The sequence below is a fragment of the Nelumbo lutea genome, chromosome 6, assembly GCF_056320005.1.
Source record: "Nelumbo lutea isolate HS-2025 chromosome 6, American lotus-T2T, whole genome shotgun sequence".
In the NCBI taxonomy this organism is placed as follows: domain Eukaryota; kingdom Viridiplantae; phylum Streptophyta; class Magnoliopsida; order Proteales; family Nelumbonaceae; genus Nelumbo; species Nelumbo lutea.
The window spans coordinates 65196316-65340494 of record NC_142689.1 but is presented as its reverse complement, the minus strand read 5'-3'; the positions used below and the strand labels follow the sequence as shown (position 1 = coordinate 65340494).

At 38.8% G+C, this 144179-nt stretch overlaps 7 protein-coding genes across 10 annotated transcripts in view; 3 read left to right on the top strand and 4 right to left on the bottom strand.

Annotated features, from left to right (window-relative positions):
• Positions 1 to 12285, bottom strand: part of LOC148849303 (protein FREE1-like) — a 24308-nt gene extending 12023 nt beyond the window's left edge. The window contains exons 1-3 of the mRNA XM_088949188.1: positions 11048 to 12285; positions 8761 to 8847; positions 8206 to 8337 (exon numbers count right to left, since the gene is read on the bottom strand). Coding sequence (XP_088805314.1) covers positions 8206 to 8337; positions 8761 to 8847; positions 11048 to 12013 — 1185 coding nt within the window. The 5' untranslated portion in view covers positions 12014 to 12285. The remainder of the gene's footprint in view (positions 1 to 8205; positions 8338 to 8760; positions 8848 to 11047) is intronic.
• A 38639-nt stretch (positions 12286 to 50924) lies between these two features.
• On the bottom strand, positions 50925 to 52621 carry LOC148849302 (putative BOI-related E3 ubiquitin-protein ligase 2). Its single transcript, XM_088948600.1, has 2 exons — positions 51833 to 52621; positions 50925 to 51701 (listed from the first exon to the last, which is right to left on the bottom strand). Exons 1-2 carry the CDS (start codon positions 52124 to 52126, stop codon positions 51141 to 51143), a joined length of 855 nt encoding a protein of 284 aa, XP_088804726.1. The 5' UTR covers positions 52127 to 52621; the 3' UTR covers positions 50925 to 51140.
• A 21278-nt stretch (positions 52622 to 73899) lies between these two features.
• On the top strand, positions 73900 to 74826 carry LOC148849301 (heavy metal-associated isoprenylated plant protein 27-like). 2 transcript variants are annotated; one of them, XM_088951648.1, is made up of 3 exons: positions 73900 to 74191; positions 74302 to 74377; positions 74458 to 74826. In XM_088951648.1, the coding sequence occupies exons 1-3, from the start codon at positions 74111 to 74113 to the stop codon at positions 74763 to 74765; spliced, it is 465 nt and encodes a 154-aa protein (XP_088807774.1). In that variant the 5' UTR covers positions 73900 to 74110; the 3' UTR covers positions 74766 to 74826. The 2 variants fall into 2 exon arrangements, with proteins under 2 accessions (XP_088807774.1, XP_088807775.1); XM_088951649.1 differs by having other exon boundaries at positions 74297 to 74377.
• A 20269-nt stretch (positions 74827 to 95095) lies between these two features.
• On the top strand, positions 95096 to 108900 carry LOC148849300 (WD-40 repeat-containing protein MSI2-like). Of its 2 annotated transcripts, XM_088950604.1 has the most exons (6): positions 95096 to 95942; positions 96097 to 96420; positions 96544 to 96696; positions 97924 to 98048; positions 107695 to 107790; positions 108371 to 108900. In XM_088950604.1, exons 1-6 carry the CDS (start codon positions 95622 to 95624, stop codon positions 108552 to 108554), a joined length of 1203 nt encoding a protein of 400 aa, XP_088806730.1. In that variant the 5' UTR covers positions 95096 to 95621; the 3' UTR covers positions 108555 to 108900. The 2 variants fall into 2 exon arrangements, with proteins under 2 accessions (XP_088806730.1, XP_088806731.1); XM_088950605.1 differs by lacking the exons at positions 107695 to 107790; positions 108371 to 108900 and adding an exon at positions 101265 to 101483 and having other exon boundaries at positions 95474 to 95942.
• A 1594-nt stretch (positions 108901 to 110494) lies between these two features.
• On the bottom strand, positions 110495 to 113878 carry LOC148849299 (basic leucine zipper 23-like). Its single transcript, XM_088952363.1, has 2 exons — positions 112298 to 113878; positions 110495 to 111171 (listed from the first exon to the last, which is right to left on the bottom strand). Exons 1-2 carry the CDS (start codon positions 113094 to 113096, stop codon positions 111149 to 111151), a joined length of 822 nt encoding a protein of 273 aa, XP_088808489.1. The 5' UTR covers positions 113097 to 113878; the 3' UTR covers positions 110495 to 111148.
• Positions 113879 to 126432: 12554 nt separating this feature from the next.
• Positions 126433 to 131266, top strand: LOC148849298 (uncharacterized). The gene is made up of 3 exons (XM_088951673.1): positions 126433 to 126846; positions 129930 to 130260; positions 130364 to 131266. Exons 1-3 carry the CDS (start codon positions 126769 to 126771, stop codon positions 130924 to 130926), a joined length of 972 nt encoding a protein of 323 aa, XP_088807799.1. The 5' UTR covers positions 126433 to 126768; the 3' UTR covers positions 130927 to 131266.
• Positions 131267 to 133289: 2023 nt separating this feature from the next.
• Positions 133290 to 139297, bottom strand: LOC148849297 (protein kinase STUNTED-like). 2 transcript variants are annotated; one of them, XM_088951265.1, is made up of 11 exons: positions 139010 to 139297; positions 138365 to 138651; positions 138196 to 138269; positions 138001 to 138119; positions 137788 to 137903; positions 137158 to 137697; positions 136812 to 137060; positions 136177 to 136337; positions 135831 to 136067; positions 134970 to 135119; positions 133290 to 133735 (listed from the first exon to the last, which is right to left on the bottom strand). In XM_088951265.1, the coding sequence occupies exons 2-11, from the start codon at positions 138516 to 138518 to the stop codon at positions 133493 to 133495; spliced, it is 2043 nt and encodes a 680-aa protein (XP_088807391.1). In that variant the 5' UTR covers positions 138519 to 138651; positions 139010 to 139297; the 3' UTR covers positions 133290 to 133492. The 2 variants fall into 2 exon arrangements, with proteins under 2 accessions (XP_088807391.1, XP_088807390.1); XM_088951264.1 differs by lacking the exon at positions 139010 to 139297 and having other exon boundaries at positions 138365 to 139007.
• Between the last annotated feature and the right edge of the window lie 4882 nt (positions 139298 to 144179).

Here is a 144179-nt window from a genome sequence, read left to right as displayed (position 1 = left end):
AAAAATGGAAACTTAAATTTTTACACTTTCCCATCCCATCATATCCCATTTTTTCCCATCCCACCCAAATCTTCACACAAACCAAACGAAGCCTAATGGATTGGATTGGATTTGGTTAGTATTGGATTTGGACTGGATTGGGTCCAGTCCATTTGTAAGTGGACTCACATTGGACAGGATCGGATTGGACCAAATCCAGTCCAATTGACACCTCTAATGGGCATGAAACGCCTTCCAGGATTTGCGATAAGCACAAAGGGCTATCCAAGACCCACGATGACCATAAAACACCTCTTGGGACCTGTGATGAACAATGAGCATCACCCAAGGCTTGCAATGGACATAAAATAACATTGTCAGTCTAAGACAAACCCGATACACAACTAACACCTTGCGATGGACACAAAACGATAGTCCATAACTTTAATGAATGGTAGAATGATCCTAAGGCCAGCAACACCCGCCTACGAGAGATCAGCATTCCTTCCAGTCACAGTGAGCTATGACAAGGCGTTTTGAGGATAACTAATGAAATACTCGAACACGTTAGCCAAATCAAGATCTTATCCTCGACATGTGTCAACAGAGGAACCTATAAGGGGATGTAGCCTACATGTACCACATGAGAATCCTTAGGAGAAAGGAAACCGTGTCCTTTAAGGATCTCGCTAGACACGTGGCGAAACCCCATTGGTGCTCCGTTAATAATTGATGTAAAGATAAAGACCCCTTTTCCTAATAGGAAAGGTCTCCTTTTAGATCCTTCTCCTTATAGCCTTATGCTTCTCTTTATAAAAGGGGGAACAACTCTCCCCCCAAAGGGACAACCATATAACTCTGACCCTAGAGTTTCTTAGGGGACCTCTCTCTTATCATCCCTTCTTTGCTCTTCTCTCACCGTCCTCTACAACTAGTATTCCTCCTCGTGCTCTATCTTTCTTGTCGTCCTCTCCAAACCTTCAGAGACTTGACCAACCTTCGTCGCCTTACCACAACACTTACAAATTGTTGCCTCCAACTTGGGTGGCTGACAGCATTGCATGGACTCTCTTTAATGGTTGAACTGTTGATGTCCACATTGAACACGCATTATTACATCAATCCATAGATTCATGAGGAAATTTCTAGCTACCGCTTCCCTTTTCCTCCTTGCTTATTTCACAATACCTAATAGGTGATGAACATCATGTTTCATAAAGAATGCTACTTAAATAAAAATAATAAACTTCTAGACTGTTTCCTATAGGTACGCAATATTAGAATGCAAAATAAATGGACTATATTAATATTAATTACTTCTCTATAGATGTGTCTGCTAGTCCATGTTTTCATCTTGTCAAGTCAAACTCCAAGATAAAATCTCGATTTGTGACGGCTGATGATTATGGGCCCGTTTGGCAAATCTTTTTGAGAAGATCTTCTTGTAGCTCTGATAGTTAATAGACGCATTGGGCTTTTGACATAAGATCTGGGCAGCCCAAAGATCGTTTGGCAAGTGTGCATTTTTCCGTGCGTCTTTTCAGGTCTTTCCGCGCAAGATTAAAGCGCGAAAGACGCGAAAAGCTTCATTTGAAGCTTCCCGAAATCAGCCTGAAATGGGCTTCTCGCATTTTTTCGGCACCGCATCTTTTGGCGGCTAGATCTTCCGTGTGCCAAACGGGAATAGACCGATTTTCGGTCTTCCTAGAAACAACCGAAAGACCGCGCAAAAAGACGCGCCAAACAGCACCTATGCTTTTATATTATTATCATTTTATATCAGAAACGGTAACTTTCATTAGATATTTAATAAAATACATTGTCACGACCCAAGATAAGGGTGTTGACCCTTAGAAGAATGTTTTCAAATTACAGAACAGCCCAAACTAAGTTCACCCTAAAAGTTCCTTGCTTAGCCAAGGCATCGGCTAATCCATTTTCTGATCTCCTTGTCCACCTGAACCGTACGCCACCTCCCTTGCTAAGCAAGTTACTTCCCTCATGAGTTGATGATGTACCTAGACCCCCAAATTGTGTGACTAAATCCACCCAATTAATAATTTAGAGTCCCCTTCTGCCTCAATCTGGTATAGGCCCCATTGCTTAGCCAACCATAAGCCTTGGAGCAAGGCCAAAATCTCTGCTCTCAAAGAGTCTCCAACACCTATTGGACCAGAATAAAGTGCAATCAATCTGCCCTCCCTATCTCCGAAAGCTCCTCCCACTCCATAGGGACTCAAGTTGCCTAAAGAGCTTCCATCAAAGTTCAGCTTCACCCATTGTTGTGCAGGAGGGATCCATTGTTCCTTTATCACAGACTTCAATGAAGAAGATGTAAATCAGTCCTTCAGATCTGATAACTAAATCTGATTACAGCAGTAAAAGAACAGAGAAAAGATATTACAGCAGAAGGAAGAAGAAGAAGAAGAAGAAGAAGAAGAAGAGAAGGAGAAGAAAGTTCGATGGATTCCCTCCTCTCTACCTTAATCTTTTATTTAATCTCACTTTAAAAAAGACTAATTACATCCCTGCCCTTTAAGTGGGCCACCAGCACATAAAACACTTAAAAGAAACAAAAACAAGTTAACAGCCCCATAATGAAAAGGCCCATTAACACAAAATATAAATAGAACACTACATACATAAAGTATAAATAAGTACTAGGGCCCATTCAGCCCAGTCTCTCTACACTCCCCCTCAAGCTAAGCATAGATGTCAATCATGCCCAACTTGCTTATATAGTGAGTCAATTCTCCTTTTGGAATACCTTTGGTCAAGACATCAGCCAACTACTCCTCTAGAGCAATGAATGGCAATGCAAACTTCCCTTGAAGCAACTCTCTCCCATATAAAGTGTCTATCGACCTCTATGTGCTTAGTTTCGTCATGCTAGACGGGATTATGTGCAATGTTGATAGCTGCCTGATTGTCACAATAGAGAATGATCGGCATCTCACATTCAATACCCAACTCTCCCAACAGTGATCTCAACCACAATAATTCTGGCATTCCATGTGCCATTGCCCTGTATTCTGCTTCAGCTAAAGATCTGGCTACTACAGACTACTTCTTACTCCTCCATGAGACAATGTTCCCTACTACCAAAGCACAATGTCCTGAGGTGGACTCCTACCATTAATACATCCGGCCCAATCAACATCAGTGTATGCTTCCAACTTCATGTGTCCATGATTGGCAAACAGGATACCTTTCCCTAGAGAGCCTTTCAAGTAACATAAAATTCTTTCTACAGCTATTAAATGTGTATCTCTAGGAGAATGCATAAACTGACTAATGACACTCATTGCATGGAGATAACTAGCCGAATCATACAGAGAAATAGCAACTTCCCAAGCAGTCTCTGGAACACTCCCTTATCAAACAACATTTCACCATAAGTAGCAGAAAGCTTGTCATTTAAGTCTAGGGGTGGAGGCCAATTTAACATCAAGCTTGCTAGCCTCTGCAAGAAGATCAAGCACATACTTGCATTAAGAAATGAATATACCATCTTTAGATCTAGCCACTTCGATTTTCAAGAAATATTAGAGATCCCCCAAAATCTTTTATCTCAAACTCAATGTTAAGAAACCTTTTGAGCTTAACCACTTCTTGGGTGCCATTACTAGTATCTTGGGTGCCATTACTAGTAACAACATCATCAACATAAACAATCAAAAAGGTCACCAAGGAACTACTTCTCTTCACAAATAAAGTATGGTCAGATTGAGTCTGTGTAACCAAAAGAAACAAGGGCAACTCTGAATTTCTCAAACCAAGCTCTAGGAAACTATTTGAGACCATAAAGACACTTCTTCAATTTACACACCTTCCCTTCCATTTCCTTCCCATACACTCTTAGAGGTAAGGACATAGACTTCTTCATGTAGGTCACCATTCAAAAAAGCATTTTTAACATCAAATTCATGAAGGGGCCAATCAAAAGTAGAAGCTAGAGATAGCAGAACTCAAACTGAAGTCATTTTAGCCATAAGAGCAAAGGTCTCAAGATAATCAATACCATACATCTGAGTGTAGCCTTTAGCAACCAATCGAGCCTTAAACCTCCAATAGTACTATCAGAATGATACTTGATAGTGAACACCCATTTACAACCAACTGGTTCCTTCCCCTCAGGCAGGTCAACAATATCTCAAGGTATAGTTCTTATGCAAAGCATCTAGCTTAGTCATCATAGCATCCCTCCATTCTAGTTTGGATAAGGCTTCTGGTACGAACCTGTGAATTACATGAGTAGAAACGGAGGCAAGAAAAGAATAATAGGTTGGGGAAAGAATGTTGTAGGATAGGTGTTTGGAGATACAATGTGTTGTACACTTTCGTTTGCCTTAGCGAAAGGCAGTAGGAAGGTCAAGGTCTGGAAAGGTAGCAAATGGGTCAAAAGAAAGCTGACATATGACCTCAATAGTGATGGGAGGTGTAGGAGACTGTTGAAGGAGTGGAAACAACTTGCCCATACCTGAGTCTTTGTCTTTGGTACCACCTTTGGACAATAGGATGTGAAGGAAACGTGGGAGGATGAGCATCAGGAGGGGGAGCAGGAACATGTGAAGTTGACACAGTGGGAGGTGCAACAGAAGTAGATGACTCCACAGAAGACTCAATAGGAACTGGAAGATAAATAGTCAAGGACATAACAAGCGGCTCCTCATAATGCTCCCCCTTAGGATAAGTACCAAAGAAAGGAATAGACTCAACAGATGTGACATCCCTGGAGACAAAGCGGGTGCCATGAACCGGATCAAAACAACAATATCCCTTGTGTACGGAGGCATATCCTAGGAAGACACACTTATGTGCTTTAGGCACAAATTTGTGTCTCTAATGGTTCTGAACATGCACATAACAGGTGCACTCAAAAACTCGAAGAGGAAGAGAGAAGAGATCATCATTCGAGAAGAGACGACTAAAAGGGGTTTTGAAACCCAAAACCCAGGAAGGCATACAATTAATTAAATATGTAGATGTAAAGACAACATCCCCCAAAAATTTAGTAGGAACATGAGATGCAAAAAGGAGGCTTCTAGCAACCTCAACCACATGGTGGTTCTTCCTTTCCGCCACTCCATTCTATTATGGAGTGTAGAAACAAAAACTCTGATGGATATCCCCAAGGGCATCAAAGTAGAATGAAAGGTTCTTCTCAAAATATTCCTTAACATTATTAAATCAGAAAATTTTGATCCGAGGTAAGAATGAGTTCATGAAACTTTTCCACAATAAGTGGTACTTCATCTCGGGATCTCATGAGATAAACCCAAGCATAGCGAGAGAAATCATCAATAAAGATGATAAAATACTTGTAACTCCCATAATAGGTAAATGATATGGCCCTCACACATCAGAATGCACAATATGGAAAGCAAAAATAGATCTTTTATTACTCGTTGGATAAGATTGTCTACAATGCTTCGCAAGTTCACATGACTCACAATGAAGACTCGATAGAGAGATTCCCTTAAACATGTCGGTAAACAAATGACTCAAAGCAGAAAAAGATAAATGACCAAAACGTAAATGGCATAACATGACTCGATCAATAGACTCTGACAAAACAGACTCCAAAGCAATTCCATTAGGTGGTCCAAGAATTCTACCAGGTGTGTCTAGCAAGTATATTCCATTCGCCTCATGGCCACCCCAACCATCCTCTGCGACTTCAGGTCCTGAAAAATACAATGAGTAGGAAAAAAGGTTATGCTACAATTCATGGACTTAGTCAAGCTACTAACAAATAACAGGTTGGTATGAAGTTTGGGGACATGGAGAACAGAGGATTAAACAAGAGTGCCAAAGGCTTTGATATCTCCTTTGCTAGAGATGGAAGCAAGAAACCCATCTACAAGGGATATCTTCTCTCTACCTGAGAGGAGCTGATATGAACAAAAGAGGTTAAGTATACTGGTCATAAGATCCGATGCACCAAAATCAATAATCCAAGGGATTTTATGATTACCTAAAACAGTAGCATGATTCGCAGAAGCACAAGTACCTGAGTGAGAAAATGTGGATGAAGAGGTGTTGCCTAAAGGGTTAGATGTTGCAACAGTGGTCCCCAAGTGATTAAGTAACCTCCCATACCTTTAAAACTCTGTCTTTACTCAGTCAGTTGCTCCATAACCGATTTTTCTTCACTTTCTCTATTTTTGCCTACAGGCACTGTAGCAACATTTGCATTTTTAGGTTTCCCTATCTAACCACTCTTTTTGAAACTGTTGTTACTATTGTTTTGAAACCTGTCCGGGAGAAGTTCTAAATGGAATTTCCAACAAGTGTCCTTAGTATGCTTCGGTTTCTTGCAATATTCACATATCATTTCCTTCTTCTCAATCGACCCTTTCGGCTTTATCCCAGCATTTGCAAAGTGTTCTAAAAGTGGTCCCTGTAGCTATACTTACTTCCTACTATTTTCACTGTTCACTATAGAGTATGCTTGAGCAAGGGTGACTTCACCTCTGGCCAGAATATTCTACCTAGTAATGTCAAACTCATGGTTGAGTCATGTAAGAAACTCAAAACACCCTATTTTGTACTACCAATTTTCTAAATGTCTTTGCATCCTTGGTGCTCTCCCATACAACAGTCTCCATAACATCATTCTCCTGCCACAATGACTTCAACATTGAGTAGTAAACCGCTACACTCTTCCCCTGTTTCAGATTGTTCACATCACTCTTCAGCTTATAGGCTCTTACAACATTTAACTTCTGTGAATATGTTTCAGTGACACTATCCCAAATCTCCTTAGCTTGTCATCCAGAGGTAATGGTGGCTTATGTGAGGTTGCATAGAGTTGACTAACCATCCAATCATTGTGTAGTTCTCCTGCATCCATTTTTCATACGTAGAGTCTGTCTTTGTAGGTTTCTTCTTACTACCTGTGAGATACCCCAGTTTACCTCTACTACAAACATAAATCCGTATAGACTATGCCCAGGCTAGATAATTGTTCGATCTAGTTTAATTGTAGCCACTCCACTCAAAAAGGAATTTGTTGGACTAACCCCAGATACCAGAATCTGCAAAATTTCACTTCTAGATTGCTCCAAAACGAAAATCAAAAAATGAGTTTTTCAATCTTTATAGGCCTATCTTAGGCGAGCCCATTACCAAAAGGTTCAAGAACTAGGGTTTCACTACACCCGGCTCAATGGGAGAAAGAGAGAAGAGATAGTTGCTCCTAGTAGAGCTTCCCAATCTTCTTCAAACCCTCAACCGCCCCCTTCTAGGAATCAAAAGACACCTCCCAAGCCCTGAGCACCACACCCAATCCTTCTCCTTATCCTGTAACCTAAAATCTATCTAGTCAGCTAGGGTTTTGATCAAAAAGATAACAGCTTCACTACTTGGCACTCTTCGGCCAAACTCTAGTTCTTCAAACCCACTACCAACTAGGCAAACAGTCCTCTGATTGATCAGAAGCTTATCTCTCCATACACTCTTCTAATCAAGGGGTGTATGGGAAAAAAGGAAAAAAAAAAAAAAAAAAAAAGAAAAGGAAGAAATTGCTCCGATACCAAGATGTAAGTCAGTCCTTCAAATATGATAAATCTGATTACAGCAGTAAAAGAACAGAGAAGAGATTACAGCAGAAGGAAGAAGAAGATGGAGAAGAAGAAGAAGAAGAAGAAGAAGAGAAGGAGAAGAGAGTTCAATGGATTCCCTCCTCTCTACCTCATCCTTTATTTAGTCTCACTTAAAAAGACTAATTACATCTCTCCCTTTAAGTGGGCGGCCAGCACATAAAACACTTGAAAGAAACAAAAACAAGTTAACAGGCCCATTAACACAAAATATAAAGAGAACACCACATAAAGTATAAATAAGTACTACTGGTCAAAAAGTATAATAAGTACTAGGGCCCATTTGCCCAGTCTCTCTACAGAACAACTTGCCACAATGTTCCATCCTCTAAACAAGTCCTCAGCTGAATAGTCTTTGAATAAAGGAGAAGATTTGAGACAATGTATGACATTGATAGTTATGCAATCTTTCTCCTTAGATCTTTCAGCTCCTTGAAAGATCCTATTGTTTCTTTCTTTTATATTATTATCATTAAAAAAACCTTCACTCATTGTTAAATAAATACATATGTATATATTGTCAGATATAGAAAAACAGAAATACTATTGAGAACTATCCAGAAGAGACAGGAAGAACCATTGCATTCAACAAAAGAAAATATTTATAGTTTGGACTTCCTACCTGAACAGTTGCAGCTGTCACATTGTCAAGAATGGTATTGGTCGTGTAGCTGTTTGATTGTAGCCTTATGCGTCTTGGTTCAATGTCAACTGAGCTTTTGGACCAAAAAGTAAAAATAGACGAATCGATAACCTAAATCAGAAGAAATAAATTTCAGAACAATTCAGAAAGAAAACGACAGAATCAGAAAGGCATTCAGAAACATATAACCAAAAAGTTTGACCACAAGAATGCAACCTCCTAACTTCTCGTCAGTAAGTTAGCAAGAAACATAAATTTCCATACCCGTATACCAATACAAGGGTGTCATATCATGTCATATGCTTCAATTTCTAGTTTAATTTCCATATTCAACAGTTTCCAGCCATTAGGGCTACAACTTGGGCGGGCAAGGGGTAACATTTGTTAATCTGGGCGGCCCAAGCCTAATGTTCTAAAATTCTTTAAGTCATGTACCCAACATGCAACCCTACCAGCTATGTCCTTGCCATACCTGATAACATTGTTCATAATAACTAACTATAATGTTCAAGGTGTATAATGCATCTGACTTACCTCCCATCTTGTCACTGTCTCAAGTGGGTATATCCTCAATGTCCGACTTGAACTTGGGTCAAGCATATGAATACCATCCAAACCAATCTGAAAAGAAATGTTTTTTTGATAAATCACTGATAAGAAAATAATAAACCAAACATTCTTTGAAAGTAAGAGTTTATTATACAAGGTCACAAAGAAGGGATAAATGAAATACATTAATATGTGAGATGATACTAATAGATTACAAGAAACCAAAACTTTGGGGCTGAACCAGAAAAAATATCTTCTATAAGCAATAACACTATAATAATTACTCCATGCCTCCAAGAAACAAATTTAACTTCACAGACTTCCCTGTCATTCAAACATTGGTGAGTGATGAAACAGACAAATCAGAGGTTATGTTAGACAATTACATGGATAAATAGTTGATCCCATTGTTCGAGGAAGAAATCACTGAAGCTTGGCAACATTTTAAACTTTGACCCAAAATATAAAATCATTATATTACTCCAATAAGCATTCAACAGACCACAATTTCATTTTGATCCATAGATAGGTTAAAGTGAACCACAGGTTATTGGATCAAAAGAAAGACAGGTCAAATGTTGATATCATTGAAGGAGAAATTTTGAAAAAAATAAAATAAACTAGAAACCCTTTTCACTCTGATCCCTACAGTGGCACCACAGAAACTAATTGGGTATTATGGCCAACAAGGTCATGCTGTTGTACAATGGATAGGTTGAGGAAGTGATTGGTATTATTAATCCTTCGGTAGGAATATACAAGGAAATTATTGCAATAGACAATAAGTCATTCAATTCAGCCACTTCCTTGTTGTCAAATAGCCCCTAAGACTAGATTTACTATAAGATGTAAATATAAGTGCTGTAAGTTCCTAGAAGCAATTCTGCATCATAATCCATGTGGCAAAAAATGGGTAAGGATCAGATAGAATCATAGAACATGCTTTTTAGGAGATGAAGTTTTTAATTGTAATCAATGCTTGTATAATGGATACATTATGAAGGATTAGATGAAAAGAACAACAGGCAACTCTATGAAAACATAGGTGGAGTGGTTTAGAAAAATTCCAAATAGAGGGCAAGAATTTGTACAGGGGTGTAAATAGTCATCTAGGGAAAGAGATAAAGATATGACAGGGTACATGGATGATTTGGATCTGGGGAGTGTAATGAGAGGAGAGATGCAATTTTAAAACATACAAAAAAAAACTAGAATATAACAATAGTAAGTGAATGCTTTAAAAAAAAAAAAAAAAAGAAAAAGAAAAAATGTCTAGTGGTATTTAAAAGCATATCAAATACATACATACATCATACATACATATACATTGTTTTAAAGCTGTACTTTTGAAATTTAAAAGAGTAGAGGGTTGAATTTTGAGAAGAAAAAGAAAGAAAGAATAGAAGTATACTCTCTCTCTCTCCCCGCACTGCTGTTACTTTCCATTTTAAAGTTTTATCGTATAAAATTATAGCCGTCTATAGTTGCTAATTTAAATGAAATTGCTCCAATAAATACTTATTATATTAGTATTGTTTAAAAATATTCAAATTGATATATTTAAAATACATTTATCTTTTAGGTATAATGGTTTTCCATGTTTTTGAGAGGAAATTTATTGTTCTTAATAAAGAGAATTGTTATTTTGAATTAATATGCATGTTGAATGTAATACAAAAATAGGGACCAAGAGAAAATGTAGTTCTTTATTTTAAAAAATTCTCATTGTCCAAGTATTGCCTAGCGCCGGTCTAGGCATCCCACTGTCCCCAAGAATTGCCTAGTCACCTTGACAACTATGATTAGAAATGCATACAGCATTGAAAAGAAAGCTAAATGAAAAGCAATTGAGGTTAAGTTTCTGTAACATGTTCCTTCTTTTAATATTGCTCAAAATCAACCTTCATTGCATCCAACAATTCAAGAATTGACTGAGAGTGTAGTTGAGTTATTGTAACATTTTCTTCCTAATTTCTCTCGCATTGAGGAATGTGAGATCAATAGTTGTTACGTCTGAGGATACCACAAATTCAGCATCTAAAAGTCATGCCAAGGGCAACATAAAGGGAAACGAAAACATAAAACAAGCATTTAAGCTATCTGAATAAACAAAACTGAGTAATCTGAAATTCTAAATGTAAATCATATATGAAGGTTACGTTAACTGACTAACTGACTTGATTAAGAATCATCTATTCTAATTCCCCAGACTGCAGTATTTGCACGTGTCAAATGGATACATTTAAGCAGCAATGAGGAAATAGCTACGAACCTGGCAAAGAACATCCGTGGTGCCCAGACTTCCACCTTCTGGCAAAAGCTTGACCCTGAATTTCAGAACGCCATTCTTCACGTCTTGCTGCGTCTCCGCCTTTGGAACAGCTCTCACAATCTTAGTAGAAACCGCCTGTTCCTTCCCAGATGAGAAGTTGATCGACCTACCATAATCATCGAAAGCCAACAACATAGACGACTTGGAGGCAGTGCCTCGAGCACTGTATGGCTCGACCTTTCCCCCATTATAGGCATAAACACCGTTTCCAAGGCCATCGTCACGAAGCCCATCCCGATCATAACGAGGCTCCGTTCTATTCTCGTAGAAATCTGTCCCCAAATCGGAATGGTTTCGGCCGTATACGCCTGCACCTCCATATCTACCAGAATTATCATCGAGGTAACCTCCCCCATGATCGAATTTCACGCTACTCTCGTAAAGATTTCCATATACGGGCGGTGGGGGTGGCACCGAAGAACCAATTTGACCATATGAATAGGGCGCAGGGAATGATGAACTGAGATTGGGATTAGGATTAGGAGGAATTGAAGGGGAAGGAGTATAATTTGAAGGCGTCTGATGCTGATCGTATGGCGGATAATAAGCCGGTTGCTGGATCGGAGGTGTGAGTGACGCCTGTGGCTCTTGCGTATGAGGAAAAGATGGGAAGGTAGAAGATTCAGAAAAGGGAGCAAATGATTGGAAGCTAGGGTTTTGTGCGTAAGAAGGAGCAGAAGGGGGGATGTCGGGGACAGGTTCGGGATTCTGTGAATACGGAGGATACCCAGATGAAAAGCCTGAGTAATCTGGCGCAGAACAATTGGCAGAGAAAGGGGGAGCAGAAGCACAGGTCGGATTTAGGGAATTAGGCTGGAGATCGTTAGGGTTAGGGCTAAGGTTTTGAAGATGAGGTTGATGGTATTGGTGGTAATAAGGAGCGCTGCTGAAATCTCCCTGTTGCATCTCCAAAATTCAGGATCTTCCCTCCGGATACACAACGATTGATGGAGATTGAGAGCCGTTCGTTATTTCAGCCTGGTGGACGTTTGGTGCAGGGCAACTCAGGTAATTCGAGCTTCAGAATTTCAGTGGGTAGATGAAAGATGAATATGTCGTGAGAAGGGAAAGCAAGCTTTTCGCAATGGGGACACGAATGGAATATAAATATATAATGTAGCGACTCTTTTTATTCGTTAATCGTTACACGGAATCCCGCCAAAAGGCAGTGGAGGTTGCATCAAGTCGGCTAAGTTTGGGAGTGGAAAAGTAAGTGATTATCGAACCGAATTGGGATTTTTTGCTAACAAAACACTGCATTCTAACCCCTACCAATTTGATCTAAAACCACACATCTCACCATAAAAATGGCACCCGCCAAGTAGGTTGTTGGAATGAATTTTGCTGAAAGGTGATGCCAATGTTATTGAATCTACTCGTAATAATATAATTATAAATAAAAATTTAACTATATATTAATTTAATTATGATTATAGCTTAATTTTATATATTTACTAATTTTTAAGTAATTTAAATATTTAAGTGATATTTATAAAATTTTGAAATATTTAATCATTAATAAAGTAAAATAAATAAAATATAACACTAACAAATAATATGGAAAAATAATTATTTTATTAAATAATTAGTAATAATTTATTATTTTTTGCTAAAAATATTAAAATAATAATATAATTAACCTAATATACTAAATTACTAGATTAGTAAAATATTTTTGTAACAAATTATTAAAACAAATATTTAATTATTTTAAATAACATTGCATTTTTCTTAATTATAAGTTTTGGTTATTTCACTTTCCTTGATAAATCCCATGCATCACACGGGTCCCCGCTAGTATAAATATATAATGTAGCGACTCTTTCTTTATTCGTTAATCATTGCACAAAATCCCGCCAAAAGGTGGTAGAGGTTGCATCAAGTCGGACTATGTTTGGGAGTGAAAAGTAAGTAATTATTGAATCAAATTGGGATCTTTATGCTAATAAAACACATTCCAACCCCCTACCAACTTTATCAAAAACCGCACATCTCACCATAAAAATGGGATCCACCATGTATGAGATGTGCAGTGTAAGATTATGTTGGTAGGTTGTTGGAACGAATTTTGTTGTTAGGTGATTCCAATTCTATTGAATATACTTGTAAGTGTACTTACATGGCAATTTTAGATAATGATAATGATAGTAATAATATATTCAAAAAAATCTCTCTCTCTCTCTCTAAATATGTGATAATTGGATATTGTTGTGAAGTTTAAAGTATCATTGACAAGCCTACCTATTTACCTAGGTTTTTCTATTTGTAAAGTTTAAAGTATCATTGTTCACTTATTCAAGAAATGTAAAAATTAAATAGAGGAAATTGAATGAGGTGAAAATTAATAGTTCAATTTACCATTTAACCTCATAACTAAATAGGGACTAAATTAAAAAATGAGTATTTTATTTAAAATAAAGTTCAACGATCTTATTCATATTTTTAATAGTAGCATAAATATAGAATTATAGTTGTGTTCACTTTTTTCTATAATTTTTGTATTTCTGTGTAGAAATAATTATGGTATGTCACACTTACTTTTTGATTAATACGATAATTATATAATATTATACATGTGCTTGATTTTTTTCCAAAAATTATGTATTTCATTTTTATATTTTATTAATTATTATTATTTATTTATGACATTAAATGTTAATAGATTTGACCCAAAAGTTGAACTATTGATCTTTGCCAAACAATAAAATAATTTCATTTTCGGTCATTTCTAATAAATTTCTTTTACATTTGTGTAATGTTCTATATTTATTTCAGTTTTAAAAATTGTATTACCTAACTATGACTTCATATGTCGATCAATTTGATAGGATGGTTGAATTGCTTAGCCACCACTTGGATAAATAATGGTTTTATTTTTAGTCGGTTCTAAATTATATGGATTTATAATGTTAAAATTATTGACATAAATCTAATCAGTAGCATTTATTAGCGAAAAAATAACTTGAGTATAGGATTTAATAAGAGAATATGGGAGTTAATGCTTTAAGTATAAGACATAATGAGAGGGGATTAAATGATGTGGAAAATAATCATTTAAATTATATTTTTAACCCTTACAATTAGATATTGACTAAATTGACAAATATGGGAAATTTGCTGGCATAAAATTGTAATAAAACAACTTTTATATCCTTTCTCAAACAAGAAATAAAGAGTAATTTTAGTCCAAAAGAAACTTTCACTCTACATCTACACTTTTATATATAGTATAGATATATAAAAGTAATGTAAGCCACGTTAGATGGCCTCTCTTTGTTCCGTTACCCCAACCAAGAAATTCTAAAGGGGGTGCAAGGTTCCCTCTAAAAGCCCATGGAGTTGCCACCCCAACCTCAGCATGGAAATCTCCCTTTTTTTTGCCCAAAAACTATCACTCCCAAAACCATTCCTTATTCCTCTCATCCAACTGAGATTCCACACGAATAGCTTGATTAATACCAATTTAAAACAACTCAGTTGATAGAAGCAAAAAAAAAGAATAAAAATAGGATTCAATTGAAAAATAACACATAAATTAACATGTTAGTACAATATGGTGTTCCAATTGGTGGGTCTTTACCAACTGATGGTGGCTCAATAGGTCGGATCTCTAACCTGTTGGAGTAAAGACCTCGGATCAAATCGTGCCATTACCAGAGTTGACCCGGGGGTAACGGAGGGGATAGGCTACACCCCCCCCCCCCTGTTGTGTAAATGTGTAGCCCTATGAAGCGAAAAAAGAAAGGAAACTGGTGGGTCTTTAAAGCATCTATTACCCAACATATAAGATGAAGGGATTGTTACTTGTAATTTTTAATATTTTATAATATCAAGTTCTTAGAAATAACAAGTAAAGTTAGCCTCTTATGTAAAGAAGAATCAAATGATGTTTATCAATGAACTTATATGTGCAAAGCAAATACATTCTAATATCTATATTCCTAAAATAAAATAAAATGTGTAAAGGTATAGACAACCCAAATTATTTTATTGGTGTTGTTATTTTAATGTGCCAACCAACCCTAACCCATCCATGACAATTAAAAATTAAAGAAAATGTTGAGCACCAATTGTTTATTTTTTATTTGGATAATTTACATATACCACCTCTAAGGTTTGGATCAAACACTGAAACCACCCATGTTTTAATAGAAAATAAAAAATAGATTAACCATAGAGCAAAAATATACAATCATTCAAGTTCAAAAGTAGAGGTTAAACAGTGTGTTAAACGATTATAAGATGTTTTTACAAAATAAAAAAAGAAAGTCCAAAGAGATAGACATAATCCACACATCATCCAACAAAAAGTTACATCACCAAGGAAGAGAAAAAGATTATCCATTTAGAGCGAAAGTGGCAACCAAGGTGTATGAGTAAATAGCAATAGCCCCATAGCTATTTTTTTGGTACTTCATAGAACACTTAATAACACCCGGTGATAAGTGGTAATAGCGGAACTCAAATCTACATATCCATTGGGACTACTCAGCTAATGTACCAATTGGCCACCACTGAGTTGGTTATCTCCATAGCTAATTGAAGAAACGTTTAATCGAAAGAAAAAATTGAGTCAAGATTTTCTACACATTTTCCTATACATCCTATCATAATAGGCCAAGTCAGCCTCACACAATTAAACTCTTACATGTGCGAACATGTTAATGGATGCTAGCAAGGCTTCCATTTCTTTGCTTTTTATTTTTAATATTAGAAAACATTAGAAAATAGAGAAAAAAACCATTTCTCCATCACTAAGCTCTCTACAATAAAGAAGAAACAAAGAAAATCTGTTTCTAATATGCAACAAAAGGAAAACAATAAAATTTATTGTCTGTTTGCATCGTTGCACATTACCTTTCTCCACTTTCCTCTGCACATTACCTTTTTCCACTTCCCTTGTTCAAAATACCTTAAAACAAGGGGCCTATCTCCTCTCATGGAGACAAAATCTAACCTGAACTTTCTAAACAACCATGATAGAGAGAGCCTCCCATCATGTGCTTCAATTTTCTGCTAGCTTTTGGGTCTAGTTGGGGCTTTTATATTTGGCCAAGGCTATCTCTCGAAGTTCTTGTAGTGCTTCAAAACTATGGAGAAGATAAGCTTTCAAACTTGTCTAGATCATCATTGTTGCATCTTGAGTAGGCTATAGGCATCTCCTTCTCCCCATTCCATTTTTAATGTTTCCAGCCAACCCTCTTTGCAAAAGCCTTTCTCATAGCAAAAGCACGGTCCAAAAATTGTAACATAGATTTGGATTCTTAAAAAGAAATGGCGGTAAACCCCTTGAAGAAGAAGAGGGTTTTCTATTTTTTTAAATGTATTTTAATATTTAAAAATAAGAAAAGGAAACAAACACATATGTTAACTAGTTAATAGGAATTTAATCATGGGATGTTGACCCGATATATTATAATAGGTTGTACATGAAAATGTACAGATCTTAATCTACAGGAGATCCGAACTCAAAAAAATTGGCCTCCACAGCACTAGTTCTAAGCAAGCACCTCTCTCCACAACAAACAAAAAAGGGTAAATTACAAGGACCCCTTATATTATGGGGTCAATAACAAAGACCCCCCTACACTTCTTTTTTGTGACAAACACCCCCATGAACTTTGGTCGTTAGACTAAGACCCCCCCCCCTCTATTAATGTTCTGTTAGTTAACTTCGAAAAAGATTCTCATCTAATTGTTTAAAGTATTTTAAATGCCCAAACTCCCCTTTATACTGTTCATACTTGAATGTTTATTTTTGCTATCAATATTAGACTTTCATTAAAACTCTTGAATTTAGATAAGGTTTGGTTTGAAGGAAGGTCATCGAGTTTGGACAAAGAGAAGAATGGAAAGAAGAAGCTTTGCATTTTGAGAGCTAGCACCCAGTAGTGGCATTGGTAGGTTACTCCTGTCTCTAGCAACCAAAAACAGAGGATTTGATGTCAAAGGTGCTTTTAACTCTAGTGTAAATCATCTCAAACATTACAGTTAGTAGATCTTATAATGAGAAAGGTTCATTTTTTAGGTTTTAAATGAGAAAGACTCTTCGGGATTGGACCAGAGAAGTGATTACTCCCAAGATCAAACTCTTTTCAATTTATGAAATTGAGTTATAGAGACCATAGTTGGGTCTTTAAAGACTATAGTGGGGGTGGAGCAGGAGGAGGACGAGGAGGTGCGGCAATGGTGTTTGTGACTGTGGCTACTGTTAACAACAATTAAAGGTATTTTTTATTCAGTTAGGATTTAAGAGAGAATGGCAAGAAAAAGAAAATAAAGTTTAGTGGGGTATTTTGGTAATATAACACCTTCAGTCATTTACCTTAATGGCCAAGGGGGTATTTGACGCAATGTAAAAGTTCAGGGGGCCTTGTTGCAAATTAAAGTATAAGGGGGGCTTTGTCACTGACTCTATAGTACAACGGGGTCTTTGCAATTTACCCAACAAAAAACTATCATTAGACTTATTAAAAGCAATACAACCCAAAAGAACCAAGCTTCTCATTAACCATGCCACCATGCCACCATCACAAAAAAAAAAAAAAAAAAAAAAAAAGAAAAAGAAAAAGCATGAACTCCTTCATGCCTAGAGAAGATAAAACTTTACTACTATCAAAATTAATAGTAAAATCCTTAAGCTCAAAATTTATAGGGCAAATTTCTTAAAGTACTTTTAAGCTTTAGGAAATTGACCAACTCACCCCTATTGTTTATACATTGTCTTAAAGTGCCCCCTAAGTTTTGTGACAATTAACTAAATCCTCCCCTATCGTTAACATCAACCTTTTTTTTGGTGAAAACATCTGAATTTCATTAACAAAAAAAGAGAAACATCACAAGCAGGCAAAAAAGGAAAAAAAAACACTACTCGCAAATGCAAACACCATAAAACAAGACACTACCTTCTAAACTAAGAAAGACAAGAACAAAAAGGTAGATCCAAATTAACAATTGAGAAACACAAAGGACTTGCATTACAAGACTTGGAACTTGAACAGAAACCAAATTTTTCCGCAGCATGTGCTGCACCATTTGCTTCCCTCAAGCAAAACTAAATACTAAATTTCCTTCTTTTTGTACCCTCTTGAATGTCCTTGCAGCAAAATAGGATGTATGGGTCTTCACATTCAGCAACATCATTCAAAACTTTGACTAAGTAGTCACAATTTATTTCAAAACATATGTCTGACTTGTTCAATTGATCAGCAAAGGTGATCGCTTCTAGAAGAGCTTTGGCTTTCGTTATCAGAGGTTATGAGGATTTAACAGGTCCAAAACCAGCTCCCAAGCAACATCCCAAGTGATCTTGAATTACAAACCCAAAGAAGGCCTGTCCTGATGACTCCAAAAAACCACCACCGTTGATTTTCATCTTGCCTTGATTCAGTGGAATCCAAAATAACTTTTCCCCTTCTAGGTTAGTCTTGGAAGAGCTTTCCAATCTCTACTTCCATAGACAATATCTCTCTGCTATTGACCTACAAATGGATGAAATAACAACTACGGGGTTTGTAATTTCATTTTCAAAATAGAAAACATTTATGCCTTTCCATATACCCCAAATCACCAATGCAATATCTACTAGTTTGTTCAAATGAGTCTTTCCCAAGTAAATGGACATGTTCATTAACTAATCTCTGAATATTTGGAAATTTTGACCAAAGTTTGGATTAATGCCACAACTCTCCATATTTGAGTACATATATTTGAGTCTCCTAGCCCTCTTTTAAAAAGGTTTTCTTTAACTACTATTCCATTTATACAACATCTCCATATTAAGTGTTTTATTTTTGGTTCAGTTGGAAGGCTCCACACTAGATTCCAAATTTATTGTTTTGCATGGGTTTTATATTATTTCTTGAGTTTTCTTCTTGCATTTGGCTAGCTAGGAAAAAAACTGATCGGACTGAGAACTTTTCATTTTTGCTACCCAGCCATTTTAGTTTATCATTCCATGGGTTAATTGGGATATCCAACTCTAGGATTTTTTGGGCATAGGCTAGTGGAATAAAAGAGTTTATAATATAAGAATTCCAACTTCTACTTTCTTGGTTGATTAGGTCAGGCACTAGTAGGTTTTCAAAATTCTTGTCTCGGCCCCATTAATTTAAATCCTTTTGTATTTGGAATCTAGGAATCTAGGGATTGCCTACTCAAGTTAGCATGGGTGAAATGAGACTCTTGATAGTATTTTGCTTTTAGCACTCTTGCCTATAGACTTGTTGAATCAGTGCATAGCCTTCACTCTACCTTAGCTAACAGAGCAAGATTAAAGGATCTGGGGTCTTTAAAACCTAATCCCCCATTTGATTTATTTTAATAAATCTGATTCTAGCTAACCCATCTTACCTTCCTTTTGTACTCACTATCTCCCACTAGATTGTTTTTTTTTTTTTTACTTTTTATCAGGGAATTGCATATGCCTTTTGGTAAGAGGAAACATGACATACAATATGTTGGAATTACAGTAAGGACAGACTTCATAAGGACCTTCCTTCTTGCTTGAAATAGGAGAGACCCCCTCCATCCTTTGGCCCTATTTGTCACTCCCTCTCAGAGGTGTTCAAAAATTTGGTTCATTTTTCTACCAACAAGGGGATGAAATCCCAAATAAAATGGCTTATCTACTTTTTTTCTTTTCTTTTTTTTTTAGAACATTTGAAACATCATTTTAAATTTGGGATGCATGTTATTGCTACAAAACACTTCAGATTTTTTGATAATTCACCAGTTGCTTAGAGGCCCTTTCAAAGAGAGATAACTTCTAGTAGAGCACTGGCTTCCTTAAAGTTTTGCCTTAAAGAAAAAGTAATTGTCATATGCAAAAAATAAGTGAGAGATTGTTGGAACTAGTTTGCATATTTTAATTCTAGAAAATTCCTTTTGCGACAGTTTTTGTTTAATAATGGTTGAAAAAACATCCAAGCATAGTAAGAAAAGGTAATGAGATAGGGGATCCCATTGTCTTAATCCTCTTTGTGAGTAGATTCTCTTTGAGGCTGAACCATTTAACAAGAACTGGTATGTGACTGTGGATACACAATTCATAACCCAAGAAATAAATTTACCACCAAAGCCCATTTTCTCAATGGTTAATTTTAAGAATTCCCACTCAATTCTATCATAGGCTTTGTTCATATCCAACTTAACTACCATAAAGACATTTTTGGCTTTTGTATGAGTCATGTAGTGCATTACTTCATAAGCAATTAAGATGCTATCAGAAATAGCTCATCCCGGTATAAAAACACTTTGATTTTTTGAGATGATATCATTTAGGATTGTTTTCATTCTATTTACTAAAATTTTTGCAATGACCTTGTAAATAGTGTTACAAAGACTTGTCAGACGAAAGTGGGATACATCTATCTTTTTATCTTAGGAATTAGAGCTATAAAAGTTGAGTTGAGATTCCTGCTCATCCCACCTGAGTTAAAAAACATCCTCACTTCCTTTATCACGCCCTCCTTCACTACCTCCCAAAAGGCTTGAAAAAAGAAGTGTAGGAAGCCATCAGGTCTAGGAGCTTTCCTAAAAGCCATTTGGAACAATGCTTCCTTTATCTCTTCTTTTGAAATATACTTCTCAAGATTTTCATTGTTCTCCTCATTGACTATTGTCTGGACTCCTTGCAAAGCCAACTCAATATCTATAGGACAAGAGGAAGTGTAAATTTTTTTGGAAATGGCTTTTCATAATGGATTTAATATTTTCTTGGCCCTCCATCCAACCTTCATTCTCATTTTTCAGCTTTAAGATTCCATTTTTTGCTATTCTCCTGATTACTTGATTATGGAAAAATCTTGTGTTTCTATCACCAAATTTAAGCTAGTTTACTCTAGATTTTTTGGCCCACATAATCTCCTCCCCTCTAAACCACTCATCTAAATGCTTTTCAAGATTTGCTATGTTTTCCTGATTGTAGTTAGACCCTCTTTTTTCCATTTTCATGGTAAGCTCCTCCCTGAGTTTTTTTATCCAATGTTGGACTTTCTAGAAATTTTTTTATTCCATGTCCTCAAGGTTCTACTTATTTTTTCACATTTTTTTTACACCATGAACTTAGATTGGATATTTTGTTGCTCTACCCAAACTTCCTTTACAACCTCTGCACAATTTTTGTGAGTAAGCCACAAATTAACAAGTGATCCGACCAATGACTTGTAAGGACAAGGACTTTGGCATCAGGGAAGTTTTCTTTCCACTCTAGGTTACCCAGTCCCCTATCTAATTTCTCTTGTACATTTGCTTCTTTGTCCCTTCTATTATTCTAAGTGTACTTTGGACTTGAGCTTTGAAACTCTTCTAGCCCCCAGTAATACATAAAAGTCATATTCTTGCTAATCTCCCTAACTTTAATATCTTTTCCACCAACCTTATCATCCAAATTAAATAGCAGATTAAAATCTCCAATGCAACACCAAGATCCTAAAATTTTGGATGCTAAGTAATTTATTTTTTCAATGAACTGCATTCTTTTACTTCTTTAGGACTCTCCATATATGAATGTGCAGCACCACTCTTTGTCATTATTCAAATCCACAATTTTGGTATGAATTAGATTTTGATCTTCTACTAGAACCTGAATGTTCATATTTTCTTCCCAATCTTTTCAACAGTTGAATTTTTTTTTCCACACACTAAAAAATTGCACTTACTTTCACTAAGGAAATTTATTTTTTCTTTGGACCTCTTTTGTTGAACGAACTGTCAAGGGGGATCCCAAACCTTGGCAGCTCTAACAGAGAGCTTTCATTTTCACAAAGGGAGTTGTTTTGGGTTAACTCCCGCAAGCCTAGAGTTTTGTGTCACTTCATTCTAGAAGGTCTTTGGAATATTTGGGTGTTTTCTTTCATGAGTAGCATTATTTTTCCTAGATAGTTTTTCTAATCTCCACTTACTCATGCAAAGGTTGGAAAATTCTATCTTACGCAATAAAAGACACTTGGTTTTGAATTTGAAGTTTCTATTTTGTTTACACCCACATCTACTGATTTGGTGTTTCAACCATTCTTTGATTTTTAAAACATTTCTAAACAAAAATTTCATCAAACTTTTAATCATTTCAAATTATTTTGTCTGATTTCATGAAATTTTTTCTTGTTTTACTTTTACATTTCAAAGATGGGTATTTTTTTTCTATCCAATCGCCTTCTTTCTTTGGATCCAATACATCCATCTTCTTTGGTCGATGATGTCGATATGATTCAAGAGGGTTTTTGTTCCAGAGAAAGAAAGGAATTTATTCATTCTCATTATTGATTGATCAATAAGTACCTTTGAGTTTAGAGAAAATTCAATTTTTAGGGTTCAGATTACCCGTTCGCATGTCGACGGCCATATCTAGTTGGAAGCTTTCGGCATTTGTTGGTCAATATCACACATAAATTAGCTAAGGACCTCTCCTTCTATGCCATTTGAATTTGTTCTTTCGTAATCTTGTGCTGTCTTCTACTTTTTTTTTTGTAGCTTCTTCTATTTCTTCCTCTTTCAACTCTATTCTCCCCCTTTTCTCTCTATTGTTCTCGGGTTTCCCTGTTTATCTTGCCAAATCATACCCAAAACTTCATCTCGACTCCCCTTTCCTTTATCAATAGGGGTTCCATTGGCTTTGTTAGTCGAAACTCCAATTTCTGAGAATGCCTCTAAGTCTTCCTCAACCAGAATTCTAGAATTAGAAGCTTGTCCTTTCTCCAGGTTTAAAGGACCATTCACCTCACACTCTAGTTTTGGTAAGACTTGAAGTGAAAGGCATGACTTTCCTTTTCCATGTATTTTAGTCATTAGATTGGTCTTCACTTCTCTCACTACGTAGCTTGGAAAAGTAAAACTTGGATGGATGGGATTAGCAATTCTTTGTTTCCAAGCATCCTCTCCTTTGCTCGAGGCTCTTTGCCGAAAGAAGGTCATTGGCGAGAAAATAACGTTGATATTCTGGTTTACCCCGTCCATGGTCACCAGCCAGGCCAGCCCTGTTTCACCTCCTTTCTCCTCCAGGAATAGCTTTCTTTTCACTAGTGTTTTGAGGATTTCATGGTTCTCCAGTTCATCATTTTTCTCTCCATCGCTCTCTTTTCTATTTCCCTCCATTTCCTTCTGTCAATTCTCGATAGTTTCATCCCTTTGCTTCGTCGAGTTTGGAAAACTAGATCGGCTTCCTTCTTTCTAATCCTCTACTATTTTCTTCCCATGTTCTTTTCCTTTCTTTTCAATATTCAAGAATCTATCTTCCTCCCTTCCCACCCCAGCTCTCAACCCTAGACCATAACTAGTCAAATCTTTTGACAACTCCATGCTTTGCGTTCCCAATCTTGCAACAAGTTGTTCCATTGTTTTCATATTGTCTTTATCCTCATTATAGGATCTTTCCAGGTGTCCAAGCAAACCACACCTGAAACAAAAATCGGTAGATCTTTGTATTGGGAAGAGAATCATCCTTCTTTCCCATCCTCTATAATCCCTTTAGACCCAGTTACTAGTGGATTTCTCACATCAATCCTCACTTCGCCCTTAATCCCTTGTTCCACTCTTCCTTCTTTTTTCTCATATCTTCTTCTATATTAGCATCCAAAACTTCCTTTGCTACATGCACCAGTAAAGCTCCTATTTCTTTGGTTCTAAAACCTATTGGGACATACTGAACTCTTATCCACATATCTATTGTATTCAATTGCAACTCCGACAGTAGAACCTCATTTGTGTACTCTTCCAAGATTTGTGGGTATTCCCTCACCATCCATGGCACATCCCTAAGAACATGTTTAATATATTTTTCTCTAGAAAAGGAGATCTAGAGAAGATTTTCACTAGCTCTCTCGATCTATATCTCTCCTTTTACCCACCACCACATGTTCCTAATTTGTTCTATGACTCCTGAGACATTTAGAGGTTTATTAGAGATTACCTTTGCATAGAGACCACACCTTCTTTCTAGGTTCTTTTTTAGAATCCTTCTCTGCTCTTCCACTCTATCAACTTCCTTCATCTCCATTTTCCTTTTGTCATCAATCAATCTTCACTGTTTCAAGAACACACTCTCTAACCAAACATATAGCCTCTAGCCTATGAGAGTGAAACGAGATATCAGACACCGTTAACATCGGTTAATGATCCATTACAATCCAATCACATGTGACACCACATGACATTTATATTTAATTTTAAAATTTTCTTCTTCAGTGTTTGAATCTCATCACAAAATGACTTCATTAAAGCGGCTTGGCCCACTGCAGTGGTTGCAAACATGTTGGCGTGTAGCTTCTTTACAGTAACAACCTGCCCGTCATAGAGCTAGCCAAGATAGACAAATTCAGACCCACCATTACAAATCTTGTTTCTTGTTTCTTGAACCAACTCATGAAGGATTTGAGTTATTCATAACTGAACATGGGTAGGATGAGATTTGCTTATCCATGCCAGTGGAGAAACAGAGTAGTTGAGTCTTCTTCATTTTTTTATGATTTCAGTACCTTGTGGAAAAAGATTTTTAATGCAACTATGACAACAAGCAACAAACATGTAAAGATGAAAAGGGCACACAGTAGAATGATCCAATTGGGGTTATCTCAAAGAATCCATGGTGGCGTCAATGATGTTGGTGTATTGGGGATTAAACAAAGGAATGTTAGAAGGGTTGAACCCACATACACCATTCTTTTTGAACTAGGGCTGCAAGTCGGGCCAGGTTAGGTTGGGTTGAGGCCAACCCTAGCCCAACCCTAAGTTCTAAACCCCAACCCTAACCCTAACCCCAACTAAATTCTATCAGCCCTAACCCAACCAAACCCAATCGGAAGTCAATTTCGGGTTGTGTCGAGCCCAACCCAACCTTCTTCCCAACCCTTAAAACCTCATAGAATTTCTCGATTTTAGATCTTAACTCAACTTTCACTACATATATTAATCATATGTTTCATTAGTATTTGTTTATCGACGCTTTTTTATTCTTCTTTTGGTAAAAAATTCAGAAAAACAAGTGTTAGAAATGGCTATGATTTATTATGAGTTATGGCATATGATAGATCTTTCTTCGGTGGCAAACAACATAGAGGATATGAAGAATAAAATTTTTGAAAAAAACATAAAATAATGTTATTAAGGTTTTAGTCTTTCTGTTTAGAATTAAGTGAAGTGATTATCTTAAAAGAAATACATGATACTATGTGGTGGGGGCTATATAAATATTATGCATCTAAACAAATTAATGTATATTATATATTACATATAACATATATTTATATATTACATGTACTATAGAGTCGGGTTCGGGTTGGGTCGGATTGGCTAAGGGATCAACCCTAACACAACCTAAAGTAAAGTCGGGTTCATGAATTTCATCCCTAATCCTAACCCGAATATCAACCCAACCCAACTTTTTTCAGGTTGGGTTAGGGTTGGGTTCGGGCCAACCTGGCCCAAGTTGTAGCCTTATTTTGAATGCCTAATCCTTGCACTTAAAGAAATCATTTCTTTCATTGCATTGGATCTGGGTTACGATTTTATAAAAGGAATTTACCTAAACTCATGGTTTTAAAAATCGACCCGGAGATCAAACCGGTTAGGGGTCTGGTTATCGGGTCGAATAGTTCAACCGTTCGAATGGTCGGACCATTCTGACAAAAAAATAAAACAATTAAAAAAAATTAAAAACGATCAAAACGGTTCAAACGGTTCGAATGATTAACCACCTGGGTCAGTGGTTTACTGACCAAAATCAACGGTTTTAAAAGAAAATCCAGTTTTGGGGATAACTGGAACTGGTTCCTAATTTTTCCGATCCGATCATCCGGTCCAGTTGGTTTTGAAAACGATGCCTAAATTGATTGCCATGTGAGCAACATACCTATTTATAGTCACTGGGCATGATGCAACAGTTTTTTAAAAGCTGAAATGGGCTCTTGAGTAGCTTGCAATCCCAAGAACAACTAACGCCATTGACAAAATATATTTTTCTTCTTCCTTCTTGAATACCGATGCTGCTGAATGAAAATACGAATTCATACCTTTTAATTACCAAAGGAGTAGCTTCTATGAATGCTTTAGTAAATAAAAGCAAGTATTAATTAACTAACAATTGTCAATTTTACTATGCAAAATTCTCAGCTCAGCAACTTTAGTTGCAACATAGGAAATTAAATCCAACCAGAAAATGAGCAGGGCTGTCCTCTTTGGGTTGGGTGATTGATCGAAGACAGTATTAGATTCTCCTTAAGAAGGAATTTGTTAAAACGGCTTGGCCCACTGTGGTGCTTCCAACATGTTGCTCATGTAGCTTTCTTTATAGGCTGTGTTTGGTTTCAAGGAAAAAGTAGGGAAAGGTAGGAAAACTTTTACAAACTTTGTATAGGTTTACCTTCCTTTCCCTACTTTTCCCTTCAAACCAAACATAGCCTATGGGTATTCACAACTGTACACATCCATTTAGAAAAGAGCGATGGGTGAAATAGTCTTTTTCATCTTTCTATTAATACATGCTTACGATAAGAGTATTAGTCCATTGTAAAAAAAAAAAAAAAAAAAAAAAAAAAAAAAAAAAACTTAAGGGTATTTTAAGACAATTTGTAAACAATATGGGTAAAGTTAGTCAACTTCCTAAAACTTAGGAATTGAAAATTAACAAAAATAACAATATGATTAAAAATAAACTTAAATGCTTGTACCAAAAAACAATTCTTCTTCTTCTTCTTCTTCTTCTTCTTCTTCTTCTTCTTGTTATTATTATTATTATTATTATTATTATTATTATTATTATTATTATTATTATTGTTATTATTATTATTATTATTATTTTATTACTATTATTACTATTATTATTATTATTATTATTATTATATTTTGTATACCATTTCTATCATAAATAAAAATAACTTTTATTTTAACAATTATTTTTATTTAATATGATGAATATATAACACTAGAAATGTTCTTGACAAAATTCTATACATTTTCATTTTTTGGTGTTTTATATATTTTTAAATATTTATTATTCAATTATGACATTATGGGTTTCTTAGAAAAGTTGGATCATTCACCCACCATCTAGATAAGAAATATCTTTGCTTTTGGATTAGTTTTAAATTAGGGAAAATTATAGTAAGAACCAGTTATATATTTAAATTTAGGCTACAGGTTAGTCTAAAAATCAACAAAACTCTAACAATGGACTCTACTTTTCAAATTATAGAAAACCTTACCATGTCATCGAAGGCTTATGTGGCTATTGCCAACATGGGACTCTTAATCCATGTTGGGCACAACAAAAAGCTTATACTGAAATTGTCCTTTAATGCTAGGTGATTGGAACATAAGAAAATGGTTTTTAGTTTCTCTCTCTCTCTCTCTCTCTCTCTCTCTCTCTCTCTCTCTCTCTCTCTCAGAGTCATCTCTCTACTCAACGACTGTGTGATTTAAAAATAAATAAAAATGGTTTTTAGTTTCTATATTTATGTTATCTCTATCAATTTCTTTCATTCTTTCTCTACCTATCATTCTCCCCCAATCTCTCTCATTATCTTTCTTAGTTAATCTCTCATCCTCTCGTAATTTCTATCATTCTCCCTTAGTTTCTTTCACACTCATTCTCTTGTTTATTTATTTTTTATTTTTTACATACTTATACGGAATTAATCAGACTGTATAAATGAACATGACATCAACTTGGTATAGTTCAAAATTCATTACACCAATTTGATAAAACTTCATAAGAAACTCTTGGATATGAAATTTACACCAACTTGATAGAAATTTATAACTTGATTGTACAAGTGGTCAGTCCCTTTAGTTCTTTTATACTGTCTGATTAATATTATAAAAGTTTGTAAGAAAAATAAAAAAAAATGAGAGAAGTAGCGACAAAAAGACTAAGGAAGAAAGAGATATTAACCGAGAGGGAGAGTGAGGAAGAAGAATGAGAGAGAGAGAGAGAGAGAGAGAGAGAGAGAAATTGAGGTTTTGATTTGGATATATACCAAAGTTGAGAGAGTGAGAGGGAAAATAGGGAGCGGGAGAGAAATTGAAAACCTATTTTCGGTATAGGCTTCTTTTTGTGTCCAACATGGATTAAGAGTCTCATGTTGTCAACAACCACATAAGCCTCTGACGACAAGCCAGAGCTTATTTATAATTTGAAATGTAGAGTCGGTTGTCAGAGTTTTATTGGTTTCTGGACCAACCTACAACCTAATTTTAAATGTATAACCGACTTTGACTATAACTTTCCCTTTAAATTATATATTTCATTTACATTATATAAATAATTTTTACTTACCACACTTAATTTTGCTTTGTCTATGATATCATTTGACCCAAACCACTAACCCACTACCCAAAAAGAAAAATAGTTTGATTTATAGGTTGATATTAAATTTTGTATTACATTTCCATCACTAAAAATAATCTTATGTATCGTACTTATTTTTGTTCAATATAATGAATGCATAATATCAGAGATGTACCCTATACCCAATATTTTATTTTTTATAAATATATAACATTATATATATGCACAAAAATTTCTCTATCTTTTTTTTTTTTTGTGATTCTTTGTATTTTTTTTTTAATTTTTACTATCTGACTATGACATCATTTCATTTCTAGGAAGATTTTAAATTTGGCATTCCATTTTCATCATTAATAAAAATACGTCTTACAATTCATACTTATTTATTTTAAAATTTTGATTATTTAATTATGAAATTATTTATTAATCCATTTGACCCTAAATGATCGAATTGATTGCCCACCACCGGGAGGCAAGTAAATGGTTTTGTTTTCAAAATATTTTTTAAAAATATTTATTTTTATACTATTAATATTAATATTGTGGATTTAATTACAAGAATTTAATGATGAGAAAAATATATCTTAAAAATAGGATTCAATGAGAGAGAATAGGAAAATATTTTTATTTTAAATTGGTTTTAAATTTTACACTCAATTTCCATATTAATAAAAACATTTCCTATTTATCATACTTATTTTTGTTTAATATGTATGTTAAAAATGTTTCCAATTTTTTTAATTTTTTATTTTTTATTTTATCTATTTTTTAAATTTTATTATTTAATCGTGGCAACATGGATTAATCCATTTGACCCAAAATGGTTTTATTATTAAGTATGGATTTAATTAATAGAACTTAATGATGAGAAGAAACAAAAATAACTTAAATATAACATTCATTGAACATGAATGCAAGTTAATAAATTAAATATAGCATTTATTGAGAGAGAATTGAATGCATTGAATATCATAAAATTACCTATTTTCAACTCATTTAATATCAATAACAGATTACCCTATTTGCCCTCACTTTTTATCAATAAATTTAAATGTAGAGGGATAAATTTTGTCCTCAAAAATTCCAAAAATATTCTTGAGGTGTGATTTTTTAAAGTAGTACAGATTTGCAAAACTTATATTAGAAAGATATTCCAAGAACAAGGATTTGATCATAATGATGAACCTAGAGAGATCCATAGTGTCCTCAATCCCTAGAAATAATTGCACTTCTTAAAAGCCACAAATGATAACAAAACAATGCTGACCAAGATGGAAAAACTCAAAATCTTTAGCAAAGGACAAAACACATAACAAAGATAAAATAATATTAAACATTGAGCCAAAAAAAAAGGAATCAAATTGCAAGTTGAAAGGGAAATTGATATAGCCCAAAGGGGAACTAACCACACTCTGGGGCCTCTAACATCTTTTTGTGTTAATAGGTAGGATCCTTGGTCTATTCAACCTCGAAAGTTACAACTTTGACCTCGTAACACCATTTGGTAGCATTAGGAAACAAATCAAACAGGCCCACCAAAAGTATAGAAAAAGAATAAATGATCCATGGACTCATCCTCTTGAGAACAAAAAAACATAATTTTGATGAACTCTAAAATCTCCACTTAACACAACAAAAGACAGAAACAAAACCTCTAGTTATCCACAAAAGAATAGGGATGGCAATTTGCCCCATAAAACCAGGTCCCTGGCTAGGTCTAACATGACTAAGGTGGATTTTCCCCAATCTTAAATTGGGTATACATGTAAAACCCTAAACCCACCCCAAACCTGATGTTAAATTACACTAGTACCCCTATATATTATATAATACCCATAATATATAAAATGTAATATTAATGAGTAATGAGTTCCTGCTCCCGATCCCATTTGTCATGTTCGACATTTCCAATTTCCAAATGGACCAAAATGGCAAATCCCTTATTCCCCTTTAAGACTTTTCATTTGGGTTTGGCTTTACTGCTTTGGCATTTCCCCCCAAAAGCCTAAAAGCCAAAATGACAAAACCCGTTTAGCTTCTTCATCCAAACTTGCAACTCTACAAGGCCACAATAGTTCAAGACTTCAAGTATTCGCTAGAACGGTGGAACCGTTGCAAGCATCTCTACTCTCTACTCTTTGGTTCACTGGAATTGTTGCAAGCTTACAACTTGGAAGCATAATCAATGTTCAACAAACAAGCTCAACTATTTTGTGTAGCTGTGTTCATGTAAGGATGATTTCCCTCTCCTCCTCATCCATTATTCCCTCCCTCTCCCTCTCTTCTTCTTCTTCTTCTTCTTCTTCTTCTTCTTCTTCTTCTTCTTCTTCTTTCACTCTCTGATTTCCATGTATCAAAGTAATAAATCTTTGAGTTTGAAGAGCGCAGAGAAGGAAGAGTGCAACAAAGTTATAGATCTTTTTCTTTCACTTCTCTGTGACTGTGAATGTGAAGCATAATCAAGTAAGTTACTAGAAAATTGATTAATTATTTGTCATTGGAATTTTCTTAATTTCTTCCTCTCACCATAGATTAACAAATAGCAATTAATTGTAACAATAGTAGAAATTATATAGATAGGCAGTTAGATTTCATTACATGAGTTGGTTTAATAATGTTTTGTCATTGGGATTTTTTTCAAGACCCTACACAATGGCTACAAGTCATTAGAATTTTTTATTACATGAGCTCATGTATTCCTAACTCAAGTAGATTTTGTTTTTCAATAATAATTCTTAATTTAATTATCTGGAATTTTTTGGTAAAAATCGATAAAAAAACATATGAATATAATCATAGTTCAAATTGGAATTAGAATCGAAATCAAAATAACTCAAATTCAAAATCGGAATGGTCTATTCCCATAGTCTATTTGGTTCAAACATGAATTAGAATCAACTAGAATGGGATTCCATTCCCAATTCTAGACCCTTATTCCTATAGTTTGTAGACTATAGCTAATTATCTTATTACAATTTCTATTTTTTCTTATTTTTTGTTTTAATTTGTTTATCTTTATTACACTATTTCTCAAATATTTTGTTAAGGTTTAAGGTAGTCTTGATGTCAAGAGAAGGTGATATTATGGGCTCTCTACCAACTAGAAAAAGTAATGTCTCACCTACTGCTTCAAGTCCTTCAACCCCAAATGGTTCAACTATGACAAGTCCATCTTCAAACTCTCAGAGTGACCCTGTTTAAAGAGGAGCCACAAGTATTACAACCCTAAAACCAGAAGCACCATCTAAGAAGAGAGTCACATTAGTTGTACGGAATCACTTTAGAAAAGCAACGATTGAAGGACAAGGTAAAGTAATTTGTAACTATTGTGATAAGAAACTTGGTGGGGCCTCAAAAAATGAAACCAAGCATTTGCATGAACATAACTAAAGGTCCTAAGGTGTAATCAATTTGACATAAGGCAAAAAACTTTGACAGCAAATCAAAATAAGAATAATGAGAAACTGAAGGTTACATACACCACTTTCAACTCAGATATCTTAAGGACGGAACTAGCCAATACGACTGTTCTACATGAGTATCTTCTCTCTATAGTTAACCACATTGGATTTAGGAAGTATTCATATAGTCTTCAACCTACTTTTACAATGGTTTATAGAAACATAATCAAAAAAAGATATTCTAAAGACTTGTTTAGCAAAATACGAAGAAGACAATGAAATTGTTAGAAAAGAATGAAAGTAGAGTAACCATCACAACTAACATGTGAGTTGATAATAATTAGAAGAAAGGGTTCATGGCCATCACAGTGCATTTCATTGATGTTGATTGGGTTTTATAAAGTCAAATATCGATATACTTGATACTTTGGTAGGGGCATATTGGCTTGTATTAAGGCTCATTTCTCTTATTTTCTTATTAGTTTTTTTTTTTTTCAATCTAGTTCAAAAGGGTCGGTTTATGGCTTGTCTACCCTCTGAATCATGGTCTGACCCGTAACTCCCATTGTAGGGGAACATTGAGAAGCCCTTGATATGTATTAAAACTTTAACCTTGTTTAGTATCTCTAAACAAGTTGTGTTATTTTTTGTCTTTAGTATTATTACTTAATTTTTAATCTACCGTTAAGGGTGTACTTTGTCCACACACAAAAAAGAGGTTCTTACGAATATGTTAGTGGAATACTTTTTGGATTGTAATATTGATAAAAAGCCGTCTACAATCACTATTGATAATTGCACTACAAATGTTGTCATTATCACTAAACTTTCTATGAGTTCACTCATGTTAGATGGAACATTTATTGCAAATGCGTTGTTGTGCAAATATATTAAATTTAATTGTTCAAGATGGATTAGTTGTGATTGGAGGGGTATTGAAAAATTCGTGAAAGTATTGTGTATTGTGTATTGGATGAACAACCCCCCCTAAAAGAGAGAAAAAAAATTGAGGAAACACCCCATAAATTGAATATTCAAAATAATAAAAAGTTGTTTCTTAATTGAAAACTAGGTGGAATTCAACATATGATATGCTTCATACTGCTTTGGGACAACATTATGCACAACATAAGTGTTTGCCAAGTGAGGAAAGTGGGAGTTTGTAAGGAAACTTGTGGGAGGTTAAATTTTTTTTTTTTTTTTATAATGTGACTATGTTGTTCTTAGGGTCTAAGTATCCCATAACAAATTTGTATTTTTCCAAAGTTTGTGAGATTAGAATAGCATTGTCTTAGTTGGTTAGTTGTTGATGCAAGATTATAAGGAAGGTGGCATATAAAATTTTGGAGAATTTTAATAAGTATTGGTGTGTAATTAATGGAATTTTGGGTATAGCAGCTATGTTGAAAGTATAAGACAAAATTGATGGAATATTATTTTCCTATAATATATAGTAATAGCGCATTGGATGAGATTGAGAGGATTCACAAACTTTGTTATGACCTCATGAGAACCAATTCATACCTAATTTGAACAAAGAAGTTGAACATAATGGTGACACTTTAGGTAATCCAACTTGCACCTTTGAAAATGTTGACATGAAATATCAAGATCCTCTTTTCAAGTATGATCTATTTGTTTAAGAGGAGTTCAAGTAATGTGATTGTGAAATCAAAGTTGGACCATTATTTGGAAGGGAATGTATTGTCTAGAAATCAAAACTTTGATATTTTAACTTACTGGAGTCAAATGGACTCAAGTATCACACCTTACAAATAATTGTTATAAATGTGCTATCTATTCCTATTTCCATGGTGGTTTCAAAATCTGCATTTAGCACAAGGTGAATGTTAGTAAGTCCAAATAATAGTAGACTTTATGCTAAAACATTGGAGGCATTGGTGTGTGTTTAAAATTGGTTGACATATGAAATTCAAACTAATCTTATTTTAATTGAAATTTATCTATCATGTTCATCATTTCACCTTTATAATTAGCTCTTTTCTTTTATGCAAATGCTTCTCATGGTGAGGATCCTTTCAGTTTTGACACCACCAATAGTGATGATTCTGATGCAAAATATAAGGTACATGAATTAAAATAAATTTGTATTAAAATTTATATATGAGTCAAAGTTATTTTTAACATAAATCACCGTTTACTTTTAAATTTTTTTTAATTGTTTCAGGAAAGCAAGTTTGTGGATTGAAGTAGAAATTGTTTAATTGAGATGGTTTCTATCTATTGAGATGGTCATTAACTTTGTGGTACCCTCTTCGTTTCAGTTCCTTGGCAAAGAACCTTATATCTAATCCACACCTTTAGCTTCTAAACCTTCCTAATTAACCATTTAACATCCAAAGGAAGATGAATATATAGCACGGCTACTCCAAATATTATAAACTGCCTCCTTCACACACACACACACACACAAAAACCCAGACCTAGAACAAGCCCAAACAAACAAATCTTGAGTTACCTGTCTAAATAGGTGATTTTGCAGAATAAAATCATTCTGAACCTCGCCAAAACAATCCCTAACCCTACCTACATTCCTAGTACTATCCTAACCCATCAGGTCTTCAACCTTAATACTCCTATAACTCCAACTAGGAAGGCCAATTAGGCTAACAAACCTAACCCAGCCTGAATCTAGGGAACATTCCAAACATTTACCTCAACATCTAAAGAAACTATAAAGCCCAAACTCTTATTTATATCCTTCAAGGCCACACAAATAGACTTCCAAATAATAGAAGAATCATTATTAATTCGAAAAGGAAACAAATGATAATTAAAAATATACCTAGCTTTAAAAATTTTGACCCATAATGCAAAACATCCATTAAGGCTCAGTTTGGAAGTAGTGCAAATGCAAATTTGTGAAGTGTAAAACATTGCATTTTGTATTATTTTATATGTATTTGCACTCCAAAAATTTGCATTTGTATTTCTTCCAAACTGAGCCTAAAAAACATCCAGGCTAACTTCCATTGAAAAAACCTATTCATTTCCTTAGTCTCCCTAAGTCCCAAACCTCTAGGGGCGGAGCCAAGTATATTGACCGGGGGGGGGGGGGTTCTGGAAAAAATTTTGTTTATTTTTTCTTTAAAAAATTTATAATAGATCCAAACCTTCTCACCCCATTTCCCTATTTCCCTACACACCCTAACTCTTCTATTTCTTATCTCATTTTCTTTTTTAACTTGGCCCCAAGAGAAAATTCTTGGCTCCACCACTGCAAACCTCCTTCATATAAAGGAACACCAAGATAGTTAGATTGACAATCTAGATTACCTATTCTCAAGTGTCGTTTTAGAAGCTTTTCACCTTTATGACTTACTAATAAAAACAAAATTATCATGAACAAAAAAACATATGAAATATGGAAGGAGCATCCCAACAAATTTTAATACCATAAATAAGATTTTAATGTTCTGCCTTAACAAGAAATGTAGAAAAACTCTCCATTATTAAAATAAAGAGATAAAGAGAGAAAGAGAGGATCGCCTTGACTTAAGCCTAAGAGAAGGAAGAAAGGCTTTCTACCAAGACCCATTCATCATTAGGGATGCAAATGAATCGGATAGGATTCGGATCAGGGTATATTTGAATCCGATCCACACTATTCATGTTGGATCCAGTCTGATCCAATTAGATCTAATAGGCTTTGGTTTGAATTTGAATCCCGATGAAGATTTGGCCCGGCCTCGTAATTACGCAACACGTGGCAAAAGCAACAGCTCGGCACAATAGCGCGCCTAAGGCGAGAGCACCAAAGGGAGGAACCAACGGTCTGAACTCCCTACTAGGAGCCCGAACTCTCCCTTAGGCTCCGAGCCAAACTCAAAGGACAGTAACCCGAACTGGCTTGCCCTATGGCGGTTCGGGACACACCTCCAAACTCAAGACTTCACCTCGCTTACCACTCCAGCACTTCGCCTCCAGGATGCCAAACTGAACAATCGTACCATGCCTAACACCGAGGAAGTTCGTATCCAGGGGCGGCACACCTGACTGACTTGGGATCTAACACTTGACAGCTGCACTTCAAACGGCCACCTGCCACCGCCACCTACCACCGCCATCTCCAGTTACAGAGACAGCTCTAACAATGAGTAGTGGCGGTTCTGTCCCAGCAGAAGGGATGTCACCCGAACTAGCAGAAACACAGAAGTAATCATACCCGACCTGACAGAAGCCTCAGAGTGAGTGTGCGAAGTGGTTATAAAAGGCCCCTACCCCCAACAACAAGATATGCAAACTTTGTGCATTCTGATTTTATCTTGCCTTTGAGAGAATACTAACTTGAGCTTCAGAGCAATCTCACCGGGTTCCCCTTGGAGTTCCCTAATCTTCTCCGTTTCAGGCTCCCCGTTGCTCCAGTCAGAGGCAAGGTCATCGACAGCTAGGACCGGCCGGATTGCGCATCATCAATTGGCGCCGTCTGTGGGAAACGCTTCTAAAAGCCTCCCTCTAAAACTCTCTTAACCTCCTCTTCTTCCAAAAAACTCCAACACCCATGGCTTCTTCCAATAATGCCGGACGTGGCACAGAAACAAACACCACCAGGGAACAACTCCAAGTTCCCGTGGTGTGCATCGGGCAGTTCACCATCCCCCTTTCAGTGGATGGGATCCCCAGCTTGAATGTGCCACAAGCAGTGGTCCCCCTGAACCAACTGCTCTCCCACTGGCGACCCGCCAGAACCAACTGGACGACCTAATGCAATGCATGCGGGCAATGCAAGCCCAAATGCAACAATTCTAGCAGCATTAACTCCAGTAGCACCAGGTACTACACCACCTCTCCCAACACCATTATCATTAGAAGTTCCCTCAGCTACCCCTGAACCAGTCACTGCTTCCACCTCAGCATCCTGTTCCGAAGCCAGTTAAGGCCTCCCCTCAGGGTGGACGCCCTCACCAAGGAGAAGCTTCCCAACTCTAGAACCCCCTAATAGTCAGGCCTCATCCCCAGGCTGAAAGGAAAGAAAAATTACCCATGCCTCGCAGCTCGCAGGTGGGTTGGGAACCTCGCCCACAAAGTCAGCACCTCGGTGCTCCAAACCTGAGTTCCCGCTCACGGAGAACCGGTTCAGCGCCCTAACAGTAGACCAACATTCTGGGCCCATCGAGCTCGGCAACACAGAGGCCAACAGCGCCAGTATCAGGCCCGCTCAACAAAGGCGCCGACGAAGTCGCCGAACTGCCACCCGTTTCCTGCCTGAGCTCAGAGGAAAGGAAGAGACGAGCTCGAACGAGGTAAAATCCGCCCCAATTCTCTCAGTTCCTTCCCCCCTCGCATAAGAACTCTTGGTAATCCCCATGCCTAGAGACTTCAAGCTTCCATCTTTGGACAAGTATGATGGGTCCTTTGACCCCAACGACCACGTCGATGCTTTCCAGTCACAAATGTACCTCGCTAGGGCCAGTGAGTCATGCATGTGCGTGACCTTCACCACCACCTTCAGGGGGTGGGCCGCACCTGGTACCAGAACCTAGCCCCCGGGTCAATAAGAAGATGGACCCAATTCGTGCAAGTTTTCACCGCACACTTCGTTACTAGCAAGCGGTGCCCCATGACCGAGGAAAGCATCTTCGGAGAAGTCCAGAGGGAAGGAGAATCCATCTAGGGCTACATCAAGCGGTACAATGAAGCATGCCTGCAAATACCGCGATTGGACCCCACAGTACAGCTCGCGGCGGCCAAGAGAGGAGTAAACGCACAAGGAGTTCAAATGGCACATTGTGGCCAGTCAGCCTGCGATCGTGGCCGATTTTCTCAATCTCGCGGAAAAGTTCATGAGAACAGAGGAAGAAAACAACCAAAGAACCGAAGGTGGGGTCGAGAAAAGAAAAAGAGAAGGTGAGCCCTCCAACCCGGGCGACAGAAGAAACCAGGCCCGGGAGGCAAAGCCAAGCCAGCCGCCCCGAGCTCCCTTAGCAGTTCGGACGGATTACACGCCGTTAAACACAAGGCAGACCGAGATCTTGATGACGATCAAGGACGCCCCATACATAAAGTGGCCACCTCCCCTAAAGAGTAACCCAAACGAGAGAAATAAAAATTTGTACTGTAGTTTTCATAGAGATCACGGTCATAGTACCAAACAGTGTAATAATCTCCAGGACGAGATAGAGGGACTCATCCATCGCAGATACTTGAGAAATTTTGTACAGCATAATTGATGTGTGGCTCATTGTGACACTAGCAAGTGCACTAGCCGTTCAAGTAATAAAGTAGTGAGTGAAGTATCGTTCCCACGAGGATTTAGGAAACAATTACCAATACTAAATTGAACATTTCTTATCTGATCAACAAATAAATCAAAACTCTAATGAAAGCTAAGAAATCCTAAATTAAAATCTATCTAAATCATTGGTCCAATTGCCTTCAAATCAGGTTAGAAGAGTAAGCAGTAAATGTCAATCTCAGAATTCAGCAATCTATCAATTTGGATCATTCGAATGAATCATGATTGAGCCTTGGTTTGGTGAAACCCCAAGGTCATGAACAGCCTCTCTCAAGTGCATGTTCATCCTATGCATGAGTGACGGTTCTTCTATCTCTAGCAAGAATCTAATCCCCATGCATGCATTTCTTCAAACACTTCTAAGGCATCAATTCAAATCTGAATTGATCACCAACTGAATTGTGCAAGTTATCTCTAACCTTGCACTCAATTCAGTTCTTGAATAGTAGATCTGAATTCCTAGAGTCTCTCTCAAACACTCTAGGAATTCCAAGCTGTAGATTAATTCGCCCAATCTGAAATTTGCAGATCTGAATTCTCTTTCAAGCAATTCAGATCTTGCAATCTCAGATCTGAGTTTTGAAGGTTAGTTGGCCGAATTGATCTGCAATCACACCCTTATTCAAGAAACTTCAAGTACAATGCATGACCACTTGAATGAATCAAAAAGAATTAGATTGCTGAACTGAAATTTTACAAGCTGAAATACATCAAGGAAGAATGGAAACAAGGAGAAAGAAGAAAGAACATATAACTAAGAAACTGAATTCAAATCAAAAGAGAATGAAACTACAAATGATTTATTACAAAAAATCTTTGAATCACAATCCCTCAATTCGAACTCACCTTCTTCTTCTAGCTTGCTTGTCTTGAACTTCCTTCAGCCCTTCTTCTTCTTCTTCCTTGCGCCTAGCCTTCTTCTCTTCTCTTCTCTCAAGGTGGCCGAACCTCTAAGAGTGGGAGAGCCTTTCTCTCAAGCAATTGAACAACTTTCTCCCCTCCTAGAGGCCTCCTTATATAGTTTTTCAAGGGGGCTCTTGCCCCTTCTTGAAGCCTCTAGAATGGGGTGTATTACACCCCTCATGAACCTTCTAGAGTGCTCCCTCCTTCTCTTCAAGAAACTCCTAGAAGTTGCCGCCCCTATCTCCCTTTGGGCTGCTATTTGGGCTACAACTTAGCTTGCTTTTGAGCTCATGTGGGCTACACTCTAGGCTGTTATTTGGGCTAAAAATGGGCCTTCCTTGCTGGGCCGAATTCTCCTCATAGCTAGGCTTCTTCCCTTGGATTTTCCAAAGAGTTTCACTTGCTCTTCTTGGGCCGAATGAAATTCTCTTGCTCTCATGGCTGGGCCGGGCTGAACTTGATAAATTTTTGGGTTTTCTTTTCTTGCTTTTGCCTTCTTTTTGTTGATTTGGCTCCCCCTGAAATCTTTCTTGCAATCAAGCTAAAATACGGCAAAAATTTAATTAAACCATTATAAAATTTCATGCAAAAACCTCATAAAATATAGATAAATTGTAAGTTCATCAATAATGAAAATAATAATAAGGTAGGTCGGCAAGGGGAGCACGGAAAGGTTGCCCCCGAATCCAGTAGCAAACCGGCTGAAGCTTTGCAACGACAACCTCCAGAAGAGAGGCTAGTTCGGGGAACTATCCATGTGATAGTGGGAGTTTCGGTGGTAGCAGGGTGCACTTCGGCAGCAGCACGGATGTCAGTTCGCGAGGCAGCCCGAGAAGAATAGAACCCTCCAAAAAGGCCAAAGAAAGAAGAACCGATATTTTTGACGGAAGACGATGCGTGAGGTGTCCACTACCCCTACGACGACGCGCTCGTCATAAAACTAAGGATCAGAAAATTCGAAGTCCGGCGCGTACTTGTGGATTCAGGTAGTTCGGTGAACATCCTCTTCAGGTTGGCATTCGACAAGCTACAATTGCAGAGAAGCGAACTGAAGCCCGCAAACACTCCTCTGGTGGGCTTCAGCGGAGAGGAAGTCAGGCCCCTCGGGAAGATAACAGTACCTGTTAAAGTCGGCACATGGCCTTGTACGGTCAGACTCAACCATGATTTCCTGGTGGTTGCGACCCCCTCCCCATACAATGCCATGTTATGTTGCTGCCCTGAAGGGAAAAACCAAGACAGCCGACAACCTCGAACTGGAGTGGCCTACGGAGCAGGGCGAGGAACGAGCTTCACCCACAAAGGAAATGATCGCGATCCCGACCTCGGCTACAGATTCAGCTTGAACGCTACAGATCGGTGCTTCCGTCAAAGAGCCTCTACGAACCGAACTGGTGAGTTTCTTATTTTAAAATTTAGATATTTTTGCATGGTCCATGGCCGATATGCCCGGTATTGACCCTAGCCTTATAACTCACAAGCTTAACTCTGACCCTGTAGTCAGACCCATTAGACAGAAGAAACACAACTTAGCCCCGGAGTGCTGGAGGGCAGTTGACGAGGAGGTCTAAAAGCTCCTCGCAGCGGACTTCATAAGGGAAGCTCATTACCCAAGCTGGGTAACCAACCCAGTACTGGTGAAAAAGGCAAACGGCAAGTGGCGCATGTGCGTCGACTACACCAACCTGAACCGAGCTTGCCCAAAAGACATGACCGCCTAGTGGACGCGACCTCAGGACATGAATTGCTAAGCTTCTTGGACGCCTACTCAGGCTACAACCAAATCAGGATGGACCAGTCCGATGAGGAAAAAACCAGCTTCATAACCGAGTTCGGCCTGTACGGCTATAAGTCATGCCTTTTGGACTGAAAAATGCTGGGGCAACCTTCCAAAGACTTGTAAATAAGCTGTTTCGGCCCTTAATTGGCACGAAAATAGAATTTTATGTTGACGACATGGTCATCAAAACGCAGTTCTCACAGGAATTAATACAAGACTTAGATTCTGTCTTCCAAATTCTACGTCAATTTAGCATGAAACTAAACCCCAACAAATGTGTCTTCGATGTCACCTCGGGTAAGTTTCTAGGGTACATTGTCAACCGGCGCGGTATTGAGGCCAACCCGGACAAAATAAAGGCCATCCTAGATATGAGACCACCCCGAAAAGTAAAAGAGGTTCAGAGGCTAAACGGCCGCATAGTCGCTCTGAGCCGCTTCATGTCCAAATTGGCAGACCGCTGTCTGCCTTTCTTTAAGGCAATCAAAGGCAAAGGATTCGAATGGACCCGAGACTGCCAGCTCACGTTCGACGAGCTGAAGAGCTACCTCACCAGTGTACCAACCTTAGCCAGTCCGAGGAGGGCGAGGTCTTACAACTGTACCTCTCGACGAGCGACGAGGTGGTCAGTTCGGTACTAATAAAAGAAGTAGATCGGGTCCAGCGGCCTGTCTATTATGTTAGTAAAATTCTACAGGGAGCAGAGATGAGATACCCACAGATAGAAAAGTTAGCATACGCACTAGTAGTTGCAGCTCGGAAACTTCGCCCGTACTTCCAGGCTCACACCGTCATCGTCTTGACTGAAAAACCTTTGAGGCAAGTCTTACTCAAGAACGGGTTTATGGTCGGCTGACGAAGTGGGCCATCAAGCTCAGTGAGTACGACCTCCAGTACAAGCCATGAACTGCCATTAAGGCCCAACCTTAGCAGATTTTATCGCCGAGTGCACATTCAGCCTCTAAGCCCCAGGGCCGGTTGAGCCTGAGATCCCTAGTTCAGGTGAACCCGGAGCTCCCAAACCAATAGAGTCTAAGCCTCGTGAAGTAGCAGCCAGTGTGGCATCTCTCCTGGTTAGGCCAAGCGTGAACTGGGATGAGGAGCCTAGGATCCTTCACATAGATGGCTCCTCGGACCAGTAGGGCAGCGGAGCCGGAATAGTCCTATACGGCCCGGGTGGCACGAAATTGGAATACGCACTTCGCTTTGAATTCGCAGCATCCAACAATGAGGCAGAGTACGAGGCACTAATAGCCAGGCTGAACCTAGCCCAAAAGGTAAGAGCAAAGCACATAGTTATCTGTAGTGATTCCCAGCTCGTGGTCAACCAGGTTACGGGCGAATACGAAGCACGCGAGCTCTCTATGATCGCATACTTGGCGAAAGTAAAGGAGGCTCTGCTCAACTTCCATTCACACTTCATCAGGAAAATCCCGAGGTCAGAGAACACCGAGGCCGACGCCCTGTCCCAGTTAGCCAACACGAGTCACAACACCATGAGAACTGTGTACATAGAGACTTACCTCAGCCTAGCATTCTCGGTGGGGCAAAGGAGGTCGCTCCCGTCCTTGAAGCAGAGCCGAGCTGGATCGACCCACTCGCGAGCTTCTTGCTAGATGGAACCCTACCTGCGGACCGCAATGCAGCCAAGAGGGTGCAACGCCAAGCAGCCAAATACGTTATAATAGACGAATGGTTGTACCGACGGTCCTACACGCTCCCCTACCCGCGTTGCTTGCGACCTGCCGAATCAGAGCTCGTACTCCACGACACTCATGAAGGACTATGCGGTGGACACCTGGGGGCAGAGCCCTCAACCAAAAGGCACTTCGACAAGGATACTACGGGCCAACGATGAAGGTAGAAGTCATCGAGCTCGTAAGAAAATGCGACAAGTGTCAAAAGTACGCCAATATCCACCATCAGCCTGCTTCCAACCTCAAATACCTCACCAACCCATGGCCCTTTGCGCAATGGGGCATCGACCTCCTGGGGCCATTCCCGCCACCAACAGGTGGGAGAAAGTTCATAGTGGTGGTAGTAGATTACTTTACAAAATGGATAGAAGTTGAACCTCTGGCAACAGTTACAGTGCGAAATATACAAAACTTCTTTTGGACGAGCATAATATGTCGCTTCGGTCTACCTCGGGTACTGATCTCCGACAATGGCAAATAGTTCGAGGATATCAAGTTCCAAGAATGGTGCCAAAACATGGGAATTTGTCAGAACTTCACATCGGTCGCACACCCGCAGGCAAACGGTCAGACAGAAGTAATGAACAGAGCCATCCTACATGGACTGAAAGCACGACTAGACCAAGCTAAAGGGTTGTGGGCGAACGAGCTACCAAGTGTTCTATGGGCTCACCAAGCTACAGAAAAAACTGCCACAAGAGATACCCCCTTTAACCTCACCTACGACATTGAAGCAGTAATCCCAACGGAAATCGAAATACCTACACTGCGACTATAAGCATATGATGATCAGACAAACGGAAACAAGCTATGTACCAACCTCGACCTACTGGATGAGGTAAGAGACCTCGCGCACATCCGGACAGCGGCCTACCAACAGAAAGTAGCTCGGTACTACAATGCTAGAGTAAAGAAGCAGAGCTTCTGAATCGGCGACTTGGTTCTCCGTAAGATTATGGTGCCCGAACCCGGCGTGGGCAAACTTGGACCAAATTGGGAAGGGCCCTACAGAGTAAAGAGAGCACTCGAGGGGGCATACGAGCTCGAAACCTTAGAGGGCAAACAAGTACCCCGAGCATGGAACATTGTCAACTTAAGGCGATACTACCTATAGACTGCCAAGCGAAGTGGACAAAATTGCTACAAGAGCCTAAGGGCCAGGATGCCGAGCTAACGGAGGAACCTCGGCATAGGCAAGCAAAGAAAAAGCCAAAGACTCAGGCGAAGTGGAGACTAAGTATTAAACACCGAAATAGGTCGCGCGAGTGCAATAACCTAGGCAAGAAACAAATCGGGCATATTATCAGTTCGGCAAATATGTCAGTTCGGGAGAGAACAACCAATAGTTTAAGGAAAAGTCATTCCATTACAAGACAAGGAAGCGTACATTTGATTAAAAAAATGCATTTTTACAAGCCCGGAGCTACTTCTTCATCATCAGTAGGCATTTCAACGACACCCGAAGGTCCTGCCTCGCCCTCGGAATCTGGCTCACCATCGGCAGCGTTGGCCATCTCCTTAGTTATGCACGAAGTGGATATGGCACTGACATCGAGCTCGGGGTACATGTTCCGGATCATCCACCGGCTCAGTTTAAATCCCCTTCTATACGAATCCACCATCAGGTCATCAAAGCGCGATGAGGCGATGTACTCATCAACGGCCTTCTTCTTGGCATCTTTGATGCCTTAGGAAAATATCTGCATTTTCTCCCTTATGTCTTCCTGAAGGTATTCGACCTGATGCTGCAGATCCAACCTCAGGTCCGCCATATGCTTCACAACCACCCCCATGGCCTCGGCATCCCTCTGAGACCTCGTCCGCCTGGCCATAGCAGCACGAGCAGCCTCCTTAGCAGCATGAGTAGCTGCCTCAGCAGCTTAGGTAGTCGCCTCTTCGGCAGCTCGCGTCTGCCTCGAGCTCCTCTCCACCTGGGCCGCCAAGGCATGAATAGAAGAGTTCACCTACCAAAAGGAACAAGTGATTAAGAGAATGACAGCAAGAGGGATAAAAACAAAGAAGCCCGACAAGAAATCTGACTCACCACCATAGCATGAGTAGTTGCATGCAGGCGATCTGGTTCAAGGGAAGATCGGTCCATGCTGCGATCTCCTCGGGGAAGGTGGCCTCCCTACTCTTCTGAAGAGCATAGTTTGGCGACAGCATGCTCCTAAATTCCCCTTGAGCTCCCGAGCCTAAGGGCCCAGCTCGCGTATGAGCGGACCTAGAGTAAGCGGGAACACTAGAGTAGGCGGGGTGCCCGTGTGAGTAGTCTCGGCATAAGGGGCCCATGCCGCTTCTTGCATTGAAGGAGCCACCTTGGGCTCCCTGGGCGGATCCTCCGACGTGTAGTCTGGCACATGAGGCTCCGCATCCTAGGGCAGCTCGGCATGAGTTCGCTTGGCGACCCGCTTCCTCCTCTTCATAACTTGGAACAGGTGCCCACTGCGAGTTCTTTCTGAGTTCATCATGCCTATAAAAAAAGAGTTCGGCATAAGAAAAAATGAAAGAACAAAGCGAAACAAAACCTCTGAGCAAAGAACCTACCCAAACTCAGTCCGGCCGCAATAAGCTTGGACTCCGTCAGGTACTGATGGCATTTTACCCTAGCCGTGCCCATTGCCGGAGGCCCTTCACCGTCTCTTTATCAAGAGTGACACCGGAGTCAGAGGCGGCCATCCCCCACCCAGTCTGAAAAGGCCACCCTTGTGCATTTTGCACTCCGAAGTAGTCTCGCTTCCATGCCGGGACCTTATTGGGAAGTTCGTGCAAGAGCTTAAAACCCGGGCGAGGAGACAGGTAATACGCCCGCCTACTCCCGGGAAGAGGACCCGCTTATTTCTTGAGCATTAAAATAGAGGAGAATATCTCTAAGTCTAAAGGAAAGCCCTCTTCGCAAAAAAAGGAGATTGTCCCCACTAAGTTACGAATAGAGTTCGGGTGAAACTGGCCGACGGTAACGCCGAAGTGGTTTATGACCTCGACAAGAAGGGGGTGGAAAGGCAGTCGCAGCCCTGGAGCGAGCTGCTCCCGAAATATCACGATCTCATCAGGACCGTGTTCCCAAGGAAAGCTACCTGAAGGAATGAAATAGGCGTACTCCCGAGGCAAATTGTAAGAGGTAATAAGGGATTGGAGCCCCTCGGGCGTCATGGTCGATGGACCAAACCTGTCTAGCATCCGACCTCGACGAGAAGTATACGCCAAACTGCCCGAAGTGGCTCGGTCTACGGGTTCGAACTCGTCCTCAAGTTCTACCTCAGGTTCGTTAAGGCCATCGGGGGATGCAACTCGGTTCGTAGAACCTACATCAGACCCACTAGAAGAACCGTCTGAGCTATCCAAGCTAGACATCAAGGAGAAAAGGTGGATTCCAAGAAAATACTCACCCGAAAAAAGGTTTGAACAGATTCCAAAAACTGGAACAAGCAAAAACCTTGAAGGCGAACTAAAAAGCCTGGACATGAGCTAAAAGACCTGGACGCGAGTTGAAACTTGGACGCGAGCTCAAGAAGCAAAAAGCAGAAATGACAAAGCGACTGGGTCCCCTACTATTTATACCTACAGTAACCGAGAACCAACAATGCAGATCAGAGCCAATCTGACGGCCCGCATTCGCGCTGACCGTACGTCCCCTGAGACTAAGACGTGATTGGCGCACGTCTTTCTGAAACTGACGAAACTTTGGCGCACGTCTTTCTGAAACTAACAAAATGCCATGCACGTCTTCTGAAACTGACAGAACGACTAGCGCATGTCTCCTCGCCTTTCAAATGGCAACGACACGCTTTTTCAAAATCGAAAAAACCCACTGTCACGTCTCCCAGCGTGCGCTTTTTTGAAATTTGAAATAAGCGCGCGTCACCACGTCTGTCAGCATTTGTAAGTAGGTAGGCACATCTCCCGCCTTTTGGGAACTCGAGAAAACCAAAGAACCCTGACAACGAACCTCGCGCTATCAAAATTCGAAGTACGGGACAAATCCACCTACCACCTTGCGAAACTCCCCGCGCCAGGGCAAGACCCTTAGCACGAGGAGTGGGGGGCAATTGATGAAGGAAGATTTGGCTTGACCTCGTAATTATGCAACACGTGGCAAAGGCAACAGCTCGACACAACAGCACGCCTAAGGTGAGAGCACCAAAGGGAGGAACCAACGGTCCGAACTCCCTACCAGCAGTCCGAACTCCCTACTAGGAGCCCGAACCCTCCCTTAGGTCCCGAGCCAAACTCAAAGGACAGTAACCCGAACTGGCCTGCCCTATGGCAGTTCAGGACACACCTCCAAACTCAAGACTTCACCTCGCTCACCACTCCAGCACTTCGCCTCCAAGACGCCAAACTGAACAACCGTACCATGCCTGACACCGAGGAAGTTCGTATCTAGGGGCGGCGCACTTGACTGACTTGGGATCTGACGCTTGACATCCGCACTTCAAACGGCCACCTGCCACCGCCATCTCCAGTTACAGAGACGGCTCCGACAAGGAGCAGTGGCGGTTATGTCCCAGCAAAAGGGGTGACACCCGAACTGGCAAAAACACAGAAGTAATCATACCCGACCTGACAGAAGCCTCGGAATGAGTGCGCGAAGTAGTTATAAAAGGCCCCCTACCCCCAACAACAAGGTATGCAAACTTTGCGCCATCTGGTTTTATCTTGCCTTTGAGAGAATACTAACTTGAGCTTTGGAGCAATCTCACCGGGTTCCCTCCGGAGTTCCCCCATCTTCTCCGTTTCAGGCTCCTCGTTGCTCCAGTCAAAGGCAAGTTCGTCGACAGCTAGGACCGGTCGGATTGAGCACTATCAAATCCTATCAGTAAGTCGGATCTTTAGATTTGATCATATTCGACTTATTTTTGTAAAAATTAATAAATTATTAAAATAAAAATAAAAATACAAGTATTTCTTAATTATTTTTATCATATATATACATGTTTTTTTAGAAAAATAAATAATATAAAAAATTTATAAAAATATAATATAAATAATATATTTATAAATAAATAACATATTATATATATATATATATATATATATATATATATATATTTATAAATATATAACATATATCGGATTGGATCTTCTTGGATCGGATAGGGGTGATTCAAATCTGATCCGATACGAAGATTCAAATAGGGGTGATCCGAATTCAACCAAATAGGATTGGATCTCAGATCAATAATGGTCCGATCAATTTGCACCCCTATCCATCATATAACATAAAAATATAAAGAAGAAATATAAAACAACACTAGCTCAGTCTTGCCTCCAAAATGCAAATATTTGAGATTCAAAAAAGTGCCTTATACCATCTGAAGTTTTAATTTACTGATTTTTAATCTTTTTTTTTTTTAATTTTCATTAGTTATCGCTTTAATGTTAAGGCAAAAAAAAATCCATTATAAGAAGTGTAAATGAGAGCAATTTTGTGATTTTTGTCTGTATAAGATAGAAGATAGATAGTAGGAACTAGGAAGGGTAAGATGGATTTCTAATTAAAAAGACGTATAAAAAATCGCTGTCACTAAAAACAGACGACAGCCTAAGGGCCGAATAAGGTTGCTTTTGGATAGGGTCCAGGATTTGTGCTCTTAAAGCCTGAAGGCAGAAAGGTCCAAGTTCCAATTTCAACCTCGATGCTAGCTCTGGGGCTTAAACGTGTTATGGTCTTAGATTTTGTTTGGCTTTAATATGTTTCCCACAGCCCAAATCTCACAAGTCACAACCAAAAGCTTATCCAAAGTGGATGATAATACCGGGCTAGCTCCTTGATCCTGATGGACCTTTCTAGTTTCCGTCGACTTTCCACCGTTATTTTCATGTTTGGTCGAGAGTCGAGACAAAGGTGGCCGGAGCTTGACGGAAACTGGTGACGACGAGACAAGCAACGACAACAGCTTTGAAGGAGGCGTTAAACGTAGAATCTTCTTTAAATGGGGGGTTCGAACATGAGTTGATGATTCAGGTACGATTGAGGCAGTGAGCCCAACTGAATCAATGGAGTCCCTTCCTTCCATCCCATGAATTAACTGTGCATAGTACGACCGACCGGTCCATTCGGTGCACTAGCTATTGGGCTGCGGTAGCCGAGGCGGAGCTCCGCTGATTCAGCAACAGTGGTATCTGTCTCAAATCTTCCATGTCGACTATTCCAATTTCCAAATACGCGAAGCTACAAGCCCACTTACCCATATTCAGGGAGAAGCCCATGTGATGATGTGTTGAGCTTTTCCTTAATTGAGGGTTACTCCCATCCGATAACAACAAGATCTTACCAGAATAAGATCAAGGATGCAAATGTGAGTCACCCAACATAAGATAGTTTTTGCTTATTTATTAGGGGTGTCGATCAGTCTTTTAAAAATCGATCCTGAAAAAAAATATTATATATATATATATATATATATATATATATATATATATATATATAATAAAAAGAATCTTCAATTGAATATCGGTGTGCAAAGCTATGGGCTCTCGAAGTTTTCATATACATTTAGTGTGCCACCAGTGATCCAGAATGGTCCAATCATTTGGGTGGAACAGTTTTTGGCTAAGTCAACCTATCAGATTTTACTAAAATCGGGCTCGAAATCTTGACTGAGTGACAGTTTGAGCAATTCAACTGGCCATAACAACGATAGGTTGAAAACATTATTGTCAATATACCAATTTTAGGTTGGACTTGTTCAAAACAAAATCAATTTAAACAGATTAAATGAACCAACAAGGCATATTAAATTGATCCATCCTGGATTTATATTGAAATGGGTTGGATTGAATAATATTAGATCCACTCGATAAGAACAAAGGTGTCAATAGGCCCTATTTGCATCGGAAATAATCTAAATTAAAACCAATTTGAATAAATGAGATGATCCGGACACTGAATTGGACCGAACCAAAATGGTTCAAAGTATTTATCGGATTGAATTAGACCTGATTCATCTATACTGTATTCTGACCAGATCCGGTCCGATTAGCACCCCTATTAAAATGGACCCAAACAAAAAACCAAGATAGGTCCATGTTTAGATAGTGGTGGGTACTGGGTAGGAGAGGAGGCTGCGAGGTTAGGTGATTAGGTCCATGTTTAGACAGTGGTTGTATTGTTCAGCAGTTCTTACGGTCTGTGTTTAACCTTCGTGGGGACAAATAGAATAAACCAACCAAAAAGAGTCACCGCCTGCGCTGGGAATGTAGGTAGATAGATCATAGATGGCACAGTCTAAGGTCTAGTGCATAAAACTTGACCGGATTTTCTGTACCAGCCTTACCTAAAAGTCCACTCCCGATACCCTCGGTCCTCACGCTAACATTGAGTGTTGGTTGTGGGATAGATAGCAACAAAACAAAGCAACCTCCTTTTGTACTCCCCCCTCCCCACCGTATGTATTGTCACGACAAAAACAAAGGTCCCTCCAAGGCAGTACGGTTCTATTGCCTCAGCCTCTCAGTCTCTCTCTACTTCCCATACGTACATTCATTATTATCCTTGTTGCTTCTGCACCTCAGACTGATCAGCCTCGGCCTGGAGCAGTGTTTTAGCTCTGGCGGTTTATCACTTTCTCTTTATGTTTTGATTAGATAAAGGAGAGAGAAAATCATCCACATACATATAATATAGATTTAGAAGCCCAGACCCTAGCCAGAGCCAGCAGCCCGCCCATCCCCACTCCCATTCCCTATTCCTCGATTGCTCGTCCCGACTCCCAAAGTTTTCTCTCCGTCACTCTCTCTCCTTAACGGCGTCCAATGAAAAACTTACGTGGCAACTTCATCATTTACCAACCTAACCACAACCAACACAAACGACAACCCTGCATCTCCACTTCTACTCTTTATGTTTTGATCAGCCTGGAGCAGTGTTTTGGCTCTGGCGGTTTCTCACTTTCTCTTTATGTTTTGATCAGATAAAGGAGAGAGAAAATCATCCACATACATATAATATAGAATCAGAAGCCCAGGCCCTAGCCAGAGCTAGCAGCCCGCCCATCCCCACTCCCATTCCCTCTTCCTCAATAGCTCGTCCGGACTCCCAAGGCTTTTTCTCCGTCACTCTCTCTCCTTAACGGTATCCAATGAAAACTTACGTGGCAACTTCATCATTCACCAACCTAGCCAAAACCAACACAAACGACAATCCCGCATCATGAAACCTTATTCCACTTCTACTTGCGCGATGCAAAATACTAGCCACGTGGATTATACGACCAAAGTTATGGGATACAGGAATCTCTTGTAAACGTTTCGATTTTGCTTTCTTGCTTGGCGACCGGACCGGCGAGTCGCGATTCCCCGTGTGTTAATATGAAAATGAAGAGGGAAAAGCTTTTGCTTTAAATCCCCTTACCGTTTCATTATTTTCTTCTGTCAATTCAATACAGCACGCCACTGCAGCTGCCGCTGATGCTGCGGCATATAAAAACTTCCAAAAGCTGAGAACGACGAATCAAATCAATGAAAGAAGTAAAAAAAAGAACTGGAACACAACCGGAAAAACAAACTTAAAATCTATAAAAGGAAAAAAATAAATTGTCCGAGAAAGGAAATTATGCTCTGTTTTTCGTAATTAAGTCTTCGAGCTTTGATCTTTGATGGGTTGTTCAAGTACAGATGAATCCGAGAGCAGTTCATCCAAATATCAAAAATTTGCATTTCTTTTTCCTACCGTCTAAAGTAAATTTTTTTTTCGTGCTTTGTTTTTTCCACTCAGAGCATGAACACCTCTACGCTCGCCTTCTTTGGAGATTTACAGACAGGACAGGAATCGAGGAAGCCTTCACAGGACTTGCACGAACAGAGATGCCTGCAAGGAAGAAAAAGAACGCACGAAACTCGAGAATTACAGGCCTTGCAAGCCATCTTTTTCGTTTGTTCTTCCCCTTCAGTTCCGATTTCTCTTCCCGCCTCTTCCTCTCTGTCTCTTGCTGCCGCTCCTCCTCTGTTGCTGAACGCTTTATCCACCTCGCAACAAGACTCGGCGTCTTCGGCTCCGGAGGAAAAGCAACAGACGTTCTCTCTTAACTGTTCAAGAGTATTGCTGAGAGCTAAAACGATGGCTTCGTTCTCTCTGGCGACTCTCTGCCATGCTTGGCTCTCCATCTCCACTCTCTTCAAGCAATCTTCGAGTTCCATTGTCTTTTTGGCCGCTCTTGCTATGTATTCGTCCTTCTGTCTCAGTAAACTCTGCGTTTTCGATTCGATTCTCCTTAATAGGATTGCCAGTTGTTGCTTCCTTTGTTCTTGTAGAGTCGATCTCAGTCTCTCGTTCTGTTTCCACCCACCACAAAAAAATAAAATAAAATAAAATAAAAGAATAAGAAGCAAAATCCCATTTCAAAATTTTTAAGCTCCGAAGAGGAAGAAAACCCAATAAGAATTTGACTTTTATCTCTTCTCACCTGTAACTGGATAAAACGATCGATCTCCTCCTTCTGTTTCTCAATCTGACCCCTTAACGATCGAGAAAATGCCATGGAAGAATACTCCATTTCACTGTTACCAAAACACTGATTTTGATCTCTCTGTTGATTCCGTAGCTGCTGCTGCTGCATCTGCTGCGGTTGTTGTTGTTGTTGTTGTTGTTGTTGGAGATTGAGATAAAAATCACAAAACCCACCATTGGTATCCATCCACTCCTGTGAGCCATACCAATAAAAGCCAGGATTCCCCAAATACTGAGCTTGAACGGCCATAACCAGAACAAACGTCGAGCAACAAGCACACACACAAACTCCTGAACTACCAAAGAAGAAGGAGGAGAGGAAGCTGGTTAGATGTTGTTAGATCAGAAGAGGCGCGTGATTTCTGTCTTCCAAATCGAACATGAATTTGCTCTCTTGAATTGATTGTGGGAGGAAGAAAACAAAAAGCAAAAGAAGGGGTGTAAAAGGAACATATCGATCTCCTATTTATAGGATACTTACAATAATAATATTTACGTTGGCAATAGAGTCCACAATCGAAATTATCTAAGCTTAGTTTAATTGATAACTAGAGAAAGAAAAGTCTGAAGAGAGAGAGAGAGAGAATAAAGAAAGCCTAGGATTCTCGGGTTCGAGTGTTTCGATCTTCTCTCCCATAAAATAAGCGTTCAAAGGAAGGATGGAGAAGAGGGGAGACGTGAGTGAACAATATGATGGAGCGGTCAGGTAGGGTACGTACACATGCAGATTTTGTGACAAAGAAACTTTTGGGGGTCAGAGATATCAACGGGGGTGAAAGAGAAATTCAATTCATGGTGAAAGAGTCAGATTTGTCAGTTCCGCCCTTGGAAACAGCTGAAGAATAGGGTTTTTTAATTTATTTTATTTTTTGTTTTGTATTAAAATATAAAAACCCTCCTGAGAGTTTACTTTCACAAAAATATATCCTACGGTATTGAAAAAACCTCCAGTTACCTCCCTCTGGTAATTCCGTAATTATACTGAAAACATTACCTAATGCATTAGTTTTAAAAAATTGGCTATTTTACACTTGTATTTATTAATTTATATAAAAATTTATTAAAATATTCCTAAAAGAAAATTTCAATTTTAATTAAAATATTCCCTAAATCACATTGAAGAGATGAGTTTAGAAGAATAAATCTGACATTTTAAATTATATTGAAAGATGTTTTAATAAATTGTAATAATAATTTTAGTGATTTTGAAGTTAGGCAACTACAAATTTTTTGTGAAATAATAGGGGGTTTTTGTTAAAGTGAAACCCCTAAAGGAGATTATTTTGATTATCAGAAACTACAGTGGGAGCTTTTATATTTTACTTTATTGTTTCGTTAATAATAGTAATATTTGTTACTATAATTTATGGAACACAAAATCACCGGAGGAAATAACGGTACGGTGAGAGGTCGTAAAAAGGGAAAGCAGGAAAAAACACAGAAATAATAACTGCATTGGAGATTATGGTCCACGTGTAAGGCATGCACTGTTTGTGTTTTGGGTTGGTCCCACTATTGCGCTATCACGCTGATCCTAAGAATAGTTGGACCGTTCCTTGCATCTCATTCTGGGTATCAGATATGGTAAAGGATTAGTGGATTACTTTCGGTAGGGGTGATTTGGGACGGATTGGAATAGGAATTTATTAAATTTTAAATCCGACGTAGCTCTTACAAATTGGGATGGCAATCAATTTTTATGCAATTTGCGGTGGGTAAAGAGTTGGTAGAAAAAGTGAGTAGGACATGTGGGCTCTTTCTATTCACTCTGATGGGACTATTTTTTTTTACTGGGTGGGAATGGGTTTTGGGGATTTTCTAGCGTGAAATATGATATTGGGTTAAATCTGAACCTCTCCAATTTGTATATTGTTAGAAATTATATAAACTTTATGGAGTTCAGATATGCGCCCTACAAGGGGCGCCCCACGACGTGTCACAGCAGATCATCTCCACCATGTATGGAAGAATTTTTTGTACATCATTGGGAGATGTTATCAGTACACAGTGGGGATGTTGTATGGGACGTTGTGGGACGCCCCTCTTGTGGGGCGTAGGACGTAGATGTTAACTCAACTTTATGTATTATGTGTTAAATTTAATAATGTTTTGAGTTTTATGTGAATGATAATTGATAATATATAATTTATGTGTTTTTTTATTTATCTTAATCAAATAATTAGAAAATTTGTTATTTATTTGTATTGTTTTATTTATTTATTATTTATATATAACAAGAAATAATGGAAAAATCAATGTAGGTTTTAAACCCAATCTGCTCCTACCCTTGAATAGGGGGAGGGTAGGGTCAGGGAGAAATTTGCATTTTTATGTGCATGAAGGATTTTGTGAATACGAGTCCAACACAGATGGACTAGGTTCAATCCAATCCAAACAAATGTTATGACCATTTTGCACCAATCAAATTCAATGCCTGGACTGTTAAGCGCATTCAAATTGTTTCTAACTCAAATTTGGTCCATTGGCACCTGTATTCTTATCTTCTATGAATGGACTGGATATTGGTCAATCTGATTTAATCTAATTTAATAAATTGAGAAATTTAGAAATTAAGGCCATGCGATTAGTGATCCATAATTTGAAAAAGACAAGTTGAAGGAAAAGCAGTCCCAGTCAATCCTATAAGACTGTTTGATTTGTCTTTCTTATTTATTTCTATCAGCCAAACATAGCGTAAGGGGAAAGTATAAGAAAAGAAAAGGACCCGAAGAACTTTGGATAAATGCTTACCACTAATTAATGAAAACCAAATAAAAAGTTTGATGCCTTTAAATATATTGATCCTCAATGACAATTTATATATTGCATTCATGGTCCACCGATCCGGACAGTTTGAGTTGATTGACCTGGAGCACCATCTAGATCGATCGAGAACTTAGTGACGAGACTGAGAAAATATTATAATAAGGTAGAAGCTAGACCAAATACCAATGGGATATGGTGTGAAGCCCAAAGCCAAAGATGCGGGAGTAGATGGCGGGAATTGAATTTGGGAAGAATCGCAGCATTGATATGAGCAGTCAAAAGTTGTTAGCTGTTGTATAATTCTCGCTCTGCTCTGGTTCTGATTATCGCAAATTGTCACACTCATCGGCAACTCAATTAAATATTTAAACATGCCATTGTATTACTTAAATTGCCCTTTATTTTATTATAAATGATTCAATACATTTACACAATCAAGGAATTCGTCCTTCGGTAGATGAGGAGCACTTAGTATTCTTGAAATTTGGGGGGTGTTTGATTTTTGGATTTTCCAAAAGAAAAGTTGGTTAATGAGATTTTGATTTTTATTGACCAAGATATTGATGTCCTTTTTTTAGTTTATGGGGAGTTCAAGGAAAATTTATGATTTCTATCTTCCAAATGGGAAAAAAATTTGTCAACACTTGGACAGGACAAATTTACCCCTTTTAATAATAGATTTTTATGACTAAAATAGCCATTGTCTTGTTTACCTAAGAAATAGAAGAACATGGATAAATGTGATGAATGCATTTACTCAGATAAATAACTTCTCCAAAAGTGAATGGGGCCTTAGTAAGTTGTTGACAACTTGATCTCTTCCATATGCCACCTATGTCTATGGGACTCATTTCATTTGTCCAAAATTGTTAAGTGCTGGTCAAAGAATTCTTGACTACAACTCCAGGGGATGACTTTGAGATGACAGGGCATCTTAAAATAGGAGGTGATTTAGTTGTGGGTTTGGACCTCTTTTACCACTATTATAGTTTAATCTCAAGGAAGAAGACGATGAACAATATTTTCTATTGAAGGGTAATTTCAAGATTTTAAAATTTTTAAATCACATGTAGCATCGCATGCATCAGATAAGTGACAAAATGTTATCGATGAAGCCTAAAGTGGCAGTTTTCAGGAGCTTAAATACTAAAGATTATTCCCAAAGTACAGGATACTATATATTTTGCAATTTAACCTTTATATTAATATGGGATTTCCACTTTCATAAGCCCTTCTATGTGTATACCATGGTTTTCGAAAACTGGACCAGACTGGATGGTCAGACCAGAAAAATCGGGAACCACTCAGGTGAATGGTTCTGTTTTACCCCAAAAACATTATTTTCCCAAAAATTGTTGATTTGATCAACAAACTACTGACAAACCATGCAATAATTTGGTCATTTTTATTTTTATTTTTATCAAAATAAGCCATCTATTTGATAACAATCATACTGTTTGACCCGAGAACTAACCCTGACTGTATACAACACATCAACACATTACATCTGAATATCTCCATCTTAAATGCATGCATTTATATCTATATCTACATCTATATATATTATATGGAACGAATATTTGCCTTTTGTTCCGTATAAGTTATAAAAAAGTACAATACTCTATACAATTCATAATTAATACTTACTTACACTCTGCTTTTATAATAGTGTAATAAAATGAAATTCTTGGAGTCAGGACCCAACTTAACTTATCAAACCCCAACGGTCTCAAATGAATACAAGACATATGTCCACACTCCACACTTGGGCGCGATTCCAACGACACAATAGTCTAAAAGATCCCTGTGTATATAGAGACAGAAAGAGATGGTTGCTCATACTAAAGTCTTAAATCTCTTAGGTCATGATGTTACACTTCCCAATGCCTTTCTGTGTGTGCATGGTGTGGCCTTGATTGAAGAACAAGGAGACGACCCAACACAGAGAGAGAGAGACCCAAGGACGACATAGTTGAGAGCTCACATCCCATGTGATTGCCCACCTACTTGGGGGCCCATTCGTCCGCTCTTGCTTGGCCTATTAGTGTGGGACCACAGGCTCCTTCCATGTGAACACGATAACAAATCAGAGTCTTGTTTCTTCTTTCTTCTCCTCTTTTAACATTCTTATTATTCGTTTGACCATCTGGGTAGTACGTGAAACAATGTTCTGTAGAAAGGGAGGTGTTACTGAGACAACATCAAAGATTTCTTCTTCCTAAATCCTAGCTTGTTGAAGGAATCATCTCTGCAACTTCTCTCACCATCTATCTCGTCCACACTGCTTTCTCCTTTCCCTTTCCGCTCTCTTTCTTTGTACCCGTTTCCATATATAGTGTAACTGATTGATGTTCTTTCTGTTTTTACTATTTGTTTCGGATGGACATATATCGGGCTACAACTATTAGTTGGTCGTGTATTCATGTTCACGTACAGATGTTGACGTTTTTCGAACAAACCGGATGGCCAGATTGCATTCAATCGAATTCGAACATATTGAACTAGGGGTACTACAACCGAATCGAGTCAAATTGAGCCGAGTATTAGGCTGTTCGAGTTCAAGTTCGATCAAAAAATACAGAGCTCAAGTCGTATTTGGTTCGAACTCAGCTCAAATTAACAAAACTGACCCGGAATTGGAACCATTTTTGCTACCGGTTTCTGCGTTGACAGTTCAACTGTCTAGTTCGAATGGATGAATTATTTCATGTTGGATTTTAATCTTATTAGAAATTAAATCCAATGGGTTTGATTGGTCAATTACATGAGAAATTACTCCTACATATTTGTTTTGAAAAACAACTTTTCTCTTATTAAAATCAGTTTTGAAGTTGTTCCACATTGGAAAATTACAAGTTTTGTTTTAGATTTCTAAATAGGATCTGATTTTCACTCCTTAGAAATAGAAGATGAGATTATGGAGGCTTGCTACTGTTTGATTATCCCTATTCTTGTGGTTTGTTCTCACCCAAAGAAAAACTGTGTTTATTTTTCTTGCTACTGACCGGGACCTATCATTGGTACCAGAGCAAGGTTTGAATGGCAACTAACGAGAATTGAAATTTTAGAGAAAGGACTTGGAGGAATCCAAGAGGGGATGCAGAAGTTGGAAGTGGGAATAACGGATAAAATTCAACGCTTGGAAGGCACCATCGTTCGGCTATCTGAGGCTTTGCTTTCGAGCCACGGTTCACCCAGTCACAACAACGATAATCAGGAAGCACAGAGTCGAACACGCAGAGATACCAACGACAGCAACAGACCCTTCTCCTCAAAGATTGCAAAGCTTGAATTTCCCAAATTTTTTGGAGATGACCCGACGGAATGGCTCAACCGTGTGAATCAATTTTTTGAGTTCCAGGAGATTGCCGAAGACCAGAAAATTCGCTTAGCCTCCTTTTACCTCGAAAGAGAAGCAAATCAGTGGTGGCAATGGCTGCGGAAGGCACTCAACAAGGAAATTCATCCTGATATGCAAACCCTTTTGAAGCAATTTTCAGGAGTGTTTGAGGAGCCCACTTGTTTGCTACCAGCTCGCGAAGTTGAGCATACCATTCCCATCAAAGAAGGAACTGAAGCCATAAATGTGAGACCCTATTGATATGCACATTTTCAGAAGGCAAAAATAGAGTGTCAAGTTCAAGACAGGTTGAACGCAGGTCTAATACGTCCCAGTACAAGCCCCTTTTCAACACTAGTGCTCCTCGTGAAGAAAAAGGATGGGACATGGCGCTTTGCACAGATTATCGAGCACTCAATGCTATCACAATTAAAGATCGCTTCTCAATCCCTACCGTAGATGACATGCTAGATGAGCTATACGGTGCTGCGTTCTTCACCAAGCTTGACCTAAGGGCAGGGTATCACCAAATCAGAGTCAGTAGACCTGTTCATGGGCCAGGCCGGGCTCGGGCCGGGCTGGGCTTTGACTCTTTATTAACAAAAAAATGTTAGGCCCAAGCCCGAGCCCGGCCCGACCAATAGGCCTACAACTTGGGCTCAAGCCCGGCCTTGATAAAAAGCCCGAAGCCCGACATAATAAAAGAAATTCGAATTTTTCCCTATTCAAATGGACATTTTCTATTTTAATTTAGATGTTTTTTCCCCTATTTAAATGAACATTGGGCCTACAAGTGAATCGACAACATTCTCAAATAAAAATATTTATTCAAATGGACATCACATAGGGTTTTTACTTAGGTTTAACTATAGGTCGGGCCAGGTTTACTTATGTTTAACTATAGGTCGGGCCGGGCTATTTTGGCAAAGCCCGAGCCCGGCTTGAATTTTATGCAAGCTGGGCTTTTTGGCTCGAGGTTAAGCCCGCGGGCCAAAAAGCCTATTCAAACCCGTATGGGGGTCGGGCCGGGCCGGGCTGGCCTGTTGGGCCACTCGGCACATGAACAGGTCTAAGAATCAGTGCTCCTGAAGTGCCAAAAACTGCTTTTCGCACCCACAACGGCCATTATGAATACTTAGTGATGTCATTCGGCCTTTGCAATGCTCCTTCTACATTCCAAGCAGTGATGAACTCTATCTTTCGTCCTTATTTATGAAAGTTTATTCTTGTATTTTTTATGACATTTTGATATATAGTCCTACATGGAAAAAACATCTGGAGCATGTTTAACATACACTTAGTATTTTGAAGCAGCATAGGTTCTTTGTCAAGTTAAGTAAATGTGTTTTTGGCAAGCAAGAGCTGGAATATTTGGGGCATATTGTTACACACCAAGGTGTAAAGGTGGATGACAAGAAAATTGAAACTATGGTGACTTGGCCGAAACCTGCAAACATCACAGAATTACGTGGTTTCTTGGGCTTAACAGGTTACTACCGCAAGTTTGTTCAAGGTTATGGCATAATAGCCCGTCCATTAACAAAGTTACTCAAGAAGGGAAAATTCCAATGGCATGAGGAGGCCGAGACAACTTTCCTTGCATTAAAGCAAGCCATGACTACCACAACCACATTAGCTATGCCCAACTTTGCAGAACCTTTTACCATAGAAACGGATGCATTAGGTGATGGGATTGGCACGGTTCTGATTCAAAACAACAAGCCTATAGCTTACATGAACAGGGCATTGGGAGTGACAAAGCAATCATGGTCCACCTATGCTAAGGAGATGTTGGCCATAGTGGAAGCTATTCGATTATGGAGGCCATATTTATTGGGGCGGAAATTCTACATCAAGACTAATCAACGGAGCCTAAGGTTCTTCTTGGACCAGCGGGTTGCAACTCCAGAACAACAAAATTACTGGTTTATGACTTTGAAATCATCTATTGTCCTGCACACGAGAATTCAGCAGCAGATGCATTGCCAAGGAGGAGTGATAGCCCATTGTTAAATGCCATTCATTTCTCAGCTGTGAATATATGGGATGACATTCGACAAGCTATTAAAGTTGACAACTACTAACAAACAATGGGAAAAAGGGCAAGTGACAGTCCACACAGCTCTTTTACATGGTGTGACGAATTACTTTTATACTAGAGAAGAATTGTGGTTCCTGCCGACCCAACATTAAGAGCTCGATTATTGTATGAAGTCCACGACTCCAAGATTGGGGGGACATTCAGGGGTCTTAAGAACATATAAAAGACTACACCAACAATTCTAATGGCCACAAATGTACAAAGTCGTGCATGATTATGTTCAAAAGTGTGAAGTCTACCAACGTATCAAAGCAGACATTGCAACACCAGTTGGACTTTTGCAACCTCTACCCATCCCTAGCCAAGTATGGGATGATATCACTCTTGATTTCATTGAAGGACTACCAAACTCAAATGGAAAAGACACCATCTTAGTGGTTATTGACAGGCTCAGAAAGTTTGCTCATTTTCTTCCCTTAACACATCCATTTACAGCTAAAGTGGTGGCAGAAAAGTTTGTTGAGAACATTGTTAAGCTTCATGGGATGCCTCGATCCATCATCAGTGATCGAGACCCAATTTTCATTAGTACTTTTTGGCAGATTTTTCAAGTTATCGGGTTCCAAATTGATGCTTAGTTCATCTTACCATCCACAAATGGATGGTCAATCCGAGGTCGTTAACCACTGTGTTGAGCAATATCTCTATTGCTTTGTTCATCAATGGCCACGCAAGTGGAGCACATATTTAGCTTGGGATGAATACTGGTACAATACTACATACCATGCATTTACAAAAAATGACTCCATTTAAGGCACTTTATGGCTTACCACCTTCAATTCCAACATATGACAATAGCTCTTCCCCCGTACATGAAGTTGACCAAAGCCTCATCACCCGTGACGAGTTACTCCACCAACTCAAGACCAACCTGGAAACCTCCATTAATCAGATGAAGCAAATAGCAGACTCAAAACGTCGAGAGGTTTCTTTTGAAGTAGGTGATATGGTCCTTAAGTTGCAACCTTATCGTCAGCAAACGGTCTTCAAGTGAGCTCACTAGAAGTTATCAAGTCGTTTTATGGCCCTTTTCCCATTCTGCAAAAGATAGGACTAGTGGCGTACAAATTGCAGCTGCCGGCAACAACAAGAATTCACCTAGTGTTCCATGTGTCTTTGCTCAAGCGATATGTTGGAGACCAAACCAATCATCCCCTCGACTTGCCTCCAGTGAATGATGATGGAGTTATTATTTTAGAACCTCAGCAAGTTCTTGATCAATGTTGGGTCAAACGCGGTGGTAATTTTGTCGAAGAATGTTTAGTTCGTTGGAAGCATTTTCCTACTGAAGATGCCATTTGGGAAGCTACAAAACGGTTGCGTCAACAATTTCCTAACTTGGAGCTTGAGGACAAGCTCCCTCTCGAGGGGATGGGCATTGATAAGCCCAGAAGGTCCACTTGAACCCCCAAGCCCAACCCAAAGTATATGTGACATCAACCAGTGCATAATTGTGTCCAGTTGGTGTCCAGTTTGCTTAAGTTGTGTAGTTATGTATTTATGTGTTTAAGTTATAGTGGTATGTGTTTATGTGGTAGTGGGAAACTGGGTCTTCTAATCGGTCGTTTATTTGATGTAGTGTGTCAATGTAGTGGGTGACCGGGTCTCCTAGAGACTTGGCCATTAGCTTTGTTCAATCTTTCAGTTGTTGGTACTGGTTGTTTAAAAAGGGGTGAGCAGACATGAATGAATCAGAGAAGTATTATCCCTATTCTTGTGGTTTGTTCTCACCCAAAGAAGAACTGTGCTTATTTTTTTTGCTACTAACTAGGACCTATCAACTTTCCTCGCGCCCGTGTGGCTTGTGAAGGGCGGGTTTAGTTTTTTGGTGCAATGCTGACCATTGATGTGATCAACGGCCACGATTCGATCAGTCGTGATCAAGAGGCACAGTTCAATTTGCTACAATCTTATAAGATGTTTCTTCGAAGACTCTTCAACTTTGTTGGTTGCAGATTCTCGCCCATGCCTCACTCTTCCAAGTTTCAGTGACCCCATTTCCCAACATTCCAACTTAAGAAATAAAAAAATAATTAAGATAAAAATTACCAAAACTGTTGAATGGATCAACGGGTTGATCAAATCAATGATTTTTATCTAAAGATCGGGTTAGGGTGAAACAAAACCGATTGTTTGGATGGTTCTAGGCCGAATGGGTCAGCAGTGGTTCGAAAAACACTACAAATTAATGCTCATGAGCTATTCAAACTCGGCTTGACTAAAGATGATTACAAATAAATTAGTATTAAAAATTATAAAAAAATAATATAAAGTATATTAAAAGTTATAGATTAATTGATATTTTAGATACTATAAATAAAATTATATTATGAAAATCAACTATAAATGTATTTATTTATATTATAATATGTTAGTGTCAAAAAATTAATATTTATTTATATTATAAATATAAATATATAAATATAATATTTTATTACGAACTTGATTATGCTTGTGAGCCACTCGAGCCAGTTATTGCAAAATTCGAACTCAACTTGATGAAGTACTTGACTCGAGTTAAACTCGACTCAAACTCAATTACTATGAATCGCTCCCGAGACCGAGTAACTCACGAATAGGCTCTACTCATTTACCCCCCTAGGCATTGAACCCACTCCCCCAAAGTAAAACCCGCATATAGGAGTGCAACTTGGGTGGGCCCAGCCCGAGCTCGAACCAACCCAGCTCAAAATTTTATACGGGCTGGGCTTAGGTCTAAGAAATCGAGTTTTTATATTTTTTGGGCCAGACTCAGGCCTAACCTTAAACCCAAGTTTTAGGGTCGGGCCTGGGTTGACTATAAACCTAACCCAACCCACCCGACTTGCACCCCCTACCCGCAGACTGATTCACATTTGTTCCTAAAACAGAAATGGGTTGTTTTATATACTCAACCCGGTTTAGAGAAGGTCCATATAAGTGTTTTAAAAAAGTATTTACCAGACCCGACAAGATGAGCAGTGGAGAGTGGAGACAAGCGGGAAAGGTGGTCAGTTCAAGCGTTATTAGAGGGAGTGATAATTGTATATCATGGAATGTAGCTAAGTAAGTAGCTACTTTCTTCTTCTCAACCTTCTATACTGTTTGTCATTTGTTTCTGCACAAAGGGACCGTCTCACGTTGTTGCTATGCTACGTGGGTGCCTGAGCATGACAAAGGGTCCCACCAATAGCGAGATATCGCCGGTAAAAAAGCCAACTTTATTGTGTTGAGCTTGTAAATCTCATAATTGTATCGAAATCTTAGAGATATTGACGAAAAGCTGTGGTTCAAAGCTCAAACAGGAAAAAGGTATGTTTGTTTGGTGTTTGATACTATCATTAATTAAAAGGTGATGGGGCCGATGTTGATTTCCTCGATTAAATTTCTGTAAAATCACTGTTTTTTAAGGTCACTCATATTGTTCATGAGTTATGAGTTTATGAGAATTATCTCTCTTATTCATGTTAGATGTTTAGTCATCTAAAAATAATTAGAATCTATATCAGAAGAAGAATCATTGAATTTGTTTTCTTTCTTTAGCCCCAATTTATTGGTTTTTAATTATTGACGTGGATTCAATGTGGCATCTATATATGAGAAATCGGCATTGATGTCGGACTCACATCAAAATTTCAAGAAGTAGCTATGTTTTTTCCTTGTTTCTTTGGCTGATTATACTGATTTCTGAGAAATCAATAAAAAAATAATCCCTAAATCGGTTTGAGTGAGGATAGGCCTGTAAATGGTATTCGAAAATCCGAATTTAAATCGGCCTGAGTGAGGATAGGCCTCATCCTTTGCCTCTCCTCAATTCTCTCCCGTATCTCATCTAATCATCTTATCTTCTATCTCCTTTCTTTCAAATCTCGATTCATTATCGCAACCATTTGAGCAACTACCATCACCAACAGGCAACAGCAACGCCAGTGACAGCGGTCGAGTGGCAATCATTATCTTCTCTATCTCTCATTCGCCGCATTGCCATCGTCACTGATAGTAGTCTCAACAGCAACCACCATCATTGATGACAACCATCATCTTCTCCATCTCTCCTTCGCTGTCGCTGCACCACCATCACTGCTCATCGGCCACCACTGCCATTAGTCGAATTCGAATCGAATCGAATATTCGATTTAATAATTGAAATCGAATTCGAACTCAAAGATTTAATATCCATCGGATATCGAATTGAATTTGAATATTAATGTTCATAATTGGTTTCGAATTCAAATCTAGCTTGATTAGATTTGAATTTGATTCGTTTATAGGCCTAAGTGAGGAATCACAATATTCGGTGGTTCCGATTTTTGTTGGGTGAGGTGGTATCTTACATGGCGGGGGTGACAATGTATTCCAATGCTTTAATAAGAAATAATCACTCTTAAAAATCAATACTAAACAATCTTAAAAGCGATTTCTGAAAAATTGATTGACAACTACCGACTTTAAAAAAAAAAAATCAGGTGTAAAAAATCATCATATGCCAAACATTACTCAAAGGTATTGATATTGTAGTGTTAAAGAAACGTTGAGCATGGATTGGATTGAATAGAGGTGGAAATGCGGTAGCGGTACCTTGACGTAAGCCCAACCACACGCTCAACGTTCCGAGGCTGAAGCTGGATAGGGTTAGCCCGGGGGTACGTATGAGCTGATCAAATCAAGTTACTTGCTCTAATTGAACACCAATTCAAAGGATTCATCAGAACACGGATGGGATGAATTTGCCCAACCCTATCAGCTTTCCACGTGGCAAAAGAATCCCTATGAGTGCTGGACCTTCCAAACGAAGACTGCCAATGGCCAAATGGACAATTCTTGTGATGGTCTGAAACTTTTAATTAATGGCGGCACTGGAAAACCGGGACGTAAGGGCCCACATTGATATCCGAACATTAACATAAACATTGTTATAATCTCTGACTGAATTAATTACTTGAATGTTAGCCACATTGTTGGAATAGAGAGATGACAAAAATCATTAAGGCATATTATAGTATATACCATCTGATGGCATCCCTCCTAATCTTACAGCTTTAAAATAAACTTGGTCAAATGTAGACCATGAACAAGTTGGTGTGATATTACTACCCTTGTGTAAGAACAATTTCTTCAAAAGGATGGATTTTGGTGTGGGGACAGGTTTTGAGATTCTACAATTTATATGGATGTAGGTAAAATATAATATTAGGTTAAATTCGATTTTTCTTAACCCTTATATTGTTAGAAAGAATATGAATTCTATGTATTAGGTGTTATTTTGTTAAATATAATACTATTTTGAATTTTATGTGAAAAATAATTGATTGTCTGTGTTTTTTATATTTTTCTTAATTAAATTACTGAAAATCTTGTTATTTTATCTTACTATTTTATGTATTTATTACTTTTATATAATAAGAAACAATAAGAAATTAGATGTAGGTTTTAGAATCAACCCGCCCCACTCTTGAATGCAAAGAGAGTAGGGTTGAGTAGGGTTTTGCATTTTCATGTGTAGGAGGATTTGAATTCTCAAAGTACCATGGTTTTTAAAATTGAACTGGTCAGGGGTTCGGTTATCGGGTCGAATAATTGTCCCATTTTGATGAAAAAAAATTAAAGATAAATAAAAAATGGTTAATCGCCCTGGTCAGCAGTTTGCTGACCAAAATCAATGGTTTTTTGAAAAATCCCGATTTTGAAAAAAAACGAAACTGATCACCTAATCAGTTCCTGGTTTTTTTGGTCTGATTGTCTGGTCTAATCTGATTTTGAAAACCATGCAAAATACAACCCGCCCTACTCTTAAATGCTAAGAGGGTAGGATCAGTAGGGTTTTGCATTTTTCATTTAAGGAAGAATTTAAATTCTTTAAATACAACCCGCTACAGGTTTTGATGCGGGTACAAGTTAATAAATTTAGGGAGACCGATAGAACCTAAAATTTATAAAACCCTCTCTAAATCTAAATCCACTCAGTAGATGAAGCAAATAAAACAAAATAAAGACAAGCAGAGCCAAATTAAAGGAACTTTGAACTTATTCATATATTTGAATATTCGAGACAGCGGTTGGAGAATTGGAGGCCTTATGCTTTCATTTTTCAATTAGTTAATGTTGGTCCAACGCCTCTTTGCATGAAAGTCACATCAAGTGTGTTGGGACTTGGGAGCACCTTCCTTGACGTTGGCCATGTCAATAACGTTAGTAAAATTGTACCACTTATTCCAAAGCAGATAATGAACGTTACCCTATCTATTAGCCTTTCTTTCTTTCTCATTTTTTTTTTCTCTATCAGCGAAAGGAGACGAGACGAATTAAATCAACCTCCTTTTCTGACTTGTCCTGATTTCCAAAAAGTAGTAGTCACTTCCAAACCCCTGAGGGCTGAGGGCTGAGGCCTGAACAGCATCTCAAAGTTCTGTTTGATCCTTTCAAGTAAGGCAAACAGGGGACGTTCAAATTAAAGGAAAACAACATCACACTTGTCCTTCGGCATCAACCTCTCATCTCACGTACAGAACCTCTGCCGTTCACGAGAAACGTAACTTCTGGACCAAATTGACCCAAGTAACTTCACTAATCGCCAATTAACACTATTTTAAATTAATAAAATATAATTCTTATTCTTTGTCCATGGGCCCACACGAATCAACGTGTCAGATGCTTAATTGGGCTATGGGCCCATCCCTCGTAAAGAAGCACAAAATTGTTGAGTGTGGGCAACTCGGCGGTTGGCATTTATTTATTATTTATTTCTTTGTTGTCAGTGAAGGAGGAAAAATGAAATAAAATCACTCAATCTGCTGTCTCATTTCTTCTTCACGGGCATGTGCGGATCTGAGAGCACATCAGTCTTGTCTTGCCAAATTACATTCCTGAAAGTTGCCCAAAGGAAAAGTAGGCCTTTATGCCCCAAAGGGCTCAACCCCTTCTCTTTCTTGAAAGAATAGAAATGTATTAAACACAACGGGGGTATGTTCCTAAAAGTCAGCAGAAGAGAAGGGAGAGAGATGACATGCTAAAATATAGAGACAAGAAAAAGAAGAAAGCACCTTGCCAACGAGTCATTCAGTCGCCTGATTAGCTTCTCTGAAAACATGCTGATACTGAAAACTCTCTCTCCTTCGTAGGTTGATTGAGATAAAAACTTTCAGCTTTTAAGAAAATCCATCTTTCTTTTTTGGCCGGAGATGACAAAAAACAAATCACCCTCGATGATGATAGAAATCTCCCTATAGTTTCTGGCTTGGACGTGGGCTTCTCATGCAGCCCATGCTTCAATCTGGTTGATAAAACAAATACCAATTTTATAAACTTTGACCACTAGTATCTGATTAAAATTGTCCGGGACAATACTGGCTACTGAACATTTTTCATCACTATTGCGAGAAGCCCAAACCCATTTTAGGACCTAGCCGGGCTTGTATATCAGCCCTGATATATGGGTCTTGGTCCATCCCATATTTACGATGGATTCTTCAGTGGAGAAGCCTACGCTCTTTGAGGTAAAATGACGTATAGAAGTTAGTAACCAAAGCGGCAAAGCCCATCTACGTTGGAATCAATTCAAATTTTTGTTTGGTAAAAATTAAAGTATGTTGCTTTATTTTGGGGTAGTTCAGGAGATCCTCCCTCATACAGTCATACTTTTCCATTCATATTCTCTGCAAGGGTGGCAATTTTTAACCCAACCTGCTGCTGAACCCACCCAATTCACCCAATCTGCCCATTTACTTTGCGGGTTGTGTGATCAACCCATCATCCAATCCATCTATTTAAATGGGTTGGGTTGGGTTGGGTTGTGGATAACCATTGAGTTAACCATTATAGAAATAAGTATTAATTCTTTAGTCTTTTTTTTCTTCATTTAAATTAAATAATTTATAATTAATGCATTATTTTTTTATTAATAATTGACTAAATTTAGTTTTGTCTTGAATCAATACATTTCACCCAACATAAATCCAAATCAATTTGACTCGAATCCGAATCAGTTCAATGTGGACCCGATCCAACATATACTGATCCGAGTCGACCCAAATCCGAAATAGACCTCAGATGGGATGGTTTGGTGCCACTTACCCTGTTCGATTTGGGCCGTTCGGTCCAACCAATATTCACATGCTCTGACCCGACACGGTGCAAGTCAATCCGGGTTGACCCACATCCAAAACGGTTTTGGGCAGGACGATTCGGCCTCCGTGTGCTTTGTCCGATCTGGACAGTCCATCCGACCAATATCCACATGGGCCGACCCGAAAATGGGCAGACCCGATTTAGCTACATTTGACCCGGTTTGGGTCACCCCGGTCCGGTCCTGAACCCGTGCACAAACCTGATATGGCCCGGTCCAAGTCAGTCCACCATTGACTGAACCAATTTGATCTGGTCCAATCGAATTGATCTAGATCTAAACAATTCAACCACCATTAAACCTAAGTAGTTTAAGTTGGTTTGACCGATTTGAACCTAAGTGGTTCGGTCAAACCCGAACTTTGAACATAATCAAATGGCTTCACCGCTTGTGTAAAAATAACATGCATGTAATGTGATTTAAACTTTCACCACTTATGTAAATAATAACTACAATAGCCATTAAGCTACACCCAACTTATTTGTTAAAAGAGAGAGTGTTTGTTTTTTAAGTCCATAAATATAAGATTAATGAGTTTGGGCGGGTTGGATTGGATTACAACAGGTTTGGGTTGAAATCAACCCATTTGATTTTATATAACTAGGTCATTAAAGGGTTGGCAGGTTAGATGAATTGGGTTGAAACTCAACCCAACCTGCCCAATTGCCACCCCTATTCTCTACCACTTTCTAACATTCACTTTGATTGGTTCTGAAATGCTTCATGCATACATCACAAATATTATAAATAGGGTAAATTAAAAGACCCCCTTTACTATGGGGTCAATGACAAATACCGCTTTGACGTTTCATTTTGCAACAAATATTCCCTAATTGTTAAGTCAATTAATGTAAGAAATGCATTAAATCACTAAAATGTTCATTTGAATTTTCCTTATTTTCTTTTCCTCATCCTTTTCTCTTAAATCCTATTTGATCAAAACATTCGTTTTCTTTTTCAAATGAAACCAGCTAAAATAATAAGAATAATTTCATTGGCATAGGAAACTAGTTTTTTTTATCCATTTCACTAACATGAATGTCTCTCTTCATCTTAAAATATAAAAACTATGCACTCTTTTCTTGAATGAATCAAGAAAAAACCAAACAAAACCATAAATTTATACCTAACAAAAATAAACCTCTATCATTTCATTTGAAATTGGATCCAACAAAAAAAATTCTGCAAGGATCTATTGGAACAACCGAGAGGACTTCAATGTTATATTTAAAAAATAATAATTGAACATAAATCATTCAAATAAATAAGAAAATGATAGTTTGGGATAGAATTAGCTGAATGCTTTAACTGTTCAATAAGCTATGGGATCAATAATAACACTCCACATCAATCACAAAATACATGGGGCCCATAATCATTCAACCTCTCAGTATGGGCCCCATATATTTTATCACTGATGTGAAATACTATCATTGGTTCCACAACCTGCTACATAGTTAAAGTGTTTAGCTAATCTGAATTCCTAATAGAGGGAGATATTTGTCACAAAGTGTAAGTTTCAAGGGGATATTTGTCACTGACCCCATAATACAATGGGTATTTATAAATTGTAATTTACTCTTATAATGAATTCGGTTGCCACCCCTTAATGACAGAGCCTATTTGTACCCTAAGGCCTAAGCAAATATTTATTCAGAAAATATTGACATATATTGGCATCTTTATTGAGGCAAACAAAATTGTCCCACACAATTAAGTCCGAATCTGCTTCCCACAAACTGCTTCTTACACGTCTCCCGTATTTTGTATTGTTATTCACAGGGAGATGTTCCCAATACATGGTGGGATTGAGATGTAAGGTTGGTGTAAGGTGTATTCTGTGAAGAGCAAATCCCGATTCATCATAATTTGAGTTTGGACTAGTAGTTTGGAGTAATAGGTAAATCACCTTTGTTTTCATATATATGCCATTCTTTGTGAAAAAATGGGATTTACTCCTCATACTGTGCACCTCACACCAACCTCACAGGCACATCCCAATGTGTATTGAAAATGGAAATATCTGCTAATAACACACAAGGATGGAATAAGTTCTCTATGTGCCATTGAAACGTATTGTGAGGTTGATGTGACAAACAGATCCGGACTCCCTAGTGAATTGCCACCCCACACTCGATCACCATTTGCTAATTGATATGAAGGCGAGCAATTTATAACTTATAACCAATCGAACTGGATGAGTTCTGCTTTCGTGTTCAAGCTAGCAAAGCGAATCCCAGACCAACGGATTTCAGAGGTCGAGAGTGAGCAACACATTCCAATCTTATCGTAAACTCTAAAGCTCAACACGATTGTCAGCATCAATGCGATAATGAGGGCCAACATAGCCTGGGTCTTACCACTAAAAAAGGTGATATTCTATAGGGCTGTTCATAAGAAGGCCCAACCCGACCAAACCGATCAATTCAGACCGACCCAACCCAAGTCGGCAGGGTTATCTTCAGCACCGGTCGGTTTCGGGTTGTAAAATATCATAAACCAATGGTTTGGGTCGGTTTTGGTTTTCTTGTGTGAAAACCGAAACTGATCCGAACCTAACCGATTTAGCTCAAGAAGCATGTTATTGTATACTTTGTTTAGTTGTTCATAATCCTTTGTGCAGTGCATACAAGTTGATATAATGTTTGAAATTCATGATTTCAGTTTTCATGGTGAAATTAATCTCTAATCCCAGATACTTATCAATTTGTCTTCTTTTTACAACCCAAACTTGCACCACACAGGCACATGGGGGGCATGGTTGAACTTAGAGCCAAAACCAACCGAAACCGACCTAACCCGACTCAAACCGATCAGGTCAGTTTTGCTTAACAGTGGGTCGGTTTCGGTTTCAAGTTTAGGTAACCCAACCTGGTCGGGTCGGTTGGAAAAACCTCGGTAAACTGACCCAACCCGACCCATGAACAGCCCTAATATTCTATAAGGGTGGGTGAAAGTCGGGCCAGGTTAGTTCAGTTTTTTGTTTTTGGGTGATCATCGGCCTAACCCGAGATTTTGAACCCGGACCAAATCCAGTCAACCCTAACCCTAACCCAACCTAAAACCCCTCAACTTTAGTCCAACCTAACCATTTTCCCATTCTCTTATAACCTCTTAAGATCATTCAAATTCTCTTAATCTTTGACTAAGAGACCTAAATTGAATTTTTATGACCATATATTGGTTTTGAATTTCATGTTGAAACTCAATTCGAGCTCCTTTGAATTTCATGTTTTTGGCTTGAACAGGAATTAAGTTAATACTCACTCAAGTTCGACTCCACTCGAACTGATTATAAATAGATTAATATTAAGCATATTAAAAATAGAAATATATTATATTATTTATTTGGGTTCGGCTATGATATGGAAAAGATATGATATAGGAAAAACAACTGACCAATAAATTGGAATCATAAACATGGTAGAGAATCAGGTGTCATTTATCAAAATTCATGGGTGGGTTTTAATTGGTCAAAACTCTTTCCATATCATATATTTTCTGTATCATAGATTTTCCCTATTTAATCATATTATAATAAGTTACCAAAAATCAATATTTTATAGGGTAAATTGAAGATTAGTACCATGTACTTTGGGGCTAGTTAGGGGTGGATTCGAGTCAAGCCGAGTTGAATGGTACGATGCTCGAGCTTGGCTCGCCAAAGTACTACAAGGCTCGAGCTTGAGCTTGAGCTTGGTTCGAGCTAGAACCTTGAGCTTGAGCTTGAGCTTGGTTCGAGCTAGAACCTTGAGCTTGAGCTTGAGCTTGGTTCGAGTTAGAACCTTGAGCTTGTGCTCGGCTCCAATCAAAAATTCGTAAGCTCAAACTCGATTTGAGAAAAAATGCTTTATAAAAATAAAAAATTATATATAAAAATATTTTTTATTTGATATATATATATATATATATATATATTAAGCTCGACTCATGGCCACCTCTAGGGCTAGTCTCACTTTAGCACCCAAACTTCAAAACGTGCCACTATAATACCTAAATTGAACAAAACTGTCAATTTAGTTCAAAATTATTAACCAACATTAGATGGTGTGTGAAAGGATACAAATACCTTTCGAGTTATCAATGAGCAAGAAAAATATAATTTTCATATGGCCAAAATAGCCATGTTTAAATCCCTTTTCATTGTAATTGGATACCGTTGTTTATTTTATGCTCTAACCTTTCACTTAAGAACTAGTGCTCCCCACCAAAGAAGCTACATAGAAAAACGTCATCAAAGAATATGATATCATTAAGAGGGATTAGACTGCCAACGTTGTAATCCTTTTTTCAATTATTCAAGTGTTCTGGGAGAAGACAAATAATTTTTTACTATCGCCAAGAAGACAATCAAAATAAAAGGGTCTCAAAAATATTAAAAAAAATAATTTTGACATTTTTAAAAAATAAGTCACATATATTATTACATAATACAAATAATTAATAAATTGCTAATGATGGACATTAAATCGGCATATTTCTAACCCCAAAGTACAAGGTATTATTATTATGCGATTTATCCTTAGTTATATTATAAAAATGAGTACATAAAATTATTATTTTATTATAAATTCGACTAAGCTCATGAGCCACTTGAACCGGACTCAACCCCCCAACTACTTGATTCGAGTTGAGCTATCGACTTAAAAGTTAAAACTCAAATACTCCGAGCCCAGTTTGAATATTTAGGCTGAGTTTGGAAGGAGTATAAATGTAAATATGTAGAATGTAAAATCTTATATTTTATATGTATTTATATTATACATATTTGTATTTATATTCTTTCCAAACTGAACCTTAGCAACTCAAACTGAACAACTCATGAATAGATTTGATTCTCTTATACACCTAACTGTAAGGGCTGTCAACAGGTTGAACCTGGGTTGGATCCAGGTAGAATTGGAATCGAACCCACTAAAAAAAACCAAGGATCCGAAACTGAATTGGACCTGATAGGGTCAATAATTTTAGACTTAAAACCAATCAAATCGAATATTGAGAGAATCAAAGCTGACTCGATAAACTTAATTATAATAAACCTATTAAAAATATTATATAATATTAATTTATTTGATATACTGTATACATTTTTACATATAGGTCAGACCGGATCTGAATCAGTTCGGAACTTAAGTAAAACCGCTTCCGAACAAATAACCAATAAAATCGATTCGAATATATGGGATTCAACCCGTCCCATTGACCGTCCTACCCTACTAACTGACCACGAGACCGTGAGTTCGGTGGTGAAAGGCTTAAAGCCTCAAAACCGACCATAGAATATACATGATCAGGATATTTTTCCTTCTTTGTTCTATTGCCCAATTTCTCGTCTTCCAGATTGATCCGCCTGTCCTTTCTTGCCATGTGCCTATCCTCAGTCCTCAGCCCTCATCTCTGAAATCGGCTCTGTGCTCACAAAACCGTGCTCAGGTCGCAGAGAGACTCCAGAGAAATACGGAGATATTCTTAATGCAAGGTTATAAGCGAACGGTATTCCGACGGTTTTGTCCTCATCTCTTGCTAAAGCAGCAGCAGGAAGTACGCGTCAAATCTTCGTTTTTGTCTCTTTAGGAACCTGGGTTCCACATCATAAATATAACCTGACAAACGACTGAAATCTCAAAATCTGACACGTGGCAAAATTATTATCCTCAACCAGAAAACCCACGACCCATGGGTTGGGTGAAAGGAAAATACAGGCGTCAGCGTATCACGATGACAAAAACCAGAAGATGAAATTACGTTTGATCTTCCATGTATGGAATAACAACTACACGCACTCGTGTGACCAACTCTCTGCTCTTCTTCATATCATCATCATATTTGTTTTCTTTTTTGTTCGAGAAGAGAGTCAGAGGTTTTCAGTCCTACAGCCATAGGAGGTTGACATAACAGACAAGAACATTGAAGGGATTATCGCGAAATGGGGGTCTTCAATCATCTCTCCGACCTTTTCGATTGCACTCTCCGAACCAAGAAGTTCAAGAAGCGCAAGCAGTTACAGGTAGGAATCCTGGAAAATCTCTCACAACCCTTCCTCTGTTCCATTCTTTTTTCTTTTAATTCTGGACGTACTGATCTTGTTCTTTCATTAAACCTCTAAAAAAAGAAAAGACGGTAGAGATAAAGGTGAAGATGGACTGCGAAGGGTGTGAAAGAAAAGTGAAGAAGGCGGTGGAAGGAATGAAAGGTAAATACTAAAGATTATTGTTGGATTAATTTTCATGAGTGATTGAGTTGTGAACTGAAATAATGGAATGGAGGGGGCAGGGGTGAATGAAGTGGAAATAGAGGCCAAACAGAGTAAGGTGGTGGTGATAGGTTATGTGGAACCCAGAAAGGTGTTGCAGCGTATACGGGCAACGGGGAAGAAAGCCGAGTTCTGGCCCTACGTCCGGTATGACGTGGTCCCACACCCCTACGCACCTGGGGCCTACGATAAGAAGGCCCCACCTGGATACGTGCGGAATGTGTTGCAGGACCCTGAGGCTTCCGCTTTGGCACGTGCCAACTCCATGGAAGAGCGCTTCTACATGGCCTTCAGTGATGACAACCCTAACTCTTGTTCCATTATGTGAATGTCCTTGCAAATTGTTCAAGTGATTACTTACCAAAAATAATTGTAGAAAATTTGAACTACATCAGAACTTTCGGCTCACTTGTGTATGGGTTGGGCTCGGCCTTTGATTTTGCAAAATTTGAACCGGCCCAGCCCGACGCCCATGTTGTCATTCATGTAAACATGGCCTTACCCATGTTGCCTATTTAATGGGCTTTGAAGCCCCCTAGCCCTAAGTAGATGAAATGCCCCTTATTGGATACTTCAAAATCACTTGCCTCTTTGACATGTGACATGAATGAATAGTTTACACGGGCTTTAGTTTGCTCCTATCATGGTCGGATGCTCCGATGATCTCTTTATTTTTATATCTAAATCCTAAATTTTACATTTTCAACCCTAAACCGTATGGAAAAAGTACAAATACAAATATGTAATTCGCAATACGTATAAAATCATACAAACTATAAAGTTTTGCATTTTATATATCTGTATTTGTATTCTTTCCAAATGGAGCACTGATGCAAAACTATGGCATTGAAAAGGTTTTGAGTGTAAATTTTAATTTATTTTTGTTTCAAATTTTACTTTATTTGGTTGCTGTACAAATGAAGTAAATTAAGACCTAAATCAAAATAAAGTAAATTCTAAAACAAAATTAAAACAAATTTTATAATTTTTTTTTCATTTGTACTCTCGTACATTTGTACTAGTACAAATAAAATTATACTGCAACCAAACACAGCCCTAAATGTAAAATGTATTTTGCTAGAGACATGTCCTACCGGGTAGGAGACAATATTTCCTTAGTTTACACATATAATGGATATCGTTTTTTTTTTTTTTTCTAACGTTATTTACGAACAAAGATATAAAGGATGTTTGGTATTAATGGCATTTATTTGATAAGCTTTTAGTATGATTTTTGTCTTGAAAATTGAAACAAAATCTGATTTAAACATTTTTCAACAGCTCAACGCCACTAGATTCCGCATGCACTAAATAGTAAAATAAACGTCCTGAAAAAAGAAAAAACGTCTTCTTTTGCATTTTTTGATAAATGGATGTCACATAAATCAAGAGAAATGTTTATCCCATAAATAGTCAACCAAACAATAAATTTGACATTTTCTATTAAATAACTACATGGCGGATCTATGTTAAAGTTAGAGTGGGCAATTGCCTCCATCGAGATTTGAAAAAAAAATGGTTTCAATAAATTTAAATTTTTTCACAATTACCCCTACTCAAATAAATTAGTATGGGTCAAATAAAACTTGATTTCTTAAATGGGGTCCTTTTTTCAAAGGTGAATAAGTAAGAAATAAAAAAAAAGAATGGCACCCATGTCCCTATCCCATATGAACCAAGGGTATCACAGTTCAGTTAACCAAACTATATGGCTATTTTTCAAATTGGACTAGTACTACCATTTTTTGGAAAACTAGGAAATGAAACTAAATCGAAGCTCATTAGTTAACTAGTTGATCGGTTAGGTTTCCAACCAGTTTGATTCATCGATTTTTTGGTTTTTTGATATTTATAGTATATTATAAATAAATATAATAAAAATAATCGAAATACATACAATGTTTTTCAGTTTTTTGTGATCACCCCTAATGTGAACCAAGTTATGAGTTTGGGATTCAGGGTTTTAACTTTTACTTTTTCCACCTTTTCTTCCTTTTGCTTGTTCCTTATTTTATATCTCTCAATAACTCAATCTTATCTCTCTACTTTGTCTCCTCAAACCCAGGGATGGCAATTTTCCCTTTCCCTATTGGGTACCTAACCTCTCCAACAAAACGGATTGGGGATCGAGACTACCTTGATAGAGATGGAGATTAATAGGGATGCCCGATCAAAGAGGGGGATGGGGATGGAAAGTGAAGTCCCCGCCTTGTCCTAACCTAATTCTCTCTCTCTCTCTCTCTCTCTCTCTCTCTCTCTCTCAAGAACTTTTAATTAAAAAGTTCGAGATGCAGAACTCATCTCCATTAGGGATTAGTGATGAAGGTTAACCTTTCTCCCTGATGAGGGCAAGGTTGAGGATGGCAAGTATGGTCCTTGCCCCAAACCCACCCTATTATGACTAAGTTGATGTTATTATAATGCCTGCTCCCATTGGTCAAAGGTCCTAAATCCGCCACCAGTTGGTGTCCTTTCTCCAAAAAACACAATTGATACCAAGCACTAAAGAATGCAAACGGATTGGATTGGATTTGAATTGGGGTAATCTTAATCCGATCTGATAATACATATGTTAGATGTGATTTGGTCTGAAGATCCAATTAGATCTCATGGATGGTGATTCGAATATAAGTATATATATATATATATATATATATATATATATATATATATATATATATATATATATATATAATGCAATATAAACATATATATATAGTGTGTGTGTGTGTATATACCCCGAGCCTCCGAGCTCGGTTCATAGTGGAAGTTTCTCTTTTTTTTTTTGTACTCAAACTTTACATCAATGAAATATAAGCATTTTGACTATCTTTGTGCAAAACTTTCTAAGTGTAAACAACTCCCAAACCGGCGAACTAAACCAAATAGGAGTAAAAATGTGTAGGTTAACCCGAACTGTCGAGCTAACGAACAAGACTATGAGTAGGTGTAATTCGCATATTGTACGCCGAGGTGGGCGGACATTGAAGGGTATATACCCGACCTGTTTGCGCACGTGCTACTCGCTTAGGTGTCAGTTATCCCTTAGTGTCGAGTCATTGGGCCCGACCTCAAATGGGATCAACCTGTATTTATGTGCCGATGTGAGCTAGACGTTGTTGGGTTTATACCCGAACTGTCTATGCCTTAGGCATGAGAACTAATTTTCTTATGCCGAAGAGGCGACTAGGACTTGTTTGCCTATGCCGCCGAAGAGGCGACTAGGACTTGTCTGCCTATGCCACCGAAGAGGCGACTAGGACTTGTCTGCCTATGCCGAGGAGGCGACTAGGGCTTGTCTGCCTATGTCGAAGAGGCGACTAGGACTTATCCGCACATGCCGAAGAGGTGACTGGAACTTCTCTGCCCATGTCGAAGAGGCGACTGGGACTTATCGTAGTGTCGAGGTCTTATATCATTTCGGCATCATGGCTCTTAGGCTTCTGGGAGTGACTCGCAGTCCTCTCTCCAGTTCAGTGATCACAATTAGTATCTTCTTAGGTTGCCAATGTTCCATGCTCGAGGTACTTGCTTCCCTTCCAGAGTCTCAAGCTCGTACGTACCTTCCCTATATACCTGTCTTACTCGGTATGGACCTTCCCAATTCAGTCCGAGCTTACCGACACCGGGCTCAGGTACCATAACCTTCCGAAGAACCAGGTCGCCGACGTGGAAGTGTCGCTTCTTGACCCGAGCGTTATAGTACCGAGCTACTCTCTATTGGTAAGCTACAGTCCAGATGTATGCTAAGTCTCGTACTTCTTCCACCAGGTCTATGTTAGTGCGGAGCTCGTCATCATTCGTCGTAGGCCTCCAAGCGTAGTGTAGGCACCTCGATCTCTATCGGGATCACCGTTTCCGTGCCGTAAGTGAGGTTAAAAGGAGTCTCACCTGTGACAGTCTTGATGGTGGTCCGGTAGGCCCAGAGTACACTGGGCAGTTCGTTTAGCCACAATCCTTTGGCTCGAGCTAAGCAAGCCTTTAGTCTGCAAAGTATGGCTCTATTGGTGACTTCTGCTTGCCCATTCACCTGGGAGTGTGCCACCGAGGTGAAATTTTGTTGAATTCCCATTTCAGCACACCAATTCTGAAATTTTATATCCTCGAACTATTTTCTGTTGTCGGAGATGAGTACCCGAGGTAGACTGAAGTGACACACTATGTTCTTCCAAAAGAAGTTTTGTACGTTGCGGGTTGTGATTGTGTTAGAGGTTCAGCTTCCACCCACTTCGTGAAATAGTCTACTGCCACGACCAAAAACTTCCTCTATCCTGTTGTTGGTGGGAATGGGCCAAGTACGTCGATTCCCCACTATGCGAAAGGGCCAAGGGCTAGTGAGGTATTTCAGATTGGCAGCAGGTTGGTGATGGATGTTAGCGTGTCTCTGACACTTATCGCACTTCTTGACGAGCTCAAATGCGTGCCTTCATCGTGGGCCAGTTGTAGCCCTGCCGTAACGCCTTCTGTGCGAGAGCCCTACCCCCTAAGTCTCCGCCGCATAAGCCTTCGTGGGTGTCACGGAGAACGAACTCAGCCTTTGAGGATCGCAAACAACGCAAGTAGGGGAGCGTGAAGAATCTCCTGTACAACTGTCCATTTATAATGACGTATTTAGTCGACTGGCTCTCTACCCTTCGGGCCGCATTGTGTTCTGCAGGGAGGGTCCCGTGAAGCAGATAACTCACGAGTGGATCAATCCAGCTTGGCTCTGCTTGTGCTACAGGAGTGACCTCTCTTGCCCCCCGAGAATGATAGGCTGAGGTAAGTCCTCTATGTACACGGCCCACACGGTGTTGCTGCTTGTGCTGACTAATTGGGACAAGGTGTCGGCCTCAGCGTTCTCGGATCTCAGGATCTGTCTGATGAAGTAAGAGATGAAGTCGCGCAGGACCTCCCTGACTTTGGCCAAATAAGCAGCCATGGTGGGGTCGCGGGCTTCATACTCGCTGCTGACTTGGTTGACAATGAGCTGAGAGTCACTGCATATGACGAGGTGCTTAGCTTTCACTTCCTTTGCTAGAGTGAGCTCGGCAACCAATGCTTCATACTCTGCTTCGTTGTTCGATGCTGGGAACCCGAACCGGAGTGCGTTCTAGTTTCAACCCGCTTGGATAGTACAAAATTATTTCCGCACCGCTTCCTTGTTGGTTGGACGAGCCGTCAATGTGGAGGATCTAGGGCTCCTCATCCCAGGTCGGACCAGCTCTAACCGGGATTGGTGTCACACTGGTTGAAGCTTCCACCGTGTGCTTGAACTCGGTCAGCTCGGGAGTTGCGGTACTGAACATTCATTTTGCCACAAAATCGGCCAAGGCTTGGGCTTTAATTGCTGTCTGAGGTTCATACCGGATGTCGTACTCGCTGAGTTCGATAGCCCACTTCGTCAACTTGCCAGACACCTCGGGCTTGAGCAGGATCTGTCTCAGAGGCTTGTTGGTGAGGACGATGATATATGGGTTTGGAAGTACCGACGAAGCTTGCGAGCTGCTATGACTAGCGCGTACTCCAGTTTCTCGATCTCCGGGTATCTTGTTTTAGCATCTTGCAAAACTTTGCTAACATAGTAGATGGGTCGTTGGACTCGATCCACCTCTTTGATCAGTACTGAGTTGACCACTTCGTCACTCGCGGAGAGGTACAACTTTAAAATATCCCCTTCCTTGGGTCAAATCAGAACCGGGGTACTAGCTAGGTATCTTTTTAGCTCATCGAAGGTGAGTTGACAGTCTGCGGTCCACTCGAAGTCTTTACTTTTTTTATAGTTTTAAAGAAAGGTAGGCAGTGAACTACCGATTTGGACATAAAACGGCTCAGAGCAGTTATCCAGCCATTCAGCCTGTGAACCTCTTTTATTTTGCGGGGTGGTCTCATATCTAAGATGGCCTTTATTTTTTTCGGATTGGCTTCGATGCCACGTTGGTTGACTATGTAGCCCAAAAATTTACCCCGAGGTGACCCCGAAGACACACTTGTTGGGATTCAATTTCATATTATACTTTCGTAAAATTTCGAAAACACTTTGCAAATCGTCTAACAAAAAATTTTGAAAATTGGGTCTTCACGACCATGTCATCTACATAACACTCGAAGTCTTTACTCTTTTTTATAGTTTTAAAGAAAGGTAGGCAGCGATCTGCCGATTCGGACATAAAACGACTCAGAGCAACTATCTGGCCATTTAGCATGTGAACCTCTTTTGATTTGCAGGGTGGTCTCATATCTAAGATGGCCTTTATTTTTTCCGGATTGGCTTTGATGCCACGTCGGTTGACTATGTAGCCCAAAAATTTACCCCGAGGTGACCCCGAAGACACACTTGTTGGGATTCAATTTCATATTATACTTTTGTAAAATTTTGAAAACACTTTGCAAATCGTCTAACAAAAAATTTTGAAAATTGGGTCTTCACGACCATATCATTTGCATAACACTCGAAGTCTTTACTCTTTTTTATAGTTTTAAAGAAAGGTAGGCAGCAATCTGTCGATTTGGACATCCGGCCATTCAGCATGTGAACCTCTTTTAGTTTGCGGGTGGTCTCATATCTAAGATGGCCTTTATTTTTTTCAGGTTGGCTTTGATGCCACGTCAGTTGACTATGTAGCCCAAAAATTTACCCCGAGGTGACCCCGAAGACACACTTGTTGGGATTCAATTTCATATTATACTTTCGTAAAATTTTGAAAACACTTTGTAAATCATCTAACAAAAATTTTTGAAAATTGGGTCTTTACGACCATATCGTCTACATAACACTCAACTTTATTGCCAATTAACGGCTCAAAAATTTTGTTTACAAGTCTTTCAAAGGTTACCCCAGCATTTTTTAATCCAAAGGGCATAACCTTGTAGCAATAGAACCCGAGCTTAGTTATAAAGGTCGTATTTTCTTCATCAGTGGGGTCCATCCTGATCTGGTTGTAACTTGAGTAGGCATCCAGGAAGCTCAGCAACTCATGCCTTGAGGTCGCGTCCACTAGCCAGTCGATCTTGGGTCGTGGGAAACAGTCTTTTGGGCAAGCTCTGTTCAGGTCGGTATAATCGACACACATGCGCCATTTGCCATTGGCCATTTTTACTAGAACTAGGATAGCTACCCAGCTCGGGTAATGGACTTCTCTGGTGAAGTCTGTCGCTAAGAGCTTCCCGATCTCTTCATCGACTATCCTCCAGCGTTTTGGGGCGAGGTTGTACTTTTTCTGTCTAACTGCCCTGACTAAGGGATCGGTATTTAGCTTGTGAGTTAAAACCTTAGAGTCTATTCCAGGCATTTTTGCTGCGGACCAAGCAAATACATATAAATTTTGTAGTAAGAAACTTACCAGCGGAGAGCGAAGTGGCTCCTTGATCGAAGCGCCGATCTGGAGAGTCTTAGCTGGGTCATCGGTTGAGACTGGGATGTGAATTGTCTCCTCTGTTGGTGTAGCTCGCTCCTCGGCATGCTCCGTTGGTCGCTCGAGCTCGATGTCAGCCGCTAGCTTGGCTTTCCCCTTGAAGGCGGCTACGTAGCACTTGTGAGATTCAAGCCGATCATCTCGCACAACCCCTACTCCATAGTCCGTAGGGAACTTCATTGCCAGGTAGTAGGTGGATACTACCGCACGTAGGGCGTGCGTAATGGGCCAACCTACTATGGCATTGTAAGGAGAGGGAGTTGTGACCACTAGAAATGCGTGCTCGAACCTCACGATATTCAGCCACGTGCCAACCTCTACAAGTACTGAAACTCGCCCTAGAGGTCTGACCTCCTCGCTGCTGAAGCCTACTAGGGGAGTATCTGTTGGCTTTCGGTTACTTTCCTGAAGCTGCAACTTGTCGAATGTGTCCTTGAATAATATGTCTGCCAAGCTACCTGAGTCCACTAGGATGCGTTTGACTTTGAATTTGTTTAGCCTCATCTTTATCACCAGGGCGTCGTTGTGAGGATACTGGATCTCGCACACATCATCCTCCGTGAAGTCTTCAAGTCGGGGTTGTTTCGGCAGGTTCTGCTCCTCGCTTTCTAGTTCGCAGACTGAGGTTCATCCTGCTGCCAAAGTACATCCCATGATGATGGACCCGCCAGTAATCATATCGATTACCTCACGGATCAGTCTCTCTTTGGGCAACTGTCGTGGCGGCTGCTCGTTCTACCTGTTACTGGACTTGAGAGCATTCCTTCTCTCGTCCCCTATCGATTTGCTGGCCGATCTGCCTGGTTTCTTTCTCTCTGTACAAAGTTTTTTAGGTACTCACAGCAAATGAGCTCCTCTATCTCGTCGTGGAGGTTTCTGCAGTTCTCCGTACTGTGCCCATTGTCTCTGTGAAAGTGACAGTAGACGTTCTTATTTCTTGTTGCGGGACCTCCCCTCAACATAGGAGGCCACTTGATGAATGAAGAGTCTTTGATGGCCATTAGTATTTCTCCTCGCTTAGCATTGAGAGGTGTGTAGTTCGTCCTTTCAACAGGTGGGGTCCTGGAGCGTTGACCTGACTTGCGAGATCGCGAAGGAGATCGGCTCCCAGACTTGTTTCCTCCCCTGCTCGGGGACTTACTCCTTCTTATTTTGTGCCCATCATTACCTGTGTTGTCATTGTCTCTTTTTCTTTTTTCCGTCGGGATGTCTGTCTTCTGATTCATCTCTTCCTCGGTTCCTATGAACTGGTCGGCTAGCTTGAGGAATTATGTGATGTCTTTATGTTTGTTGGCCACCACATGCCATTTGAACTCTCTGTGAGTTATGCTCTTTTTGACTACCGTGAGTCTCACTGCTAGGTCTAGGCCGGGGATTTGCAAGCAGGTGTCGTTGAAGCGCTTGATGTAACTTTCGATGGACTCCCCTTCTCTTTGAACTACATTAAGCAGACTTTCTTGCGACCTCAGACACTTCTTGCTGGTGATGAAGTGCGAGATAAATAATTCCACGAATTGTGCCCAACTCTTGATTGATCTTGGTGCGAGGTTCTGGTACCAAGTCCGAGCTACTCCCTTGAAGGTGGTGGAAAAAGCTACGCACATGCAGGACTCGTCAGCCCCAGCTAGGTGCATCTGGGACTGGAAAGAATGCATGTGATCATTAGGATCAAAAGATCCATCGTACTTATCCAGGGGAGGCATCTTGAAGTCCTTGGGCATCGGAGTCGCCAAGAGCTCGGAAGACAGAGGGGATGACCCAGAGAATAGAGGAGCGGTCCTTGTAGCTACCGAGCTCGCCTCCTCTTTACCTTTCACCTGTTCTTGTTGGTTCAATCTCACGAGCTAGTTGTTCTGTACTGAAGTTCGGCCTATACTGAAGTTTGGCGTGCCTTGCGACGCCTCCATTGCTGATTCTTTATCGGCTCTGCATTAGTGCTGCTAACCTCGGTATGCTCTGGTACTGTTCTGCTGCGAGGAAGCTCCTAGTTCCTTGTGGGATTCTGGGGCTTGACTATTGTGGACGGAGGGGCTTTGCCTTGAGTTCTCACCCATAACCCTGAATCGATTACTTGCGATCCATCCACCTTCTTGATGCAAATGCCAAGGAAGAATGGCCCTGTTGGGTTGAGTGTCCCCAGACCTATTTCCGAGGTTGCCTTGTGAAGTAGGTGGAGTGATTTGATCGTCTTTCCTCCCGCAAGGTGAGACTTGACTCCTGGGAGGAACTGGTACTTGGGAAGTATCCTCACCTCGGTGGGGAGATCGAGTGATGTCCTGGTTGACGCGAGGTTGGTTCTGGTTCTGCTGGGTCCATGGGTGCTTGGGTGGAGCTGACTGCTGGCTCTGTGGTAGTGGAGGGAACTGCTGCTAGTAGTGTTGGGAGAACATGTACTACTGGAACTGCTGGACGTGCTGCATTTGGACCTGGATGGCCCGTGCGCAGTGCACCAGGTCATCAAACTGAGATTGTCCAACTCCGGGGGGAACCACAGACGACTCAGCGAAGGTTGCGCCTACCACTAGAGGGAGTGGGGCATTCACATGTGTGGTGTCTTGTGGCATGGTCAGCGTTGGGACCCCAGTCACAGTAAGCGGCATGGTAAACTGGCCAATGCACACTGAAGGAAGCTGAGGTTTCCCCCCAGAGACATTCATCTCACTGCTCTATTTGGTGTGACTGGAAGATGCCATTGATTTAAGTGGAAAGTTGTTGATTGTGAAGAAGGCTTTTTTATCGTTTTCCCACATAGGACGTCAATTGATGTTGCGCGACTGACTACTCCCTTCTGGAGGATGATCTGGCTTCTAGTCAGACGGTGAGCTAAGTGAATTTGCAAGATAGGATCAGAGAACCTGGGGTGGCTAACCGAGCGAGGTCACTTCGATGCTTAAGTCAGTAATCTAATGCGAGCTGAATTGAGAGCTTAGAGAGCTTAGAGAGTAGAAAAAATCACACCTACCTTGAGCCATTGGGGTTGGTGCCTTTATTTACTGAAGTAGTCGTGGAGCTCACGAAAGAGCTCCAGGATATTTGGGGTGTGGAGATAGAGTTTGTTCCGCTTCCGAAGGAACAGTAGATAAGGCTTATCGCTCCACTTCCGACTCCGGTGGAGTCAGAATGAGCCCTCATCGTTATCTCGGAAAAGTCGGGATCTGTTAGCTCATCGCGATCTCGAGGGATTCTGGATCCGTTGGAGAGACCTCTAGAGTTGGTTACGCGGGAATCAGTTACGTGGAGATTCGAGTTGTTGGTCCCGAACTAGTACTTCGATTCCTTAGTTCCGAACTGGATTGAATGTCGAAGTGCTTCGATGCCGAGGTGAGCCTTATGCCGAGGTGGCCCTGCACCGAGGTGACTGAATACTCAATCTCAATTGTTGCGAACTAGGCATGTCAGGCTGAGCTGTCATCTTTTGGTCAGGTCGTGTCCACGCGTCCCCTTTTCGCTAGGTCAGGCCAAATCACCCTTCATCAGAGTTGGTGAACTTTTCTTGGTTTTGAAGTTTTAATGTAGGAAATGTTGGTTTGAAATTTGATAGTTGAATTCTTTAAAATGACAGTTTGAGCATTTTAACCTCGGATGTGAAAATGTTTTTGTAACTATTTACAAATTAATTAACTAAATATAACATAATTGATAAATAGTGGATTTGATAAAAACTATAAATAATTATTTTAATTGGTAGATATGTTGTAATTATATAACAATATATATTTGTTATTAATTATTTTGAATAGCTATTTATAAATTAATTACATAATTATTAATTATTAATTATTAATTACTGAAACAATCAACAATTAATTTAGTTACTAATAGATATTTAGTAAATATTTTATTAAATATTCAATGAAATTAAATAATTAAATAATAATTATTCAATAATTGAGAATATAATAAATAATTATTAATATGTTTTAAAAATTTTAGAATAATTATTTTAATTTATAATATTGATTGAATTCGTTATTTATTTATTTATTAAATAAGTAAAAATAAAATAATTCAATAATTAATTATTTGTTTTTAATATTTATTTTAATGTTTAATAAATTAAGAAATAGTAATTAATATAGCCATATTAATTATTAAAATAATTAAGAGTTTTTAATTATATTAATAAATAATTTTGTAATTATTAACTTTTATGATGAAACATTAATATATTTTAATAATTATTAATTTATTTAATTAGTTAAATAATAGTTGATGATTGAAATTGGTATTGTAATTATAAAAAATAACTATTTTATAATGCAATTGAATGTTTGAATATTTTCAGCAATGAACAATCTGTTCCAAAAGTGTTTGTTCTCTCTTCAACATTAGGATGGAAATTGCCATCCCTAGTTTCAACCCTCTATTCGGTGAGTCTCACCCAAACATCTCATAAGTTATGTTTGGTGATTGGTGAAAACCACAAAAAGTCCAAAATAGTTGTCTTTTAGCAAAAAAGAATGCTTTCCATTGAAGCTTATTTCAGCGGCTCAAAGCATTAAGTAGTTCAATCAAAGTATCAATCCTCATACTTTGAATTTTCTTCGTTTATGGGAATAATTAAATTTTAGTACTTGAACCATTTGTCTTGGTGTTAATAGTTTGCCTCGCTTGGTTGTTATTACTTTATCTTGTGATCAGCCATTACAATAAGATGGTGTCTATTTCTGATCAGGTAGAAAATGATGTGAATTCACTAGAATTTTTTGGGTGAGTCCAAATGCACATGATCTAAAAGCTTGTATAGCTAACGGGTGCAACTATGCAAGTTGAATTGGGCTCGGTTGAGTGAAGATCAATCCTACTCCCAAGGACATGACCACATGGGTTTAAGTATAAAGATATGATTTAAGAACTCATCATTTAAAATGAATCTAACATTAAGACCCCATTCGATTTTTGGGAAGTTATTTACTTGAGTAAATGCACTTATCCAGGTAAATGTTTCTTGGGAAATATTTACCCGGTAAGTGCATTTACCCATGTTCTTTTATTTCCCATGTGAATAAGACAATGATCGTTTTATCCATAAAAAGCCATTATTAAAAGGGGCAATTTTGTCCCATCCAAGTGTTGGCTACTTTCCCCTCTTGGGGGATGGGTCTCACTTGCCCGAATAAATTATACCTAGAGATAACAAATTTTCTATGCGATATATTGGATATGCCTTTACCTGGAATATGACAAGAGTAAAATATCAAAATAGAATTCATATAACTAAATCCATATAAGTGGGATATGCCTTTACCTGGAATAATAAACATGAGGGTAATAGAAACATAAAGTTAAGTTGGATAGAACTTTCTGTAACCAACAATGGAAGAACCTTTTTGAATATGCCTTTTCAAATGTGCTTTTCTCTTTTAGTCCATTTGGTTCTCGCGATTGGGACGAGAAAAGAAGAATATTCCCTTGAGATGCTTCATTTTCTCGCATTGTTTTGGGTGAAATAGTGACATGCGATGAGAAAGCATATCACAAATTTAGGGACTTGGGGTCTCACCAAATAAGTGTGACCCCACTAGGAAACGAAAATATCGAGAAGCTTTGTGTGAAAATATTGTCGAGGCATGTCTCCATCGTCTTAACCGAGCTACAACCTTCCAACAGTCACTACCCCATCATCTCCGTCATCGTTTCGGTTGTCATCTCTAATCTCCAACCTTCCAACGGTCACAACCCCATCATCTCCATTGTCATCGTTTTCGTCATCATCTCTGAGCTCCAGCCTTCCAATGGTCACAACCCCATCATCATTGTCTCCATTGTCGTTGTCTTCGACGAATGTATGTCCGTTGTCTCAGATCTAAAACCCTATGTTAGGTCTGTTGAACCAGTCGTCTCAGATTTAAAACCATGTGTTAGATCTGTGTTAGATTTGTTGTCGTTGTCTCATATTTGTGTTAGACCTATTGAGCTAGCCGTCTTTGACGAATGTATGTTGTCGTCTCAGATCTAAAACCCTGTGTTAGATCTCCGACAAATGTATGTCGTCATCTCTGGTGAATGTTTTCTCAGCAACCAAACTTTGAGAAATAGATTTGGTAGGATAACTGGTCTCATCAACCAAACACAAGTGACATAATTGAGAAAGTAAACTTTCTCTTCTCATCCCATTCCATCTCATCTCATCCTTTCTCGGCAATCAAACAGATCATTTGATTTCTAAACACTTCCCCATTTGCATTAAAAAAAAAGAAAAAAAAAACTTAACTTGGAGAATAAGGCCCTTTAGGATGGAAGGAATGTGGTTCTCCCATGAAGATTTTGAATGGCTTCTAAAAGAAGAATGGGGGAAGAATAGCAGGGGATCGAGACAGTTACAACTAAGTGGAAAATTAATAGATTTACAAAAATAGTTGAAATTTTAACAAAGAGAATTTTGGTGAAAATAGAGCAAAAATTGAAGATATAAAAAAAGCCATAGGTGCTGAAATGGAAAAAAAAAATAGGGAAGAAACAAACCCAAGAGTCATCTAAAACCTAGAGAAAGAGCTTCAAAGTTGGATGAAAAGAGAAGAAATAAAGTAGCTACAAAAATCCAGAATTAATTGGTTAGAGGGAAACAAAAACACAAGGTTTTTGCATGCAATGACTATGAAAAGGAACATAATAGTTAAAATTCAATCTGACTCTAGGGAATAGGTTGAAGGAGATGATTCAATTGAACAGATGTTAATTGAGCACTTTGAGAGCATTTACAGGTCTTCAAAAAGGGAGGTAATAGAGGAAGAGGTTAAGGAGGCTTTATTCCATATGGTCCCAATGAAAGCCCCAAGACTAAATGGTTTCCATAATTTGTTTTTTCATAAACATTGGGATGCAGTTAAGGAAAAATTGGTTTGATCTATTAAAGCTTTCTTCCCCAATGGCCACTTGCTTAATGAATTTAATGCAACCTTTATAGCCCTTATCTCTAAGGTCCAAAACCCAAATTGTGCTACCCACTATAGACCTATTAGCCTTTGTAATATATTATATAGAGTCATAACAAAGATTCTTCTAGTTAATAGAGTCAAACCCCTTCTAAGTAAAATCATAAGTGAGAACCATAGTGCCTTCACCTCGAGTAGATTGATACAGGACAATATCTTAATTGCTCATGAAGTCAATGACTTCACGAAAAAGACAAAATGATCCTATTAGACATGAACAAGGCCTATAATTGAATTAAATGGGACTTCGTTAAAAATAAAACTTTGGAAAAATTGGGTTTTGGCACAAAATGGATTGGTTAGGTCATGAAATGCATCATCTCTGTCTCTTATCAAATCTTGATAAATGGAGCTCCTTCTAGGAGGCTAATCCATAGAGAGGCCTTAGAGAAGGGGATCCCCTATCGCCATACCTATTTTTCTTATGCTTTGAAGTCCTCTCAGCTAACATTGTTAATCTTGTAGAAGAGAAAAAAAAAAAAAACCAGGAATTAAGATGAATAGGGGTTGTTCTATGATTTCTCAAATATTCTTTGCACACAACAACTACTTATTCATTAAAGCAGCTCTAGTTGAAGGTAGAGGTGGCAATTGGGTGGGTTGATCTACAAATATTCTTTGCACACAACAACTACTTATTCATTAAAGCAGCTCTAGTTGAAGGTAGAGGTGGCAATTGGGTGGGTTGAGCTACAAATATTCTTTGCACACAACAACTACTTATTCATTAAAGCAGCTCTAGTTGAAGGTAGAGGTGGCAATTGGGTGGGTTGAGCTACAAATATTCTTTGCACACAACAACCCAACCCATTAACGACCCAATTAGATAGAATTAAATGGGTTGGATTCAACCCAAACCCACCTGAACACAACCCATTTAGATAAAATAATGAAAATTACACAAAAATAATAGAAATTGTAGGAAATAAAATAGAAATTAAACAAAAACACAAAAATGCATAAAATTAATAGAAATTACATAAAATTTTGAAAAAACAGAAATTGCAACTTTCATTTTGTCCAAACCCACCTTGGCCCAACCCATTAATTTTTTTAAATTATTAAAATACAAACAAATGAACAAAAATATTTAAAATTACAAGAAAATACAACAAAAAATATAGAAAATGTGGCAAATGAAAAATATACAAATCGTAGAAACATAACAGAAAATTTAAATTATAGGAAAATATATTAAAAACATAGAATATTACCAATAAAAAATTACAAAAAATATATTAAAAAAAACAAAAATTTAAGAAGATACAACTTTGTCTGCAATTTGAAATTCTCTTCACTTGTGCTTTGGCTTTCAACAAGATATCATTCCACAGCAAAATATGAGGTATGATCGATATTTTTGTGACTAGAATTATAAATTAAAGAGATTGACAACTTATTTGACGATTTAATAGTCCTTTACATCTGGGTAGTAGAAGATAATTGGGTTAAAAGAACAAAACAAAGTCTAAAAAAATGAAAATTCCTACATGTATTGGTGATCGAACATAATGAAGGAAGATAAAGAGTAATAAGAAACGTAGCTGAGTTTTCAAGCAAAATTTTAGCAGCTAATTTGCTTAAATACAGATGAAGAAATTCAAAAAAGGACTGAAACGTGAAATGCCATTGGGCAACACCAAAATCATTTTTCTTCACTGCTCAAGTTAGGTAGGTGAGTTGACTCACCCATGCCTCATACAGTCATCTAATCTCTAGCCTAAAGTTAAGCCTTTTATCGAACACTTAGCATGCAGACTTTGCTTTGTTCCACCAAATGATCAGTCATTAAACTCGATGTTAGTTCTATGCAGCCTTGGCTTTGAGGTTTATCACCAATTAGACTCAATGTCGATTACGGGCTTGATGCCGATTACATTCCTAAATGAACATGGAATCAATCCCTTTCACAAATTGACCACTGATTACAGTCTTGATGCCAATACTAGAGCAAGATGAATTGCTTGATGCCAATTATAGGCTTGGTGGACGACAACCACAAAGAAGTTTCAAAAAAGATTGCAACCAAGACAACCGTCAATATGGCAATGATGACATGATTTAGCTTTAGCGAGTGGGAACTCTGGATATTGCTTCTACTACAACGTTGATGGAATAGGTTGTGAATAAAGGGATGAGAGATCCATCATATGGATGCCCAAATCTTGTGGAAAAAGGGGGCGAATTTCAAAAAAAAATCTCTCCCTTCAACAGGGAATCGCATTCCCTATTTAAAAAATCATATTTTCAATGATCAATCTTGAACCATAAACTGAACCAGATCTGAACCAAAAGGAGTATGAGAGAAGTATACCTGATACAGAGAAATATTATCTCTCAATGAAGGTGTTCACGCCCAAAGAAGGATTCATAGACTGCTCCCACTAAAGATGGCGCAGTGTAGGATGGAGCAGAATCAGCAGCGTTCTTCTCCAAGAACTCTGTCCTTTACAAGAAACAGCAGGATGACACGTGAGCACAACTTCCTATCAATCTTTTCACAAAGAATTGATGTCAAGATCGAATCTTGACTTCTCCCACAACTGGAGATCAAACAGGCAAACTTGGGCAGCAAGAACAGGGAGGCGGCAAGAAAGAATTATGCAGGGTTGCTTAATTCTTCCTTCTGTGATTTCTTGCTCTGAAGAGGATGTGAGTATGTATCTCTACTAAAGGCTGTCGCCCCCTCATTCTTTTGTAACCTTAAAGGATCACCTCCTAATCCAATTAGGAGTTGCTGATCCAAATCATATTTGGATCAGACATCCTTTTAGGTGATAAGGATAAACTCTTATCTTATCTGCAGATTAGATCAGCCTTCTCCTAATCTCATTAGGTTTCTAGATTTGAATCATATCCAGATCTGGACTCTCTGAGTAGATGGGGTTAAGACTCTATCCTATCTGTTGATCTATCTCAGAATTCGCCCATATTTAACTTATTAAATTAGTCCAGTTCGAAATGGGCTTTAAGCCCTTAAACTTATGTGCTCACTTAGCCTCCTAACTGCTGCCTAGTTGGGCTTCCTTGTATGGCATGGGACTCAAGCATTGATCTACACATCAGCCAGATGGGTTCGGCCTAGCCTTTGTTACAAGGCCTGGTCGAATACACTGTTATGGACAGTACACCCCCTGAAACCCATCAAATGGGCTCTATGGGCCCAACACTTACCCTAAGTGGTCCCTGGGCCAAGCCACCTCGTAACACCCAGGGACTGTGGGCAGATGCAAGATTAGCCCATCAGGTATTACCCTCAATGGCCTTACACTTAACCTCTTAGCCCATAATGTTCAAACACTGCCCGACAAGAGATGACCTCTCCCTCGGCTGCAAGGAACAATGTTGCACTCTCTACTTATATGGATTCCGAGAATTAAAACATTTTTGCAAACAATTTAGAAACCATAATATATATATACTTTTATATCTCATATAATATATATTTTGCAAAACAAATCTCAACGATTGAAATTGGTTGCCGGCAGTCTTGGTTTCCATCAGTGAAAGTGCATCCCTGATCATTACCTTTGTCCTACAAATGGGCTGATCCTGTCACTATGATCACCCACTCAAATGAATTCTCAGACTATCCCAACATACCCAGGTTTTGACCCCCACTAAGGATCTCATTGGTTGGTACATCAAAGACAGCCCAATCCGACACCTAGTGTAGTATCATAATCAAGTCTAGGGGTCGGGTGTAACTTTCTAGTTTTGCCCATTAATCTCTAAGGTCCAGGGAAATACTGGAAATCTGGTCCGGTTCAAAGATTCAATTAATCATACACTGTGTGTGACAAGGGTCTCACCCTGGCAGCTGAGACAGGCCACCCCAACTAACTTGGTGGCACATCAGTGTCAGCGTTATCAGGATAGGTCTCCCCAGACCGATCCACCGGCTGTGAACATTCTAAACTAACACGAGTCTCATTAAGTGTCCAATTTAAGGGTATTACACAGAAACATACCAAGGAAACATAAATCAAATATGCGCTTTTATTCATTTACAATAAACTCATAAAGTACATCATTCTGATTGAAGCTAAGGGCATACAAAACTGTCCAATAGTGAAAGTTCTAATCCTTGGGCAAAGTCGGCGGCATTGCCGCCTAAGAGAATGTGAGTGAGAGCAAAGAGTAGAGACCATGAATGCCGAGAAGCGGTGAAAACATCGAAGGATCATTTTTAAAATCTCTTATTAGGAGTTGCAGAGTTCTTCATATGATCCCTTCACCAGTACTCTCTACTACTGAATTTTGTTGTTTAGGGTTCAAACTAGGATTATTCAGAGAGAGAAGTCTAAATATCAAAAAGCATTGGGTTACCTGTTGGATAACCATGACCCTACCCACCTAAGCCATTAAATGTCCCATTATTAGGTTATCCAACCCAAGTGACCCAAGATTAAATGGTTACAACCCAACCTGTTAATTAATGGTTGGGTTGAGCGGGTTTGTGGATTGGATTGAAAAACTGCCACTCCTAGTTGAAGGCCAAACTCTTATGGAAACAATTGGGCAATATAAATAGTAGGGGTGTCCATAAAAAACCGAAAAACCAAACTGAATCGATAAATCTGAACCGTAAAATGCAGTTAACTGAATCGAACGATATATATATATATATATATATATATATATTATATTTTTATTATATATCACATATTTTCTATGTATTATATATAAATATATATACTTATATTATATTTATAATATATTATATATCATTTATTATTTATTATACAATATTATACATATATTTGTATAATATATATTATAAATATAAAAAAATAAAAAAACCGAATTGGTCAAAAACCAAAACTGACGGATCGGTTAACCGGTGGTATCGATTCGGTTTCAGTTTGGAGAATTGAAAAAACCAGTACCAGTAGTTCGGTTTACAAACAAATGCCATGGTTTGATTAACCGAACTGTAGACACCCCTAGCTTCTAGTCAGCATGTAAATTTTTCAAAATCTAAGATTTTTTTTTTTGTTGTAATATGCACCCTAGACTTCAAAAGCTAGTGGCCAAGAGCATGAAGATGAAGAAGGTGGAGAAACCTGCTATATACTTAGGTCTACCAACTCATTTTGGTAAATCCAAGAAGGCCTTGTTCAATCACCTTGCTAAGAGATTTGAACCAAAGACATCCAGGTGGCATGAAGATGCTTCTTTCTTAAGGGTGAAAAGAGACTCTCCTAAAATCTGTCATAGCAGACATTCCAGCTTACTCTATGTCTTGCTTCTATCATCCCAAAGCAAATGTGCTCCAATGGGGATTCTGGTGGGGATTCTTAGAGAGAAAAAAGAAAATAACCTGAATCAAATGGGAGAACATTAGTGGAAACAAAAATGATGGAGGCCTAGGATTTAGAGACCCACACTACTTTAACTTGGCTCTCCTAGCCAAGCAGGCTTGGAGATTATGCATTGAAGAGAGTAATATGTGGGTTAGAGTAATAAAGGCAAAGTATATATAGGGCAAACGTTTCCTCTCTATAACTTTAATTCTAGAGGAACTTGGGGTTGGTAGAGCCCCCTAACTGGGAGGGAAGTTGTAAAACAAGAAGCTTGTTGGGAAGTCAACACAACTAATGGCTTCTAGGGTTTTCAAACTTTAGAACAGTGGCTCCTAGACCAAATGCCCCTAATCTTGATTGGTCAAAGAACTGATAAACCAGGACCAACGAAGTTGTAATGAAACTCTCATCAGAAACCCTTACCCTAAGCTCGGTTTTGTAGGTAATGAAAGGTAGCAGCCTCTAGGTATTGGAAAGACATATGGTCCCTTAAAATTGACCCAAATATTAAACCTTTTCTATTGAGATTCTTGTGGAATGCAAGAGCAATAAGTGAAAATCTCTACAAAAGGGCATTTACACCTCAGGTCTCTGTCAGATTTGTGGGAAAGAGAATGAATCAATCATTCATACTTTATTTCTCTGTGGTCATGCCATCTCTGTTTGGTTTGGGTTTGTTTTCTGCTACAGAGTTGATCAGGCAGCTAAGTTTGCCTCCTCTGCTAAATGGTTTGAAAACTATATCAACCTTTGTTCCTATGATAAATTGTAGAAAGAGGAATAATGGATCAAACTGCCATTATTCTTTGAAACATTTGAAAAAGTAGGAATGGTTTTGTGTTTAACCATATCATGTCTAATCCCAAACTCACCCTTCTTCGATGCAACAGGATGGAAGCTACATCAAAGGAGGTCGAGCTACTTTTGGGGTGGTAATCAGGAATCATTTTGGCTACATCTTTTGGACCTAATGCAACCCAAAAATCATAATATATACATACTAGGTTTGGGTTGGATCGAAGCCTCAAACTTAATGCAATCCAAAAAATTAGAAGGGAGAATGAGGATTCAGATAGGATCAAAATTTGTAGGCCCAAAATATTGTTGGGGAGGTGTCAGCTCGGAATTAATGTCAATTCATGGGCGGGTGTGGATAGAGTATGGGTTGTTGACATTTTAAAAGTTTATAATTCTGCGATGAAAATCAGAAATATGCATTGAGGCTGTCAGTACTTTTCCGAAAGTTAAATTCATATTTTACACTCTAATCCCCAAACTCTTACCCAAACTTCAACCCCATCCAAACCCATCCGGCTCTTTTGGTTGGTTTCAGGCTAACCCGGCCAAGTTGCATCATCCATTCATCTCACGGTCCTACCCGCCACAATTTCGCTTTGGATTCTCCTCTTTGCTCTATAGTCCTCGGATCATATGTTTAATCCGTGTCGGGCATTGTATAAAGGAGTGAGTCAGTCTGTTCTCTCTACGAATTCACCTCATTTTTTTTTTGGCGGGAGAGAAGCAAGAAGTAAGAATAAGCGCGACAGAGATGGGAGAAGAGCAGGAGATGGGAGATGATCAGGTGGCGGAGGAGTTTTCTGTATGGAAGAAGAACACACCTTTCTTATACGATCTGGTCATCTCTCATGCCCTCGTATGGCCATCGCTCACCGTTCAGTGGCTCCCTTCTTTGCCCCAAACCGACGCCGAAGACGCATCCTTCGCCGTGCACAAGCTAATCCTCGGGACCCACACATCTGACGACGCTCCAAACTCCCTCATGATCGCCGACGTGCACCTCCCTCTTCCTCCAGACAACTCCTCCGAAATCGACAACTCTCAGCCCTCCAAAAGCCTCACCATCCCCAAGGTCAGAAACAAACAGCTGTGCATGTTACAATTTATTGAAGTTATTTGAATACCAGTTGTTTGAAAGAATTTCAAACTGATGGAAAACATGAAAAGAAAATAATCACCTGGTAGTTCTTCTTCTTCTTTTTCTTTCTGTTCATTATAATAATCAGGTTGAGGTTACACAAGAGATACGTGTTGATGGAGAAGTTAATCGTGCTCGACACATGCCGCAAAATGCTTCTCTTCTTGCGGCTAAAACTAGTGGTTCCGATTTGTATGTTTTCAACTGCACCAAACACCCAGCAAAACATCAAGGGGGTCCGTGTGATCCTGATTTGCGATTGAGGGGTCACACTAAAGAAGGTTATGGCTTATCTTGGAGTCCTTTCAAAGAGGGCTACCTTCTTAGTGGTTCAAATGACTACAAAATATGCTTGTGGGATATCTCTAAAATGCCTAAAGATAAAGTGCTTGAGGCGATGCATATATGCGAGGTAATTTGGTAATTGTGTTCTGTCTTGACTGCATTAGTTTACTACATTATAATGTGAGAAAATTACTAACATTTTTCGCTACATCTTTGATGCTAAACTGGGAATTGGTGAATGGTGATTCAGGTTCACGAGGATGTGGTGGAAGATGTTGCATGGCACTTGAAGAATGAAAATTTATTTGGGTCAGTAGGGGATGATCGACGGTTGATGATTTGGGATATGAGATCGTCTTTGTTGAACAAACCACAACAATCACTTTTAGCTCATGAGAAAGAGGTGAAGCTGTTCTTGAATTATTTTAATTTGCACTCTCTTATGATTACATCATACTGTACTGTTTCATTCTATTACGTTTGCATAAATTGATTAATCTTTTTTAGTCATATTTTATTCTCTTCATGCATATCTGTTGGGGAAATGGACACTTCGCAATGTCCAGTTGTCATTTTTATCAGGTTTGCGTGTATATATGGTGCTTATACTCGGATTTTATTGTCTCAACTGTTGTGTTTAAATACTGATTTATACAACAACATGAGTTTTACTCTTTTGAGAGGCGTATTTAGTTATTACTCTTTCAACAACTAGACTGTCTGTCGGCTTTGGTGCAGTTATAACTGTGCAGTATTTAGACCATGAGGCTTTGTTTGAATTGGGGGGAAAATGGAAATGCTATGCAGAATCTTGTTTTTTGGTGGATAGGGATGGAAATTTCTACCCTACCCGGTGGGTACCGCCCCTACCCATCCCGTTGGGGTGGATTTTTTTGCTTGAATGACAGGCTTTGGGTCGGGGATGGGTTTTGGGATTCTACAACCCATACGGGGACGGGTACAGTATGGTATTAAGCTAAACCTAACCCTCCCGACCCACATATTGTTGGAAAGCATATAAACTTTATCTATTAGGTATTGAATTTAATAATATTTTAAATTTTATATGAAAGATAATTGAAAGTTTATGTGTTTTTTACATGTTTTATCAAATAATTGGAAATTTTGTTGTTTTGTGTTATTTTAATTATTTATTTATTGCTTATATATAATAAGAAATAATAGAAAATTAAATTCAGGTTCTAAACCCAACCATCCATACCCTTGAAGAAGGGTTTTGCATTTTCATGTGCGGGGGGGGGGGTGGTTAGATTTTTCAAAATCCAACCCGCTATGGGTTTTGGGCTTGGTATGCGTTGGGAGGTTTAGGGAGGTGGGTTGGGTAGGGTCTATAATCTACAAAACCCTCCCCAAATCCACCCCGTTGCCATCTCTATTGGTGGATAACGGAATTACTGACACACCATTACACCTGCCCATTCAATTCCATTTTCCATCCAAGCAACAGAAAAGCGCCATAAAATCTACTATTTCAACATTTTGAGTGCTTCCTTTATGAATCCAAAAAGTGGAATGCAGAGAGTTGCAGATATACTAGTTCCTTTTACATTTATTTACAGGCAAAAATTTCAGAGAGTTCATCCTGATTACATCTCTTTCTTGTTTTCAGGTGAACTATTTATCGTTCAATCCATTTAATGAATGGATTCTGGCAACAGCATCTTCAGACACTACCATTAATCTATTTGATTTGCGGAAGCTAACAACAGCATTACATAGCTTTTCTGCACACATGTATGTTCTTTTACTTGTTATGGAACTCCTGCATCATCTGTGCCATATTATCACCTAAGTTTATTTCTTTAGTAGATTGGGGGATATTGTGTTTTTAGTAACTATTCATCATAAGCTTATAGTTCAACAACTATTTATATACATTATCTTATGCCATTATCTATGCATATTTTGTTTAGTGGTTAATTTTTGTTTGCCAAAATTTCCTTCTAGCCTATTGCATCAAGTTTTGGCCTAGTGTGTTAGTCAGGTGAGGTGAGTTGGGTAGGCCGATAGCATTAAAGAGCATTACTAAATCTTCCGAGGTTTCATAAGAGTCTGCATGGTTTTGTTCATTCATTTACAGTTCCTTCTTAAACCTTGAAATCTTATTCTATAGTACTTTCATAATCAGAAAGTTTTAGAGTCAATGAAGATTTCCTCATGCTTCTCCCTGATTTATTAATGTTTCTTAGAAAAATTTACCTTGTGTTTTTTTCTTTGAATCAAAGTTCTTTTTAAAGCTGAGCATATAACTTTTAAATTATTTGCCAAAATAGTTAATTCTCAACTCATGCCAATTAGAGAGAAAGATGACTCCACTAGAATAATGGAGTGATTTGCACAAAATCACTTGATTTTCCTATTCTATTGCCTCTAGTTTTGTATAATGCTAGAATTCCAATATAGTGTCTGATAGAACCCAGATTCAGCAATCTCAGGTTCTAAGGGTTCAGCCAAGTAGTCTACCAAAGATATCTCGTGTGGCACCCCCTATCAAATTTGTCTACTCCAGGAAGACATGTCAGCATAATTAATCCCCCCAGTGCGGCGGGTAAATCAGGTTGTTCTGCATGAGGAGCAGTAGTATAAATATCTCTGTGAAAGTCTAAGGAAGAGCAGAAAACATTACCAGAATTCCTTTCCTTCTTTTTATCTTCTTTCTTAGGAGGAAGAGCTCCTTTGAAGTAGCTTAGTTTTGCTATGTAGCTTATCAACTGGTATCAGAGCACGGTTTGGGATTCCCCTACTAGGTCCAACGTCATTGACGATTGAGTCAATCGCCTGGAAGAGCATCTTCATCGGATCAATGGTGATGTGAAGGAGATGAAGGAAATCATAACCACCTTCATCTCACAGCTCGAGAGGACCACTTCTAGGGCTAACAGGGAAAGTGAGCAAGAAGGGTCTAGTGGAGATAGTCATTGGCTGCATGGAAGTCCTTCAGGAAGATCGATCAAGATCAACTTCCCCGTTTTCTCAGGTGATGATCCTGTACCTTGGATTAATAGAGCTGAGCAATACTTTGCATTCCATGAAATACCTGCCTCCCAGAGGATGCAAATTGTGGCTATCCACCTTGACAACGAGGCAAATCTCTGGTATCATTGGTACCGAAGGTCTCACTTGCAACTCACCTGGTTTGGTTTCACTGAAGCCCTTAATGTCCGATTTGGACCTTTTGGGAACAAAGACTTTGATGAATCTTTGGCCAAGATCCAACAGTTTGGAACGGTTAGAGAATATCAAAATCATTTTGAGAAGTTGGCATCCAGAGTTCAGAACTGGATTGAGAAGGCCTTAGTTGGAAGTTTTGTAGGGGGCCTCAAGGATGAAATCAAGCATGAAGTTAAGGCCATGCGACTTCTGACTGTTATAGCAGCAGTAGGTTTGGCCAGACTCCTCGAAGAGAAGATCGAGAGAAGTAAGAAGTCTTTCAGGACTCTCGGCCCAATCCTTAAGACCCCCCCGGACTGCCCTTGAGACAGGAACCCAATTCAGTTATTAAGACTTCCCAAGTTTGGGATGAATCTGGCTCAACCAAATCAATGGGCCAGAACCCCTACCCAATAAGAAAGCTAGCTATCGTGGGTTGAGATGCAGGCCCAGCGAGAAAAAGGCTTGTGTTACAACTGTGAAGAAAAGTTTGGACTGGGGCACCGGTGCAAAGCCCCAAAACTTTTCCTATTGCAGCTGGGGGAAGATGAGGAGGAATCTAAGGGTGAGGAGGTCCCCCTATCACCCATTGAGGAAACCAACTTAGAAACCCATGAGATATCCCTACATGCTCTTATAGGGTTTGTAACTCCTAAGACTGTGAGGGTAATGGGCTTTATTTCGGGCCAGAGTGTGGTGGTTCTGATTGATAGTGGCAGCTCACTGAACTTTATTACCACCTAATTAACAAAGCAACTGGGCTTGGTGGTAGAGCCCACTGGGCCTTTCGTAGTACAGGTAGCTAATGGTCATAAGATCGTGTGTGATGGGCTTTGTAAACAAGTTGGGCTTCATATACGGGGCTGTTTGTTCTACACAGACCTATACCCTCTAGGGTTTTCCGGGACAGATGTTATTTTGGGTATCCCCTGGCTCCAACAAGTGGGGCCCATGTTTTGTGGTTGGAACCGACTCATCATGGAGTTCACCATTAAAGGAGTGCATTATCAGCTCCAAGGGTTGGAACCAAAGCCCACATCTGTAGACTCCCCTAAGGCTATACTGAAATGTTGCCAGAATTATGGTGTTCCTACTTCCATACACTTGGGCCAAATCGGCCCAGAACCTGTGTTGACCAACTAGGATAATAAGGAAGATTCAGTTGCTAGACAAGTTCAGCTACAACAACTACTCCAGGAGTTTTCAGATGTTTTTCAGGAGCCCAAGTCCCTACCACCGGAACGGGTTCATGATCACAAAATTGTACTTCACCCAGGAGCTGCCCCCACAAATGTAAGACCATTCTGTTACCCCTATTATCAGAGGCTAGAAATAGAGAAGATGGTGAAGGAGTTGCTAGAAAAGAAATCCATTCAGCCTTGCAACAGTCCATTTTCATCACCAGTCCTTTTAGTTAAGAAGAAGGATGGGTCTTGGCGACTGTGTTGATTACAGGGTTTTAAATCACATCACTGTGAAAGACAGGTTTCCCATTCCTGTTATTAAAGAGTTATTTGATGAACTGGGACAGGCCATATTCTTTTCTAAGCTAGACTTAAGATCGGGTTATCACCAGATATGAGTATACCCTCATGACATTCACAAAACAGCATTCAGAACTTTAGATGGTTAGTATGAGTTTCGGTTATGCCATTCGGCTTAACCAATGCTCCCTCAACTTTTCAAAGACTTATGAATGATGTCTTTAAAACCTTGTTTGCGCTATTTCTTTTTGGTCTTTTTTTATCATATATTGGTTTACAATCCGTCATGGACAGCTTACATGGATCATCTTTGCAGCACCCTAAGCATTTTGCGGGAACACCAGCTTTATGCTGCTAAGCCAACTAAATGTTCCTTTGGGAAGACCAAGGTACACTACCTAGGTCATATCATTGCGGGAGGGAAGGTGTATACAGACCCAGAAAAGGTTAGTTGCATGCTGGAATGGGCTCGTCTCACTTCCTAGAAGGCCTTACGAGGCTTCTTGGGATTAACCGGGTTCTACCGCTGCTTTATTAAGGGGTACAGAGTTGTGGCTGCCCCCTTAACTCAGCTGCTGAAGAAAAACTCTTTCAAGTGGGATGATAAGGCTGAGAAGGCATTCCTGGCCCTCAAACAGGCAGTGATAGCCCCTCCCACTTTGGCTTTACTTGATTTTTCAATGGAATTTGTTGTAGAAACAGATGCTTCAAGCTGCAGTATTGGGGCTGTGCTGTTGCAACTAGGCCAGCCCATAGCCTACTTCAGCAAGGCTCTGTCACCTCAAGCTCAGTCCAAATCCACTTATGAGAAGGAGCTCATGACCATCACACTAGCCATTCAGAAATGGTGGGCTTATTCATTGGGAAGGAGGTTCACTGTTCGAACTGATCACAAGGGCATCCGTCACTTATTGGACCAGAGAGTTCTTTGCCCAGAACAACAAAATTGGGCCTACAAGTTATTGGGGTATGACTTCCACATTGAGTACAAGCCCGGTTCCTCTAACACTGTTGCAGACACTCTCTCCAGAGCTGAAGAACTGCATCTGCTGGGGGTTTCTCAACCTCATTACCAGCTTCTAGAACAGTTGAAAGCAGAGGCTCAACATGATTCAGCCCTCACACAAATCAGGTCCAAGTGGCAGCAAGATCCAGCATCAGTCCCTGAGTATTCAGTGGTTGATTCCACCTTGTTTTACAAGGGGAGAATAGTGGTGGCAAATACATCAGCGTGTTATGGGGAATTGCTCCGTATGTTTAATGATTCAGCTATGGGAGGTCATTCTGGGGTTCTGCGCACATACAAGTGTGTATCAAGACATTATTACTGGAAGGGAATGAGATCCATGATCAAGGAGTATGTTGCTAAATGTTTCACATGTCAACGGCAGAAGTACAGTACCCAAGTTCCAGCAGGTTTGCTTCAGCCCTTAATGATACCAGAAAAGGTATGGGACGACATAACCATGGACTTCATCACCAGGTCACCTAAGTCTCATGGGAAGTCAGTAATACTGGTAGTGGTTGATAGGTTGAGAAAATATACCCATTTCATAGCTCTACCACACCCATATACAGCAGTGGCAGTGGCTAGAGCTTATGTCCAAGAAATAGCAAAGTTACATGGCACCCCAAACACTATTCTAAGTTACTAACAGACAGAGATCCTTTGGTAGGCTTACTTCCAAATCCAAGGAGTTAAGATGTTGCACACAACCAGCTACCATCCTCAAACGGAATCTGAGGTTCTCAATCGCTGTTTGGAGACTTACCTACGCTGCTCCACTGGTGAGACCTAAACAATGGGCCCTGTGGCTGCCCTGGGTCGAATTCTGGTACAACACCTCATACCAAGTGTCAACAGGAACCACCCCCTTCAGGATCATGTATGGCATGACCCACCAGCTGTATTGCCTTATGAGAAAGGATCCACAATTGTCGTTGAAGTGGAAGAACAGTTAACTTCAAGAGATGAGGTGTTAAAGGATCTTAAGCTCCACTTGCAGAAGGCTCAACAGAGAATGAAGTTATATTATGACCAGAAACATAGGGAGTTGGAGTTCCAAGTAGGGGACTTGGTTTACCTTAAACTCCAGCCATATAGACAGACATCTCTAGCTCAGTGTGCTTGGCAGCTTACCCTGTATTTCCAAGTAGGGAGTTGGACCTACCTCCCGACTTCAGATTATACCCTGTATTTCATGTCAGCTTGTTGAAACCTTGCTTATCTTCAATAGCGAAGGTCAGCTCCAGTCTACCCCAGTTCCCTGAAGATGGAATCATCATGATAGAATCCCATTCCATTAGTGACTTCAAGTGGGTGAAGTCAGGTGCTAGATTGATCAAGCAAGCTCTGGTCAATTGGAAGAACCTCCCTCTAGAGGACGCCACTTAGGAATATGTGTCCCAACTTCAGCTTCAGTTCTCAAATTTCAACCTTGAGGACAAGGTGGTTCCAGTGATTTAAAAGGTGCGTCTAAGACGTGCTTAGGTGCACAGGCGAGGTGCATTTTATTAGGATGAATGAATGAACAACATTAACATTACCAAATTGGGGGTAATAAAGTGTCTTCTTAAAAAGCAATTAAAACTATAAAATCATTATTTTTGACTAAGAACTTAAGACCTAATGTGGACTTGTTTGGGCTTGCCTCGAGGGGCATGGCACAAAGGCGACTCGTAGAATTAGGAATGTAATATGTTTTGCATTACATTAGCTACATGAAGTAATGCAATTGAGTGAAAAAAAAAGATTAGAGGCATAGTTGTCAAGGCGACGCCTAGGCAACAAGGCGATCTTTGAGGCTTGCCTTGCCTAATCGCCTAACAGCTTTCTACTTCCTACTATAAAAAACCTTTTTTATTCATTCTTTTTTGATATTATAATTATAAAATAGACATTATTAAAATAAAATAATCATTTTGTGTGTTTATATACTAATTTCTTTTTATTATTTTCTTATATATTAGGGTTTAATCAACACAAACATTGCTAAATGCTATATTGAACCCTCGGACTTAAAAACTTGAACCAATAAGTAAGGAAGAATTAAAAATTTTATCTAATCAGCACATTTTCCCCTTCCATATATTCTTCCTTTGCTTCTTCTTCTTCTTCTTCTTCTTCTACTACTACTACTACTACCAATACTTTTTATTTTTTTCTTTTCCTATAACAAAAATAAGGGTTCAGCCCCTATATTTTTTGAATTTATTTTCCTTCTTCCTTTTCTTCTCATGAATATGTTGATATTCTATACTATATGAAATTTATACTTTTCTTGTGAAAATCATGAATAATTATTAAAGAAATATGGTTATGATACCTAGAGAACTATCCTAGGATCTATGTTTTTCAACATAAAAAATCCATTGCCTAGGCGTAATCGCCTAGCCTCACCTTGGCGCCTTGAAAACTATGATTAGAGGTTTTAAATGCTTGAAAATGTTTTATATGTTTGATTTTATTTTTAAAATCTCACTTGAATATGCTTTACATCTTATGTTTATGTATTTTAATTTTAGATAATAGGTTTTTTAAAACATTATTTTAAAATTTAAGTTTATATTTTTTATTAATATTATGTTTAATATATTTTTTTGAAAATTTGGCATTTTTTATGAATTTTCTGACTTTTTTATAATTTTGTGCCTTCAAAAAGGTGCGCGCCTCACCCTGTGCCTTTTTGCGCCTTGCGCTTTTAAAACACTAGGTGGTTCCCAAGCGAGGTGGGACTGATAGAACCCCGATTCAGCCATCTCAGGTTCAGAGGGTTCAACCAGGCAGTCTACCAAAGATATCTCGTGTAGCACCCCCTATCAAATTTGTCTGCTCCAGGAAGACATGCCAGCATAACTAATCCTCCCTCCCCATGTGCAGGTAAATCAGGTTGTTATGCATGAGGAGCAGTAGTATAAATATCTCTGTGAAAGTCTGAGGAAGAGTAGAAAACATTACCAGAATTCCTTTCCTTCCTTTTATCTTCTTTCTTAGGAGGAAGAGCTCCCTCGAAGTAGCTCAGTTTTGCTGTGTAGCTTATCAGTGTCCTTGTTCTTAGGAGGAACAGCCTTACTTTTGCTTGTTTTTTTTCCTCTTCTGGCGGAAACCAACATTGTGTATGATAGACCTTGCCCCTACACCCCAGAAAAAAAAAAAGGTAGAAATTTGTCTTATTAGATTGTTTTACCAGAGTCTTGCAGTTTATGGCTTCACAGGAACAAAGGGTTTTTTTCCCTGCCAAACCAATTTTGGGTTATAGAACTTTCATGCAGAACCCAGAAAGCTCTCATATAATGATTAATAGTTCACTCAAGTACGGGGTAAATGGCAATTTTGCAAATATGGATAGGGAAAACTGAAATGGATACATTTAATAGCATATGCAGAATAATTTCACCCACAAGCTTAGAATGGTAATGGTTAATGGCGTCTAGGAATCTTAACAAGTAATGTTCATTCATCCGAGTAGAGAGGCTTTTGTATGGTGCCAACACCCTAAAAATGCATTACTAGATTACATACACTTTTTTCCACTGTTGAATGATGGAAATTTCCTGTTCACGAAACATATGTTAGATGGCCTATAATGCCTGTTTGTGCAGCATTATCAAGATCATGATCTAACTTTCAAGGTGTTGATTACAAAATCCTTTTCATCAGACTGATAATTATGGGATCTGGTTTTGGGATGCTGGTGGTTTTTGTTTTGTTATGGAATTTTAAAACAGTTTAGTTTCAACTGAACAATTTGGGGCATGACATTCTTCTAAATTCCAACTTAACAAGAATGTCCTTAAAAAGACTGCCTTTTGTTGCTTAGCATATAAAGCCTACGCCCCTTTCACTTGTTCCATGCAGTTACATGCATATATTATTTCATATCTATTTGGATGTGTCAAAATATTCTTTGCCTCCTATAGACATTGTAAAGTTCAACTAAGTTCTTATTTTATAAAACCCTGGAGCCCTGGTCTTGGTGCCATTTTTAGAAGTTATCCACTTTTTGGCCCCTGGTGTTTTCTATTTAAAAACCTAAGCCTAGAGTCTTGGTTTACCAAGAATCATTCAACCAATGCTATTGACTTGGCTTTTGGCATTAAGAAATGGCCTTGAAAACTTTAACTTAGCAAAGAATGTCATTCACTCGCTGGATTCTTTATTGAATGCTGCAAATTTTTTTATCAAAAACTGCTAAAAATTTTATTAGATAAGGAATGAATGGTGTACAAAATCACATTTTCATTCTTTTGCATTCATTGAGCAGATGCTTGAGGATCGACTGCCCAGTATAAATGTTCCCTGTGGGCCTTTATTTATTTTATTTTATTATCTAGCTCATCTGCTGTTGGAGAATTTTGAACCCAACTATAAGATGTTATTACTTGTCTAGTCGGTTACTTATGGTGTGTGTATACTGACAAGGCCCTGATTTTGTTGTTTTAAAACCACTTAACAACTACCTTTGAGTTGCATTATATAGAGATCTTCCCAGCCTCGGTCCTTGTAATAATGCTGGCACAGCCCTTGTTGAGTGACTCATACCAATAGGTCCAGAGTATAAAGCCAATCAGTGTTAAAAGGCGTGGGAGGCGTACGCCTGGAGGTGCAGGCGCTCCCAAAACACAGGAGACTTGCGCCTTCCTCTTCATCCTCCTCCCCTTCCTCCTCCTAACCCCCCTCCTCTTATGGAGGCTTATGCCTCTTGCATTCTGAACTACGCCTCACGCCTCTAGGTAGTGGAACGTCTCACGTCATGCCTCTGTGTTTTAAAACATTGAAGCCAATGTGTCTATTACAATTCTCATAGACTCCTCCAGTGTAAAAATTTGGGGTTTTCCAATGCTACTCCCATCAAAGATTAGTTTAATATAATTGAGAGGGGGCAACCATACTCTTGATGCTAAATTCCTTGTAGAAGAATTTGGATTGCTTTGCTAACATCTCAATATGTCATCGATTGAAATGGGAGAAAAGATATCTTAAAATTTTACCAAGTGGGCCACCTTTATGCTTATGTTTTCAATCAATGGTTCCTTGGTTAGGCTTGTCTCTTTGAATATTAAACACTGCATTTGTATTAATTCCAAGTTCAAGCCAATGAGGTGGACTTAGATTGCTAAGAACAGAGTTGCATTAAAGGCTTGACAATGTGTTTTATTTGTTGTTTTTTTAAAGGTTTACCCTTTTCTGGACCTTCCCTTTATTATTTCTTAACTACTATAGTAATTCAATGGTCATTGATAGGAAAAAGGAATTCATAGGATTTCCCTTCCTTGATTAGGTTAAATGCTTAAATGCATGTTCTCTGTGACATTGGCCATGTCATACTGTTTTGCAAATGATAATCCATGGGTCTGGAGGGTGTAGCTTAGGCAACTATTTAAAACTCAGTCATTTTTAATATCATAATTCTTATCAGGGCTGTTAGATGATTCTTTTTTTATCCTTTACCAGCAAACTTTGAAAATATGTTAAAAGTGTGTGGCATTTGAAAATACGACTCTTTTTCAAATTGCTTGGTTAATTAAATTTTAAACTATCATTCAGAAGTTTTTCTAGAACAATCAGAACCTGGTTAAAGATGGAAAAGAAGGCATACTAATTAGTGATGCTTTGCTGCATACCTTTTGGGTGTAATGTTTATTCTGTTATCTCTTCAGTCTTTATGGGATGATTATAATATTGGTTATGTGTGCCAAACTCTCACTGTATGAAAGAACATATCTCACTATTTTGTTTCTTCCAGGGAGGAGGTATTCCAGGTTGAGTGGAGCCCTCACCATGAAACTGTCTTGGCATCTTCTGCTAATGACAGGAGGTTGATGATTTGGGATCTTAACAGGTATGCATCACTTGCAAATGAATGGCATGGTTTTCAAGAGTTCCCTTGGTGTTTCCACTTCCATGCCTTTATCGCCTGTGGGACTCATTTTAGGGGACTAAGAAACCTAACTGAAAAATGAACATAAGCCTTTTATTTTTTCAGGCTGGATGAATTTAGGTGCTTGTGCTCCTTGCCAATACTAATCTTAGAAGTTAGAGTCCAATTTTATACTCTTATGTAAAATAGTTATTGTATGCTAGAAACTGTCTTTACTTTGCACGATGCCCCATGGCTCATTTATCCTGGATGCCCAATTGTTGCCCCCAAAGGATGTGCATTTCTTAAAGGCCCTATGGCTTTCTCCTTTGTTCACAATTGCTAGTATTTGTTGACTAAGGCTTCTGTAAAAAAGGAATTCTTGGATAACCTAGGTGTCTTACCATGCGCACCATGTGCATATGCTACTTGTATGTCAGTCTTAGGTTCTGCATGTCATAATGGGTTTCTTTATGCTTCTATCCTCTGTTTCTTTATTATTAACAAACGAATTTGCCATTGTTCCTGTTCTGAATCATGGTGTGATGTGCTTATCCTTTAGGATTGGAGACGAGCAGTCTGAAGGAGATGCTGAGGATGGGCCTCCTGAGCTTCTCTTTTCTCACGGCGGTCACACATCTAAGATTTCGGATTTCTCATGGAATCAAAATGAACCCTGGGTTATATCAAGTGTAGCTGAGGACAACATCCTTCAAGTCTGGAAGATGTCAGAAAGCATTTATTAAGATGATCATTAACATATAAACCATGATTAATTATAGGTTGCATGTAGCTGGGAATAATGTGTACCTTAGCATGAAATTGCATTGCACTTTATCCCTGATAATGGAAGCTTGGCCGGGCATTAAGCACTATTATCAACTTTCAATTGGATCGCAGGCACAGAATAGTTTGTCTTGGGAGGAAAATGTTATATTTCCAAATCAATGCAGGTAAATCATTATCAATTCACTGGCCTTGTCTCAAAATTGTCACTGGATGTACCATTCCTCTCGATTTTCATTGTGATTCAGTATCTTGGTTATGTTGGACGTGGTTGTACAATTAATTGGTCGAGTTCTTTATTTCTCAGACTCGTCAGGTTTATTACTGATTAAACATTTTTAAGCAGAGTGTGTGTGTGTTTGTGTTCAAGGACAGCAAGAGTAACAGTTTCCTCATCGGATTTGTCTTGTACCCATGTGAGCAATGTTAATCTTAACTGGGAATGAAAGAGCGGTGTTTAGCAACAAGCCATGTCTCTGGTATCACTCATAACTCCCATGTGATACACCTAAGACATTGAAGCCAGGAATTAATCCTAAAATTAAACAATCAGTCATACTTGCAGTCTCACTCCGGGTTTAGACTTCAGACCTTTATTTAGGAAATTTATGGTTCTCTTAAGAAATTTTTATTGGTTCTTCTAAATGTATGTCCCAAAGCCCACGTGTTAAAGTAACTTTATTTGTAGTGTGATAGATTGTTCTCAACTCTACTTATAAAATGAATCTATAAAAACCCCATAATTAAAAGAATTAGAGCTACCTAATAACTGTATGCCATATGCATCTGCCCTGTCTCGTTTGCATGTAGATACATATTCAAAAGTAAAGCTTATGGGTTTACCATCACAGCCCAAGCAATGGCCCCATCCCCATTGCCATGAGTTGTATTAGCACTTCACTGGCATTCGGTGTTAAATCCTGTAAATGAGCCAGACATCACTTGGTGTTGGTGTTCAAGGAAAAACTTGTAGCACTGGGATTACAACCAATGCATAAGCGTATCCACGTCAATGAAGCTATCAATAATACCTCGCAAATAAGTACGGGAGATATTCCTGATGTGCGGCCAGGACAGGCTGAGGTCGGTGAGGTTCTGTGAGCAGACCCGGACTCCAGAATAAGAAAAAGAGTTTATGCTTCGAGTTGTACTTTGCTAATAACAAATTCACACGCTATATCTATTTCAAATCTTAAGGTTGTGCTTGGTTGCAGTGCAAATTCATTTGCACTGATGCAAAACATTAGTAGTGCGAATGATTTGGGTGCAAGTTTTTATTTATTTTTGTTTCAAATTTTACCTTACTTTATTTGGTTGCAATAAAAATGAAAATAAGACCCAAGGTAACATGAAGTAAAATCCAAAACAAAATTAAACCAAAATTTGCAATTTTTTTTCATTTACACTCCCATAGATCTATACTAGTGCAAATAAAATTGCATTGCAACCAAACACAGCCTAAATTTTGCCACCAACTGCTATTAAGGCTAATTCCCATTCCCAAGCATAAATGGAAATTCATCTTTTTTTTTTCACAAATTTATATAAATTTGTACAATTACAAACAATAACAAATGGAGTAATCTATCACAATTCAAAGGGTACTAGCATAGGTGGGGGTTTGAATAATAAACCAATAAAAATGTCCGAGGGAGAACAAACCATGTATTTTCGTTTTTTTTTTTCATGGGACCGAAAAAGGGGTGTAACCCATAACCATAACCACCACCATCTTATTTTTGTACTTTTGTAGTTTAATTTATTAAACCAACTCAGTTTATATATTTTAAGTGCTAATGCTATAAAGCACATCTTTTTTAAGTATCATGTGGGCTGAGCATGTAGTTGTTCCCATTTGCATCAGCTTGCCCCCTTCTAAATGGACATTCAACATCCATGATTAGGCAAAGCTAAATAGTGTGCTATTTTTAGAGAAGGGGTGAGGTGAAAATATAAGAAACCATCATTTTCTTACAATAAAACACACACATCGCTCACCTGTTCACAAAACTCAAAGATGCAACTGAAATAGGAAAGCTTTAACAACTTCCATTCTACTTGTAAATACATCCATCCAGGATTTACACATCTAAGAAAGAAGGCGGGAACTCATTAGAATCTCGGAGATTAGCAGCAAGTTCAATGCATCCAACGGAAGGTGTTTACTCAGAAAATTATGAAGTTCAGATTTAAAGGCAGCTGATCCTTATATGCAAATACAACTGAAAGTTTCTCCCTTCGTTAGCCTCTCACTAAGTAACGGAATTGCATTAGAAATCCATTCAAACTTGCTTCTTTACATGGCATCTGGGTAGAAAAGCTTAAACTAGGCCAGGAAATTAAACCAATTTGGAAGGTGGATGGGGGCAATAGTTTGGTCAATGGTGAGGAGATCGAGACAAAATTAAGTTCACTGCACCATGAACCCAGGAAAATAGAAACACAAAAAGGAAATAAATGAATAAGAAGAGTTCAAAGGAAGGCAATAGTGGAGATTATACTAGATTGCTTATTGGTATATGTAAGCAGACTCCATCAAGTTAGCTCCCCAACCTCATGTTGCTGCATGAGCACCCCCTAACAAAGAAAGAATATTAATGAGAAAGGAGTTATGATGGTGATAAATCCATACTTCTCTTCAGTTTCTAGATCAATAAAGAAGGATCAACATGAAGAAAAAGGTTATGCTTCATCCATAAGATGCTATTCTCAATGTATTTATGTAATGCAGTCTCTATTCCTTCTTTCATTTTCATATCTTGCATAGGGTCCTTAAGGCTTCAACTTATGTCCCCTCTTATCAGAAAGGTACCAGCATGCCTCCCTTCATATGAAAGATAAGTTAGACTGGAGTTTGTAAATGAATTTGCCTCAAGACCTGCCCCAGTATGGGACAAATTGTGAGGAAGACATTCTCCTCTGACATAAAATTATACACTGACAATCAGTTGTCTCCTGTAAAAGGAGGGAATCAGGGAACCATAACATCTACTACAGTACAAAATGATGATTATAGCCCAGGTTGTAGAAGTGGAAGTTTTCATGCATGAGATATGCAACCATTGGATTCTGTAATACCAAGCTCCTCTTTCTAAGATTGAATGAACATTTCTAAGTTAACAAAGCATCAAAGCATCTCATCAATAAACAGCCCAATTACCAAATTGCACATCTAAGTTCTGAATTACTATATCCTCTTCCTCACAAAATTAGACAAAGCGAAGTGCTAAAACATAATGCAATCACCACTAATCAGGCAAAAAGAAAAGGAAAAGAAAGCATCCAACTACTAATATCACTGCCACCACTACTTACCATAAAATAAAAGGAGTCATTCAGCTCAAAGGATCCAAGAACAATCTATATTTCCACTTTACTAAGCTCTAAATTGTCTATAAGATTGTATAGACGCCAAAATATATAAACAGAAGATTTCGAAATCATAGAAAGTACAAATATTTCTAGACCAATACATGTTTGTGATCACAAAATAGAATAAACTGTTGGAGTTATATGGGTAATATGAGACCATGAGAAACAAGCACCAAAGTTGCTAAATTGTTAAAAGAACGCTATGAAACATTTTTTTTTTCTAAAACTGCTTTAACCAAGCTTCATTCATAAAAAATAATATCAAAGAAACATGAATAGAGCAAATTGTGGAAACAGAAAAGGAGATAAGAGGTAGAGTTCAAGATTTCACCTTTTCTCCTATTAGAACTCGAAGAATTGACTACTTGTCCCATATTCCCATTTCCGCAACTTGGAAGTTCCTTCAATCCCGAATTAGAATTCCCCAGGCAATTAAGGTTCCCAATTTCACAAGCATTAAACCCTTGGCTAGTCAATCCTGCACTTTCTTCCCCTTTGCCCTCGACCCCTGGATGAAGGCAATAAACTTGATCATCACAACGCAAATCGCATGGATTCATGACATATGCGCCAGGTAAGTTCGCATGGACAAGGTTTTGAATCCCATTTCCATTCTTTGGTAGTTTCTGATAAGGAAAAGATCCAATCTCCCCTTCAATTCTCCCTCTGATGTCCACAAGTAAACATTTGAGCCTAGCTATTTCAGCCTCCAATGCAGCTTGACCCTGCAGCCTCTTCAACAACTGCTGGTTCAGAGCCCTCAACTTAACAACTTCGTCCTCTAATGAGGCAGCTCGGGCCTTCTTCTTCTCACGGTACTTACGAACAGCTTCTCTATTACCCAACGGCCGTTTCTTAGCCTTCTTTTCCACAGATTCTTCTGTGTCATCGGTAGCTGCCTTATCTTCGGAGGGGGCAGGCAGGATTTTGGTGTGGACATGGAAACAAGTGTGTGTGTGGGTGGAATCTGGACCAGGTGGATTGCAAGTGTGGGTATGGGTGCATGCCTGGGCATCCTTGAGGAGCTCATCGAAGAATTCATCCATGGAGCAACTGCTAGGGAGTTGATCGCCCAAGTTGGCGCTTGAGAACACTTCTTGGTTGGAGAAATCAAGCTCTCCGTCGTCCATGAGAAAACAAAACTAACTGCCAATTACTTAGTATTAATTGAGCGAAAAGTTCAAAATTCTAACCATTACCTAGATGAAATTCTGCTATTCCTATGCGAAGAACTTTAGGGAAATCCAAATTTCAGAAAAATATAGAAACCGAGAAATTGAGAAACAGAGGATTTCCACCACGACCAGATGCAAATGTGTGGTTATTGTACAAAACAAAGCAAGAAAAGATGTCCTTCCACCCAATTCTAAAAATCCCTCTTTTATAGCAAAACTGAAACAGAAATGGAAACGAAACCCCACAAAGAACGAATACGACGATGCCTATACGCTATAACATTCCACCAAACTCTAGAAATGTTGCGCAGATTTAAATGGGCAAAAAGAAGATCGAAGACCCTCAACCTTCAAGTATTAAATAAGCAACCACGAAACCTAGGGTTCAATGCGGAGGCGGAACCCCATATATGGTCTGTTGTCTCTGTTCTGAAACTTCCTTGTAACGATTGAGAGAGGGAAGAAGATCAAATATTTCAACGATACCCCAGAAATTAAAAAAAAAAAAAAAAGGAATCGAGATATTCGAGTGTAGAAAGTGAAGTTGGATCAAAACTCGAAAGACGAAACCCTAACGAAAGGCCCTAAACAACCACAAAAGGGCTTAAGGAAATTTGTAAGCAGCAACAGTAACAAAAAGACCTGAGCCCCCTGGTATTTATATGTAATTGTCTACCATTTTGCGTTCACAAGCTCTGATGAATGTCTTCTCTACCTACTGATGTAATAATAATTGTCTCGTAATATGTACCGAAAATGCGAAAATAAAACAAACGGAGGGGAGGGGGAATATTGGGTACATCTACTACTATCGTTGATACAATACGTACGAGATAGTGTCTCCCAAGATGATGATAATCGTGTGGCTATCAAGCTGTGGACCCCGTTGCTAGAAGCCGAAGAAAAGTTAGGACATTTGGGACTTGGGAGGAATTATTTGTTTGTCAGAAGTCAAAATGCCTCGGTGGCAACGCATTTAATTTGTATAGGTTGGATCCATGCAACAAGCAATGTCTATAATATCTCATACGCCAAGTCACCACCGCCACGTGGCTATGAGAAAGGGGCATCCCCTCCCCTCTTTTGGAAGATGAATCATGAATGGGCCCAAAATAAGCCGTTCCGTGCCGTTTGATAACGGCTGAAGTAGCTGGACTGAAAAAAAGCTTATTGCCTTGTCTTTTATTTGATAAATAAAAGTCAAAATAACAAGTCATTTTACTTCCAACTTCAGTTGTTACTAAAGTGCACTTTTAATCCTAATCCAAGGGGCTTGTTAATAATAAAATAAATAAAGTGTTAATGGATCTCATTTTGTTAAAGATAAAAAATAAATAAATAACTAACAGATGTGATTAGTTAATTTTAAATTAGATCATCAAAAGTATAATAAGTCAAGTCTTAATCATCTATAATAAAATACATCCACTACTCAAATAAAAACCCTGGTCCTAATTGTTTCTACTAATTATTCTTACCAATAATTCTCTCTCTCTCTCAATAGGGGTTCCAAGTTGCTTTTCACACACTTCATAATTATTAATTACAAATATAGTCAATCTTTGTAACATGTTCCCTTTGTCCCATTATCTATCATAATTATTAATTACAATAATAAATAGTAAACCCAAATTCCCCCAATATAGTCAATCTTTGTAGCATGTTCCCTTTGTCCCATTATCTATCATAATTATTAATTACAATAATAAATAGTAACTACTAAAATTAATAGGTTCCACTTTATTTTGCTCATTACTTCCCCCTTTGATGTTATTACTCTATGAGAAAAATCATAAAAATGAATTAACTTCTCACACAAAAATGATTGGGACACACCACATTTGAGGCAATTTAATTTGATATGGACACGTTAGGGTGATTTAATTTGATATGGCCCCACCACATTTTGTATCTTGACGCCTTCAGGCAAAAGATGTCATTAACACTATTCAGTGGATACATCAAAATTCAAGTCCTCCCTTAGGCACCTTCATTCAATTTTTTGTTACATCGTTGTTCAATATAGAAGAAATAAACTCAGGAGAAGAGGATTAGGATTGAGGAAGTTGACAAGTAAGAGCAAATTTAGCTAAGTGGTGAAGCTACTTGGTTACCAAATCTTGGAGTGAAAGTAACTGAGGAACCATCAAGGTGATCGAGGGGACTCCTGCAACTAGATAATAGAGCAAAAATGCTCCAAGGAGGATGAGAGTTTTCCTCCAACAAGAGCTTAATACTATTTCATTGTCACCTTCAAAGATGGTATGAGAGAATCCCATGGAAATGGAAAATTTGATACTTTCCAATAGAGTTGTGGCTTTAGAAACAATTAGAAGCGAAGAATTGATAGGAATAGCTCGTGCAAAGATGAGAGAACCTGTATGGTCCCTCACTACAATTCCCACTCCCAACTTCTGAGAGGAATTGGCTCCATCAAAGTTAACTTTTAAATAGCCATTGGAAGGCTTTATCCAGTGCACTGGCTGAATCAATCTATTCTTTGTAGGATCCATAAAGTTATCATGATGATTAGAAGTGATCAAAAAGTTTTGATGAGTAAAACTCGTGGTGCGTTGCATAATGATATGAGGATCCCATGGGTTGTTATTGAATACTAGAGCATTTCTTGCAATCTAGATATGCCATAGAAGAGATATGACTTTCAGTAAATCAATATCAATGGTGAACCTTGATTTGAAAAGCTTTATCCAGTTTGTGAGCCAATCAGCCATGCTCATGTCTGTAGTTACATCAGAACGGATAGCAATGTCTGCACCAAACCAAACTTGCTTTGCCAATGGGCATTTGAGAAATAAATGTTCAAGTGATTCTTCTTCTTCCTCACACAGAGAGCATGAAGTGTTTATGTGTTTAAGCACCATTTTCAGTCTTCTTTTGACATGGATAGCATCATGCATTATTCTTCAAATGAAAATCTACAATTTAGGTAGAATGAATTTCAAGCTCTAGAAATAATGCCATGGGAACCCATCATCAAAAAGATGAGCAGAAGAATGTAGCGGTTTTTCTGTTAGTAGGAGTTTGTACCCGGAAGTTGTTGTATAATTTCCATGTGGTGTAAGAGTTCAATCCAAAGTGTCTTCTATTTTTGCATTTGGGCTTAGGATAGCTATATTATATATATGGTTGGAGACAGTAGAGTTAATGAATGAGTTCATCAGATCACGATGCCAAGTCATTGTAGAATGGTCAATTAAGCTCGCAACCTTTAAAGTCATATGTTAGTGATGAGAAGAGTTTAGTTGAACAACAACAAGTAACCACAGATCGTCAATAATGTTAATATTCCAACCATTGGCCACCAGCCATCGACAACCCTTTAGAAGGTATGGTCGGCATTTCAAAATGCCTTTCCAGATATAAGAAGATCCATTGTTGATTTTGGCCCGCCAAAAATTTGAGTTTTTAATATATTTAGCATGGAAAATCTTTGCCCACAAAGAGTTGGGATTGCTCAAGAAATGCCAACCTAATTTTATAATGAGCAATACATTCTTCAAATTTGCATCACGGAAGTCAAGTCCACCAAGCTCCTTTGGTAACATAAATGATGACTAGGTTTGAAGATGTAAAGAATTGGAGTTTGAGTTTGACCACCAGAAGTTACATCAAACATTGTTAAACTCATTACAGATTGTTGGCAGCAATAGATAAGTTTGCATTATATATTGTGGTAAGCTTGAAGAGTAGTGATGAACACACTTATTTCAACATGAGAGAGAGTTTTCTTTTTCCAATTTGACAATCTCATTTTCAACCGATCCACCAAATAATTCCATTCCATAGTTTTAGCTCTTCCTAAGAAGAGAGGACCACCCAAATATTTATCTCCTCGCTTCATAAAGGATATTCCAAACTTGCTAGCTATGCGAATTCGTATTCTTCTATGCGTGTTGTTGATAAAGAAAATGGACGATCTATTAAGGTTAATCTCTCGTCTACACCAATTATAGAACATATGCAGCACGCCAAGAATACGGGTTGCCTCAATATAACTGCATCTCTCAAATAGAAGATCATCTGCAAATATCAAGTAAGAGACATGGATGCCAATTTTTGGTGAAGTTGAAGCCATGAATCTCCCTGAGCTGAAGTTTGGATTCGAGGAGCTTAGACAACATTTTTATACACAAAATAAAGAGGTAGGGCGATAAAGGACATCTCTGTCGCAAACCTCTACTTGGACAAAAAGGAAAACTAGGTTTGCCAATTTACAAGCGCTGCAAATTGGGTTGTGGAGACACATTGATAAATATTGTTACTTATTTCAGCTGAAAAATCAAAGTGGTGAAGAACAAAGCACAAAAAGGACCATTCCATTTTATCAAAGGCTTTAGCAATATCAAGTTTAAGAAGAAAGCTTCCAACTCTACCTTTTTGCTTCTTCATGCTATGAAGGACGTCCTGAGTGATAATTGTGTTATTAGTTATGTTTCGTACAGGAGTGAAAGCACTTTGGAATGGGGATATCAGTTTGGGGAGGATCGGTTTCAGCCGATTATAGATGACCACAATCTTGTAAGAACATTGCTTAAGCCAATGGGCCTGAAGTCTTTTGCGCTTTCAACTGTCTCAGTTTTTGGGATCAAACAAATATAAGTGGAATTCACATGTTTGATATCCTCTAGATTTATGAAAATATGTTGTACCCAAGCTGTGATGTCAGTGCCCACAACGGACCATTGATTATGTAAAATTCTTGCATGCATTCCATCTGGCCCAGGTGATTTCTAAGGACCAATCCGACATAAAGAAGTCTTAACTTCCTCAGTGGAGGGAATACAACAAAGTAAATCATTCTCTTCAAGGGAGAGAAACATGCTTAAATTTGGAACTTGGATATTTGATAAACGTGGGCTAATAGAAGTAAAAAGATCTTTAAAATATGAAGCGAGAGTTTGAAATATCTCATCATCATTGGTGCTCCAATTTCCAACAGAATTTTTAAGACAGTAAATTCCATTATTTCTTCTTTTGTCGATTGTAGAGATATGAAAGTATGTGATGCATCTATCACCATGCAAGGTCCAATCAACATTTGCATGCTGCTTCCAATACAGTTCTTCACGCATAAGACAACATTCTAGATCTTTTTGAACTCTAGAAATGTCCTGAAGAGTTTTTGGAGAAGCTGGGAGTGATTGAAGATGAAGCAATTCAGATTCAAGATGATTGATTGTATGGTGCATATTGCCATAGGAAATATTGCTCCAATTTTTCAAATCAATTAACATGAAATGAATTTCATGAATCCACATTTGTTCTGAATGTGTTATGTATTGTTGATCCTTCCAAAACATCTTGGTTTGTAAGATAATTGGGTGATGATCACTGCCATAATGAGCAAGGTGTTGTACATAGGCTAAAGGGAATAAGCCAATCCAATCTGTAGAAGCTAGGAATCAATCAAGCCATTGACAAATGAGTTAATCTAGACCTTTGTTGTTTGACCATGTGAAGTGAGGGCTTGAGAAACCAAGATCAATAAGATTTTAATCAGCCATAGCCATGGAGAGGAAGTTGTTTGTATGGGAGGAAACATCATTGCCACCAAAAATTTCAATTGGTGACTTAATTAGATTAAGATCTCCACACTCGACCCAAGGGCGGTTGGCAGTTGCATGAAAGTCCTTTAAATCATCAATAGAGTTTCTTCGAGCAATATAGTTTGGTGGGACATAGAAACAAAGAAGATCCCATTCCTGGTAATGAGGTTTATTCCTAATAGTGCAGTAGATTGCATTATCAACAATTTTCAGCAGATCAATAGAAATGATAGAAATCCAACCAAACCAAAGGCCTCCCGATCTCCCTACAAAGGGAATTATTTCAATGTGATATCTTAAGAGATTTTTGAGAATATGCTGTGATTTCTCCAAGCCACTTTTGGTTTTAGAGATGAAAAATATATTAGGTTTGTGCATGGAGAGAAGCCTTGCCAAACGGGAAACTATCAAGGGGCTCCCCCTGCCTTGACAATTCCGAGACAGAATTTCCATGGCTCTTGGTGGGGCAGTTTAGGCTCTACCACCTCAGCCTTAGAGTTTAGTTGAGTAGCAGCATCTAGAGATTTAATGCGAGCTTGCTTTTTTAATCGGGTTCAGATGCTATTTGCTGGTGAAGGATGGACTCCATCAGTAATATGGAAACCTTGTTCCATTTCCAACAATTAAAAGTCTTCAATGATCCTCTTTTGCTTGTTGATGATTTTTTAACCTTATCAATTGGCTCCGTATTAATAAGCATGGGTTGAGATTTGCTTCTATTACTAGACAAAGGATGACTCTGTATTATTAAGGATTTTTCTAGATTAGAATTTGATTTAGCAGGAATGCTTTCAAAGAAGAGATTCACAATCAGTTGGTGTTGGCATTGATGCTTTGGAGATAGTCGTTACTTTGTTCAAAGGTGTGGAGTGCACCGCAATGGGCTCTTGAACGAAAGTGTCCATTCTTAATGTTGAAGTTGGTAGCATAGTGGAAGAAGCCAGGATAGATGTGGGATCATGATGCATTAACTTCCCATGTTTGCTTATTGAATCAATCATAATATTGGTAGAAATATGCAGAGATTGGTTAGATTTCAAATTTGAATTGGAAGTAATTTCAATCGAGGGAATATCGAGTAACTTGCCTGATTTGGCGGTGTCACCCCAAGAATTTCGGGTGTAACCCTTCCTTCCAAAGATGGAGCATCATTGCAGTTCGATGGCTTGATAACTGTTGTCAGGAGTAATTCCAGTGAATCCGAAGAGTCCTGTTGATGATTGGATTTCTTGAAACCAGACTTAAATCTTTGAGGATCTTTTAGCATAGAATCAACTCTAATATTTTTAGTGATTTGGTCATGTAGGCAACTTCATATTTTGGTTTTAGCTTCCTCTGTAGAACAATTCTGGAGAGTTGTCAAAAGTTTGTGTTTTGTTCTACAAGTAGATGATTCATGTCTGATGATGCCATAAAACTTATAGTATCGAGGAAGCCTTTCATATTGTATTTTCACATGGATCATCTCTCCATTTAGTAGAGTGTAAGGAACATGTTGTTTTAACGGGAGAGTGACATCTAATAGGATCTTGATCCTCACAAGTTTGCTCCATTTCAATGGGCTCCGGTCACCAGGTTCAAATGGGATCCATTTAAGAGTATCGTCTCTCCATTTGGAGTCGGCGGAAGCTTGGGCTCGAGAGTGGGGGCTGGCTGTGACTCGATACGAGCTCTCTTAGCAGCCCGCTTCTTCCTCCTCTTCATGTGCTTGAAGAGCCGATCTCCCTTGAGCTTATCTACCTCCATGGGACCTGCAACATAACTTTGCATTAGTACTCAAGTAAAAGAAAGGAGCATGCCAAACAACTAAGGTACTAACTACCTACCTAGGCTCAAGCCAGCTTGAATGAGCATACTCTCGGTGATGTAATCCTTGTAACTACAACCGACCTCAGCCCATGACTGAAATGTCTCCCTAGTCTTCTTGTCGAGGATGATGTTGGGGTCTTGAATAGCCGCCCTCCAGTGAGTAGGGAAGGGCCACCCCGCAGGGTCCCGAACTACGAAGTAGTCCTGCTTCCAGGCCGGGATCTTTTTAGGAAGCTTATGCATCAATTTAAATCCTGGGCAAGGGGACAAGTAGTAAGCCCTCCTGTGCTCTGGGAGAACACATGAAGTGCTCTTCTTGATGGTGAGGATAGAATAGAATATGTCTAGATTAAGGGGGAGGACATACTCGTAGCAGAGGGAGATGGTCCCGACCACGTTACAGACCGAGTTCGGGTGAAGTTGATCTATCGTAATGTTGAAGTGGTTCAGGACCACCGCTATGAGCGGATGGAAGGGAAGACGCAGCCCGGCCATGATCTGCTCCCGGAAGATTACAACCTCATCAGGGTCGTGCTCCCATGGGAAGTTACCCACAGGTAAACTGTAGGTGTACTCCCTGGGCAGGTTGTACTGCTGAATAAGGTGGCGGAGCCTCTCCAGGGTCATGGTGGAGGGTCCGAACCTGTTCGACATCCAACCTCGGTGAGAGGTGGATGCCAAGTTACCCAAGGCCTCCCACGCCTCGGGGGACTAGACTCCGGTAGGGTTACCTTGAGCCGAGGTACCCACCTCAGGCTCATCTAATTGGCTATCAAAGGAAGACAAAACAAAACTGAAGAAGAGCTAGGGTGACTCACTGAAGAGAGATGGACCGGACTGGGAAGAACTGTCCCGAGCTGGAGGCTTTGGACGCGAGCTCAAAACTATGGTTGAGGATTTGTGGCAAAGGAAAATGGTCAGGGCCCTCGCTATTTATAGCCACTATACACGGGCACCAACGGTTGAGATCGAAATGATCTTACGGTCCTCATTAAAACTGGCTATGCGACCTTCGAGGCGAAATCAGTTTAGCGCGTTTTTTGACTTCCGCGGAGTCTATAAGTCGCATGACATCTGCGCGTAGACCGTACGCGATCTGAGCTACGCCCAACAGAACCAAGCAGAGAACCGATCCAACCTATGAACTGGCAGACAAGAAAGCTTAGACTCTGAGCCAAATCCACCCCGAAAACTGTGGACTCCCCACACTAGGTCAGTACCCCAAGCACGGGGAGTGGGGGACAATTGATGTAGGTTGTTTTGGCCCGACCTCATAGCACGGGGGCACGTGGACATGACCTGGTATAAGTGACAACTCAACATGATAGTCTGGCCACAAATTGGCATAACGAGCTTGCCAAGGCCTGACCAAATGACTTGACGGGTGTGACCACTCGCCGAGAAGCAAGGCCCAGCTCGCCCCGAGCCTGAGGGTGGAGTGCCCTGAGCCCCCCCTGTGCAAAGGGACCCGAGCTCCTCCTAAGGGACTTCGAGCTCTCCCTTCCTAAGAAGGGAGCACCCTGGCTTTTGGCTAAGTGTCCTGAGAGAGAAACACCTTGGGACAACACCATTGAGACTCCTGTTATTACTTGCTTAAGGCTCGTCTCCAGTGCGAGCACCTCAATGCCGAGGCAAACCAGCCCCAGGTGGTTTGGTGCACAGTAGCTTGGCAGCCTGCTGGGGAGATCTACCTGACATCCGTACCTGCCGGATCTGGTGGCAGCGCCCGCATCCCTTGCCAGGCGTCATTCTACCTACCGTCTCTCAAAAGCATGGCACGCCTGACGAGTCCGTACCTTGCAACAGCAGCCTGCACCTGCCACCCCAACACTGGCATTAACGGCTAGGGCAGTGATAGTTACACCTGATGTGACTGAGCTCCGGTATAAAAGGACCTCGACCCTCACGAAGCAAAGGTATTGAGGCTAGCACTTTCAACATTCTTAACTCTCTGTGTCTTCTTTGAATTTTCCTCAGAGTTCTAACTTAGCCACCGGAGTGTTACCGCCGGGAGAGCTCCCCGGGAACCCTTCACGTTCCTCTTCATCTTGGGTGCCGTCTGCTACAGCTAGGAGCCAAGTTTCAGCTAGCTAGGAGTGCCCAAATCATGTTGCATCAATTATTATTATTATTATTATTATTATTATTATTTTCTCTGTTGCCTGAAACAAATTGCTAGAACGGTTTAGGGGTGATAGACATTAGGGTTCTCGTCCTCCCCAAGTAGGTTATTGACTAAAGGAAAGGTGTGACAGGAAATTCCCAATACCACCCCATTCGTTGAAGCTCAATACGAAAGAGAATGGCGCCTTGGTGCTTCTAGAACTGTGACTCTTGGATCCGAACTCAACCAAGTCTCTACCCCTCTTCTAATTCGATGAACAGTAGCTGATTGGTGCCAAGAGAAGCATGAAGGGGGGAATCCAATATTGTTACACTCATTGGCCTCCGATATGAATACTTTTTTTTTTTTTTGCGGGTAAAGTTTCTTGTTCTATTATTAATTCAAAGCTTGTACATCAGAATAATCTAGAAGATGGTGTCTTTCTATTTCTCCATGAAAACAAGCTTTGTATGCTAAGAGGTGAGCTAGTTTGTTTTTTGCACGAGGGATATATACAAATTCTATTGACTGAAAGTGTTGCGTCTTGGCTTGAATGGTACCCTAGTGAAGTTGATCCACCTGTGAGCGATCAAGAGAATGGTTCTTGAGTTTTTTGACCTGTCCTTCAGTATCTAAGTGATTGCAATTGTGACGGATTGTTGATTCCAAATCTTGAATTAGAGCTCTAGTTTTTGCATCATTGCTCCCATTTTCTTTGCATGCTATTCCTTGTGCTTCCTAGATTGTTTTTGATTCTGAACTCTTGAGTACATATCCAATTTTTGGATGACCTGATTTTTCATCAAATGAGTCGTCTGTGAACAAGGTATACGAGGGAGTGACTGGATTCGACCTCATGTCAGGGTGCTCATTCTCTTCTTCTGCAGTTTCTGGATATTCTTTGAGGATGTTGCAGGATGATTCAATGATTCTCAAGGGGTGATTTTTTTTTTTCTTTTGAAAGATCCATTTATTCCTTGCTTCCCATAACTTGTATAGTATCACATGGAATTCGGAGAACATGTAGACTTTCTCCATTTGACTTCCAATATGAATACTTGGGAGTCGGGGAAGATGATACCAAATGAGTTCAGATTAAATCAAATTTGGTTAAGCATTTTGTGGTTAAACTAGAAACAATGAAAAAATAAATAAATAAATATTTGATAATGGTGGTAGCCGATAGATAGGTCAAACTATCACGAAATTCAATAGCAAAATTGAGTTTTCTAGAGCATTTTTCACTCTGCTTGTATTGTCTAGTGTTTCAAAAACTGCTACTTGTTAGATTGAATTCAACCTTGCTATTTCGGTTAAGAGGAAGTGACATTCGCTCTAACAGGGGAGAGGGGTGCCTAACACCTTCCCTCTCCCCTTCCTGGCTTACCCGGATTGCCTTATTTTGATGACGGAGTCCCCATAAATCAAAAGCTATTTAGTTTGAACACTGGGAGTCCCATCACTCCCTTTCTCTACTATGATGGGTGGTGACTCCAATAGTTCAGCCACGAAGTGCGTCACTTTCCTGTGCCCACAACTAGCTTACATGAATAACATTTGGAATAGTGTTTTGTGATTCACCTCTACTTGCAATAGTTTCCCAAAACCTTTGGCCCTATATTATAAGAGTTTTAGAAGGGTTTCAATGCAAGATTTAGAAAATTTGAATGCCTAACCTCATCAAACTTCCATACTTGTGTGGATGTTATAGAGTGGTTAGATTCTTGTTCTTTTGTCATAATCTTATTGGCTAAATGGTTCAAATTCCCTCCATCTTTACATTCTTAAAGCAACAATAATCAATTAGTAAAGTTCTAAAGAAATCAAATTAAACAAGTTATAAAATACTTGTGTAGCGCATTTTTCAATAGATTGGTCCTTCGTTGGTCTATTCTCTTGGCTATCACTTTCTGTAAGGCATTTTTTGGCCTTTTTTTTTGAAGAGTGCACATTGGAAAACTCGTGCTTAAATCCTTTCACATGTTTTACAAGCCCATCTCCCATAGAACTAGAATACTTGAATTTGTATGTCAGTATTTTCAACTTGTGTACCATCAAAATCTATGTAAAGAGATCCATCAACTTTGGTGCCATCAAATGATATAGATGATTGCTCAACGGTTGCTTGCTTTATACACCTTGATACATCTCCCAAAAGCTTTTCTCCTGCTTGGATAGCCATCTTGTAAGCATCACCATTAGGTGAAGAATGATCCAAATTCAGCATACCACATTTCTTCAACTGTATTCATAAGCAAAATAGGATGTAAACTAGACGAATTCAGGCATTATGCCCCTTTGATTGTACAGATAAGAAAAGCAGGGGTAAACCCTTTTCTGGACTAGAAAGCCAACTATTTACTGAATGAACGACAACATAGTGGGATTGAAAACCAACTGAAATCATTCAACTTCATCAGCATTTCTACTGTTATTAGATGTACAGGCAATTGATATCATTAAGAGTAAGAAATGTTGGACCAGAAAGCCAATTGATATCATTCTTACTATTATTTGATCCATTTGTACAAGCAATCGATACCAATCATCCGATGATGTATCTCTCCCACCATTGGTTGTGAACCCACTGCTATTAACTACTTAGAATTTGGATGTATCATGGCAGAGGATGAAAACTGAAAACCAAAATACCTATGTTTTGGTTTTAGATAGGGGTGCCAATTGGACTAAATTTGGTCTAATCCGATCCAGTCTAATGTGAATCTATTATAAATAGATCAGGTCCAGTCCAATCCAATGAATATTTTGGACTGGATTGATCCGATCCAATATGTCTTGTCGGTCCATCCAATCCATCCAAATTGATTTTGGACTGGCGAGGTCCAGTTCAAAACCGATCCATTGACACCCTTAGTTTAGGAAAGCAAAGGGAAGGAATAAATACTTGACGGTGATGTCATTCTTCATGAAGAATGGATAAAAGTCGAATGACCAATTTCATTTGGGAGAGCTAATGGTGTGAGAGCAAACAACCATTAGCTCTCTTCGCAAGGGTCTAGGTCTAGGGGGAACACGATTGTATTGGTATCACTTCCATAAACATGGGTAGAGTGTGTGGCTTTAGTAATGCTTGGATTGAAAGAGATTCTATTGTCATTGATTATCTTTCTTTTACATAGAGAAGGAAATCAAGTAGCAGACAGGATAGCAAATGTTTTTTTTTTTTTTTTTTGTTTGTGGACTTGGGTATAAAATTTTCCCTTAGGTTGTGTTTGGTTGCAGTGTAAATTTATTTGCACTAGTACAAATGCATAGGAGTGCAAATGTAAAAAATGCAAATTCTTGTGTAATTTTATCTTGGGTTTTACTTTATTCTGCTTCATGTCTTAATTTACTTCATTTGTACTGTAATCAAATAAAATGAGCTAAAATTTAAAATAAAAATAGGTCAAAATTTACATTCAAATCATTTACACTACCATGATTTTGCATCAGTATAAATTTATTTGCATTGCAACTAAACACAGGCTTTATCTTATGTTTGCTCAATAGACATATGATTGGTTAGGTTTTTTTATTAAAAAGAATTAGGCGAAGAAATGAAGTACATCGCTTAAATTTAGGAAATAGGAAAATTGGGTAAAGAAGTGTAGAGATATCGGGCCAGCCCAAAGTAGAGTTAACCCGAGCCCCACCCAATCCGGCCCGACTTGCAGCCTTGGGCCCTGGCAAGGATTTCAGCTCAGCAGGTTTTGTGAATTTGTGGGATGAAAGGGCAAAAAGGTAAAAAACAGAGCGTGCCGAAGCGGGACGACCTTGCGGCTATATATACCCCTAGTGGGGAATTCCAGGGAAAATACGAAGGTGTTTCTTCATATCGCTTTTCTTTCTCTTGCGATCTAGAAACCCTAACCCTGGTAGGGCTTCTATTATCGCGCCAAGATTTCTGTTGATCTCTATTTGAATCATCTTCCGATGGATTTTCGGTCCGATGCGCTTTTTCTAGACGAGCTTAAGCCCTAGAATTTTTTGTTATTAGGGTTGATTGCATCTATTTCTGGACGGAGAAAATTTGCCCAAACTTTCCCTCTTGCAGACGATCAGCAGAAGATTGTGGTTGACTACACAGTGTTGATAAGCTTTGTTCTTGTTATTCTGAGGCGATTGTATTGTTACGTCCTGAACGATGTCTCGATGCTTTCCTTATCCTCCACCTGGGTATGAGAGGAAGAGCGGTGCCGACGCTCTAACTGAATCGATTAAGGTTTGTTGAGCATTCATGCAGTGTTGATTTTTGCGTTTATGCTCGACTGCTTTTTTCGGTTCGCAAACGTGATTGGAATCGAATCTCGGCTATCCTTTTTGTACACTGAATATATGATTTGCAATTGGTTAATTATGTAATGGATGATCTACATAGATGTGTGTTTTTGAACTCAGGAGGACAATAAAGATCTTACTTCCTACCCATTTGTTTTTGGCCTTTGCGGAGTATGTACAGACTTCAGGATGGTTTTCTTTCAACATCTCTTAAAATAGAGAAAATAAAAAACAAGGATGATTTTGGTTAAGGGAGAGTGTGCTTTATCTGTAGAGCTTGAGATGTGTGGTTATTTGAATCGGTTGCATATTATACTAAAGTTCGGGATCTTTTGGCTCATTGTTGGGGCCTTTTATTTCTACATGCTTTTATCCTTGTGCACAAGTTATAGAAATTTATTTAAGACAAAGGAAAAGCAATATAAGGTTTCTTTCATGATTATATAATGTTAATTACAAAATAAAACTTAAGAGCTATGCTATTGCCTTTATTAGAATATTAATTTTGAGGCAATTTGATACCCTGTTCTTGTTGCTGAAGTGGGCATGTTCATTGCTTAATAAACGTTCAACATGCCTTGTTTCATATATTTGAGTAGGATTCTTCCTACCTACACTCTCTGTTGTACTACTATTTTATACTTCAATCGAAGTGATTTTGATGGCACATTATGATGTTGTCCAAACTTTATTCATTGGTATCTACTATTTGTCTCGTTCAAGGGTATGAATTAAGTCAGTCCCATTAACATGCCACATGGGAACTAACCAACCAGGTTTTTTGACATGCAACCATATCCAGACCTTTGTGTTCTGAGTACTTGCGGTATCTCACGGCGTTATGTCAATTTTGTTACCAAGGGTTGCTTGTAATACTGCAACTCAAAGGTTCCCCAATGAGTTACTTGTCAATTCTGTGTAATCAAAAGATGATCTTACTTCGGCCCTATTACAGAGTGTAAACAGGCATATGTGTAACAATTACTTGCTGTTTCTCGTTTATAGCATTGTCGGAAACTTAGCTTAATATCAAAGTCAGGTGGCTCTGGGAACTTCATGAATAGAGCCGCAACTTTTGGCAAGGCATTGTTTTGGATGTTTATGTTGTTTGAAATGGCAGTTTCATTTTATTGTGTATGCCTCAGGTTCATGTATTAATGTATTATTTATTACAAATGAGTTGCAGGTTCTGGTTAGCATGCCTGAGAAAGCATTGCACTAGCTTTCTTTTCCGTTTCAGGTTTATATTTTTGATATTGGGTGTGATTGCTTTAATTTGACTTTGTGAATACAAACAGGATTTGTGCAACTGGAGGTGCATGCAGGTTATGGTTCAGTGACTCTGGATTTTCTGCACATTTATTTAATTCTTTTTCAGTGTTGGAATCTATAGATTTCCAATATAAAGAGGATTGACTTTTTGATTGGTTTTGATAAATACGAATTCAGGATGGGATCTCCTTAGTTTGCAGCAAGCTTCATGACATCATTGGTTTCTAATTGTGGGTTTCTATGAGCTTTATGGTTGTGTGGCCCTCTGCAAATCTATACTTGAAGTTGGACGGGTGTTGGATCTAATATGAAATCAAGGAGTGTCAAAGCAAAATATCCTATGTCCATAAAAAATGAGTTGGAGCCAGGGGTGTTGAAAATGCACCTCAATTCCAGCAAATATTACTGAAATGGTGGGCTCAGGGAAGTAGAGTGTCTGATGATAGACCAAAATATTGGCCGAGTAGTGTAAGCTTGAATACAAGTGAGGCATACAAGTCATACAAGTCATCTTATGTTATCCAGGGTCACTTTTACCTCTTTACTAGCTGCAAATAGTGCCTTTTGGCAGGACTTTTGACTGGCATCAACATTTTTGGGCTATTAGAAGGGTTGAAGATGTTTTGTCTTCTTGCTGCCTATATTGAGTGCATATTTCCATGACCAAAGTTCAAAGGCATTGGATGGGTGTTGACCTGCTGACCTTTTTGATATGTGACGTGCACAGAAACATGAGAAGGAAGGATAAGTTTGTGTTATAAGCTGCTTCAGTTTTTTGCAGCCTTGTAGCCTATTTCTTTCACATTCTCTAATATGAAGTTACACAAATCTGATGAGTAGATTTATTCCTACCAAGCAGGTCTTATTCCAGCAGAAGTATATTTTCTGAAGTTGATTTGTTGGCCATGGTGATGCAGGGAAGGAATAAATGGACCAAATAAGAATTTCATACTTTGAGATCATATTGTTTGGGGCTTTAGGAATGCTAGTCTATTCAATGGCTTTGGGTTACTACCAAGTTTTCTACTTTGACTTGTGCAAAGTGGTATCCCGGGCTCACTAGCTGTGCCTCTGTACCTCAGTTTTTCATGGTGCTTAATTTTGTGGAATCAAGGTTCAAAGTATCGATACTTATTGTATCGGTACTTAGAAGCACCTAAAACACTTTTTTTTTCAAATTTTGGTTTTTAAGGAAGCTAAAAATGGGTTTTTCTTTATTAAAAGCAGGTGGGGTTCTGAAACACCTGTTTACAGGACAGGTGTTTCGGGGCTATCTTTTTCAAAAGATACAATATGATACACCCGATATGGGGCGTATATCGAGTGTATCGTATCGATACTTTAAACCATGTGTGAAATAGATTCTAAATATTTAGGTCTCAAGTTATTGGGATGCTGAATGAAGCTTCTTTTTTTCTTAATTTAGAATATTTTCTGCACTCTGATTTCAGCACCTACTGTCTTGCAACAGTGTAGTTTAAACTCAAACTGTGTTTACTCCTTTGACTATGGATTGCTTGTCATCCTCCTTGAATAGTTTTTCTGTGGTAGGATGGAGTATGCGATATAGAGTCCTTGTAAATCTCTAAATACCTAATGTAATGAACTGGAATGATTTTATGCTGCATCTTAATAAGCTTAGTTTTCTCCTGAAATTTCAATTTTTCTCCATGAACTTGGTTGTTCCTTGTTTCCTTTTGTCTAGCTGCTTTGGTATGTTAAAATGATGATTACCCTGGTGTTATGACTATCCAGAGAGAAAAGGACAAAGCTAAGAAAGAAAGAAGGAAAGAGAAGAAGAGAGAAAAGGAAGAAAAGAAGGAGAAAGACAGAACCAGGGACAAAGGGGAGGTTGGAAAGAAGCATAATGACGAAAAGAAGCACAAGAAGGGCAAAGTAGATCAGAAGGGGGGAGAGCATCCGAAGAACATTCAAGATGACAGCGAACAGTTGGAGAAGAGTGTCCTTACTGAAGATCATGGACAGGCTGCTGTTTCTCAGAACGTCTATGACTCTTCTGACAGCACCGGGAACAGCCACAAGAGGAAAAGGCTTAGCTCGCCCTCTGATGGCAGCCAAAACAACGGTTAGTGTGTTTCTTTTATCTACTCTCTACAACTTGTGCTTAATGGGGTTTGTTGTTTCTTGGAGGCGCTGACATTCTTGAAATTCTTTTTGTTAATGTAAAGGGAGCATTCTGCGAATTAGGTTGCCCTTGATGAAACACAAGGAGCCAGAAGCATTACCCAGCAAGGCAGTTTCTTCTTGTAATTCTATAGGGTCTGATGTTGTTGCACAAGGGAGGTGTGAAGTTGCTCATAGATCCGGAAAGGAGCAAGCTTGTTCTTCTTCGTGTAGAATCGAGACTGATACTGCTGTGCAAAATAGTCATGTGAAGGCTTCAAGTTCCAGTATAGAACTGCCATGCTCCACTTCCAGCATTGGAATTGTTGCCCAGGACAAGGCCCCATCTTCTACATGCGGCGTCCCTAAAAGAGATAAAATAAAAAAAGAATTACAAAAATACAGGGACTTAATTGAGAATTGGGTGCCACCACCTATTCAGAGAGAGTATGCCGAGTTTGATGATCAAGACTGGCTCTTTGAACTGAAGCCCCATGGCAGGCACGAGGCAAAGAGAGTAAAGGTTGATAGTGGTAGTTTGTGTCGTGGAAGCTCAGATCTATGGCCGCAGGCCTGTTACTTGCCGGAGGTGGATGTATATGCATTGCCATATACAGTTCCTTTTTGAGGTTTTTTGATTTTGGCCAGATGGTGGAGACGAATTGTTGGCGATTGGGGTTTTTATATTGTCAACATCTGGGTGGTTTTACACCAGTACAGCGCCATGCGCGTAGCTCCAGCCTCTCCAGCTCGTTGTCGTTGCAGTTTTTGGGCGGAGGGGATGTTGAGGATTGGGAAGGAATGGGAGGCGGCGGGCTGTTTGCTTGTAGAAAGAGCAAATTCATCTTCTTCCAATTGATACCAGGGAAAAGAAAGATCAAATTCATGTTATACCACTGCACAAGCACAACTCGTTCTTTATGTCATCAATATATAAAGCAAATTAAATATTCAATTTGCAGCTTCAATGATGTTTTTGTGCTGCATGCGTCGTAGTATCGTATGGTGTTGCCTTTTCTTTTATCTTCTTTATCCCTTCTGCGTTCTGCCTATCGGTGTGCTTTATTTTTGGAGAGGGTGGATTGTTCGGATTAGAGCAATTTTGGTTTCTACTTTCTAGGGCAACCTAATTGACTTTGGATTTGACTTGAATTAGCAGTTTGATTGTTTCTGCATCCAGCCCTGTAGTATAATTTTTAGAAATACAGAAGCACTCAAACTTCTTCCATCGCAAAAAGACGTTTTTTGTTTATTTATTCATTCATTCATTCATAGGTTTCAATGGAAATTTCAATCCGCATTTTCAGAATAGAAAGTATATTAGATTCAGACGTGCGTTTGTTTTTAGCGAATCATTGTTTTTTTGGGTTGTTGTTGCTGAACTTTTGTTGGAAGATTTTGATTCTCAAACCCAGAATATGCAATCATTATAGATTGATGTCTTTGTTTCCTTCAAAACGCTTAAAGGCCTCCCATTTTTAGACATTGGCTATCAGTGCCAACTGTCGGGAGACCATGAGAATGTACGTAAATAATGAACGATACGGATGGTGAATTGGAATAGCCAATGTGCAAAATTTTAGAGGGTTTGGCGTGGGAAGTGATATGGTGGACATAATAAACTAGCAGTAGCAAGAAATTGTGATATATTGCGTTTCCACCCATGCTTCTATCTTTTAACCAATGTTTTAAAAACCAGACCCGGACACAGAACTGGTTTGGGAATCAGTTTCCAGGTTGAATGGTCTGACTTTTGGGTTCAAATAGATTTGTTCGTTCTGATTTAAATATAAAAAGTAAATAAAATAAAAATGGTCAAAAATCATTGTCTAGATTAATGGTTCGATCAGTGGATCACCGACCAAACCATCAGTTTTTCATCAAAAAGTGGTTTTAGAGTGAAACGGAACCAATTATCTGACCCCTGGTTATCCAGTCTGACCGTTCGGTCTGATTTGATTTTCAAAACCATGCTTTAATTGTTTCTTAAAGTTAAGCTGGTATGATTTTTCAGAGTCTGGATCTGCTGAACCACGACACATATCTGGCCACACGCATCCAACTATACATCGGGAATTTTGGTTTTATAGTACAACCAATGTTCCTGACGTGTTGTGTGGCAGGATGCGTGTGGTCATTAATGTGATACAAGCTCTCATTTTCAAGCTTTTATTCAAAAGGATAAATATAATAATCATCTTAACCCTCAGAAAGCTAAGGTTGAACCAATTGTTAAGCCAACTCAACAACATGACCAGATGAGATCACCCCAATCTGTGTCATAAAACATTTTAAACTCCAATTACACTACATTTTAATGGGTCTATAAAAGAACAGGAGTATTCCTACAACCTTAGGTGATTACACATTTAAGCATTTCTCTTGGTAGGGACAAGGTGGTTGGGTGGGTGTTGGGAGGGGTAAAGCTTGGTGTCAATCGCTGTATGATGATGGAATACAACATAGCGGTAGAGTCGGGTTAGAAGAGATCACATCTCCGCCCTACAAACACATCTCCGCCCTACAATGCACCACAGTACATCCTGCCATGCATTAGAAACATCTCCTGATGATAGTACCAAAACTGATGATATGTCATTGAAATATGCTCTCAATACATGGTGAGAATGTGCTGTCGGGCGGCCCCTTGTAAGACGGAGATGTGAACTCCAATTAGAACTGTTAATGTTAGATTTGATTGGATTCGAATCATAAAAAACTGTCACATATAAAATATGTACATGCTTATTAATTATTAATTTATTATTAAACGAGGCAAATCAGATTTGGAGCAGTTTTTGAACTTCTAAGCAGCTGGTGGGATTCCCCTAAGCCAGCGCAACTTTTTTTTTTTTTTTAATGCTGTGATTTTTTTCTGTAAAATGTAAACTTTTTACAACTGAAATATTTCTATCCTTTCACAGTAAAAGATTTGTATTCAACCTCTTCCAGTTAATTCTGATGTAATTTTAATTGTAAAAGGGGAAAATATAGTTCCAAATATTTTAACCTGAAAAAATTTCCAGTAATTAATTTTACATTGAAACAAACAGATTACAGAGCTGGATCTTGATGCGTGTAATATGAACCCACTATTGGGTCCAACGTTTTTTCTTTCCTCAAATGTACAAAAACTACAAATTACACAAAAACTTGTTTAAAGAGAGAGAGAGAATGGTTGTTGGAGGTTGAAGCTAATCAAAACTAGATGAACGACTCCAACGTCCCTTCAAATAATCCTTTTGGTCCACGCTGCTGAAAGATGTAATTGTGACATCATCATCATCCACATCAAGCAATGCAAGGCCTAGAAGTGACTCAGCACTTGATTCCGGATAAACTTCTTCATCATCTTGGTTATCCCACTCTGTCCCATCATTGCCACAGGATTTCGCCCACTCCTCCACATCCTTGTTCCCTTTTAGAAGTTTCATTATCTGTCATAGGTGACACCCAATTATGTGTCATTTCTCTTTCTTTACCCAGACATTCCAACTCTCAAATCTCAACAGTCTGCTTAAAAAGGTTTGGCTTGGCTCCAGAAATCAAAATTGATAGTTAAATGTTACGTGTTAGTCAATAAATTTTTCTTGGCCTTACAGTCTGCACTCATTTAAGTTAGGGCTACCAGTGGGTAATTGCCCCATGAATTTTGGGGTAGAGACAGGTTTTGAGTACAGGTAGGATATGGTATTAAGGATAAATCCTACCCTCTCTCATCCATATATAATTGGAAATCATATAAATTTTATGTATTAAATGTTGAATTTAATAATATTGATAATCACAAGTTTATGTATTTTTTATATGTATTAATCCAATAATTGTAAATTTTATTATTTATTTATATTATTTTACTTATTTATTGTTTTTATATAATAAGAAATAATATGAAATTAAATTCGGATTCTAATAAGAAAGGATAGGGTGAGAGGGGGTTTTGCATTTTCATATGCGAAGAGGATTTGGATTCTCAAAATCCAACCTACCATGGGTTCTGCAGCAGGCATAAATGAGGACATTTAGGGAAATGGAAAAGGTTTAGAATTTACAAAACCCTTCTCAAACCTGCCTAGGGCAGTCAATGTGTCAGGTCCGACCCGATGGACCTGATAGACCCAAATCGATTGGGCTAGTTCTGGTTCTAGGAACTGGAACTGAGTCCTGATAGTGTCCCGATTATTATTGGTTGAAAACCGGTTCCACCCAATCCTAAACCGGTTCAGACCCAACCCGAGCTATATTAATATAATACATAATATATATAATTAAATTATATAATAACATAATATATATTTTTAATATTTAATATATTAAACATATTTATTATTGTTATAATCAGATTCCCAAGAATTGATCGATTTGGTTTTGGGTCTGAAAATTACAGATCCTATTGGCTCTGGTTCGGTTCCAGTCTTCAGTATTTCCTATCAGATCACTTCCGGTTTTAGTTGGTTCCAACTCAGACCCGACCCATTGACAGCCCTAAACTTCCCCCGTTGACATTCCTATTCCTAGCCCCTATAATGCAGATGAAGATCAAACTAAGGGGTTGTAGTTGTACTACACAAAGTCATTGGTGTGTTTGCACCAAAATAGATAACATTAATACAGCTCATGAAAGAGACAATTCATGTACCATGCATCCATTGACAAGGAATAAACTGATACCTGACTCATATTGGGACGAAGACGAGCTGTCCTTGTAATGCACAGTCCTGCTGCGAGAACCATTCTCTGCATCTGAGCCTCGTCGAATTTTCCTTCCAGATTAGGATCCACTAGTCCTTCCAAATCCCCGGTTTTGAGTATTGGTTTTGCCTGGAATGTCCAAAAGCATTAGTAACCTTTGGAGGTGAAAGGCTGAAGTGACGAAATCTTTCTTTAAGATGGTGTTTAGTAATGATGGGCTTTTTTTTAGAGCATCAGGCGTTTAACAGAAAAACGCCAAAAGAGATGTTTGGTTGAGCCCTTTTTTGATAAATCTATTTCTCAATTTATGTGAGAGCCATACCATTTATCAGAAAAAAAAATATTACAAATAGTATCTTTCATTTTCAGGGTCTTTTTTACTGTTTAGTTTATAAGACATCTATGAAATCAGATTTTGTCCCAATTTTCAAGATAAACATGATGATATCAAATATATCCTAAATTTAGTATATGTTTGGTATCTATGTTGCATACATAATGCGGTTTTCTTAGAAATCATTGTCTTTTTTTTTTGTTTGGAGATATTGCTGCCAAGTAAAACGTTTTTGGGGCAAAAGTAACATCTTCTGTTACAGTAATATCCATTATAAGAAGTCCATATCACTGCTACATCATATCTTTATTGGCATCAACAAGCTCCAAATTGAGAAAACATCGAATTCCATGACTTCTCAATTTCCACGACATGGTTTGAAGCACCATTTTTTATGGAAAAACAGTTTCAAACATGTTACTGTTTTCTTGACCGGAGCACTGATTTTTCCAACGTAACACTGATGTTGATACCAAACACCACCTTAAATTGAAGTACACTCTTACCCAAATGACCAAACTCTCTTGTCCCATGGGAGTAGTCCCTGTACCGCCGATTGCCTTTCTTCCAGAAATCAGTTCAAGAAGCACCACACCGAAGGAGTAGACATCTATTCTGTCGCTAACCTTCCCGTACATGAAGTACTCTGGTGCGAGATACCCAAACGTCCCCACTACATCACTGTGGCTCTCATAATAAGGTGGAGTTGTCGGTGCCCATACAGCAAGACCGAAATCAGATAACTGTTGCAGACACAGCATGATAATGGTACCACTTCTGTTGAAATTCTGTGCAATGATTCAAACTACTAGAGCACTGTATATCTGGTAAGAGAGAGAGAAAGAGAACTACCTGCGGCTCCAAGTCATCAGAGAGAAGAATATTTGAAGACTTGACATCTCTGTGAACAACAGGCCGAGAACAATCATTGTGTAGGTAATTTAGTGCCTCTGCAACTCCAACAGCCACCTTAAATCTCACCGCCCAAGACAGTACAGTTCCATCTTTTGTACCTGATTTATGAATTAAACTCCTGTCACCATCATTTTATGAGGTAAAAGTTTACCAGAAATCCTGGACTTCACCTAACATCTTTAAATTTTTTGGTTGAAGGGTTTATTGAGATGGTATCAAAGCTTATTTGACTATGTGGTTTAGTGTTCAATTCTTCTTGCCCCATTATAATTAATTAAATTTAAGCACAAGGTGTGGGTGGGCTTATAGCCGGATGGGTTTTCGTGTGAAGAGCATGCCAGAGAGTAAAAACATATCCAACGACCTCACCTAACAATTTAAGTTTTGTTGAACGATTTCTTTAGATACCAAGTTATTGTTATCCCATTATAGTTAATTAAATTTAAGCACAAGGAACGATGGGCCTGTGATTGTCTAAAGAATAAAAACCTATTCAGGGACTTCACCTAACAGCTTAAGCTTTTAGATTTAACAGTTAATTGAAACGTGGAGCAAGTAACAGAAGCTTTTACCATGTAGATTTTCCTCCAAATTTCCCTTGGAGAAGAAATTATAAACCGAGATGAGATCGTTGTCTTCTATGAAGATCCCAATCAATGGTGTGATGTGTTTATGGTTCAATGAAGATGTGATGTCTACTTCCAAGGCAAAATCCTTCCATGCTTCTTTTGATGATTTCAAGATCTTTATTGCCACTGACTTCCCGTCGGGAAGACAGCCCTTGTAGACGCGGTTACACCCTCCCTTCCCGATCAGATGTTCTGTTGGTGAAATGATCAAATAATTAGAGAGATCCAGATGAAGAGAACAAAAACTATAACTATATAATTAAGCCTTATACTCGATGAATGCCTGAACCTGATGAGAACTGAGATCTTGAATTCTTGAGCTCCTTATGGCTGAACCATCTACAACTTGGAGAGTTTGTCCTGATGAGAAGCTCCAACTCATGAGGAACCTTCTCCCAAGCTGATAAGCAGTTGCTGTGACTCTTATCCACACAATTGCTGTTGTCTCTTCCAGAAGGATTTTCTTCTTTATCACTCTCAGAACCAATCTGGGTCTTGGGAGTGAGTGGGGGGGATCGATTTGGTAAGCTCATTACCCATTGGACAACAGACATTTTTCTAGCTTCAGCATCACTCATAGTTTCAGGAATTGCAGAAACAGCTCTTCGAAGGAGGGGCCAACCAGGCATTGATTCTGGCACATCTCTTACACGAAGAGATGATGATCTCGATGGTGGTTCATCCCATTCATGATAAATACTGAAACTGCAATCTTTCAAACTGGGTTTCTCAATCTCCGTCTCCTCTGCGTCTACTAAAGAAGGCTGTTTCTTAAGCCTGGAAATATTAACTGAATAAAAGCTCGGCCTTGGATCTCCTTTTAGGCCAACTGAAAAAAGGGGTAAAAACAAAACATTCATTCATTGCCGAAATCTGTCCAAATGGTTGAATTCATAGAGAGAACGGATCAAGTTCAAACCTGTAAGCTGGTTTGTCGAACCCCTTTCAAATACAACCTTCCCATTGTGGACAGCCAGTATGGCGGTATTCGGCGGTAAGCATTTGGCACAGTACTTGGCCATTGACACCCAACTCCTGAAAAAAATAATTTCTGCTCAGGAAAGGAGGAAGACTCCCATGATCATAAATCAAACTACTTCAAGGAAAAGGAAAAAACCTCAAATTCACTTACCCGAGAGCACGATGCCTGTTAATCCCCACAACTACTGCAATGGCAGCACATTGTTTGGCCTCTCTCACCAATGCTTTCCTAACCGAATTCCCCCGCGAGATATAGCCTGTAAGATCAACCTGAAATGGGAATGGTGAAGCTCAATAGAACTTAACAAATTCATACAATGAAAACAGAATTATAGAAATGGTATACCTGCTTCACATCACACAGGCCTTTGTAAACTTGCAGATAATCATCCAGCGAGGACTTATCTTTGGAGTGAGGATCTGAAGAGATTAAGCCATTGAAAATTCTCAGGTTTAAATAAGCTGATGAAACTTCTCCCAATAAGTATCGTACAGAAGACAATAACCACCATTACCTGAATTTCGAGAAACGTTAACTGCAACCACGCGATCTCCTGGTTCAGCGACTTTAACAAGGGCCCAGCTAAGTAAGTCTCTGCTATATCCGTCGATTCGAATGCCCACCAACACGCTCTTCTTCTCTGCGGCATCCTCTGTGGTTGCTGTCATTCTTTCTTCCCTTGTCACAATTACGACAAAACGATCAAAACCTCTGCTGTTTCCTCCCTGAAGTTGCAGAATGCCTGCAAGTCTGTCCTGGTTAATACCAGGCTAGCTCTTGGAACGATGATAGTTCCAGTGTCTGCAACAAAAGGTCATTAGAGTTACTTCCCCCCCTTGTAGCATTTACAGACTCAAATTAGGACAAACAGAACAAAGCCATGACTCCCCAATGCAAGACACACTGAAAATGCTTTCCCCTGTTTATTTAATAGCAGCTATTAACAAGCTTTGGAATTAAAAATAAAAGGACAGACTAAAAATATATAGTTCTAGACAAACCCATCCCGAGATGAATGTCTCATCTTCTCGATGGATTAACAGAAACAGAGAAAGGCACATATCATCTCAGCGATGGAACCTAGAACCCGTTATGTTGAAAGGCTTCCAAAGAAGGAAAAGTGGAAAACGATAAACAGAACCCAACGACAGAAATCTACCTAATAATTGTCTCCTTCTGTCATTAAAGCCCAACATCCTTTTCAAATGAAATTGCCGCCAGAGATCATCAGCCTTACCTACTGCAACTAATACCAGGACTGAAATAAGGATTAAAAACTCAAATGGTTGTGATTTTTTATGACGATGGGGATTCATTAAACAAACGAGAAATCTTATTAAAAAAATTTGCAAGGAAAAAAAAAGGCAAAATGAAGAAAAAGAAAAAGGAATAAAGATGAGCTGATGAAAGAGATATAACAGTGGAGGTTATGAATTGTGGAATCGTCAGCTGGAGAGAGAATTCCCGCGAAATATGGACAAACGAGAGGGAGGAGGGGCAGGGGGTATGGGGTGGTGGTTCCCCTCGGCTAAATTACCGGTCATAAGTCTCGGAAAACCCATGTTAATCGGTCACTTCCTCGACCAACACAACGGCTGAGATGAGAATGCTTCACCTGCTGATGCTGTAGAGACACAGGAGGAATGGAGGATGACGTACCCAACCATATTAAGCCAACCATAACAGAAGAAAAGAAATAATTGTAAAAATGTTCAACGGGAGATAGAGAGAGAGAGGAGGGTGGCAGAAGTAGACACGCAACTCATAGTCGTAGAAATTTATTTGACTGGACTGGAGCAATGCCAACTTATTTTCTAAGCGTCGCGTTGGTCAACTCCGTATTGGATAAGGCCATAAGGTGTCAATGGACCGGTTTTGGACTGTTTGGACGGATTGGACAGACTTTAATTCGACCAATCCGGTCCAAAACATTTATTATATTTGATTGGACCGGGTCCATTCGTAATAAGTTTATATTGAATTGGGTTGGATTTGGTTAAGTCAATATCTGATTCTAAGAATATAAGTGTCAATGATTCTGTTTGAATTGAAACCAATCTAAACTAAAATAAATTTAAGCAGATTAGACGATCCAAAATGATCTAAAATACTCATTGAACTAAATTTGACATGGCCTATTTGTACCAAAACTGTTCAATTGACAAACAGCTTCACAGCTTCCAGTGCACCGTGAATCTGTTCTTGCAGTGAATTCATTTCTCCCAGTCCCAATACAGTGGGTCCCACACGATGCACAAATCCCATGTTACACGCGAAAACGAGGTGCTGAGTTGACCGGTCTGTAAGATGAAGAATTATTACAGGGTTCGACTATAACCTAACCCTTTGCCACGAGTCAGTGACAAATACACCCTGAAAAAGCGTCTTTGAACTTTCACATTGTAATAAATATTTTCTTCGTTAGATTTCAGTCGGTTAAATTCGAAAAGGATTTTAAAAGTTTTTAAACCCCCAAATTATCCTTTTCTTAGTTATTTATTTAAATGATTTATGATTTTGATTAATTTTCTAATTATAACATTTGATGAAAAGTAATTTGGCTCGACCCGTTAGTATGTACGGACGTGAAATGACCTGATGATTAGATGACATTTCAACATTTTTTAACACCTCACCAGGCCAGGTCAGCTCGGGCACCTTGGACACTTCGGCTAATACCAAGGTCTGAGTAGCTTGTGGTGTCTCGACTTGTCGAGGTGCCACATAACCCTTTTTCTATAAGCTAGTCAACCGTCTCCAATCTCTCTGAGATCATACCGCACGTTAGCAAGCCTTATCGTTATCTCGCCCGAGTCAAATAGACTCGGTAAGCCTTATCAGCTCACACAGTCTATCTTTGGGTGCAAAACGGACTCCTGGTTACGCGAGCCGGAGATCTCGGATATGTTTTTTGAGGTCTACGGTAGCTCGCCTATATAAGGGCATCACCTTTAGCCTCGCAAGGTACGTGCGATTTAGCTCTCATACTCTCATACTTACAAGCAAATTAGCTCGCTGCAACACTCTTCGCTAACTTAAACTTAAGCATTGGAGTGTTCACACCGGGTAAAGCACCCTGAGACCTCTAATACTATTTTTCTTGTAGTTCAACCGACCACGTGTTAGACACTTAGAACCGACGTCTGAACTGCCTTTTAGTAGGGAGTAATCAAATCGCGCTTCATCAACATTAAAACCCTCTAATTTGTTCTAATAGATCCTTATAGATTTCACGTTAGATTATATATTCAAATGAAATAGTAGAGTTTTCATTTTGACAGGTATAAATTTATGATTTTATTTTGGTTTTATTGATTTATTGGAGAAAGGTGTGGATAATTTTTATATTTTAAGATGATAAGAGACATTCATGTGAGTGAAATGAATTGAAAATTTTGGAAAATTCTTTTTTTTTCTAATTCTTGTAATTTTAATTGGTTTCGTTTGGAGAAAATAGAAGTGCTTTTTGTCGGTTAGGATTTAAGAAAAAAGAGAGAAAAAAAAAGAATTAAGGGAAGTTTAGGTAGGCATTTTGATAATTAATACAAATTACATAATCTAATTTAATGGTACGAGAGATATTATGGTTAAGGCTATTTTTGGTCTAAAGGAAAAAGGAGGGAAAGGTAGGAAAGTTTTTACAAACCTTGTATATGTGGGGTTTTTGTTGAAAATTCAGTGGGGTTTTTGTTGAAAATTAAAGTTTAGAGGATGTTTGTTGTTATTAACCCCATACTAGAAGAGGGTCATTGTAATTTATTCTAATACGTTTAGTTTTCATTTTCTTTCACGTAATGGCCCTAAATTTTATAAATGATAAAAAATCGTCACCAAACCCACCAAATCGTGCGTTTTGACTCGAAGTGATTTTCGATTCGAGTCCATCCATTTCACAACGCGTCAAAATTGAACAAAAAAATTATGCACATCCATTTCACGGAACCAAGAGAAGGATATGGGATGGGATCCTTTTTGGCTGTAATGTCCTAGTAGCTGCATCACCTGCATTTTTTATTTCTTGGCAACGTTTGTAAATCGAACCGGATAATGAATCGGTTAGGGGTTTAGTTCTTGGGTCAAACAGTCTGATCATTCTAATTAAACGGATGGTTCATTCTGACAAAAAATAAAAAATAAAAAAAAAATTGGTCAAACCGTTGAATGGTTCGAACGGTTTGACTGCCCAGGTCAGTGGTTTGCTGATCAAATCAATAATTTTTTAAAAAAATAATGGTTTTAAAATAAAATAGAATTGGTCACCTGACTGGTTCCCAATTTTCTGACCCAACCATTCGGTCTGGTCCGATTCAATTTTGAAATCATAAAAAGAGAAAAGAAAGAAAGAAAACCAATTATATATTTGGTTTGAATGAAAAGATAAGAAAAAGAAGAAAAAGATAGAGAAATTCATATAAGATTTATAAAGATTTTCTTACCTTTTCTTACTTTTTCCTTCAAACCAGACACAAAAAATTGTTATATTTGAAATTTTGATTTTCTAGTTATATGATTTGTCATTCTTCTCACAAGTTATAAAACTAACTACCAAGGAAACATTCCTTCAAATAATGCACACGTGTGCGGGGCAATCAGATTTTCATGACATTTTCAGATGCACGTGGCGTTAAATGAAATGCTATAGAAAATATTCCAAATACTAAATATATTCCTGACAGATTGATGAAAAGTTCGGAAGTTGCCACGTGGAAGACGTGTTATAGGAAAATTTTTGATCAGTCATAATCCTGTGAATTTTGATAAAAATTCATTTGATTGGTTATTAATGTCAATGTTTTTAAAATTGGATCGGATGGTCGGATCATAAAAACTGGGAATTGATTATTTGACCGGTTCCATTTTATCCCAGTGGTAAAAAACCATTGATTTGGTTAGTGAACTATTGACTTAGGCGGTCAAACCATTCGAATCATCAACCCGAATAACAGTTTTTTGCTGTTTTTAATTGTCTTTTATTTTTTTGTCAGAACAGGTCATTCGTTCGGTTCGAACAGTCAAATCATTCCATCCGAGAACTGGACTCTTGAACGATTTGTTGTAAGTTTTTCCCATATCATGTCGTTCGACTATCATATATATAGTTAAATGCATATAATATACAATATAACAACTTAGCTCATACTATATTCCTATAACTTACAATGCATGTGGATACTCAAATGAATGGGAGTGCAAATGAGAATTTTGCAAAATTTACTTTAATTTTGCTGCTGATTTTACTTTGTTCTGTTTTTCTGCACTATAAACAAACAAAACAAAGTGAAGCCTATAACGAAATTAAACCAAAATTGGACTCTAACTCATTTGCACTTCTGTACTTTTTGCATCAATGCAAATGAAATTGTATTATAGACAAATAAGGCCTTATGGGCAAATGGATAATTTTCTCTTGCATTTGGAATGGATACATCTGTTGGGTGGTGAAGATCATCAAGCGGTTACCACTCACCTGTATTGTTTGTTAAGTGGATACGTAAGTGCCCATTACTCATTATTAGGATGTTACCTGACTAACAAAGAAAGCAACAGACATAGCACCAATTTGTTTGTTTATTAATTAATGGGCCATTTATTAGAACACCCGCTATAGTTTCATTAATCTATTTAAACCTATTTTATAGTTTTCATTTTACTAAATTATTTTTTATAATTTATAATTTATTTATTTAACTGATTTTTTACTAAGAAATATTTATTTTGCCACTTGGAAATAATAACATTATCATAAAAAATGTTCAATGACATGCCCCATGATTATTTATCCTAAAACATCTACTCTAGATGATATTTTAATAAAATGTAAATTATGGGATAAGTTTGAATAGATTCATAAAATTATAGGGGTATTTTAGAAAATAATACTTAATTAATCCACCTAACTTATTTTTACATCTTGACGGAAACAACTCATCCACATGAAACTAAGTAGGAACGAAACACTATTGGTCTATTTGTCATCATTTAGCTTGGATGGTGTGCTCTGCCTCGATCTCTTCACCTCTGTATCTTGATGAAACTTTAGTTCAACTTTTTCCGTTTTTTGAATGGGCTTAGTTCCACTTCCACACTCAGTGTTTGTTGGGTTGTTGACTAGCGAGGTAGACAGTTAATGACAGTTATTAATAAAGAATGAGTTTAATTAGTGGAGCAAATGCACATAGATTGGTAGGTTATCTCTATGCTTGTAGCTAAGACGTGGGATTAAATCTCATCTGTTCATGGACCGGGTCAGTCTGGCCTTTGCTTTTTTATAAATAAAAAATGATTAGGCCTGAGCCAAGTCTGGTTCGATCATTGAACCTAAATCTTGA

What these genes read in the sequence shown, in the direction of transcription:
- LOC148849302 (XM_088948600.1), bottom strand. Translation starts at nt 52,126, where the DNA reads ATGGCCGTTCAAGCTCAGTATTTGGGGAATCCTGGCTTTTATTGGTAT. An exon ending in ATCGTTTTATCCAGTTACAG is followed by an intron (nt 51,702 to 51,832) that starts GTGAGAAGAGAT and finishes GGGTGGAAACAG; the next exon opens with AACGAGAGACTGAGATCGAC.
- LOC148849301 (XM_088951648.1), top strand. Translation starts at nt 74,111, where the DNA reads ATGGGGGTCTTCAATCATCTCTCCGACCTTTTCGATTGCACTCTCCGA. An exon ending in AGAAGCGCAAGCAGTTACAG is followed by an intron (nt 74,192 to 74,301) that starts GTAGGAATCCTG and finishes AAAAAAGAAAAG; the next exon opens with ACGGTAGAGATAAAGGTGAA. An exon ending in GGCGGTGGAAGGAATGAAAG is followed by an intron (nt 74,378 to 74,457) that starts GTAAATACTAAA and finishes TGGAGGGGGCAG; the next exon opens with GGGTGAATGAAGTGGAAATA.
- LOC148849300 (XM_088950604.1), top strand. Translation starts at nt 95,622, where the DNA reads ATGGGAGAAGAGCAGGAGATGGGAGATGATCAGGTGGCGGAGGAGTTT. An exon ending in TTTTAGCTCATGAGAAAGAG is followed by an intron (nt 96,697 to 97,923) that starts GTGAAGCTGTTC and finishes TCTTGTTTTCAG; the next exon opens with GTGAACTATTTATCGTTCAA. An exon ending in ATGATTTGGGATCTTAACAG is followed by an intron (nt 107,791 to 108,370) that starts GTATGCATCACT and finishes CTTATCCTTTAG; the next exon opens with GATTGGAGACGAGCAGTCTG.
- LOC148849299 (XM_088952363.1), bottom strand. Translation starts at nt 113,096, where the DNA reads ATGGACGACGGAGAGCTTGATTTCTCCAACCAAGAAGTGTTCTCAAGC. An exon ending in GAGTTCTAATAGGAGAAAAG is followed by an intron (nt 111,172 to 112,297) that starts GTGAAATCTTGA and finishes TTTCTTTGTTAG; the next exon opens with GGGGTGCTCATGCAGCAACA.
- LOC148849298 (XM_088951673.1), top strand. Translation starts at nt 126,769, where the DNA reads ATGTCTCGATGCTTTCCTTATCCTCCACCTGGGTATGAGAGGAAGAGC. An exon ending in CTCTAACTGAATCGATTAAG is followed by an intron (nt 126,847 to 129,929) that starts GTTTGTTGAGCA and finishes ATGACTATCCAG; the next exon opens with AGAGAAAAGGACAAAGCTAA. An exon ending in TGATGGCAGCCAAAACAACG is followed by an intron (nt 130,261 to 130,363) that starts GTTAGTGTGTTT and finishes GTTAATGTAAAG; the next exon opens with GGAGCATTCTGCGAATTAGG.
- LOC148849297 (XM_088951265.1), bottom strand. Translation starts at nt 138,518, where the DNA reads ATGACAGCAACCACAGAGGATGCCGCAGAGAAGAAGAGCGTGTTGGTG. An exon ending in GCCTGTGTGATGTGAAGCAG is followed by an intron (nt 138,120 to 138,195) that starts GTATACCATTTC and finishes TTCCCATTTCAG; the next exon opens with GTTGATCTTACAGGCTATAT. An exon ending in TTCGACAAACCAGCTTACAG is followed by an intron (nt 137,698 to 137,787) that starts GTTTGAACTTGA and finishes CCCTTTTTTCAG; the next exon opens with TTGGCCTAAAAGGAGATCCA.